At 47.4% G+C, this 109,194-nt stretch overlaps 2 protein-coding genes across 4 annotated transcripts; both read right to left on the bottom strand.

The window, feature by feature from the left end:
* Nucleotides 1–14,295: 14,295 nt before the first annotated feature.
* Nucleotides 14,296–18,783, bottom strand: SOX7 (SRY-box transcription factor 7). Its single transcript, XM_032104488.1, has 2 exons — nt 18,511–18,783; nt 14,296–16,565 (listed from the first exon to the last, which is right to left on the bottom strand). Exons 1-2 carry the CDS (start codon nt 18,734–18,736, stop codon nt 15,661–15,663), a joined length of 1,131 nt encoding a protein of 376 aa, XP_031960379.1. The 5' UTR covers nt 18,737–18,783; the 3' UTR covers nt 14,296–15,660.
* Nucleotides 18,784–24,668: 5,885 nt separating this feature from the next.
* Nucleotides 24,669–86,247, bottom strand: PINX1 (PIN2 (TERF1) interacting telomerase inhibitor 1). Of its 3 annotated transcripts, none has more exons than XM_032104098.1 (7): nt 86,201–86,247; nt 80,757–80,866; nt 78,895–78,987; nt 78,471–78,549; nt 74,715–74,807; nt 72,092–72,168; nt 24,669–27,704 (listed from the first exon to the last, which is right to left on the bottom strand). In XM_032104098.1, exons 1-7 carry the CDS (start codon nt 86,217–86,219, stop codon nt 27,099–27,101), a joined length of 1,077 nt encoding a protein of 358 aa, XP_031959989.1. In that variant the 5' UTR covers nt 86,220–86,247; the 3' UTR covers nt 24,669–27,098. The 3 variants fall into 3 exon arrangements, with proteins under 3 accessions (XP_031959989.1, XP_031959991.1, XP_031959990.1); XM_032104100.1 differs by lacking the exon at nt 86,201–86,247 and adding an exon at nt 84,468–84,759; XM_032104099.1 differs by lacking the exon at nt 78,895–78,987.
* Between the last annotated feature and the right edge of the window lie 22,947 nt (nt 86,248–109,194).

Here is a 109,194-nt window from a genome sequence, read left to right on the forward strand (position 1 = left end):
AAGGCTGAGCTTGACAGGATGGACATGTCCAAACCATATCAGGTGGATGAAGTCCCAGAGAATGGAAAGGTACTGTTTGATTTATAGATATTGCAATAAAGGTCTTTTATGTTGCCTCTGTTGGTTGTGGCTTTGTTGAATAAGAATATCTTAGGCACAGGCAGGTAAGAGTATCCTAAGGGCTTCCCCCTGCAAGAGCCTCAGTTTCCTTGTGTTAATGGCTTCAGACTGAACCCACTCAGTCCTTCAGTGCTTTGAAGTATCTGCATTGTTAGGGCCATTTAAAACCATCATCAGTTGAATTCTTTCTCTCCTGCACTCACTGCCAAGAAATAATTCCGAGTTAACACTTCCCTTGTTTGCCTATGAGATAACAGAGCAGCTTCACAGCATGGGGTGTGCCCCCTGTGCCCCAGCACAGCTCTCTGTGGTGATGGGGACATCACCCTTGACTGTGGAGCCTGGTGGGAGCTTCCTTAGAGCTTCCCTCACCTCCAGAGTTGGGCAGGACAACTGCAGCTGGAGGCTTGTCCAGGCTCCCCACAGAATCACGGAGCAGCGAGGATCAGAAGGAACCTCAGGAGGTCTCTGATCCAAAACCCAATTCAAAGTTAGATGTAAATTCAAAGTTCTATTGCTTGGGGTCATACTCAGCAATATTTTATCTCCAAGGATGGAGACCCCCTCAGCATCTCTGGGTCATGCCTCCCATTTTTTATTCTCTTCATGATGGATTTCCTCCACCTTCAATCCCTTAATGTCTAACTGGGATATCTGCTCTTGCTATTAAAGTCAATTGTCTCTTTTCCTTTCACTCTGAACATCCAAGAAAAATCTGTCTTTACATTCTCTATACCTTCCCACCAGATAGTTGAAGGCAGCAGTGAGATCCCTCCTTGACATCCCTGGTTATGGCTGAACAAACCCAGATCCCTCAACCTCTGCTTCCAAATCCTGCTCTTTATCTCCCTAAACACATCAGTATAAATATATACATAGATACATAGATATATATATATATACACATATATGTACCCTGACCTTCTGTCTGACTCTCCCCAGTTTGTCAATCCCCTCCTTGTGGACAAGCCCAAAACTGGGAAGTCTCACACCAGGCACGGTATCCTGGATGTGTCCTACATGTACCAAAGTCTCCCATAGAAAGGAGAAAAGTCCTCTATGACGTTCTGATGTTGTTCTGTTACACCCTATTGCACTCCAGAAGGTGTAAAAAGGATTCTCCTCCTCTGGGACTCTTTCACATCCATCCTCTTGGCATTTTGAATTTTTTTCTCATTTGAATTGATGCAGGTAAGGCAGAAATCAGATCCAAGCTAAGAGAAAGGTGAGGATGATCCCTTTTCCCTTTGTGCCTCCATGGAGAATGAAAAGGCAGCAAGTGATGAGAGGAGCCAGTGAAGCTCCATCAATCAATTCAAAAGATCTCCACAAAACAGTTGGGTGAGAAAACATCTCCTGTACTGAGTGGAGAGAAAAGAGGGAATGGTGCTACAGCACCATAGAATTCTGCACAATATCCAGTTTTCTTCCCACCTCCCCCACCTTTGGGAGGTGGTCCATGTCCATGGCATGGCTAAAGAGAGATAACAGAGGGTTGTGCTGATGCTGGATTAAACCTTTGCCCACTGGGGCTTTTAGGGCACCTCTGAAATAAAATTAAGATGCCACTAATTTATAACTCGACACAGAGTTGGTTCCTGCCCCTAAAAAGTGCTGGGACCCTCTAAGCCCTAAGGATCATGCTGGAGGTGCAGAGCAGAGCTGAAGGGAATGCAGCAGCCTCTCCTGGATCAGACCCTGCTCAGGGAAGCCATATGAGATATTTTGATGCTTACAAAGCTGTTTAATCATAAGATAACACAGGCAGCCTGTTCACACAAATTAGGGTGGGTCCTGTTTGCATAATGTTGATTCCAGAGACAAATTAATCTCACAGACAACTTGTTGCTGCTGCAGATTTTATCCATTCAGCACATTCGATAGGGGATCAGCTCTCAGGCTGAGGAAATTGTCACAGGGTAAATTTTGAGAGGGAGGAAAGAGGAAAAGGGAAAACCAGCTGGAATTCACTGTGGTAATTGCTCCTGGATTGCTGGGTTTAGGTGGAATTTATCCCAGGCTTTATAACTTGAAGGGGATCTTTGCTTCTTGCTCATGTTCCTAATCAGAGGATGCTTAACAATAATTAATCCCTTATTTATTTTGCAAATAATACAAATTCAGTCATGGATCAAACATCCCACACCCGACCCTCCTCTATGTGCTTTTTGCCTCACTGATCTCCCAATCCTTACAGAAAAGTGTCCATTCAGTACTTTCCCAGCACTTCACAGGATCAGGGCACCAATTTTCAAGCATTCCCTTTGAAATAAAAATCTATTCAGGACATCCACTGCTCCTTCACAAATTAATTAAATTTTAATTAAACGTCACTAAGAAATTACATCTCCCGTTGCAGCCAGCTGGGTCAGGAAGGGCCATGGGGCATTCTGACAGAGCTGCAGCTTTTCTCAGCTTTCCAAGGGGAGGGATCTGTGCTGATTCATTCATAATCAGCGCACTGAATAATGCATGAGATGCTAACGACAGTCCGAAGTCCTGCAGAGGAGCCAGGATGTACTTCCATGACTCCTTTCTTTTTGAGACGAGGTGGGGAGATGGCAATTAAAAAAAAAATCATTTCAGTTTAATAAACCAGGATGGAAAGCACAGCCTTGAGGACTTTGTGAGTTCCTGATTAATTTCTGGATGTGCAATTTTTTGGGGGAATATTTCAGAAACTGCCTTCTGGGCTCTCGCTCTGGTACTGCACTTCCTCTCCTGTAGGAAAAGTATTAATACCTGAAAATAAATCCTGAGGCAGCTCTTGCTCTCACATATTCCCCACAAGCACAGGGACCAGTGAAGGGGGCAATGGGGGACGTGGGGTCCTGGGAGTGAGAAAGGGTCTGGAGGGGTGAGGAGCGTTGAAAATTAGGAGTTGGAGGGCTCATTTTCTCAGATATTCCCTCTGCAAGCCTAGAAATTGTCCCTGGTTAGAAGGGTTTTTAACAGAAATCCTGAGGTTAATAGCTGTAACCACAGTGCATGGCTTTGATTGCATGGGAATTCTAAGCCACCCTAAATTATTTCATACTTAGAGAGCACAAAGGCTCTTCCTGCTTTGCTCCACTGAGGGAAATCTCCAGTGGGAGGCTGGAGGAGCAAAGTCAGCTGGAGCACAAGAATCCCCAAGCTTCCAGCAGCCAACGTTTAGATGAAATTGAATGAAAAAGCAAATGACCGAGTGGTAGAAATAGAACATTTCTGGTTCATTCCCTGATCTGGATTGTCTTTCTGCAAAGAAAAGGCGGGATGATCAGTCTCTGGGATGAAGCTCATTAAACTGTGTCCAGCTCCGGGATCCTCAGCACAGGAAAGATGTGGACCTGTTGGAGTGAATGCAGAGGAGGCCACAGAGATGTTCCAAGGGCTGGAGCCCCTCTGCTCTGGAGCCAGGCTGGGAGAGCTGGGGGTGTTCACCTGGAGAAGAGAAGGATCCAGGGAGACCTCAGAGCCCCTTCCAGCGCCTAAAGGGGCTCCAGGAGAGCTGGAGAGGGACTTGGGACAAGGCATGGAGGGACAGGACACAGGGAATGGCTTCCCAGTGCCAGAGGGCAGGGATGGATGGGATATTGGGAAGGCAGGAGGTTGAGATTGGATATTAGGAAAAGTGTGTTCCCTGAGAGGGTTGTCAAGCCCTGGCACAGGCTGCCAGGCTCTTCATGTATTGTTGGGATTCACTTAACTGCAGGAAACACCCTGGAGCTGGGCAAATCCAAACTCTTGCTTCCCTTGACACCTTCTGGAGAATGAAACTGAAGAACAGAGTAAGAATGAAGGTTGCCTTATTTTAACATAGCTGTAAAAATGCCCTGACCATGTCTGGAGGTTCTCAGCCCTCCTCTTGGACTAGAGGCAAATTAGCTGAGTTCTGGATTTTTTGGTTATTCTTCTTCCAGCAAACCGGGAAGTCCCAAGGCACCAGTGCTGGAGCACTGTTGTCCCCTCTGAAAGAGAGCAAAAGCATTGGAATGTTGTTTTTTTGTTTACAATCCAGCACCCATCCAGGGGATTCCTGGGCAGATTTTGGGAGTTTGCACTGCCTAGAGCGATTCCCAGTGGGCAACGTAGGTATACTATCCAAAAATCTTTAATATTGTGATTATTTAGGCAGGGAATAGTAATAGTAAAATCATAGAATCATAAAAGGGTTTGGGTTGAAAGAAACCATGAAGACCATGGGCAGGGACACCTTCCCCTAGAATATTTAGACAGCTAATAGAGCTAAAATTCTGAGTTCCTTAATTTAGAGGGGATGAAGAGCACCCTACATTTTATTCTGTGCTCACAGAATCCATAGAATCCTTAAGGCTGGAAAAGACCTCTATGATCGTGATCCTCAGACAGATGCTGGGGTTTATCCTGCCATTTTCACGACAAGGAAATCCACCAATGCTGTGCACAAATCAGAAGCAGGGGGTGGATCTCTGGCCTTCAGTTCCCCAGAAATAATACTGCTCCTTGTCTGCTGGGAGATGCGTTCAAAGCTGCAGGATTTGGGGACTTCAACCCTGCAAGTTTTTTCCTGTATAATTGCACAAAGCATGTGCAGTTTTCACTCATGAACTCCACTTTTACTCATGGACCTATAATTGCAAAAGGTTGGAGAGTGGTAGCCAGGCACTTTGCACAACAATAACCTGTTCCTCTTCATCCCACAGGATCCCTGAAAGATTTTTCATGCCTAGGCAGGATGAGGCGTACCCAGTCAATTGCTGGTCTCACCCCCTAACCCCATTCCTGGGACATGACTCATTTTTGGACATCCAGCCTGAAGCAAGTCCAGGAATGAGCCTCCAAGTGAAATCAGTGGGCTTCAGGCTCCTCCATCCTCCTGTAATTAAGCTGTCTCAGATATTCCCCACCAAAAAGGCATTGAGGGAATGCTGGGCTTAATCACCACATCAGTTTATCCACACTTCCCCAGTGGGCTGGGCTGGGCTTTTGCCAGGTTTTGCCATGCATCTTCCTTCCCAGACAAATGTTTCCATGCTAACAGCCTCATCTCCCAAGGCTCAGCCTATTCCTGCAGACCTCTCCCCCTAAAGACACTGAGCTCTCTCCAGCTCGTTCGTGTCACCTTGGAGGAAAGCAACAACAGCGTGTGTTCACTTTAGGATCTTGTAGGGAATAATGGATGTTCCCAGGTCCCTTAAGAGAGGAATTATCATCCCAGTACTGCTGACAGGTTAGACAGAGCTCACTGGGGTTAAGGGACCTGGCAAAGGGGGTGGAATGATTCAGTGGCAGAAGCAAAATCATGTAGATGCAGAGCTCTGGTTCCATTCCTAATTATTCTCTTCCATTAACATAATGCAGACCGCAGAGTTAGGAAACATATCCCTGTTTCCCTTCAGCCTCCAAACATATTTTTTAGGAATATTCCTGAATTCTATAAATGTCTTTATCCAATTTGACTGAAGGGACAGGCAAAATCAGCAAGAAACAACTGGACAATCCCAATTGTTCTCCCAGTTTAGGTTCTTATCATTCTCTCCTCAACAAAAACAAAATGTGCCTTTCTGAAAAAAACTTTCTCTTTTTTTAGAGGGAAAATTGTCTTCTCTACTTTGATTTTACCTTTGTTTAATTGAGAAAAATAATCTATCAATTTTATTGAAAAATCTGTTATTTTTACTCACAGTTATTCACCTGAATATAGCTAATATTGAAAAAGAAAGGATTCAATTTACAGAATCACAGAATCACTGGGTTGAAAGGGATCTTCAAAGATCACCTACTCTGACCTAAATAGGTCTTCAAACTGGTAGAATCTAGTGATGAGGAAGAAGCTTAACCTGACCAAGAAACTGTTATGTACAGCTACTGGAAAGGAGTAAGTACAGAACATGAAAAAAAACCTGAAAGAATTTTCTAGTTTCTATGGATGTTTTGGGGGAGTTTGGATATTGTTGTGAAAAACATTAAAAAAATATACATCTTGTCATATAAGAAATCAAACAATCTCACTCTGACTGGTCACTCATCACTTTTATTTTTCTTTTCAACGAGAAAGACTTGAAAAGTTGCATAAAATGCACTTTCATTTTACGTGTGCTTAAGGGAAACAAAGCTAAACTCCGAGTTTTCTTTAAGTTACTGGATATTTTTTCCTTAGAAGGATGTTTTCTGCAAGGAAATCATCAATGGAAAATGTTTGACCAGCTGTACCCTTATCTGCAGATCTGGAAGCACAGGCAATACATGGAAATCCCCACCTCACTCGAAGTTTCAAGGGGGTGACTGGTTTTTGTGCTCGTGCCTCTTTCGATGTGAATAAGTGCTCCAGTATTCGCTTTGTTTGCTATCCATCCACTCCAGTCCAAGCAAAAACACAGGGAAATATCACCTTGTGCAGGAACCCGGTGCAGGGACCTGTGGAGTCCGTGCTGGGTTGGTTTTGTGCAGTCCTCCGAACAAGGCCTTGGTTTTGGCTCCTTCTGGAGTCTTCAGGGAATTTGAATCTGACTTGCAGCTTGCAGGAAATAACAGAGACAACCTGGATATGTCTCGATATGGACTGGACGTCGCTCATTTGCACTCCTGGCTTGGGTTTGAGTCTGCTGGAGTGAGACCAAATGATCCCAGCCATGGGTCAGGAGCCAGCGCAGCCCAAGGACCGTTCCTGGTGGTTGTTCAGATGCAGCTGCCTTGCTCTGGAGAGAGTGAGCTTGACTGTAAGGACTGGACCAGGCCAAATGGTCATCAAGGCAGAGGATGGGCACAGGTTCATGTGAGAAGCTGTGGCTGCTCCATCCCTGGAAGCGTCCAAGGCCGGGTTGGATGGGGCTTGGAGCAACCTGGTGCAGTGGAAGGTGTCCCTGCCCATGGCAGGGTGTTGGAATGGGGTGATCCCTAAGGTCCCTTCCAACCCTAACCCCTCTGATTCTAAGACTTGTCATTGATGGATCTAGTTTTGTTTGCCATCCATTCCAAGTTTGGAATTCCTTTGTCCCTCTGGTTTTTTGCTGAGTTCTGATTGTGGAAACCGATCTGAGGACAACTTCTAATTCCTGACCTCTCTATCTCCTGTCCATTCCTACAAAGGGACTGTAGTGCAAAATCTCCCTGGTCTTCCAGGGGAACAGCAGAGAGAATTAAAATTGTTCAGCCTGGAGAAGAGGAGGCTCTGGAGAATCTTCTTCCAGGAGAGCAGCACTCAGCAGGAGTGGCAGGAGCAGAAAATCTGTTCAGTTTGGCTCTTCTTCCTACAGTCTGGACTGCATTTCCACCTCTGGCTTTATTTCATACCCCAGCCATGAAGTGTTGGTACCACTTTGGGAAAAAAAAGACACCCCAAAAGCCCAGACACACACACACACACATACACACACACACAGAGACCTGCTTGGGCTTGCATGGCAGGTTCTCTGCCCGGGAGCAAATCACTTGGGAAATTTAATTAAAGTTTAATGAGGCACTTTGATTGCTGGGCTGTATGCCTGCTGGAATTAATGTACAATGAAGGGGCGTCTCGTCACGCTGCTGGCAAGAGCTGGCAATAGCTGGCAAGTTCACGTAGAGCAGAGCATGTCATCCTAAATCACCTTTTGAACCCGGGAAGGCAGCAGGGAAGAGCAACCAGGAAGCTCTGATGGATCATGTAGTGCAGCAGGTCCTTTACATGGGAGTCCCATACCTTGGAGAAATTCCCTCAGAGTGGCTTTTGGGACTTTTCAGGAGGCTGGGGGATGGAAGGCAGGCAGGGTGGGGTGGGGGATATGAGTTGAGGGTTTCCTTCTCTTCTTTCCCTGGAGCAGGCAGGAGCCTGGCTTAGAGGGAGCTCTGTCATGGGAGATCCTGGGAGGGCTGGGACCTCCATGGATCCTCTATGGGACCATGGTGCAGAGATACCCAACCCGTTCATTGCTAGTGGAGATGTGGGTTCTGTTCCAAGTGAAGGGCCTCCAGACCACCAGGGAAAGGCCTTTTGGAATGCCATGCTGGTTTGGAGAGGGATAGTCAACCTCAGGAGTGTCCCACCTCCTTCTGCCTCAAAGGCCTCCATCTCGGAAACGATCTGTCACAGATCCCATATGGGATGTCTAGAGGTCCCTTAGAACCTCAGCATTTCTGTGAGAATCACAGAATCATGGAATATCCTGATTTGGAAGGGACACAAAAGGATCATGAGTCCTGCACAGACACCCCAACAATCCCACCCTGTGCATCCCTGAGAGCGTTGTCCAAATGCTCCTGGAGCTCTGGCAGCCCTGGGGCTGTGCCCATTCCCTGGGGAGCTGCTCCAGTGCCCCAGCACCCTCTGGGGGAAGAACCTTATCCCAATATCCACCCTAAAAGGACACATGGGACATGCACTCTGCCGAGAGTTCCACCAGACTGTGCTGAGAGCTGTGGAATAGGAGACCAAGGGATGCCGCTTTCTCCAAGCCATATGTCCCATGTCCTCTGTGTGCACACACACACACACACACACACGTATAAAATCATAAAATCATGGAATCTGAGATTGGTTTGGGTTGGAAGAGACCTTAAAACTCATCTCATTGCACCCCCTGCCATGGGCAGGGACACCTTCCACTAAATCAGGTTTTTTCCTTCTATTTAATCTAAATCTACCCTCTTTTAGTTTAAAACAATTACACTTTATCTTATCATGGCAGGCCTTGCTAAAAAGTTTGAACCCATTTTTCTTATCTATATATAAGGATCCCTTATACATACATATATGTGTATGTCATATTTCCTGTATGTGTATATTTATATTTATATTTATATTTTATTTTTATTCTTTATTTTTATTTTTATTTTTATTTTTATTTTTATTTTTATATGTATATTTGGTATCTCCAGTAAATGAGAGGGATAGAGTTGGGAGTACCCATCTCATATATATATATATATATAAAATAAATGTGTATGTGTGTATATTTTTTATCTCCAGTAAATATGAGGGGGAGAGTTGGGAACATATCTGAGTGGTGACAATCACAACCATGTGATGCTCAAGACAACAAGTTTGCCCTCAAAGGAGGAAATCCAACAGCTGGTCCCAGGTCAGGGGTGCTGAGGAGCCTCTTTTAAACCTCAGGTTTTTGGCATCCTCCCTGAATTTTGGCTGAGGCCCAAACGGGCAGCGTGGAGACTCTTCCCTCACCAGGGAAGCAAATCCAGCCTTTCCCACTCCAACTTCATGAAAAAAGCCCACAAGCCGTGTTTTGTTTATCAAAACAAATAACACGGGGTGGTGGTGGTGGACAAGGATTTTTGGTGCCCCAGCTGGTCAGGGGTCGGTGGGGCTTGGCATCCCTTGATACCTGATCCCGCTCCCTGGGATGCCGGGAGGGAGCAGCAGGATCGTGACTCAGCCCCGCATGAGCCGGTTTCCTTCCTGCACCGCCAAGCCTGGGCTTCTGATGTTTTGTTTGCCGTGGAGCTCTGGGGGCCAAGTGGGAGCTCCTGGAAATCAAAGGGAAAGAACAACATCTTGGGCTGGCCGAGGCCGGGTGCGGTGTCCTGGCTGGATGGGACACGGGGGAATTCCGGGTGCTGAGGGAAGAGGGCTGGGAGACACTGGAGGAGGGCACAGGTCAGGGCTCCAGCACAAAGCTTCTTATCCCAAAAATTCTCCCTGAATGCAGCAGCGCTCCCTGGATGCTCTTCAGCTGTCAGAGGGAACCCTCATGAGCTCCTTGAGCTTGGCAGAGGAGGAAGAACAGGGCTTTTCCCTCTCTCATTTCTTCTCAGGTCGTCCTCCAGTCCTCCCTCTGGGTGAGGAATGGGACCTCCAGCAGCCTCTTTTGGATTGAAATGGGAGTGAGAGGCAGCTCAGCTCTCGTTAACCACCCTGGACAGGAGATCGCCAGATTTTGTCTGTTTTCAGATTTCTTCTTATTGATGCTGAAGACAAAACTCTCCATCAAAAGCTGTTCAATGTCTGGACACATCCAAACCAGGTGACCACATCCAAACCTTCTCCAGGAATGTCCTCACTGCCCCTGTCCTGGGGCAGGGGCAGGACTTGTGGCCTGGGCACAGCTGTGCTGGGATCTGGGGTAATTTCAGTGGGAATGGCAACGCTTGAGGGCTGGGGGTCTTCTCTGTCCTAATTTCTTCACCAGTCTAAGTCTAGTGCAGGTCTCTCCATGTTCCTTCCATCATCCAGAGGTGGCCCTGGACATGTACCAGCCCTCAGGCAGTGCACAGGTTCTGGCTTGAGCCTTGGGGATGTTCCCAGAAGAGTGTTAGGAGAGCACAGCTACATTCCAAAAGGAGACTGGCCAGCACTGGATTCTACTTATTTGTTGCAAAAAATATGGAGAAAATCCCTATTTTCCTCATTCCCTCCATACCCACTGCACAACCTCCCCCTCCTCCTCAGCCAGCCGGGCCACCAGACCCAACTCTGCCACCATCCTCCCTCTGCCAGCACCTGATTCCCTGGATGACAGAGGTGGGCAGGATAACCCTGGATCTCCAGCTGTGGGGGCTGCTGTGGTTGGCCTTGGCTCTGGCCTTGAAGGGGCTCATCTGAAGGATGAGGAGAAATGCTAACCCGGGGCTGGATCTGCTCCAGGTGGGCACCAGAGGTGACTGCTGGGTTTGGCCCTGGATTGATGCTGAGCCTGATCCCACAGTGCTGAGCCTGCACTATCCACCAGCAGGCTCTTCTCCCCAGATCCATCCTGCCTTTGCCTTGGCACATTCCCATGCAGCCCCAGCAGGCAGGGAGAGACCCCAGCCTGCCCACAGCCCTCCTCGTCCCCCATCACCCTCCTCGCCCCTGTTTTCCTATTCCCAGCATTTACCCTCCCGCACGTAGCCCTGGGGGAGCCAGAGGATTGTACACAGAGGGAGAAGTTATTTTTCCTTGCCATAAACATCCAAGCCTTTCCTCGGCCCCTTCTCTTGAAACGTGGAGGTAGGACCTGGACTCATAACATCCGGCAGGAGGGGTTGGCCTTATCTGCCAGGAAACACTCAGCTCCGGATACATCCTCCCCTGCTCCCGGCACCCCAAGCAGCTCCCACTGGCAGTGCCGGGCAGGAAACCACTCAGCAGCTTGTCTCATTCCCTCTTCTGGAGAGACGGGAGGGAGGGCCTGATCCTGCCCTCCCTGCTGTGGGGTGTAGCAGGGTTGGGACTCAGGGTGGGGTGGGGGGGAAAAAAGGGATGGAGGGGGAAGGTGAGCAAAAAGGGGGCAAAAGGAGGTTTAGGATTTGGGGGAGTTGGCCATGCTGAGGGTCTCTCTAGGCTCTGTTACTGATTTGCAGGGTGAGCTCAGTCCAGTCACCTCACTCCTGTCTCTGCCTCTACTTCCCTCACCTGGTTCTGCTTTGAAAAATCAGGGAAAAGTGCTGTCTCCCTGCTGATTTTGTAGCAGGATCCAGATCCCTCGCACGGAGCAGGGACCCCTCCTGCCAAAGGCAGCACAAGCACTTGGTCCTGTTCAAACTCTCGGGAAGAGACAGATCATGTCTCAGAGCTGGTCAGAAAACGGGCGTGAGGGAAGGAAGAATTATCTGTTTTACAGACAGGGAAACTGAGGCATGGAACATCCGCGTGGCTGTTTGTCACCAGCACCCATCCCTGCCCAGTGGCACTGGGACAAGCAGAGTGAGGACAGAGAGAACTCACCACCTGCTTAAGGGATGCAAAGGAAATTGCCCAGGGCATGACACACACGGCAGCTCCCGGCCAGCCCAAATCCCAGCTATCCGGGAAGGTGACCTCATCCCTGCTCCCGATGCCCGGCAGCGTGACCTGCACAGCCATGGGGGCCAAGGACTGGCCAGGGCCACCGGACACTGGGGGCAGAGGGCTCACACCCTGGTCACCTCCTGGCAAGGAGATACCCCTGTCCTGGCCCAAGCTGGCACCCCCAAGCAGGAGCCCAAATGTGGTGTGAGGCCGTTTTATCCCTTCCTGCAGCCCTGATTTGATTTTCCTGCTGGTTCCCAGGCTGGGGACAGCAGGCCACAAGCCACAGCCACAAGACTCCTCAGCCTGCACGGAGACAGCCATGGGCTCCTGGATTTGGGATGGGGAGGGAGGAGAAACGTGCCCAGGACTGATGCAGAACGAGTCCTGCTTGGGGTGGAGACGCCCCCAACATCCATAACCACCGTGGCCAGCATTCTTCCACATGGATGTCCACCTTCCAAGCAAAACCACTCCTTCCCACCTCTGCCAGTCTTATTTTCCACCTGCTCCCTGCAGCAATGCCCTGCATCCCAAAAAAATTGCTGTGAGGCGGGGGTTGACCCATAGCATCTCATTTTCCATCCCACCAGAGAAGGGGCGGATGGTTTTGCTCCTGAATCTCATCTCGGCTGCAGTGTCCTGGAGGTGGAAGCCGGCTGCTCCCGGCACTGGGCGTGTGCCCGGATCCGGCCGTGGCTCCCAGGGAGCCGCACCTCGCCTTGGCTGAGGCTCCCAACGCCCTCGGGGGGCCCTGGCTCCCGGTTGGGGCCTGTAGCTGTTCCTGGCGTGCAGAGAGCACAGGGACAAGCTCCCACCTCTCCCCACGTGGCTCCGGGTTGAGCAAGTGGGGACAGGCTTGGCTGGCGGGGCTCTCCATTTATCCCAGCCCGACGGGCTCCTTGGGGATGGGGTGCATGGAGAAACCCCTTTTCCTGGGGAAATCAGACTCTGGGAGGTGCTGGGAGCTCTTGGAGGGGGGTTTGCTTCCACTAACCCTGCACGGGATGAAAGCAAGGAGGGAAAAGGCTCATGGGGTGGTGCAGTTGATCCCGTTGCTGCTTGGGGCATGGGAATAAGGAGAAGGACCAGTATGAGCAGCCAGTGTCCTGGAGAAAGGGTCCTATAGGGTAAGAATGTGACAGCCCAAACCAGGCTGATGGCAATACCCAGAGCTGATTTTTGGGGGGGGTGGGACCACTGAGCCTCCTCCCCAAGGCAGTTTCACTGTTCTCAGCTGCCTCTCGGGCCTGGGCCACCCCAGGGATTGCAGGGAGAGATGGAGAAAGGAAAAGCAGGACTTTTCCAGCCCCACTCCTGCTCCTGGCATGGTCCCATATGAGTCAATGATGCTGGGCAGAGAGGCCAAACAGGATCCTGGCACCTCCCTCCCTCCAGCTCCAAAATCCTCTTGGAAGAGTCACATTTGGGCTGAGCCACCCCCGTCAGGGAGCCACTACAGTACCTGGGGCTGGCAGGACACCCAAAGGTGTCCGTTCCTTTCCCCCTACAAACGAAAGGCCAAGGGTGAGTTTGGATGCCTGAGAGATGGAAGAAGGAAGAGGCAGGATGGGAGAGCTGAATCCAGGGGATAAAAGTGGGGCATGAAGGAGAACAGGACAGGGGCTTGTTGATGCCTCCCCAAATACTCACACAGCCTCCACCTTCTGGGACCATGGGCTCCGTGGATCAGAGACATCACTTATGGGAGACAGGGCATCCGGAGGGACAGGATTGGGTTGGATTGGATTGGGTTGGGTGACCTCTGGAGACCCCTCCCAGCCACCACACAGAGGTGGCATCACAAAGGGCACTAGGAAAAGTGCTCCTCCACTTTTTGAGGCCAAGCAGGAAGGGCCCAGCCTGGGAGGACACTGCTTTGGGCAGCGTTTACCCTGCCTTGGATCTCCAGAGCTCCCTTCCAGCCCTAACAACTCTGGGATTCTCTGTGCACGGCTTAACCTCAAGGACAGCAGGGACACAGCCTGATTTAATGTCTGGCAAGAGAAAGCTGTGATGTTTTTCCACGGACAACAACATGGATTAAGCTTTTCTCTTTGCTGGCCAGGCCTGAAGACCATCACAACATCACTTTCACGTGGCTCCCCAAATTTGGCCCCCACACATTTCTGAGGCCTCATTGCCTTGATCTGCACCTGAAACAAGGACCCTTTTTAAGGTCCTCACTCCGTGGAGCACCTTTAAAGGTGAATCAGCCCAAACTGGGAAAGAAAAGGGAGCCTTAAATGTGACTAAAACCCATGCTCCAGGCACTGGCACTCGCTCCATAAATTGGCAACATCATCTACGCTCACCAAGACAGCACAGGCAAAGCTCTTGACTTCACTGTGATATGGAAACAGGATTAAAAAGATCGTATCTGAGAGATGGCAAAAGCAGAATCAAGGCCAGCAGTGACCTGAACCCCGAGACACTCTATGGAAAGTGAGGGTAGGCACTCGTCATGCCCCGAGTTGGTTTGTTAGAAAGCAATCCACAATTTGCAAAGATAACCACAGATCTTTGTTTTATTTATAAAAAAATGGAAGTAGAAAAATTTGGCTGAAAATACCAACAACGACAACAACAACAAAAATATAAAAAAATAGCACTTGAACGGGAAATGTTTCTGTTTTGAAAACTGTTGTCAATAGCGACAGCAATTTAAATCATCGAATGATCATTGTATAAAAACGTATTTATTTAAATTAAATATTTTATGCAAACTCGTATCTACACTCATTCAAAATGCATAGAGCCACACAAAAGAGATTGAATGTCTAGCTTAAAAATCAGTGAACTTTTGGGTTGTTTTTTTTTTTTAAGTATTCTTTGCAATTATTATTAATACATTTTGGGGACTAAAACCAGGAAATCATAACCACGTTACTAACTAATCATTACCAAGTGCCATACAGTAAACACTAAGATTAATCATGTCATATAACTGATTTAAAATAAAGCTTCATCTTTATGGAAAGGAAGAGAACTCGAGCAATACAAAATCCGAGGGGGGCGGGGGAATAATGGAAGGAATAAATCAATGTACAGCTTTATTACAAGCAATAAAACGCCAGAGTTAGGAGAGGCATTGGGCACTGTGGCTCCAAACACAGAGCCTTCCCCTTCAAAGGATGTTTGATAAAAAAAGTGTCTGCTACATCATCACCTCTTGGCCAAAATGTTCATCCCAGGACCTGCTCCCAGGGGTGGATGCCGGCCGGATCCTGCCTTTCCCAGCCCTGATCTTGCCCCTCTCCAGAACAGGTTCAGCACCCTCGGGGCTGGCTGTCCCTCTCCTGGCTGGTGTCCCATCCCCTCCGGGGTTTCTTGAGGGATGAAGCCCCCAGTCCATGCTCCAGGGCAGGAGATGGGATGGGGGGGGAGGGGGGGGGTTAATCCCCATTGGAGCAGTCGGGCAGGTCAGGGTGGCTGCAGCAACGCCGCCACCAGAACCCAAAACCAGCTCACAGACCTTCAACAAAATCTTCCCTTCTGCCACCCCTGCCTTTCAGACCCGACATTTGCAGGGTGCTGCCGCACTCCTGACTCCAAAGCAGGGCTGGGAATGCCCCAGTATGAGGGGCAGCCTTCCTGCACTCCCAGGAGCATCCCTGCTTTGGAAGAGGGACTTGGCCAAAGGGCTTTGGCATTGGGAAGTGCCCCCCGGCCCCGGTCGGAGCAGAGCACTCCAGGCTTTGCACGGTGGTGAGCCAACAACCCAAATCCTTTACCTACAACACCGAGGAGACTCCAGGGCCCTGCGGTTCGGACTCGGTCACCCTGAGGGGCCGCGGGCGATGTCCCCAGGGAGCAACGCCTCAGAACAGTGTCGGGTCCTTCCTCGGCCGGTCCAGGCGGCCCCGGCTGGGCTCCTAAGAGACGCTGTAGTTATTGTAGTAGGTGGCCGTGGCATCGGCCAGGACGGAGATGAGGCTGTTCTCGGAGCTGTGGGAGCTGCCGGACGCCGGGACGTGCCCATTGGCCAAGGCCCCGCCGTGGTGGTCGCCGTGGCCAGGGTTGTTGAGATACTGGTCAAACTCATTGCGGTCCATCTCCCCCAGCAGCTCCGCTTGGCTCAGCTGGTCCAAGGTGTCGAAGCCGTGGTGGTCGGGCGGCGGGGAGAGCTGGCCCAGGTGGGCATGGAGGCTGGGAGGGGGCAGGGAGGGGAAGGCGGGTGTGTAGTAGCTGGGAGGAGGAGGAGGAGGAGGAAGGGGAGGGCAGCTGGAGGCCGGGGGGATCATGCAGGTGGCCGGCTGTGGCATGGGGCTGAGCGGGTGGTGGCCGCACGGGAGGGAGCCGCCCGCGTACTCCGGGGAGAAGGTGGCACCGGCGAGGTGGGAGCGGTGATGCTCCTCGGGGCAGGGTGAGGAGAAGAAGCTCTGCTCGGGGTCTATGGCGTCCAGCGGGGACATCTCCGGCGGCGTGGGCAGCCCGTAGGGGTAGGTGTCCACGCTGGTGCTGCTGCCGCCGCTGCCCGGAGCCTCCCGGTACCCCCGCACAGCCGGCAGCCCCGGGCGGGGGGGGTACTCACCCGGGCCCTCTTTGTCCCCCCCAGCCCGGCTGCAGGTCCGCTTTTCCGGCACAGAGTTCTGGTCCCGTGTCAGGCTGCCCAGCAGAAAGCCGGGGTCCACCCGCTTCCCGATGCGCTTGACCTGCTTCTTCCGCCGGGGCCGGTACTTGTAGTTGGGATAATCTTGCATGTGCTTCACCCGCAGCCGCTCGGCCTCCTCCACGTAGGGACGCTTCTGCGACAGGCTCAGCGCCTTCCAGGACTTCCCTGAAACGGAGGACACGCTCCCTTAGCACCCGCAGTCTCCCAAAGGCTCCCGATATCCCAGCTGGCACACGCGGAGGACACATCCCAAAAACCCTGCAGGAGGACGAGGTGGCAGCGGGTGGGAGAAGAAGGGGGGAATTGAGGCCACTGTGGGGTCTCTGACTCCCTTCATCCCCAGTCCCCACATAAGGCGGGCTCGGGGTTAGTAAATAAATCCAGGCAGATGAACACTCCCAGCTCCATGGGCTGGGGCAGAGAGCTGGGCTGTGGAGCAGGGACCGCCAAGGCCGTGCCTGGCTGAGCAGGGAGTCAGGACGTGGTGTCCTTTAAGGTGTCCCAGCCTGTGCCCTGCCAGGACTTGCACCAAGGCACAAGGAGACCTGGGCACTGTGACAGCTGGTCTGGATGGTGAAAGGTGTCCCTGCATGGATTAGATGGTCTTTAAGGTCCCTTCCAACCCAAACCATTCCATGATTCTGTAATTCTGTGACCTCGCTCTCCCTGTTTGAGATAAAATGTTCCCAAGACACAGGACAGAGAAGCAGCACTGGGCAGGGGGAGGGGGGGGTTATCCCACAGTGAAGCTGTCCCAGGCTGCTCCTCAGGGTAAGAGGGAGAAATGAGGATACAGATCAAAGCCTTTGATGCCTTCCCATGGCCTGAGACAGCAGAAATAACACTAATAAGCTGAGATGCTGCATGGCAAAGCAGCAAGGAGAAAACCCAAACCACCAAAGAAAACACCGCAGAACTGTCCAGGGAAACACAAACTTTGGATAAGAGGTTGGGCAGCAAAGCTGTGTTGCAATTCGGGCAGCTCTTTCTCAGCCTGTCTGGGCCAATAATTTTGGTTTGCCCTCTTGGTTTCACATCAAAATGGGGATTGGGAGAAAGGGAGAAATAGTGGATGGGGAATGGGAAACAAATGTGTGCGCGAAATGGGTTGTGATCCCCCAAAAGCAACAGCAGAAATACACACACACACCCCAGCCACGCAATACTGGGACAAAGTGGGACAGCAAGGACAGGCCAGGGAAATTTGGGGTCCCTCCCTGCACAGCGAGGCAGCACCCTCAGGGTTTGCAGCAGAGAGGTGGCAGGGTGCCTGTCCCCTGGGATGCAGGACACCATCAGGACACCCTGAAGGGTGACTGCACACCTGGAGTGTGGGACAGTTCTGGGGTGAGCACCCCGTGGGTGACGGGGTGGGTGCACGGGTACTGCTCCCGGGGTGCTGCTCCCGGGGTGTGGGACTCCATCAGGCTTTGCAGCCCTAGGGTGCTGCATCCGGGCTGGCTTTGCATCCCCAAAACGGCCAGGTAGGTGTAGGGGTGTCCTCCTGCTGCGTGCCAGACCGGGTCCCCATCTGGGCAGGGTTGGCATCCCCAGGGATGGCCGGTGGTGCTGGGGTTCCCAGTCCGGGGGAAGGATCTGGATGGGATTTGCACCCCGCGTGGGTGCATGGTGCCCAGCCCGGGACACTGGATCCGAACGGGATTTGCACCCCGGGGTTGTGCGTGGATCCCCACGCCAATGCACTGAATCCGGACGGGGTTTTCACTCCAGGGACCGCAGGTGGGTGCCTGCGGACCAAGCCCGGAGCGCTGGATCCGAGCAGGGTGTGCATCCCATGGGATGCCCGGGTGGGTGCGTGGGTGCCTCCCCCGGGGCACTGGATCCGGGCAGGATTTGCACCCCCGGGAATGTCCCGGTGGACTCAGGGGTACCGAACCCGGATAGGGTTTGCACCCGCAGGGATCTCCGGTGGGTGCCCCAGGGCACTGAATCCCGACAGGATTTACACCTGGCTGGCTGGGTGGGTGCTCGGGTGCTCACCCCGGGGCACCGGATCCGGGCAGGGTTTGCACCCCAGGGGATGCTCGGGTGAGTCCCCGACCTCCCGCCGCTCCTCGCCCCCCAAGCCCGCGCCCGCCGCGCTCCTCACCGAGCATCTTGCTGAGCTCCGCGTTGTGCAGGTCGGGGTTCTGCACCGCCAGCCGCTTCCTCTCGTCCTTCGCCCACACCATGAACGCGTTCATGGGCCGGCGGATGCGGCTCTCGGAGCCCTTCTCGCCCTGCGAGGCTCGGGGGGGTGGCCCTGGGGACAGCCCCTCGCCCGCGTCCCCCTCCAGCCGCTCCGGCCAGGGGAATGTGCTGAGCAGCGCAGCCATGGCCCCCCCGGCCCCCCCCGCCCCGCCGCGCTGCCCTCGGGGTCCCCGCGCAGTCCCAGCCTCCTGCCCGGCCTCTCCCGTATTTATGAGCTCCTTGGAAAAAGCCTCCTCCAATGACACCGAAGGGACTCGCTGCTCCTCCTTGTTTGCAAACTCCTCGGCCCCGGCCGGGATGGTGCCGCGAGAAAACTTCTCCCCACCCTCTGCCCGGCACCCCCCGGGGAAGCAGCACTCCCCAGACCCCCCTTTCTCCTTCCCACTCCCCCCTCCCCCTCTTTTATTATTATTTTTCCTTATTTTGCCCGCTGAAAGGAAGCGAGGAGAGAGCTGGAAATGTCCCTCCCCCAAACAGCCCCGCTGCCCTCCTGCATCTCAGAGACTTCAAACTTTAAAGGCTCGAGGTAACACAGAGAGAGGAGATAAAGGCACTGAAAACATGGAAAGAAAAGGAAAATGGCACCGAAAGGAAGATCCCACTGGGGCGCACAAGGCCCCTCCCCAGAATTTGGCCAGCTGCAGGAACCCTCTTTGCCAGGGGAAATCAGGGCATGGATCCCACAGGCAGGGACATCTTTCCCCCACTCCTCCTGCTTTACCCACCAGACCAGGCTGTGCTTTGCCCACCCCATGTGAGTTTTCACCCCAAATTTCCAGGTCCCCTTGTATGGGATGGAAACTGGGACGCAATGAAACAGCTGGCGGGTGCTTGTCCAGCCTGGTGGGACTCCTGAGGAAGCTTTTAGGGGAAAACAAGGCAGGGATGGGGCTGGGCACATCTCAAAGAGGTTGAAACATCCCCAGTCCGTCTCTGCTGCCCATTCCTGGACACTGGGAGACAAAGGATCTGTTCCTTGCTGCTGCATTTTATGGAGTGCTGCCCCATCCCACAAAGCCTGGATGGAATGGAAGTCCCAAAGTCATACAATGTGTTCCCCACTAACCCCAGCTGGGTGTTCACAAGGGTGGGAAAGTCATCCAAGCAGCATTTCCCTCACTAGGACAAAGGATCTCCAGGAAGGTGATGGCACCGAAAATCCCCAGCTGGCTGCCCTTTCCCAGCTCATCCCCGCAGCCTGCCCTGAGGAATGTATCTGGTGGCTGGATTCCTTTATGACTCTGACCCGCTGACATGGGGCTGCAGGGCTGCAGCGGCTCCGCTTTGACTGACCGTGGGTTTCCTCTCCGCGCTGCCAGAAAAGCAGCGGGACGGGGTGCGGGATGGGCGGGCGTTTCCTGGGGCTGGCCAGGGCTGCCCCATCTGACCCCAAGCCAGGGGGGAAAACCCCGGCGCGGATCCCAGGCCGGGGAGCTTGGGCAGGTTTCCCACGTGCCTGGGTGTTCCTATTGACTCTTGTCAGATTAGGAGTGATGGAGAGAGCTCATGTAAATGTGAGCCGGGCAGGATCCGCCTGGGCTTCCTGGTCCCTCCCTTCCCTCCGCACAGGAGCGGGATGGCTCTGGTTTCTCGTGGATTGCAGCGATTTTGGGGTCAGGAGAGCTGGAATCTGCCAACTTCGCTCGCAGCAGAAGCAGCAACTGCCCTCCCCGAGCTTTTTACCGGGACCGAACTAAAACCCTGCGGAAGCAACAACATTTTCCAAAGGAACTGATTAAATCTATTAAGCTATTTACAAGTGGGCTCCATCAGAGCTGCGTTATCTGGGAATACAACAGGAAGGCAACTTCTCTTAAATCTAAAAGGCGCAGGAGATTTCCTGGTCTCGAGACAGATTTATACACCCTTTCCACACACATACAGAGGAGCTGCCTTTTATCTGGGGTTTGGAGCCGGGCACGCTCCTGGGGACAGCTTGTTCTGTCTCAGCAGCTCCAGATCTCTCCCAAAGTCCCGTCTCACGCCTTGAAGTGCCGGGATGGAAGTGCCGGGATGGGGCAGGGAGGGAGGATGCCAAACCCTCCACCCTGCCCTGCACAGGTCTCCCGGGTGCACTTTGCAGACTGGAGCTGCTGCAGAGGTTGGCAGCGAGAAGTTGGGAAGAAAACCTGGAACATCCTTAATTTTGTTTAGTTCCCTTTAGGAGGGGTGGAAGTGCCCTGAAAAAGAGGCTACCCGGGGTTGCAAGGTTTTATTTTGAATAGGGTGGTTCTTCGGGTAGGGTGATTACAGTGCATGGCTCAGTGTTGTTTTTTAACCCTCAGGATGATGAGGACCTGGATATCATCAATATAAAAACACCTCTATCGAGGCCCCAGAGGCCAGGAATTTTTAGTAGTAACAGCAGAGTTTCCCTTCCTGGGGAAATGAATGAGATGGATGAATTCCACTGGCTCCCTTTTTCAAGACTGCCTCCACCTTGCCCTGTGTTTCCACATTCTGCAGGATGGGTGGAAAGGTTCGGGAGAGGATAAAACTCTGAGCAAGGACAGGACCTGCACCCACCTCCTGCCTCTGCTGCCAAAGCCAAGAAGCTCTTGGGGCACCTCTCTGGGTGTTCCTGATCCTCATTATTCCCTCCACATCCTGGGAGTGACATTTGACCTCCCAAAGGTATCACAGGGGTCAACTCGTGCCTTTTCAGAGAGACAATTTGGGGCTCCTGTGTGGTTACAGCACAAAGAAATCCAGCAGAATATTCCTCGTTTGGATTTCCTCCCTTCCCAGGGCCCCCCCACAGAATTTTAAGTGCAAACACTGTTATTAATAACCGTTTTCTTTCCCCTTCTCCCCCTCTCCTGCAGCACCTGGCATTCTGATGCCATTAGTAAGGAGGGTTTCATTCTGCACCCTGCCTAAAATGCTGGTCAAACCTGTCCTGTCGGAAGCTCCCATGTTACATAAAGGAGGCTGGGGCCATGTGAAAATGCCACCTCTTAATTGCCACCGGATCGGGGTAATTAGTCTGGAAAAACCTCGGGACTACCTTTTTTTTTTTGTATGTGTGTGTGTGCTCACCTTCCCCGCTCTGCTGCGAGGCTTCACCTGTATCTGGGGCACAGGAAGCAGCAGAGCTCTCCCAGGGCTTTGGGAACAGGGAAATTACGGCGAAAAGCCGCGAGCGAAAATAGACGGAGCAGACAAAGGGGGGAAGAAAGCTTTGTTCTCCCCCATTTTCACGGATGGGGAACAGTGGCAACAACTCCCATGGGCCAGGCAGAAAATGAGTGGCTGAACCCTACATGGAAGGACCATCTCTTTAAAAATATCCCTCTTCTTCTTTTTTTTTTTTTTTTTTTTTTTTTTTTTTTTTTTGGGTGGATCCGACATCTGGAATTTTACTCCTGTGAAGGGAGGGTTTATTTTCGCCCCCCACACCCACACCCCACCAACCTTCAAGGACATTAAAATGTGTGAGAAAGTGCAAAACCTAAATTAGCTCAATATTCACATGTTCCTTAATTATTGATGAAACTCTCGGCTCCCAAGGGAAGTTTTTGCAGAGACAGCTAGGGGTTCCCAGCAGAAGATTCCCTCAGTGCTGCAGTTCCCAACTCTGCCCACTGCCCATCCTCCCTGATTCCACCAGGTTTTCCCCAGGGATTGCTACCTAGGCCATTTATTTTCTAGGGAAAAAACCCCAGAGCTTTCCCATTATATGAAAAAATGCAGACACCTCCCCCCCACCAGCCCCAAAATACTAAATTTTTCAGCATAGTGCTGAATATTTCTGCTTTTGCTACTTTTAAAATGCAGTTTTAAGGTTACAAAAAGATATATTTTAGTGCCTTTAGGTTAAAGGGAATCACAAAGAGTTTCTCTCTTACAGCTTTACATTTATAAAGATGGATTAAGATAAGAAAAGAATCTTCGAGTGATTCAGAAGCAGATTTTGACTTGCTGAGAAATGGAGCTTCAATTTCTTTTACAACAATATTCCCACTTCTGCCACCACAAAATTGTGTATTTGTACTGCATTTCCAAGTCCCACATCACTAAAAGTTTGCTGGTCCAAGAAAAAATTGCTTTATCCCTGGATGGAACAGGTACAGAGACAAAAAGCCCAAGAACTTGTCCCAAGTTCTCTGAGCTCGGATCCTTCCTGGGGGTTCCTGCCCAGGAATGAGGAGGAATTAGGCAAAGGATGGCTTTGGATGCCCACAATCCTCACGCTGTATCCAATAGGACACACTATTCCCAGATCTTTTTTCCAGCTAGGCGTGATGCCGGGCAGTGTTTCCAATAGACTTTGTGTGGTTTCCCTCTCTTCTTGGAGCTTCCTTCCTCCCCTCAGTGTTGGCAGGTTCGGAGGTTTCGTGACGTCAATTGTGCCTTTTGAAGGTGGATGCTGCAACAACTTCGGTCTCGTGTGTTTAAACAGGAGAAAATTGGTTAATTACGCTGATGAGTGCAGCTAATTGTCCTTGCTGAGAGCTGAGGAGCTCAAGGCAGAGAGCACCAGGGCAGCTGAAAGGAGAAGTGCAGCCATGGACACGATGCTGAGCTGCCCCAAACATTTCACAGAGCCACAGAATAGTTTAGGGTGGAAAATCCCTCAGACATCATCGAGTCCAACCATGCCCCAGCACTGCCGAGGCCACCTCTGACCCATGTCCCCAAGTGCCACATCCACACATCTTTGAAATCCCTGCAGGGATGGGGATTCCACCACTGCCCTGGGCAGCCCCTTCCCGTTCCTGACAACCCTTTCCATGAAGAAATTTCTCCTGATGTCCAACCTGACCCTCCCCTGGCACAGCTTGAGGTTCATCCTGTCCCTGTTCCCTGGGAGCAGAGCCCGACCCCTCCGGCTGCCCCCTCCTGTCAGGGAGTTGTGCAGAGCCACAAGGTCCCCCCTGAGCCTCTTTTTCTCCAGGCTGAGCCCCTTTCCCAGCTCCCTCAGCTGCTCCTGGTGCTCCAGCCCCTTCCCCAGCTCTGTTCCCTTCCCAGGACATGCTCCAGCCCCTTCAATTCACAAATGTCACAAAGCAGCTGCATCTCAATGGACTCAAATTCACTTTAACACAAGCACAGGTGGTTCTGAAATCTTCAATGGTGCCTTGCATTTATGTTTTAAACAAACCCTGGCTGTAACTAAAAGGCACTTGGGGACATGGGGCAGTGGTGGCCTTGGCTGTGCTGAGGGAGTTGTTGGACTTGATCGTCTTAGAGGGCTTTTCCAGCCTTAATGATCCCATGATTCTACAATTCTACCTCCCCTTTATGCTGGCTGTGTGTGAAGCACCAGAGCTGGAACAACTTGGGAGGAAATTCAAGGAATGCTGCCTGCTCCACATGTCTGGGCTGTCACTTGGGGTGCTCCAGTGCCATCTCCCATCCCTGGCTTCAAGGAAAGCTCCACAGTTAGACAAAACTCCAAAAGCCCATAAAGTTCACGCAGATTCGGGTCCAACAATGGTACCAGGACTATTTCTCCATGGTCTCTACTGCCCAGGGTAGTTTGGTGCCTGCAGGTGTTTACAACACAATTCAACCTCCGGGATTGCTGCTCTGACATTGCACTTGCCAATCACGTCCTTGGCCGTGGATCCCGCAGCGAATTCCAAGCCTCAAAGCGAAGAACAGCCCTATCCCTGCAAAGAATGGAACAGCTCAGGAGAAACCAGTGTTGGAATGTTCCCAAAGCAAAAAGGAAAATTTCCTTCTGTCACTGCTGACCTGGGGTTACCAAAACTGAAAACATTTTAATATCTGTGCTGTGCGTGCCTCGTTCTCCGTTTGGGAGCCACAGCAGAGCGGGGAGTCTCATTTTCCTTGGTGTCCAGGTAATTTCACTGGGAGCCACCTCATTCTGTGAGCACAATGGATGAATTCATAACAAAAGGCCTTGGAGTTTAAAAGTCTGATTTTCGCGGAAATGAAACCAAGTCGTTCCTTTGTGCTCACATTCTGCTAATTCCACCATCTGGGCACTGATGTAATTCTTTTTCTTGTGCTTTCTAAAAAAGGCCTTCTTGCCAAACCAGAGTTGGGTTAAAACTGAACTCAAAACCCACTAGAAACAAACAAAAAAAATTATATGTATGTAATTTATTACTCTGAAACATGTTCCTCTTGTTCCAATCATCCATTTCACTGGACAGTATCTGGTAAGAAGAGCTTTTCATTGAGTAATGCTGACCACAAACACAGAGCAGAGCAGTTAAATCAATTGCTTCTGTCAAACACAAGCAATTCATGATTTATGATTATTTATTTATTATGATTTTCCCCTCCTACAACCACATGGAGAGCTCGGGGCACACTAAAATCCCACATCTCCCAGGATAAAGTGCCATGTATTTCTCGCAGAAATAGAGAATCTTCCATTGGTAGCTGATACTTCCATCTGAGCCGGATTTAAGTCTTGGGTATCCTGAACTTAACAGGAGCAACAGCACGAATTCAAAGGTTTATTCCTGGTTTTATTCTTCCTGTAACTGACACGGGAACGTGGCCAAGCACCCACAAGAACCAGCACACAGAAACACATGGAAACTCACAGAGGGAACAAACAAACAAGCCCAGCAGTATTTGCAGAAGGAAACCTTATTCCTTGACTAGCACCTTTTTAAACTGAAATTCCGGAGATTTTAGACTGTAAAGTTTAGTTGCTTAAGAGTTAAAAAATAATAATTGGAAACAATCAGGCTTTTGGATTCTAATAACAAAAATTCCAACTTGTGGTGAGCAAGAGATCAGGAGGGATGCTTCAATGTAACACAAAACATTATTTTGCTGTCTTCCTCCATTGAGAAGACGGTTTTTTCACCTCAAGCATGGAGTTTCCTCCCAGTCTGATAACAACTGATGGTATTCAGTGGCATTTCATTTAAGGAAGCCAGGGGCAAGCAGGATTATGTTGGATAATAACTGTACAGCCTGAAAAGGAGATGCAACAAGGGTTAAAAACCCCTGGTGTGTGAAAGGCATCTTGTTCTCCCATATAAGAAGTGCAACTTCATTTTGCTGCAGTGAACGAGCATGTCCTGAGGGCAGAAAAAAACCAAAAAGGTGCTTTGGAAACCAAGAGATCTTAAAAACGGAGGAGTTGAGCTGCAACCAAACCATCCATGTGGTCTGGGTGCTGCAGATGGAGCTTCCTCCACTGCACAATAAAGGCTGCTTAAGGAAGTTTTTTTCCCTATTAACATCTGCATCTTGACAATGTTCCTCAAACCATGTTAAGCAACTCCACTGAGCTGAGACAATATAAAAATGTACCCGTTTTATTCAGCAGAGCAGCCAACGGGATGTTTTAGATTTACACTGATGAAACCCAGCCAGGCCTGAATGAAATGAGCAGCTAATGGATTTGGATTCTGGGTTCTGCCAGGATAACTGGCTGGTTTTCAGGGTTCTGCTGCCAGTTTGCTGTGGCCAAAGAAATATCAGAACAGGACACCAGGAAGGTGAATCCTTCTTCCCATCCCACCACTTCCAAGATCACCCATCTCTTCTGACAGCTCTGAGTGATATTAACATCCCAAAATTCATGCTGAATGTTTCAGATCTCCCACAAAAGTGCTCGTGGCAGTGCCCAGTTCCAGCATTCCTTGTTTCCAGTCTTACAATGAGAAACAAGCTCTGGTTTGGTTATAAATCCAAACTGCAAGTTTTCGATGTGTGAATGGCAATACCAAATGCATCTAACTGTGCTTTTAAAATCTATTGGTCTCCCAATTTCAGGCAAAAACCTTGCTCTATCCAAGGCATCTTTCTGAATTCCAGAGACCACTGAAGAGATCCTGAATATTGCCTGGGAATCAAAGATAGGGATATGGTTAATAAATTATATGGTTAATACACACTTCCTTTAGCTTTGGTGCAAAGTTATAAAAGTTTGACAATGGTTTGGAGGCACAGGGAGGTCTTTTTATTTCATCCTTTAGTGCTGACACTCAGGAGCAAACCTTTAATCAGAGTAAGCATTTTGGGAAGAAACAACATTCATTTCATAAGTAAAAAGAGGTGAATGTAAAAATTAGACACCACTTTGCAAAAATCACTGAAGAAACACAGACAGCTTTGCAAACCCCCTCCTGCTTCCAGAAGCAGAGCTGGGGTCTCACAAGTGAAAACAACTTTAATAAAAAGGCAGTACTTGGGTGATTTTTTATTGTTGTTTTTTTTTTTCCTGGATTGAGAAAAACACAGTCAGTGTGAAGCAGCAGAAAGTCGTTCCCTGCCTTTCACAGTCTCGATGTGTTAATCCCTCACGGGCATCCCTTTTGAATGTGGTACTGAAGCTCCTGTTGGCACATCACCAAGTTTTCCTTTGGGAGAGCTGGGTTTAGATCCAGTCTGAGCTTAGATTCAGCCTGTGTTTAGATCCAGTCTGTGGTCCCAGCTGGAGCTGGCGCAGTGTCCAAGCCTGGAGTACAATGTGTTGTCTGCTGCTGTGCTTGCACAGAGCCTCCTCTAGTGCAGACTCACCCCAGACCCCCAGCCTGAGCCTGAAGGGGGTTAAAGGTTCTTGCAGTGCTTCTTTTTCTTTCTGGGGGCTCCATCCCCACACTCCTCTGTCTCCTCTTTCTGCTTTTTGTGCTTCTTCTTACGGAGTTTCTTCTGCTTTTCCTCCTGCTCCTCTGTGCTGAGTTCCTCCTCTTCCAACATTCCCACAGAAATTTCTCCACTGCCTGTATTTTCATCACAACTGATGCTTTCTCCTTCATTCTCCACTTTGTGTTTTCTCTTTTTTTTCCTTTTGTGACATTCATTTAGTGGATCATCCAGTTCTTTTCCATTCAAGCTCCCTGTCTTAGGCTTTTTCCCTGGTTTCTCACAGTCCTCTGTCCTCTCTGCCTCATCATCTCTCTTCTGCTTCTTCTTTTTCTTTTTGACTTTGGTTTCCAGCTCTTCTGAAGGCTCCACAGCTTCATCAGCTGTCGGGCTGGAATGATCCACCTTTGTTTCTGTTTCCTTCTGGGATCCCTTCAGCTTTGCCATGCGCTTGGCGAAATATTCCTGGACAGTGAGACCACTCTTCACTGTATTGGAACCATCTCCAGGGCTGGAGAGCCAGTTGTTCCCCTCCTTCTCTTCCTGGGAGTCAGGATCACCAGTATCCTCCTGCAAGTGAACAGAGAGGAGCAGGAGTGAGAGTCAGGAATCATGGCATTAAACATAACGCTGGGGTTTTTCTGCACACTAGTAAGGAAAATACTGAAAAGTAACGTGGTGCTTTGAAAATTAACTGTGAAAATACAGATTTGGGTGGAAGTGAGGCAGCCCTTAATGTAAAAAATGCTGTAGGGTTTAGGAAGAGGTAGAAGGTTGGGAGGCAGCAAGAGAACACAAACCAAGACAATTTTCAGTTGTTTTGAGTTCCTCAGTTTACCTGCTCCTACGTAAGTCATGTCTCCCACTGTCATACTCAGTGCATTACACTGACTTTACAAAGCACATGTCTCTGCAAGACATAAACCAGCATGAAAAACGATCCACTGCAATCTATTAGCCCGTGGCACAAAGGAAATCCCACGCCTGGAATAACTCTCCAGCAAAGAACTTGTGATCCAGGGAGCAATCCAGCACTGAGGCACCTCTTCCATCTTATCTGATCCTTGGAAATGTTTGTTTCGGAGCTGCTCTGCTGTCAGGGTGTCCCAGATGTTGTTATTTAAACAGGCTCCATTTGATCACACGTTATCAGATGGCACAAACAACATCACAGGTTACATCTTACAAGGTTTCTGCGGACATGAAATAAAGAGCTGCTCGTCTCCAGCTGGAGGTGAATAATCTCCTTTTTGGAAAGGAAATATCAAACTAAAAGCAAAGTATAGCTCTGGAGCTGGATGTTATGGATGGCACGAAGAGAATGGACTCTGACAAAGCAACAAATGCCACAAGATGGAAATGTATAATTTGTTAAATTATCTGAGATTTACAAAATAAACAAACCAGAAAGGCAGCTGAAATTAAGGCTTGTTCACATACATACCAAAGCACTCAAAACAAAGCCTTTGTGGTATAGCCTTTTGCTTGGCAAAAGTCACAAATGACTCTTGGAAATGTCCCAAATTTTCACAGAATCATGGAATCACTGAAGTTGGAAAAGAGCTCCAAGACCATCGAGTCCAACCTGTGACCGGTCCCCACCTTGCCACCAGCCCAGAGCACTGAGTGCCACCTCCAGTCATTCCTGGGACACCTCCGGGGATGGGGACTCCACCACTGCCCTGGGCAGCCCCTTCCAATGTCTGACCACCCTTTCCATGAAGAAATTCCTCCTGATGTCCAACCTGACCCTCCCCTGGCACAGCTTGAGGCCGTTCCCTCTCATCCTGTCCCTGTTCCCTGGGAGCAGAGCCCAACTTCCCCCGGCTGCCCCCTCCTGTCAGGGAGTTGTGCAGAGCCACAAGGTTCCCCCTGAGCCTCCTTTTCTCCAGGCTGAGCCCCTTTCCCAGCTCCCTCAGGTCATGAACTGTTTCTTTAAAGCCTTGTACACGCCACAGGGAACCAGGCACCCCCTCTGGATGGGAGAAGCTGGGAAGGCATAGAATCCTCACCAACATCTGCCCTACAGCCCCTTCTTGAAGGAAAGGGGGTCCACAGGGATTACAGTCAGAGATAATTCCCAGGTTTTCCATTCATAAATGCACGGATGGATAAGAACATCCACTCTGCCCACACATCCTGAATGAAGGGACTGTAAAACCTGCCCAAATCAGAGCAGCCACATTTCACAGCCACTTTCACTGCCATGACCTGATACTCGGGGAAGGCCAGCAGAGAGCTGGGAGATAAAATCCCACTTATCTCAACACTTTATAGTTATTGCATGATGCTGCAGATAAGGGATCTGGCTCTCTTGAGGGCATCGTTAAACTTGCTGGCTGAAGTGGGGTTTATTAGGGTCTGTGAGTAAGGTTTTCCAGGTCTGGCTCCTTATGCATCCATAACCTTTACTCCCATAAGCAGGAATGCAAAAATTGGTGTCATTAGTGATGCATTACGAGTGGTGATTTCCTCATCCATCTGCTTTCAAGAGAGCTATTCCAGTGGAACGAAAGTAAGGCTGCACTTGAGATTCCAGTGATGTTTGTGTGGGCACTTATCAAAATTAGGGACTTTTCTTGTAGGGATATGTTGTAGTGTTCCTGCAGGGTTATGAAGTAACTGAAACTATTTGACTTCTGGCAAAGGGATGTGGAACACAGGGAAAAACAGGATGTATCCACACACGTCTCCACACAGGTTACGTTTGAAAGCGGAGCTGCAGCAGAAGTTTGACAGGACAGAATTCCCAGGATAAATGGGTTGAGCTACATTTATATTAAACCTGTTTTTAATAAGACCTAACCCAACAAGCACAGAATCCCACGGCATCACAGGATCATTCAGATTGGAAAAGAGCTCCAACACTATCAAGTCCAACCTGTGACTGATCCCCACCTTGTCACCAGCCCAGAGCACCGAGTGCCACGTCCAGGCCTTCCTTGGATACAACCAGGGATGGGGACTCCAAACCTCCCTGGACAGCTCCTTCCAATGTTTGGCAACCCTTTCCATGGGGAAATTCCTCCTGATGTCCAACCTGACCCTCCCCTGGCACAGCTTGAGGCCGTTCCCTCTCCTCCTGTCCCTGTTCCCTGCGAGCAGAGCCCGATCCCCCCCCCGCTGCCCCCTCCTGTCAGGGAGTTGTGCAGAGCCACAAGGTCCCCCCTGAGCCTCCTTTGCTCCAGGCTGAGCCCCTTTCCCAGCTCCCTCAGCTGCTCCTGGTGCTCCAGCCCCTTCCCCAGCTCCGTTCCCTTCCCTGGACACGCTCCAGCCACTCCAGGTCTCTCTTGTTGGGAGGGCCCCAGAGCTGCCCCCAGGACGGGAGGTGTCCCAGCAGAGCCAGCACAGAGGGACAATCACTGCCCTGGTCCTGCTGGCCACACTATTCCTGACACCAGCCAGGTGCCACTGGCCCCTTGCCCACCTGGGCACACCTGGCTCATGTCCAGCTGCTGTCACCAGCATCCCCAGGTCCTTTTCCAGCTTTCCAGTGGCTCTTCCCCAGCCTGGAGCTGCAGGGGTTGGTGTGACCAAGTGCAGGATGTGGCACCTGGCCTCGGTAACCCTCACAGCGCTGCTCTCAGCCCATCTATCCAGCCTTGGTGCAGAGCAGAAATAGCTGCCCTGCTGAAGCCCAGGCAAACAGGGTCATTTTCCTTCCCCCCAGAGCAGGATTTTGACACCCTGTATTGCAAAGGGACAGACTCCCAGGTTTTTGGCCAGAACCATTTCCCTCCCCACCCCGATGTGTAAAACACACTTGGGCCCAGAACACCCGTTACCCCCTGGCCAACCAGGAAAGGATTTTCTCATTGCTTTGGTGACTTCAAGTCCTGACAACTTAATTACTGTAATTGAAGGCAAATGTTACTTGAACTCTACACGTTTCTTTTCATGAAGTACATTAGGCATAAAAACAAATGTTCCTTTGGTTAAGCAGAGGAGTTCCAAAGGTATGTATGAGTTTAGAAAATAAGAACCTTGCTCAGAAACTCCTTTATTGATAAGAATTTTAATAACCACGGGCCACTGAGCACAGAACTAACAGGGCATGGAGACAAGCAAAGAGGTGCCAACCCTAGTAAACCTCTGGGTTTAGGAAAAGCTTATGTAAAACCATAAATCACCTGGAAGGGCTGTTAAATGCCAAGGTATTCCTGCTTCCGTGGTGTACCTCTCCCAGTAGCCAAGGAAACACTGCTGAACTCCAACCAGGGGTTTTCTCTAACCCCTCACAGTTTGTGCAATTCCTCCCCTGCTTGACCCAACACAGAGAAAAATTTCAAAGAAAAATAAGGCAGATATCCCTAGAAGTGGATTGTGCTGCTGTAGCTTCTGAAAGACAATTTTCCACCAGATAAAAGACAGAAAGAAATATTCCTGCTCCAGAGAACTGCTGGTAAAAGGGAAAGAGCAATTGTGCTGTAACTGGAGGGAAACCTGAAGATTGGGCTTTGGAGGAGATGTTTGCCCATGTCATGAGTTCCAAAATTGTCCACAAAATCGAGCTGAGGAGATGAAGTTAAAAGGAATTGGGAATAGGGAATTGGTAGGATGGTCCCAAGCAAAAGAAAAGGACTGCTTGAAACATGGTGTTAAATGTGGAATGAGTAAGAGGAAACAATAGGAAAATTCAAGGAGAGGTTGGGAAGTGCACAGGAAGAGATGAAGGTCAATTACAGTCCCCTGTAAATATCATCTGTTTATGTAATTAGTGAAATGTATGGAAAATAATGTGAAGGACATAAAGCACTCCATGTACCACTGTGTTTTTCTCTGCCTTTCTTCGCTTGCTGATTAAATCATTAAGGGACTACACTAAACTTACAGAGGGAAATCCTGGTTCCCTTGAATCCTGCAGGATCAGGATTGGATCTCTAGGGCATCCCACTCTCAGAGCACCTTTCAGTTATTTAGAGAAAGGAAAAAACAGGGAATTATGGTCAATTATCAAAGAAATTCACATCAGTGAAAACAGTTTGGCAAGAGCAGAAGCCCGAAGTGGGAAGGATTTTGACACCTCATGAAATGAAATGAGTTTGAAACCCAACCTGGTCTACTGGAAGGTGTCCCTGCCCATGGCAGAGGTGGGAGTGAGATGAGCTTCAAGGTCCCTTCCGACCCAAACCATTCTGGGATTATTACAATTAATATTCAAAGAGAGGAACTGCACCTGCAATCTGGAAGGAGAAGTGAGGTAGAACCAACCAGCAAAGTAAAGGGTGCTGGCACAGGAGCACCAGAAGCAGCCTGGATTAATTCAGAGAAGTTTCCCTCCTCTTCAGAATGCAAGTATTTCTTTTCTAGCACTTAAAGTCTTAAAAGAGGGGAATACAAAAATCTCTTAGACCATCTCAGTCTGCTACATATGAACTACTATTACTTAAGCCCAGTAATTTCACGTGCCTTTGCTTTGTTGGTAGTAATCCGCAACAATTTTATGAAATCTGATTCACAAAAACGACACAAAAGGCAAAGTCCAGAAGGGATGATCATAAAGGCAGAATAAAGCTAAACTATTTCAGTAGGTTCTCACTTACATTACAGAAAGTGGGCTGGATGAAGCACATGGAGCCTGAATTCCATGGAAAACACAGGATCACTCCACTCTTAGCTTTAAAATGCAGCCACCCCTGTTCTGCCTTTCTTACCAACTTTCTTGTTGAGAAACTGTAACAAGATTAAAATAATCCTGTTCTGTTTCTGCTGCTTCAGATCCTCACCAAAGGGTTGGTAGGACCCCTGTACAGTGCACAAACCTTGACAGGCAAGAGCTGAGGGCATCCCTGTATCTTTCCATCCCAGGAATGGCTGCAGATAATTCCTGAAGAGTCACTCTGGAGCTCTGCAGACATCAACGATGACAGAGTCTTGCTTTAAGGAGTTGACAACTTCAAGTTAAATATGAGCATTAATGTTTGGATTGGGATCAAACAGGCAAGAGGGTGAACAAAGACCTGTAGCCTGATGAGTTTAAGCAGGATTAAAATAAATACATGCATAAATAAGGCCACATACCATCAGTTCTGCAGTCAATTCTGGCATCGGAACAGGTACCCAGGAGGCTCTAATGCTTCTAATTTACCTGATTAAAATTGGTTTAGTGCAGACAGCATCTTGTGAAGAGCTGATGAGAACAGAGAGGGCTGATGCAAAGGGAAAACGGGACAATTTCCCAGTGCTCATGAGGAAAAGGACAGGCAGCAGAAGGAAATTATCCACAGGAAACTTTGCCAGGAGAAATCAGTATCTTTGTGAAGCCTCAACAACCACTGGAGTCTCAGCCACTGAAAGCAACTCAGACAACTACCAGGGAAGTGTTAGGGGGAGTTAATCATTGCTTGGAATGGAAAATGTGGGATCTGGACTCCAGAAGCATCTTTTAGTCCTGTAATGCTTCAGAAACCTCAACAGGGATACAATTTGACCTCCTGGTGATCACAGAATTGTTAAGGTTGGAAACCTCTCAGACCATTGAGTCTAAGAATCTCCCAGCACTGCTAAAACCACCCATGTCCCCAAGTGCCACATCCACACAGCTTTTAAATCCCTCCTGGGATGATGATTCTACCACTTCCATGGGCAGGCTGTTAAAACAAATGAGGGTTTAATAAAAGAGATGAGAATCAGGAATACTCAATTTGTACAAAAGTGGTAAAAATTCAGGTCACCTGCAACTTCTGGTTTTTGTTGGCCATGCTGGTGTAGTCACCAGGACAAATCACATATCCACAAGAAGGTTTAATTTTACTACTGTTTATCCTGAGTGCCAACAGAGCAATGAATCCACTGATGGGAAATGGAATGAAAATCCTGAATGTCCAATACCTGGGTGACATGACACTTGTTAAAAGGACAAGTTCCAATTACTACAGAGAAGCACTTTCCTGTTTGACTCTATCTGTGCCAGAATATATTGAAACATCAGCTGCTGTCTTGCAGTTGATATTAACTAATACACTCCACAGGAGCCACCAGCTGCCTCTAACCCAGCAAGGACAAGAAGAGAGGTTAGGAAGTAATTAATGGGAAGGGGACAAGGAAAAATGTTTAAAAAAATACAGTGTTCTTCCATGGAATTATGGAGATCCATTTTTGCTACACTTGCAACTACAAAAGAAAGAGCAGATTGTTTCTCTTGCAATCAAAAGGCCAAGGAGTTTTATTAGAGTAAATCTCTGGCTAGAATAATCTGGGGGTTATTAATAGAATCATTGACCTCTGGAGCAGAACTACCATGAGTGCTAGACCACCACTTTTTTTAGTGGAGTCATGGAAACCTCCAAAGATAGAGGTTTTACCATCCTTCAGGACACCCCTATTCTGAATCATGGAATGGTTTGGGTGGGAAGGGACCTTAAAGACCATCCCTTTCCACCCCCTGCCAAGGGCAGGGACACCTTCCACTATCCCAGGCTGCTCCAAGCTCCATCCAGCCTGGCCTTGGATGTGGAGCCACATCCTAGTGAGGAGCTTTTGTTGCCACCTAACAGCACCCATTTCACCCCACTGCAGCAATCTACAGGTGCTTGATTTTCATTTAAATTGTATTTGCTGATTCCATTTTTTATTTCAGTTTTAAATTCTGTAGTGATGCGTTTCTATTAAAACCACATCCAAATTCTCCCAACCTGTCTCGTCCTTCTATTTTATATTTTCGTCAAAAGCTCATCCAGTACCTCAGCAAGTGGCCAGTTTTAGCAATTTTCACTCATTCTTATAATTCACACAACAGAAAGCCCCCATCTCTCTTGCTGAATACTCTTGGTATGCAAAATGCCATTTGTTTGTGATACAAACAATCCATTTTCAGGAGTGTAGGATGAGCTGGAGCCCAGCCCGTTCCCATCCGTGAAACAGGAGCTGCACAATAAAGCTGTGACACTCAGCCAGGTTTTGCCTCCAGCCTGCAAACACCAGCAGGAACAGGAAACAACAGGGTTGCAAAAGTGCAGAGGATTAAATTTTGGCCAGGGACTTGATTGCAACGATAGTCCTGGGGATTCATTCCAGCTGTCCCGAGCAGATCCTGGTCAGGCCACAGCACCTGTATTTCCAAGGGCAGCTTGGGAATCCTGGCACCACGTCCCACAGGGCACACACACACACACTTCCTCCTACTGTTCTTACACTTTTCAGGAAAAAAACCCCACATTTATTTCAGTTTTTGCACAACAAAGGCAGTGAGTAAAATCCAGGAGCTGAGGCTAAGGAGGAATACACACTGTGGGATAATTCCCAAGAGGTGCTCAAGGCACATGAGGAATGAGTTAAAAAACTCAGCACATGGCAGAGAAAATCCTTTTCATTTCTTGAGAGACACTTAGATATCCCTGTGACATCTCATTCCACTCCAGTTCCACTGCTGAGGCCAGCACAACTCTTTTCCTTCGCATTTCCCTGCAAATTACATCTGTGCCTCAGACTGGATATAAACAAAACTAAAGGAAGAGATTTCCCCTAGGATCTCTCTATTGGCACGATGCAGAGATCCAAACACAGTGACTTCATCTTCCCAAAAAGCACCTAAATCAATTCTAACTGTTCTGTTCTCACCTTGAATAACAGAGGAAGTACAGTCCAGCAAAGCGAGCTCAGGACTGGGAAGGTCACGTTTCCCAAGTTCTCTTCCCAGCTGGTGGAAAACCCTGGAGAAGTTATTTCCCCCAGCTCTGGCACAGGTTATCAAAGCACAGAACATGCCTGATCAACTGCATGAAACTCACAGCAGAACCAGGAGTTTCATAAAATGTTTGTAAGGTGCCTTGAGATCCTTCACAGAGGTATCCCAGATGAACAAGGATGGAAATAACCCTGGAATTCCACTCACCTGCACTTGGGACTGGGACACTGAACACAACTGACCCAGCAGCACTTCTGTGATAGATCTGTGAGGAATCAGATCACCAGGAGTCTCAGATATTGTATTTTAAAGGAGCGTGCAGGAGAAAAAACATGGAATGGTTGGGTTGGAAGGGACATTAAAGATCATCGAACCCCTGCCACGGGCAGGGACACCTTCCACTAGCCCAGGTTGCTCCAAGTCCCATCCAGCCTGGCCTTGGACACTGCCAGGGATCCAGGGGCAGCCACAGCTTCTCTGGGCACCCTGGGCCAGGGCCTCCCCACCCTCACAACCAAGAATTCCTTCCCAATATCCCATCTATCCCTGCCCTCTGGCACTGGGAAGCCATTCCCTGTGTCCTGTCGCTCCAGCCCTTGTCCCAAGTCTCTCTCCAGCTCTCCTGGAGCCCCTTTAGGCGCTGGAAGGGGCTCTGAGGTCTCCCTGGATCCTTCTCTTCTCCAGGTGAACACCCCCAGCTCTCCCATCCCATCTCCAGAGCAGAGGGGCTCCAGCCCTTGAAGCATCTCTGGCCTCCTCTGGACTCTCTCCAGCAGCTCCACGTCCTTCTGCTGTTGGTCCCAGGGCTGGAGCAGCTCTGCAGGTGGGGTCTCACCTGAGCAGGGAAGAGGGGCAGAATCCCCCCCCTCCCCTGCTGCCCATGCTGGGGATCAGCCCAGGATGCAAATCAGTGCAAACTGAGTTTCTAAATCCTGAATTCAGACTCTAAATGTCTAAAAAGGCTTTAAGAAAGTCCAGGACAGTCATCCCTGTCCCCAGTACTGTGGGTATTGGTCCCGTGGCACTGCCATGCTCAGAAGCAATCCAAGCCTTCTCCATATGTCCTGTCATTCCCTGGGCACTTCTTGTTATCCCTTTGTAATGTGTGTGGAATGGGAGCTGCTCTTCAGGATTCCGAAGACCAAACCCTCATTGATTCCCGAGTTCAGGATTTCTTCCTGTGCTCCACAGATACAGAAGAACTCCACAAGAAGTAACAAGGGGGCGTGGCCAGCCAGATTGCGAATACAAGCAAAGGTATTATAAAGGGGTCTGAAGATTTGGGATGCTCAGAGAAAGGATGGAATAAAAACCATTGGAAGCACCCAGAGGAGAGAAAGGAGTTCTGGTAGCAATTCCAAGAGCAAGCACAGTCCCAGCATCACAGCTTTGGCTTCTGGCAGAGGAAACCACACGTGCTTTGAAACCTGAAAATAACACCTGCCAATGTCAAACTCCTCTCCTGGCTCTTTTCTAATAATAAATATAGAAAAGCAGATCTGTGTACAAATGAAGTGCTTCCAGGAGCATTTGAAGAAGTTAAATTAAACCAAAGGTTTGCTCCTTTCCCCTTCCCCTCAGCAAATGCTTCTCAAAAGGAAAATCCACACTTGAGCCTCTTCCATTCCTCTGCTCCGTGAGGGCGATTCGTGGGAGAGCTGATCTAGAGATCCAAACCAGCTCAGGCCTCTGGGCGAGGGGACAGACATTTCCTGTTTTTCAGCACCAGCAGTGGCCCAGGAGCCCCTGAGAAATACCTTGTGTCACTTTGTTGCCACTTTTTAGTGTGCCTTCCTCAGGCTTGGCTCCTTTCCTCTAAGCAGGTGCGAAGGGGGATTCACAGCACAGGGAAATGAATCAGAACTTCACGATTTGGGGCAGCACAGACCAGAAATACCATAAATACCAGCAGGGCCCTCCTGTGCAGGCTAAAAGACAGATGCAGAAACAAACAGCAAGAATTAAATTTGAAATATGGATGTGTGTGCACAGGTTTTTTTTTCTTCTCTCCCATCTATAAAGGTCTGAAGAAGAGGGGTTTATTTTTTAAGGAATACCATTCATGCAGTGTGCCCAGAGTTCATAAGGGTGTTACCCTTGTTTTCAAGGATTCACACAGCACAGCCCAGTGTCTACAACCCAGCCAGGTACAGCCTCCCTGCAGCCTTTTTTTGGTAAATTCTTGCACTTCTTCTTCATTTCTGTCTTTAGTTTCAGTGCTTCCTTAAACAACTCTTCTGACAATCAGCTCCTCAGATCAACTCCAACTGGGACTCTTTCTTCTGTCCAAAAATCAACCCAACTGTTCTCCTCTCAGCTTCAAAATGCTGCTCCAAGTGTTTCCCTACCCGTCTTGCCCGTGTCCTACCTTACCCTCTTGCTATCCGAGATGTGTAACATCCTGCCCTTGTTCTGTCCATCATTTCCTTGCAAGCTCTCTGAGGAAGCAATTAGCCCACTTGTGAGCACTCTACAACATAATTAACAAATAATAACCACTGAGAAATGTAGGCCAAAAAAGCCAAGTTATCACAGCCCCATTTCTGCAGGGACTTGCATTGTTCCGTGCTCACTTGCAGCTTCCAAGTTCCTGGAGGCACAGATTCTCCTCCAAGGTAGCACAGAAGCAAAGGTGAACGCTGTGTTTTAAAGAAGACATAAAATGTTCTGACTTTATTTGGATTTCCAGGCTTTGCTGCTTTTCCCCTCTCATTAACACGACCCGTTGTGAGTATTTACACAGAGAACACTACAATAAATCTCAGAGTTGGAGGTGAAAGGCTCATAATTTGGTTCTAAATTAACTTTGGCAACGGGAGCGCTGAAGGAAGGAAAGACAGGATGAGTGTAACCATGAGCAAGATGCAACACCAATGTAATGACATCATTTAGGATGAAAAAACTGCTGGAGGAGACAAGGACAGAACCTCTATTCTTGGGTTTTTATCCACACACCCCACAACAGCCAGTAGGGAATGATAACAGTTATCAAGGAAAGCCTAAAAACTCCCTCTTATTTCAGCAGCAAATAAAACATTTTCAATTCCTAAGGCTTCCTACTGGAAGAGAGCACTTCCAGGCTCTTGCACACTTCTTAGGAAGTGTTATGAGTGCTGGGTATACCTTCAATACTGAAAAATAAGGTGCCAAAACAATTAGACAGAGGTTTCTAATAAGGCTGAAGCAGAATTCTGACTTCGTGGGGACCTGGGGAGCCTAGGAAGCATAAAGCAGGATGAAGAAAGGAAAGAAAAGGATAAATGATCAGTTTGGAGTGGTCATTGGGATGGAGAAAGATGGCATTTGGAATGTACAGAGAAGGAATAATGTTGAGGAAAGAAGGGGGAGAAAGTGTGTGATTAAATCTCCACATTTCGCAGCCTTGAGTAGGTCAGCAGGGGTGGCTGTGCTCTGAAATACTGATTGTAGATCCTGTCTTGGAACACCAAACTGAGGTGGTCCCTACTGAGAACAGGACAGTGAAGAGCCCATTTTGGCCACAGAGCAGCTGGAAAACCTGTAATGGAGCAGTTGGCACTAATTTATGGATAATCCCTGGAGCCTACGAGTGCCAGAATGTCTCACCCAGCCCTGTAGCCTGGGCAAGACAGAGCACGTCTGCTGTGACCTGGGACAAAGGCTCCCCATGGTCACTTTGTGAAATCTGCCATCCCTGGCACAACTTTGGCTCTGCCAACCTGCAGAACAGCTCACCTGGTTTAACCTTAGGTCATTTGAGGAGAGAACAGCTCAGATCAGCATGTACAGGACTGGCATTTTCCGGGCCTGCTCCAATGGCAAAGGAAATTTTAATAGTCCAGGAGAAGAAGAGAGGTCTTGTCCTTCAAAACTGATAAAAAGCCACGGCATGGCTGGAACTCAATGATCTTCAAGGACCCTTCCAACTCAAAGCCTTCTGTGATTCTCTGATCCTGTAATGCTGAGACACTTTGTAGCCTCACAGACAGGGTCTTATCTCAGCTTTTCTGCTCATGGACAATCCAGCCCTGATTTCCCAAGCATTAAGATGAAAACATTTGGTTTGTTTTTGTTTCACATCTGTATCTGTCCAGCCTGCTCTCGGGTTGACATTGAATTCCTCTCCTGGGAGTAAAGAGCCTCATTTTCCACCTTTAAACCCATCCTTGGACTTGTTTTCCTTTGGGCTGCTTTCCGTGGCCGACCTTTGTGCTTCTGCTCTGCTTCTCATGGAATCCCAGGATGGCTTGGGTTGGAAGGGAACCTAAGATCATCCAGTTCCATCCCCTGCCATGGGCAGGGACACCTCCCACTAGCCCAGGTTGCTCCAAGCCCTGTCCAGCCTGGCCTTGGACACTTCCAGGGATCCAGGGGCAGCCACAGCTTCTCTGGGCACCCTGTGCCAGGGCCTCCCCACCCTCACAGCCAACAATTCCCTCCCAATATCCCATCTATCCCTGCCCTCTGGCACTGGGAAGCCATTCCCTGTGTCCTGTCCCTCCATGCCTTGTCCCAAGTCCCTCTCCAGCTCTCCTGGAGCCCCTTTAGGCACTGGAAGGGGCTCTGAGGTCTCCCTGGAGCCTTCTCTTCTCCAGGTGAACACTGCCAGCTCTTCCAGCCTGGCTCCAGAACAGAGGTGCTTTCCCTTTTTTTATTGTTTTGGTGATGACTGCATCCCTGGTTTTGACCTGGGTGAGTTTTGAAAACACGTTTGTCTTTCATTACACCAAGTATGAGCTCCATGGAACTGCATAAAGATTCAGCAGCAATGCAAAAAAACGACAATGAGAAAATCCCCGTGCCTGCAATTCCAGATAGATTTCCTAGGATTTTACTATTAACACTTTGTGTAATGCCCTGAAGGGAGTGAAGAGCTCTGTGGTTGCCCAGTGAACCACACAAAACTCAGAACCTATGCCCCAGGGGACTTGCAGGTTAAAGCTCTGAGTGGGTACAAAACAATACAAATAATTGCCAGGTAGGCGATCCCGCAGGCAGCGCGCGTGTTCCAAGCCGGAACGTCTCCTGGCACAGGAGCTCTGGAAAAGGAGTGGGCATGGGATGCTTATCACAGCTCAGCAGCAAACTGCTCCAGGAATAAGCAGCAAAATGAAGACTCAAGAGGAAATGTCAGATTAAAGGGAGGACCAATTTGTTCCCAACGTCTCATCTGCTCCTAATGCTCTGAGGTCTGCAGGTAAGGGAAGGAAAACAGAATCGTGGAATCACTGAGGTTGGAAAAGCCCCCTGAGATCGCTGAGTCCAACCATCCCCCAGCACTGCCAAGGCCACCACTGACCCATGTCCCCCAGTGCCACATCCACACGGCTTTTAAATCCCTCCAGGGATGGGGACTCCAGCACTGCCCTGGGCAGCTGTGCCAGGGCTGGACAACCCTTTCCATGAGGAAATTTTTCCTAATATCCAATCAAAACTTCCCCTGGTGGAACTCAAGGCTATTTCCTCTGGTCCTGTCACTTGCCACCTGGGAGAAGAGCCCGATCCTCATCTGGCTGCACCCTCCTGTCAGGGATGTATCAGCCCAACACAGAGCTGCTGTACCCAGTCCCTCTCCCATTCCTCAGCCACATCCTGAGAAGCTGTTGAGAGGGAAGTGCTGCTGGTGGGGGTCTCAAATCCATAATGGAAGCCTCAGAAGAGCTCACCAAGAATTCCTAAGTGTCCTGAAGCAGAGAAAAAAACAGATGCCAAACAGCAGAGAAATTCTTGCTTGAGACTGAGCATTAAAAGGGTGTAGAGAAAAGGGGAATAAAGAATCACAGAACGGTTTGGGTTGGAAGGGACCTTAAAGACCATGGGCAGGGACACCTTCCACTATCTCAGGTTGCTCCAAACCCCATCCAACCTGGCCTTGAACACTTCCAGGGATGGGGAGTGTCCCCTCATCCAGCAGACCTGAGTGGCCCCGCATTTAGCAGGAACTAAACAGAAGCTTCAAGAGATGTTGCTTACCCACAATTGCACTCTAAAATCCACCTTAAATCTGCTTTCTAGTTTTACTTTGCCTCCTTCCAGTTAATCCTCCACTGCCCTGTTCTTTCCTTGGGTTTTTCCTTTGCTGATCCCTCCTGCTGCCTCCAGAGCTGGGTGGTCCCTCTACCACAAAGTCATCCCATCTCAAATCCCCGCGGTGACTCAGCAATGCCAGCTCAGGTTTATTCCCTTCCTTACCCCACACTTGATGCCCTGAGAAAAGCAGGAGGGTGGAGCCACGGAGTTCTCCAAGAAGACATTCCAAGCACAGGTGAAGGTCACGGCTTCTTTGAGGTGGGAGCTCTGTTTTTCATTTAGAAAAGGATGGTTGTGGTAACCCTAAGCAAAGCAACTCAATTTTCTGTGGCTTTGGATCCTGTGGCTGGATGACCCTGGACCTGATAAAGCTTCTGACAGGTTCTGAAAGAAGTTGTTCCTGTGGTTATGGAGTTTGTAATGTCTCTTTTCCATGTGGATTCTCTGATGTCTGATGATACAGTTGAGCCCAGCTGGGAAAACAATTTGCCTTTTCTTTTCATGCAACCATTTATTTTCACAAAGAGTAGGAACTTCGTATTTGTGAGGCTGCTGTCTGCCTGTGGACTGGGCCTAAAATCAGTGAGAAAGGATGGAATAGACCAAAAAAAATAATGGAATCATTAAGGTTGGGAAGGTCAACCCAGCACCACCACCGTGTTCACTCATAAACCACATCCTCAAGGGCCACATCCACGTCTTCCGAACACTTCCAAGGATGGTGCGTGTTCAAAACCAAAAAATAATCATCTATGCTTTAGCTGACCTGGAAACCAGGCTAAAAATGAAGCAGTCCTTTAGGCAGATGAAATAAAACCAAAATAATTCAGTGTTGATAAATAAAAAGAAATGCCCTTGGGGAAAATAGAACCTAGCATCAAATAGTATAAAAATTAGGAAGTCAGGACCTATTTCAGGAGTTCATCCAGCCTGTTACTGGATGTTATTGACACTCTGCATGTCTAAAATACCACATCCAAAAGCAGTTGGACAATTTAGAAAGCAGCACATCATACAGGTAGAGGTTAAAATGCTGATTGGTCCAAAGCTCCCCAAAATCAAATGTGCCAGAACTATTTACCATTAATTCAAACTACCCTTAATCTGATTTCTCAGACATTCCTCACTTCCTTCATGAGAACACGACTTGTGCTAAAATGAGGTGTTGATTTAAGGTGGAAGTGAGGCTCAATGAGAAACAGGAAAGCAGTAACAAGAGTATAAATGACCACTGAAGACCATTTAGAATAATATTTTGTGCTGAAGCAGACAAGAAGCAGCCACAGAGCCTCTTCCAGAGAGGAAATCACCTCCGGAAAAGGGGCAACAACATCCAAATGGAAGCGGTGAGAGTAAGGTGCTGATGGCAACCATTAACATGACTATTTTTGCAGCAATCAACAGCTCCTGAAGAAAAAAAGAAAGAATCCATGCTAAGACATAGGTGCTAAGAAGCCAACACGGCACTGAAGAGGAGGAATTGTTCAATTATTGTCCTGGGTATGAGTGCTGCAAATGCAGGCACGACATCCGTGTTACAACCTGTTAGCGATCACAGCATATTGAAGGGATTAAAAGCTAATGACAGGCCACCATCCCTCTTAAAATCTCGTGCCAGGCCAGGGGCTTCACCTTTCTCAGCTGAAATATCTACAGTTGCAACATCAGCCCAGCGTTATTTGCTCCTAATGAAAGAGGTGATTCACTTTCTCTCCAGGAGCTGCACCGTAAAATGTTGGTTAGAGCTCGAACCGCCCCCAAAATTTAAAGCAGAGGGGAAAAAGAAAAAGAATACAAAGCGAGGTGTAACGGGAGATGGGAGTCGAGGGGGAAATCAAAGCAGGGAATTCACCAGGAGGCAGAGATTTTATCAAAGTGATTGGTTCATTAGGCGGAAAATTTGACTGTCATTAACACGGTGCTGCAGTGCTTTTTTGTTAGCGAGTTCTTCAGGGCAGACACCTTTGTATTTCTGCTTGTAAAACACCAATTAGTACCTTGGGCAGACTACAAACAAATCAACATTAAAACAAAGCAGCGAAACAGAACCATTTGTATCTCCTGCTCTGCCTGGAGTCACCAGGACAGATTCAACTCTCTGGAGAGAGACCACATTCTTCATTCCCTAATAGTCTTCCCCTCTGTTTGCTGCACGTCTGTAGGAGTTAAAAAGCACAAATTTGGATTTATCTCTCTGCTTGGGCTCAGAGGGAGTTCTCCATGGGATGCTGCTCTGGAAATACTTGTTACACGTTTTGTGTGTGTGTATTCAAGCTGGTTTTCCATTAATAACAGTTTAACTGTTGCAAAGCCCACCCAGCACAGCCAGGCATCACTGCTCTCCCAACATGGAAGTGAAGGTACCTGTTAAGACATCCTCTGAAAGGCCACATCAGGGAAATAAAAAATGGCTGGAAGGGTGGAAGGAGGCAGACCTGGTTCAGTCTTGCCCATATGGCTGGAATGGGAAGGGTTCCTGACACTGTCTCCAGAAATTTGAAGGGGGAGGGAAACAGCTCATTCGCTTCCAAGCAGAGTTTGGGAGGGAATTTACTTCTGTGGAGGATCCATTTCCTCTCCTCCTGTCCCTGTTCCCTGGCAGCAGAGCCCAACCCCTCCGGCTGCCCCCTCCTGTCAGGGAGTTGTGCAGAGCCACAAGGTCCCCCCTGAGCCTCCTTTGCTCCAGGCTGAGCCCCTTTCCCAGCTCCCTCAGCCGCTCCTGGTGCTCCAGCACCTTCATCCTTCAACTTGCCCTACCCATCTTCTCCCCCCTTCCCACACACACTTTCTAAACAATATTAAATGTCTTTTCTGCTTTAACTCCCTAAAATATGTTCAAAGGAAAGGTCAGGAACAGCAACAATCTGCTGGTTCAGGGTCACAGTAATGGTTAAGATGCCAGACTACAGATTCAGAGTCTGAGCCTGCCATGATTCACACTGAGGGCTGGTCAGGTTATACTCACGGTGAGGAGAAAAATGGTAATTTAGCCTTGATGATTGAGAGAACCTGAAAAACTGCCAGCCTCATCTCTGCCTGGAGTGCCAGTAGCTATTAAAGCCTTAACCAGGGATCCAGGCAGGAATGCATGATTTGGGGTTTATGATTCCTAGAGCAACGTGAATATCAAAGGTTGGGAGAGAACAATGGTCTCACCTCCATGTTCTGCTCCCTGTGGTAAAGAAATAATGATTGTAAACAGAAGCAACAGAGATGCATTTTTTAAAGAGCTGGAGAAGCCTTTCCATGTTTAGTCAGGCACACAACAGCCTGTGCAGAGCCTGTGGGGTTGATGTAAAAGAGCACCCAGCTATAGTGGGATTTTTGAATACATTTGTCAAGACTCAACGTGAGCAGAGCTGATCCCTCTCGGAGAAAAGGTGATGGATTTGATGAGCTCTTAGGTCCTCTCCTAAACTACCTCCTACGTAAAGAAACCTGGAGAGCAGCTTGGAAACAGACTGAGAGCTCTCCTGAAGGAGTTAACCATTCAAGAAGGTAATAGCTGAATTTTGAAAGAATTTGGCCACCGGAGCTACTTCCCTGCAACAGTTCCGAGGAGCTGCTGCCAATGTTAACATCAGGAGGCAGCTACTGACAGGTTTCATTTTGCCCAGTCTGATGCTGCTATTGACACTCAGGCAGACAAGCCAGCACAAACAGGAATAAAAGGCCACCTTCCATGGCAGTGCTTCTCAGGGAACTAAGGAATTTACCGACAGCCCTGAAATCCCTGGCAGGCGGTGGGATTCGCTTCCCAAATGTCCCGGGGCACGGAAAAGCTGATGGAACTCATGTAACAACAGCTCCTACCGTGCTGCTGGGCAGCTTCAGAGATGAGTGACAGCCTCTGCGATATCCAACAGGAATTACTGGGTTAATGTGGCCTTTTGGGCAGTGGCCAAGTGATGTGGAAGATTGGGGATAAATTCCAGGTCAGGGTCCTTCTGAGAGGACAGAAATTTTTGCAGAATCAACAGCTACTTGAATTTTTCTTCAGGCTCGACAGCAAATGGCAAGTTTCTTATACCGGAGTTACTGGATGTGGCTTGGAGCAACCTGGGATAGCGGAAGGTGTCCCTGCCCATGGCAGGGGGTTGGAATTAGATCATCTTTAAGGTCCCTTCCAACCCAAACCATCCATAACTCTAATTACCACCTAAATTTTTGCCTCTGCATCTTCTACCCCAGTTCACCACCTAAGCAGGCAACTCTGTGCTAGTGCAGAAGGTAGAAGTGATTCAGAGGGAGGAAGCTGAGCTCATTTGGCCAAGTCCAGGGGAAGGGTGAGCTTTGTACAAGAATGTTCCCTCCCAGACTGGGATCTTCACACCCTGTGCTCAGACCAGTTCCCAGTTTTCCTGCCTTGGAGAAAAGGGGATGTGGGTGTAAGCTGGGAGCTGAACTCCCAGCTCCAGCTCCTCTGCTTCTCAGAAAACTCAGCATCCCTATATTTGGATTGTGAATCTAAAATTTAGGCCTTTAGTCCATTACTAGTTTGAAGACTGCAGAAAACCCTTAATCTCAGCAAATTTAACCCAGTCTCAGATTCACAGCACTTTAGGAAAAGCTTTTACAACATTTCCCTGCAGTTGTGCTTTGTCTTTAAAGCAGAGCTGACAATACCATGAATCCTGGAGAGAGGTGAAAGTCACGGAAGAACAACAATGTAAAGGTTTCAAGATGATTTTGGAAACACCAAAAGGCCTGGATAGGCAGCTGGAAGCCTGCTATCGATGACAGATTAGCCAACTCCACAGGGTACAATTTGCATCCAATTCACAGGGACTGGAAGAGAACTAGGGATTGTAATGGGATTAATCATACAACTCCAGGGAACCCATTCATCCTGCTGGGTCCTAGAAGGGACAAGGGTCCTAGAGCTGCTCTGCACTGCCTGAACTGCATTTGGGAAGTTATTTGAGGTTTGCTGAGACAGGAATATCAGATTGGAAAGACAGAAGAGATAAAAGTTTGCTGGTTTTCCACTCAAAGCCAGCCTTTATCAAAGTTATGTGACCACGAGCCGAGATTAAGGACTGTAGTAAACCTCAAATCCCAGCCTAGAGCTGAAAACCTTTGAGATTTAATGCTCCTAATTCCTCCAGCCCTCACATTTACTAGGAGTGACTGTTAAAAAAAATAAAACAAATCAATCATTCTGGAGGAACTGTTGTGCATCCTGAAACAAAGGGAAAGGATGAGATCATTGCTGTTTCTTCAGCCTTGGTGAGGTCTCCAAGTGAACGTACGAAGCAGATGAGGAGACTTGCCTCAGCAAGGCCTGCCAATGTCAGAGCAATAAATAAATGTTCAGAGGATGAGGCTGCACCTTCAGCTGATGTGGCAGCACACTGAGCTGCTGTCAGAGCTGGGAAACCTGCAGAGTCCCAGGATTTCTGGGAAAATGAAGATCTGGCACTGCGCTTCCCTGAAGAGAGACTCCAGAGCAAAGCCACTCTGGAAAGGGTCAGGCTGCCAGGCAGGCACTTAATTAGAAGAAAAACACTTCCAAAGCCTCTTTCCCATTGTGATCTTTTGTGTTGAACTTGGCATTGCCATGGAGTTCCTGGGCTGTCCTACACCAGGGACACCAAGGCCTGGGAAGCACTGAAGCAGTTTGTCCCAAACTGTTCAGCATCAATATTTGATGTGGGGACTCCTGGTTTTCTTCCTGGATTTCTCTCCGTGGGCTTTGGCCACTGAGGTGGATTTTCACACGGAGCCAGAAGAGCTGGGACTTTTTGTGCCTCCTCTTAATGGTGAAAATTAGGAATGAATCCTAACTATGATTAAGTGTAACAAATGAGCTGCTCTAACCAATTCCTAACTGTGTTTACAGTTTTCCAAGAATTGGTTCCCAACCCCGAGTCACAGCCCAGACCTTGGCACAGCTCCAGGCACACCAAGGCTCAGGCATTCCTGGTGGAAGGTTCTCTTTGCTCCAATTCCCATTCCCTTTGCCTTAGACCCCTCACTTTTAGGTCACATAAAGACAATACATAAAAGAAAACCTCTGATGTTCATCTGTAGCAACACTGTCCAAATAACTCCTTCTGTGAGGACAATTTTAGGCTGACCTTTGTTCCAAATCTGGCAGCAAAATTCTGATTTTTATAAAACTCTCTTGGAAAACACATTTTTTTTCCCCCTAAATTTAATTCACCTTCTGGTAAAAGTCTAAACAAACAATTACGAGTCAGGCTGAATTTCTGCCCTTTGGGGAAAAAAAACCCCACCACAAAGCACTACAATATCTACAGAGATGCCTACTGACCCAGCAGTTATCAGAAATGTGGTGGGTTTTTTTTTTTTTTTATTCTTTCTGGCACAAACCCAGCTTTCTAAACAGCCAGTGACCCACTTTCACCTAGCTGGCCTCTGAAGTTGAGAGAAGATTCCTACCCTCTGGACGCTGGAGGCTCTGTTTGAAGTCCCTGCTGTCAGGAGATGGTCAGTTTACGTCTCCCGTCCTAGGACAGGAAAAGGATGCACTCTCAGCTCCATGTGTTGCAGGGAGATAAGCACAAAGATTTCTGTCCTATGCCCTTATCAGCTTTTCCTGCTACTCTCCAGAACAGACACCACCAAGACTGGCAGTAAAAATTAAACTTAAGCAAAAGGAGGAGGAAAATGAAAAAAAAGAGAGAGACAAGTATTTCTCATAATTGTAATTCAAAAGGTTGAAGTTTTGGGAAAAAAAAAATTGTGGTAGGATTTTTAGAAGTACTGAAAATTACTTAAAATCTTCTGTATCCTCAGTGCAAACTGATCTACTCTGACATACCCAGGATGACTTGGGGTTTAAAAGATATCTCACTACTTAAATAATCTTTACTACATGAGAATTCTTCCCCCTGCAAATAAAACCAATTAGCTGGCAAAAGGACACTCCCTGCATGTGGAAATGATCGTGGAATCACAAAATGCTTTGGGTTGGAAGAGACCTTAAAGATCAACCTGTTCCACCCCCTGTCATATGCAGGGACACCTTCCACTATCCCAGGTTGCTCCAAGCCTCATTCTATAAATTAATATTTTCATTTCATATTTTGATTTTGTTTTTCTTTCTCTCTCTGCTGCTCCCTCCTTCTGTTTATGTTCCTTCAGTCCTTCCACCTCATTTTCTTAGTGTGCAGAGGACAGGCTAGACAGAGCCTCCAAGGATTTTGGGTTATCTCCCATCTTTCCATCTCCTGCCCACATAGGATTTAATTTATGGGTGCTTCAGTCTCCACCCTCTATAAAGCTGGAGTTGCTTCTTGTTAAAACATTGTCAGCCACAAGCGAGAGGGACTCAACGTCATTTTAGGAGGCACCTTCAAGTAAGACTTGAACATAGAGGTGGATGAATAAACCTTCCAGATGGAAGCCAAGTGTCCAGCTCTTCACAAAGCCCCACTTGGACCTACCAATGTAGAGAAAACCAAAAATCATCTAGCAAATACCCACATATAATTGCCAAATGGCTGTTTTGGAAACCTCAAGAACTGCTCCTATGCTCCTCCTCAGCCCTCAATATCATTATTAAAATTATGGCTGCACGGTCAGTTTGTAAATTGAAACAATAATATCCCTCATGTAATAGCAGCAGCTGTTAAATCCACATCACAGATGTCACAGGGTGCCATAAAATGGGAGGAGAACTTTATGGATGTGCCAGGGCACAGAAAGTCCTTGAGCACTTCAAGATTCCCAAATTCTAGACTTACTCCTGCTACCAATTTCTTCTAGGACAAGGTGTTTGGGGTGGAGTTTAAAAGAGCAGTCCAATTTCACCTTTAAAAGCACAAAAGATTCTAAAATTTATTAACTTTCCAGGTGATTGAAAGACATTACTATGTATATATACAGAAGAACATCTGGAGACCAAAAATAAACAACAGGCAAACGCAGAAATAATCCATGGCTTTTGAGGCAAAGTAGAACTTCACTCTTAGAAGTTCCTGCTCCTCCTCCTCCTTAAAAGAAGCTTGTAAAATTTTGTTTTTAAAATAATTGTATTGCTGCTACATTTTTACCCTTAAACCTGACTTAGGATTCTTATTAGATGAAAAAACCACTTCTCTGCATACATTGAATACCAAAACTTATGATGTTACTCCTACTGCTATTGAGTAAAGAATTCAAAAGGCAAATCTTGAGATCTCAGCATTTCTCCAAGTTCATTCTGCCATTTCTCTTTAAGTTCTACCACAATAAAGAAAAATTTCCTCCCTCAAACCTCCTGCAATAATACAAAAACAAGGAAATGATGATGAAATGCTCCTTGGGCAAGGCAGGAATTATGGTGATGGCATCAAAAATGTCAAATATTCCTTCAGACTGGAATGAAAGAAGTATTTTAAGACTCTAATCACATGCAAGCAGCATTGAGCCCAGCATTCTGGATAAACCAGCATATGTGTGTGTGTGTGTGTCGGGGTGTGTTTATCCCTGGATATCAGACAGGACAGGAAAGGAAGAGTTGAAACACTTGTCCAGAAAATGCTCAGAAAGAAAACACAGCCAGGACAAATTTAGCAGCTTTACTTAGCTGGGATATCAAAGACAGAGCTGACTGGAAAAGCAACCACCTCTTAAGAATGGCAAAATAAACTCAGCCGAGTCTCGGGAGGAAAACCCGGATCAGAGGCTGGATTTCGTTAACTGCTGCTGCTTTGGGTAAGTCAGGTCCTTTCTGACACTGCTGAGATAATCATGTCAAAGAACAACAAAAATGAAAAGCCAAAAAGAAAAAAAAAAAAAAAAAGACAAAAAGACGGACACCAGCCATTTCAGGGGGAATCTGTTTGGCAAAGCGGCTTTGAGGTGGTGTCTGAAGAAACAAAACTCGCAATGAACTTCCTAAAGCATTTCTTTTTTTTTTTTTTTTTGGTCTCCTTTGGAAAAGCAAATTTCAATAGGCTGATTGGCAACTTGTTTGTTGATCAAAGCAAAAGTCTGAAACACATCTGAAATAGATTTTCTGAATAAAAAAAAAAAAAGCATTTCACACTCAATTCAGAAGAAAGTTTCCCCAGCAGAAACTAGGCTATTTGAATTTTATGATTTTTTTTTTTTTTAAATGGGGTTTCCATCAACTAAAATGAGCCAAAAGTGACATAGTTTAAAAAATTCTGTCTTGAAGACATGCAGACCTATTACCTGGATATGATACTGAAATCATGGCTTGGAAATGTGACTTTCTATCCAAAGTTCATTAATTTGGTTGTATTATGCAGAAGAGGATTTACCTCAGACTGGGAAAAACATCTGGATCTTACAGTGACCAGAATCACCATTTGAAGCTCAGAAACAAGGAGTGTTTAGATGGGAAGGTGGCATCTGCCCATCCATGACCAAAATAAAAAAAAAAAAAAAAAAAAGGGAAGGAAAAAGGGAAAAAAAAAAGAAAATCCTGAACTTTTCAAGCTGCTGTGACTTCACCTGGGGAAGCCTTCCTGGAGGATTTAGGACAAGCAGCAAAAGAATGTGTGAACATGATCTGTAACATCCAATGGCTAAAACTGGTTTTGGAATTCACCTTCCCAGTGCCAAGCTCCTGCTGCCGAGAGATTCAGAAATTGAAGTGATGTCACGCAATTTCCCTTGGCTCCCAGTCATGCCAGAGACAGACACTCTGACGCCGAGGGAGGATGATGGGGAGATAGCAGGTCCCTCTCATTTTCACCAGAACTCCAGGGAACTGCTCCCGTATCTGGTGCAGAATTAATCAAGATAAGTTAATGTGTGATAACATGTATCTGAAGAGGAGAAAACCTGGGCAGCTCCTGCCTCTCCAGGAGTAAATTTAACAGCTCTCCAAGAAACACAAAGCTGTCCTTTTCTGCCCTGATCCACCCCAAAAGCAGAGCTAGGGCTGGAGAGTGGGGAAAAAAGGAGAAGGTATGGCACAGGAATGCGGCACAGTAGAGAAGTATCCCATAATATGACAAATAATTGATGCTTTTACACCCTGGCACAAGAAACTCACCTGACCCATAGATACTCCTCCTGCTGCTACTCATAAAATACTCCACACTAATAAGTAAATGGTCTGTGCATCCACAAAAATGGATATTTTGAAGTATTTCAGTGAGGTCTAAACTCTGTATGATTGCTACATTGCCACTGTGACATGTTTTAGATTAAATGGAAACGTGAGAAACTATTGGAACACTCGACTTGTGAAGAAGGTGGGAAACTGGAAAAAGGTTTGGGTTGTAGCCATGGAAACTGGAGTGTGAAGAGACCACTGAGCAAACGCACACAGACACTTCTCTCTCTGTAACCCAAGTGCAGCAAGCAAAGTGCTGCCTTCCCAACCAGTCCTGCCTTTCAAATCCCAGAATGGATTGGGTTGGAAGGGTCATTAAAAACCATTCAGTTCCCTCCCCTGCCACAGGCAGGGACACCTCCCACTATCCCAGATTGCTCCAAGCCCTGTCCAGCCTGGCCTTGGACACTTCCAGGGACCCAGGGGCCTCCCCACCCTCACAGGGAACAACTCCTTCCCAATATCCCATCCATCCCTGCCCTCTGGCACTGGGAAGCCATTCCCTGTGTCCCATCCTTCCAGGCCCTTGTCAAAAGTCTCTCTCCATTTCCTGCAGCCTCCCTCCAGGTACTGGAAGGGGCAATTAGGTGACCCTGAAGCCTTCTCTTCTCCAGGCTGAACAACCCCAATTCCCTCAGCCCTTCCTCACAGCAGAGCTGCTCCACCCCTCTGAACATCTTGGTGCCTCTTCTGATTAGCTCCAGCAGCTCCACAGGGGGGGTCTCACCTGAGTGGGGCAGAGGGGCAGAATCCCTCTTGTACCTGTGCACCTTTATCCATCCCAAACGAGGCACTTTGCAGACTCCAGAAGCCTTCAGGCCACACAGCAGCACGGAACGCACCAGGAATCACACCCCAGCAAACAAAACCTGTGCATGGAGCACTTTGAAATGTTCACAGGGAATTCCCAACGAGTGCTATCAATTGGATCTGATCAATAAACCATGCCAGCCAGGCACAAGCTGTGAATTTGTGCTCACAAGCACTTCCAGGCACACAGACAAGCACCAGGCCTGCGTGCATCATACACAAGGACACCACTTGTCCTCAGGTAGCCAAAGGCCTCTGAAAGTATCACCTGGTACTTTTACAGGAAACCCTGTCTGGAAAGCTCTCGTGCTCCATTTTCCCACCTGCATTGTTCACAAGGTGACATCCATCAGCAGCACCCCTGATGGATGGCACGGATTAATAGAGCAACTCCAGAGGCTGAGTTCCCAGCCAGGTATTTATATCTCTTCCCTTAGATAAGTAGAGCCACTGACTCAACTTATCTAAGAAACTGTAACCCCTCCCAAAAAAGGCAGAAGTGTCAATACATCAAAAAAATGGAATCCAATAGGGAAAAAAATTCCAAATCTAAATGGAAGGTGATGGGACCAGCAGATTTCCCTGAGGCATAATTTGCCTCTCTGATAAAACAGTAACTTCCCTCTGTGCTGTCATGAATAATATCACCTGAAATAATGCTTATATTTGGATATGGAATATATGGAAGGATGAGAAAAGCATTCCCATGTATGACAAATGAACAGCAAAACAGCAGGGCTGACATCAGAAACTCTTTTCTTTAGTACTTCAGTTATCCCACCAAAGACTGGTAGTGAAAACACAAAATCTTTCAGCTCCAGATGTGTGAATTTGGGCTCAAACTCAACCATTTGAAGCAATGTGAAAACAGAAAGAGCTGAGGTCTCAGCCATCTCAACCTGCAAACCTAAAATCAGTAAATATCTATACTGCCTTGTGGGGCAGAGGCACCCAGATTCCAGATTTTGATTTGTTCTTCAGGATCTAACAAACTGTCCTCTACAAGTACCTGATACCATCCCCAGACCAGAGAGGGAAGACTGAAAAGAAAGGATGTAGATACAACTACAGTAAACAACATAGAAAGAACATTCCCAAATTCCCAGCAAGAATATTCCCAATCCTGTCTTCTGAGCAGCATGTGAATTGCATGTAGTAAATAAAGACCAAGGGCACATCCCAAGTGAAAAAAAACCCCAAACATACTGAATAGCTGTTCATTAAGTGAGTGCCATTTCCAGAGAAATGAACAGTACATAATTATGTAATTAACAATCATGATTGTCTAAATAATCTCACTGTAGGGTTGGAGCGAGTCGAGTTACACGATCAAGCTCAGATTCAGCATTTTTAGGGTTTTTTTTTTGTTTGTTTGTTCATTTTTCTTACACAAACTGGTATTTGAATGAGGTTCAGTATAATATGTGGAGAAGTGACACTATAGAGAGCAGAAAAAGGATGAAATAAACCTTAAACTCCTGACTATACAAGAAGGGCATTGCATAAAGGCCTCCAGGAGACATGGGTCAACCAACTCCAGCATAGCCAGCCCAAAATCTCTCTAGGAGAACATGGCAGTTCCAGCCTGATGGAAGTACAAGCACTGAAATTCTCATGGCAGCTTAAACATTCCTTGTAGGACATCCTCACGTGTCTTACGAAGGGAAAATCCCCCAAAATTTTGATGGATTTTATTAATTGGTATTCAAGGCCAGGTTGGACGGGGCTTGGAGCAAGCTGGGGTAGTGGAAGGTGTCCCTGCCCATGGCAGGGGGTGGAACTGGATGAGCTCTAAGGTTCCTTCAAACCTAAACCATCCCAGGACTCCAGGATTGTATTTATTCAAGTTTTTTCAAGACAGCCCAAAGGCATAAACTTTTTCAAGAGACAAGTTTTTCAAAAATTTGCCTTAAAAACCCAAGAGCAACATCCTCCCCCTCAAACAAGTAATTTTCAAATACAGAGCTTGTGGCACCAGCCAGAAAGTGTGAAACAATTCAGAATTTTGAGTTCAACCAAAACTCAGACACTTGACTAAAAATTAATTGGAGGAAATTTACATTGGAATGCTTGACTGTGTCAAACAAATAAACAAACGGGAAGAGAAGTTCAAATACAGAGAAGCTAAAATGTTAAATATCAACGCATTATTTCAGCCTGCATTGAAACTTAGAAAGCCACCCTTTACATGTCATGGTTTAGATTAGGTATTCAGTTTAGATTAAATATTGGGAAGAAATCCTTCCCTGGGAGGGTGGGGAGGCCCTGGCACAGGGTGCCCAGAGAAGCTGTGGCTGCCCCTGGATCCCTGGAAGTGTCCAAGGCCGGGTTGGACAGGGCTTGGAGCAACCTGGGCTAGTGGAAGGTGTCCCTGCCCGTGGCAGGGGGTGGAACAGGATGAGCTTTAAGGTCTCTTCCAACCCAAACTTCCCTGTGATTCCATGATTTTATGTTAAAGCAATAATGGCTTTTTACAGATAACCATTTCATTGTTTGCCTTACAAAGGGATTCTTTCCGTCTAATGCTCCTTTAAGAATTTTCTGAAGGCAGTAACATTTTTACTCTTAGGGTTTCAGAGTGGACAAATCCCAACTTTTCCTTCAGACAGAGCCACAGCTATTCCTCCAGGCACTGCCATTACCTCTGCCCCAGCCACAAGGTGCTGAAATCAATATTGCAGGGCTGGCAAAACAGAAAGTCCCTTCCCACTCAGACGGTTCAAACCTGTCTGCAGCCTGTTGGACTCCTTGGAGCCACTGGATGCTCCAATAGTTTTGGCAATGCAAGTTCCCATTTTCACTGGGGTCAGCCAGAACAAGATTAGACCACATTCCTGGTGGCCAGCAGGTGATCTGAGCTTGTGTAAGCTCAGGCACAAAGGCACAGGTTTATCTCCGTGTCTGAACGCAGCCAGCTCGCTCTGCAGAACCACCTGCAGTGCTCAAGAACAGATTCCAAAAACCAGCAGCCCACTGAGACAAGGTCTGTATGGCAGTAAGATCCTGGCAATGGAATTCATCCACCCTGGTTGCAGATCCAAGAAAACCACTTGCACCTTCAGGCAGCTCAATGGTTTCTTTTCACATCACCAGGTGAAACAGGAGAATAAGTTATTCCTTCTCAATTTAATGAGAAAGGATTGAAATTGTATTAAAATGCTTTAAAAGTGTTCAAGAATGTTTCTAGTGAGAATTAGGGGGAGCACTCCAGTTTCTGGGATTTGATCTGGGATTTGATCCAGAAAACAGCTGCCTGGAAGGTATCAACACAATAATGTTGTGAATAGGAAGTTAACCAATAACAGAATCCCAGAATGGTTTGGGTTGGAAGGGACTTTGAAAATTACCCAGTTCCAACCCCATACCATGGGCAGGGACATCTTCCACCAGACCAGGTTGCTCCAAGCCCCATCCTACCAGGCCTTGGACACTGCCAGGGATCCAGGGGCAGCCACAGCTTCTCTGGGCACCCTGTGCAAGGGCCTCCCCACTCTCTGAGTGACATTATTAGGTAATATTGAATAAGATAGTAATATTAGAATAAGATGTAGCAAATCTTCTAAATGCTTTCAGATGTGCCTTTATGCTTCTGGACTTGAAAGATGACTGAACAGCTCGGGTCCCTCCCAGCTGGCTATAGGGTAGGAGTACAGTATACAGTAAGAGACATTGTAAATTAAAATTTAAAAAAAAAAGGGAAAGATACTTTGGTTCCAGTTAAAGCCAGAAAGACCATCTTTCTAAACAATTAATTTAACGAGGTTTTTCTTGGTTTAGAAGCCACAGTCTCCTGATACAAGGCCTGAATCAGTCTCACATCTCTATTCTTTCAAACACTGTTCACGACAACCCCAGGGAATTAATCCAGCATTCCTCAGTTTCCCTGGTGGAGGGAACTAGCAAGTGTATTCCAGGGCTATTAAAGAGTTAATTAGGCAGTGCTTTGTGCATCGCAGCTCCAGTGTTTCAGCAAGTCTCTGCTGACAGCTAATTAACAAATCTCTGATGAGCTGTTTCTTCGAGAGCTCAGCACAGTGCTCCACGAAAATCTCCTTTATCATTCCAGCCATGCAGCCCCAACCAATGTCCTGCTGCCCCTCTGCCCCGTGGTGAGGGGATATCCGTGATTCTCCTGGCTGCCTCTAAGCTGTCAATCCTGCCCCCCTCCCAATAAAAGTTTATTTACTAAACTTGGGAGCATTTCATACAAAGCAAAAACCAGGCAGCTACATCAAAGCCTCCCTATTCTCACTCCCTAGTGAACTGTGAAAATATAAATTCAAAGCTGACAAGCTAGTTAGACTTTTAACTAAAATCTGAGGGCAATTAACTTTAACCATGCCACTCTGCTACTGTACTCCTGGCACCAACTTTTGAGAAGTGGCCCAAATTCCTCTGAGGAACAGAAAGACCATTTATCTCCTCTATTTATTCAGGGCAAACCTCCTCCTTCGTGTCAAGCTGGGAATGCAGCGTTGCTGACTGTGACTGGCAGTGATAAAGGAGCTGGTATGATTTTCAAATGAGCAGCATGTCCTGCTTTCCCAAATATTGGAGAACAGTGAATAATATGCCCTCTTAAATAACAGCCAAGTACCGATTCAGAGCTGCACACTGGGGAAAAGGTGCCTATAAATTCCTGGACACATAAAGCTCCTGCCTTAAGGATTTCTGCTTGGGTCTCCTACAGAAAGGTATTTTTATCTGCAGAACTTGGGAAAGGAAAGCAATCAGAAGTGACAGAAAGATAATTTCTCTAAATAAGTTAGGAAGTGGCATTAATTTACAGAATAATTTCTGTGCATGTGGTCCCTTCCAATGTTCCTTGAGGTCCTAAGCAAGTTCTGTGTATTAAATCCTTTCAGTAGCACCAAAAATAGGTCCCTGACCATGGCAGGGGGGTGGAACAAGATGATTTTTAAGGTCCCTTCCAACCCAAACCATTCTGTGATTCTGTTCTATGAAAAATATAAGATAGAAACTGTCAAAAGCATATTGCCTTGCCTAAGTGTCTGTATGGAAAGGAAAATAACACAAAGCTTTTATATATTTGCAATATATGATTATAAACCAAGAGCTTTGTACCTAAAGCTCAAAACAAAGATTTAATATTTGGTGGAAGCTTTAAATCTGGAGCCTCAAATTATAATATCCAATGTAGAGAGGTGACCCTCAAATGCAGAGGTCACACCTTAAGCAGGTTAAATGGCCCCTCCACTGGGGCTTTTCTCTTCTCCTGCTTCTTAGATGTTACATCACTATATTTAACCTCTCAGCAGGGATTAATCTCCCTCTCCTTTACGGCATTTAGCTTAACTCTGGAACAATTGGAGAATATGGCCTTGAATCCATCAGGATCAACAGATCTCCACAGCAACACGAGATCCTGAAGGACAAAACAAGAAGCCAGGTGGGTGCCTCCTGTGTGACACCCTGAAGGTGATTTTGTGTCAGGGCCCTTACGTGGTGTCAAACCCCGCAAACTCCCCCTTGGGAGCAATGTCATCTTTTATTTCAAGGACTTCAGACCCAGGAAAACAGAGAATTCTCCCACCAGCCTGACAATCCAGGTTCCAGAAAAATTGGTTACTCATTAGGTCAGAAGAGTTTTGCAGCCTTCAGTCCAAAACTTTTAACCATAAAAGCTTCTTGGAAAGTTAAGTCTGAAAAGTGCTTTACAGATGTCATGGCAAAATTCTTATCTCTTGTTGCCTGACATGAACTTGAGAGAATTTTTCCTACTTCCCAAGCTTCCTCTGAGAGTGTGAGCAGTTCCCATCCCTTCAGCCATTCTGGGAAGCTGAAGAGCACTGTGTTCTGCTGATACAGGAAAGAAAGGAGTTTCAAATCTCAAAATTCCGTGATTGGACCAGGACCTGCCACAGCCCTGCAAGGCTTTAGGTATGTGGGGATACAGAATTTGGGAGAAGAAATGCCCTACACCCCTGGGGGTTAAAGCAGAGGGGCAGCATCTCCTCTACCCTGGAAGATTCCCAGAAAGCCAGAGCAAGCCTGGACTGGGCAGGGAGCCCTTTATTGTTATCAGTGTTTTCATACAGCCAGTTGCCAGGAGTGACAAAGCTCTGTTTTCCAGGAGCAAGTGCTCAAATCAGAACCCCCAGCCCGCTGGTGCTGCGCAGCGAAGGCTCTGCCGCTGGGCGTCTCTTGGAGACACCCATTTCCCTACGACAACGCCGGAAAAAAGGAACGGGCCACGATCCCTGCCTTTGGATCAGATCCATCGCAGTTGCTACACACAGCATTCCTTTGCCATTTGGTAACTGACAAACACCAGGCTTATTAAAACAGGGAAAAAAACCTGACCCTGCAGTTGGGGAGAAAACCCCCGGCCCCGTGGTGCTGTGGGTGGGGAGGCCTGGGCAGAGGGGGTCTGCTGGAATGGGAGGAGGGCAGGGAATCAGCAGCACAAGGGAGACATGAAGTCCTGCCTGCCAAAAGAAGGGCTGCTGCTGCACTTCACTGTTAATTTTCTCAGACCACTTCCACAAACACTCCTGCAGGTGAGATACTCCTGCACTTCTTGCCTGACCTCAGCTTCCCAAGCGCCACAAATCTGTGGGGTTACGCACCCCCACCCTGGGTTGTGCTCTCAGGTGATGCTCTGGAGCACAGCATCCCCCTCCCACCCAGATTTTATGTACACAGCCCTGCTTTTGCAGGGATTTCAGGAAAGCTGGAGACAGTCACGCTCCAGGACTCTCTGAAAGTTTAATTAAGTTGCAATGTCTTAAAACCACAATATGGGCACCGTGGCTGTAAAGTTCAAAAGGTAAACAGGGAAGCACATACAGAACGCTTCCAACAGCTTTTCCAGAAATAACCATTGGGAGAAACCTGGATGAGACACTTTGCACTTCAAAATTCTCAATTATCATCTCAATATTTCAATGCACTTCGTGAAGAACCCCACACAACACAAATTAAGCTGATACCGCTTGCATGGGATATGTGAATCATCCCCAGGTTTAGTGGCTGGGAAATTGGGATGCAGACGTGACCCAAGGCTGCACAGCAGGTGGTGAAAGGGAACCAGAGAGCCCTGACTAAAGCCTGGCTCTGCCTCACCTGAGCCACATTCCTGGGATCCACTACAGACAAATCCCATCCTCCAAATCCAGAGGGGCTGGGAGAGAGGAGTTCAAAAGCAGTGATTAATAGGAGGCTTAGCAAGGCAGAAGTTAAAATAGGGACATTGTGCCTTCTCAGTGTGCAAGTTCCAACAAAAAACTTCCTCTTCCAGCCGCTTGCTGACGTGTAGGATTACCCAATTTTCTCTCATCACCTCAAAGCTTGGCCCAGCATTCTCATTGCTCTTAAGACGAAATGTAAATGAATGCTTAAGCTCCCAGCATCAGCACAGCCACAGATATTAAAAGGCTGAATTTAGGCCACTTTGGCCAAGGCTGAATCGCTCCCCACAGAACATCCATTCTTTAGTTCAGGAGGAGAAACATTTTTAGGGGGAAGCAATTTGAGAACTGGATAACTTGACAGTCACATGTTTTGTTATATCACTGCTCCAGATTGGAGCTGAGCAGCACCACGAGGTTTAGATAATTTATATCATTCATATATTATGGTGGTCTTCATGGAACAACTGGAGTTTTGAACTGGTGCCACCACTGCACAAATTGAGACCTTAGAAAAGGGAGATATTTAGAAAACTTAATAACCCACCAGGCTAAATGTGGTGTTTACAAACTGATTAAAGAGCTGACACCGGGATGAACTGAACCAGGGAACTCAATAAACATTGGAAGCTCTAAAATAATTTGGGAATTGTTGGAGGAAACAGCTTTTGCTTGGATGTGACAGCAGGGACACAGAGAGTCAGCAGTCCCCCAAAATGTATCCAGACAGAATTTGGGACGTTGTCTTTGACATATTTCATATCAAATTTCTAAGTGGGTTAATCCACTAGTAGTTGGAGAGAAATTCCACATGCACTGATACCTGGAGGACTTTACAAATATTGTACTAAACCTAAGAACTTTTCCAGGCACTTGCAGTGTTTTGTGCTTTTTCAATACTTTTAAGAGTTAAAGCAGTAGCTGAGATTTGGAGAGACACAACAAAAACCTTCTGCTTATTTACTTGAACTGTTCCTCTTTTTCTCCACTAAATATAAACCCCACATTCATATTATGAGACATCAAAGAATAAATATATAAATAAAGGGTTACCTGAAATAATAAATAAAATTGCTTGATTTTTTTCCTCATCTAAGATTTTTTCACTCCATTATGAGAGATAGTGGTTTAATGAAGAATAAAAAAGCACTTTCAAGCTTGCACTTTACCACAGCAAGATGTTTTGTAGCAATTACTATTTTTCTAACTGCAAATATTCAGTGCGAAACACACAAGCTGACAACTTGAAATTAAAATACTACTTATTTTTCTTAAAATTGCCAAAAAATGTATTTTCTGTGAACTAGAAAACATTTCCTAATTAGCATTAGCCTTTGACTACCTTGTACTACAGAAACTTTCTTCTACTCCCAAGCTCAGAAATTTCTTTGCAAAAAAGTATTGAGAATAAATAATTTTCTTTCAAGTATTGAAGCACTGAGTGACATTTAAATTCTTCAATATTCTGGAAAACACGATTTTAGGGCAGACAATATTTTTGATCTTCCCTTCATTTGTTAAAAAACAACCTGCACCACACAGGTGACACAGGATCAGCGTTACCCTGAGCTGGGCTGGATTCTGCTGTCAAAAACACGTCCCAGCACTTGGAAAAACTCAGCTCCTGGTGAAACAGAGCAGGTTTAAAATAAACCCTGGTAAAACGGGAGTAAGAAAGAATTAAATCTCGAATGCTGTGGACAGCATTCCCTCTCTCCACTCTCCACCCTCTCTCCACTCTACTACCCATGGTGAAATCATCCTTGATCCTGACTTTTTGTGGGAGCTGGAAGTTTATCCAACATATGTTGGTTTTTAACTCCAGCTGATGTAGTTGCAAGGTGGCCACCAAACCACCCCGGGGATTCTGGATCCGGAGGGACTCCAGCGTTTTCCACCAGCATCATCCAGGCAGAACCTTCTGAAGGTTCATCCCAGGATACAACAAAAGATTTCTGAGGAATTACCACAGGCAGCAGCATCTCCTGCTCCAAAGGCACACCAACCTCCAGCCTGCCCTCACCGACACCCCCTGGGTTTGTAGCACCGCAAGTCTGTGAATCCAAACACCTGAGGGCACAACAACTGTGCCCAAGGGGAGAAGGGACAAACTGCACCCAGATGGATTCACATCCCTTAATCCAGTGCAGGGAAGAGTTCAGACCCTGCTGCCTGCACGGAAATTTCAGAATCTGCTCAGTAGAGTATCCAAACTCTGCCCAAATCAGCAAAACTCTTGAACTCCCCTTGGTTGCCTTTTCTGTGGCCGATTCCAGTTGTTATCATGGAATGGGTTGGGTGGGAAAGGACCTTGAAGCCCATCCAGTCCCACCCCCTGCCACAGGCAGGGACACCTCCCACTATCCCAGATTGCTCCAAGCCCCATCCAGCCTGGCCTTGGACACTTCCAGGGATCCAGGGGCAGCCACAGCTTCTCTGGGCACCCTGGGCCAGGGCCTCCCCACCCTCACAGCCAGGATCCCATCTAACCCTGCCTTCTGGCACTGGGAAGCCATTCCCTGTGTCCTGTCCCTCCAGCCCTTGTCCCAAGTCCCTCTCCAGCTCTCCTGGAGCCCCTTTAGGCACTGGAAGGGGCTCTGAGGTCTCCCTGGATCCTTCTCTTCTCCAGGTGAACACCCCCAGCTCTCCCAGCCTGGCTCCAGAGCAGAGGGGCTCTGGTCCTGGGAGCATCCTTGTGATGCTAACATTCCAACAGGTCCACAAGTCCTTGCTCTCTCCTCTCAAGAAAACAAAATTGGACAATACTCATCCTTAACACCAAATCTGAGGCCCTTCCCACAGAGGAGATGGAGAACAGCAAGTCCTCATCACCAGGATCCTGACAAGGGACACATCATTTTAAAGCTGATGCTAAAGTCACCTGAGCACAGAAGGCACCAACTCTGCCCCTGCACGATTTGTCTTCCTCATCATCCTCTTCCTCTTTCCTCACCTGAGGGATGCACACAGTTATTAACAGATGGCCAAATTAATGACATTAATCAGCAATTTTGTCACATTCGCCCCTCTCCCTATGGCAACACCACAATTGTTCAAAGGAAACGCGCTGGGATCGATGGTGGTTTGCAGAGTGAGGCTGCAGAGGTAGTGAAAAACAGACACTGGATTTCTTAACCTTGTCTTAACCTTGGGAAAGCCCAAATAAGCCCAAACTAAGTTCAAATGGCCACGTTTGCACACATGTCAGGCAGCAGGAGGGAGCTTAGAGAGAGGAGGGACCAGCTTGGACTCTGGGGGGAACTTTACCACCAAGTCACTCTCCAGCACCAGGTATTTCTCCTGACTGGAGAGTTAAAAAAGTGAATAGTCACAGCTGAAGAAAAAACAACCCAGCAGAGAAGCTGAAATACAGGATTGGAAGTGGAAAAGCTTGTTTCTTTAGATTTTAAGCACTTTCTCAGGCTGAATCATTTCTTTTGCTCCTGCTTCTGGTTTGTTTAACCCATCTGAACCAAGCAGCAGTTTCATAACCAGTTTGATGAGCCAAAAATCAGAAGACACCCTTGGAGGAAGGTTAGACACCCTTTAATGATACTAAGTCAGCAAAAATCAGATTGCTGTGGACACCCAGTCCTCACAGGCTGCTTGAGTAGATCCAGCTGCCCCCTTAGAGATAATAAAATGTATCCTAACCCCTGATTTCTGAGAGAGAACAAGCTGCTGTTTTTCCCTCTCATTCCCACAGCAGCATTATCCCTACAAGCTGTCAGCCCAAATCCCACTCCTCCAGGCACAGGAATAAGCACATTCCTGCCCCAGGGAAAGCAGGGCAGGGAAGGAGACCAACTCATCACCAAGAACTTGCCCACCTGGCTTAAAAATCAACAGGAAGCCACCTGCTTAGTTCACACTTCCATATACAAATCCTGTTATGATAGGATCAAAAAAAGTACTTTTCCTTGTTTTGATCTGCTGCGCTGGAATTTTTTTTATTTTTTTTTTTTAAGGACAGCTCTTTGATCAGACAAATATTTTTAAAAGGAAAAACAAAACAAGGCTGGTCTGTAAAGCTCAGGCCCATGGCAAGGGCTGCCTGGAGGAAGGGATTACACAGGACAAAAATAAGGTGAGGTTTATTCCCTAGTAGCCAAACCCATATTCTTAGCTACTGGTGTGTAACTTTCTCACATTATACACAGTTAAATAAGAAAAAAAAAAAAAAAAGACAATTGCAAGAAAAAAGCACAATTAGGATTTGTTTTGAGCACCCAGTTAAGCAGCTGTGCCAAACATTGTTCTGTAGCTCTTTACACGATTCCAGTGCTTTAACCCAATTTACCCCATGGATAAGTGTTTCTAGATCACATTTTTATGCAATTTAGAGCTGGATTTCCTCCCTCCCCTTCTCATTTTCTTTCTTTTTCCCCTCTTTTTTTCTTTAAATCTCAGTGAAGAATCCCACTGGAGAACCACCTTTGCAGGACAAGGTGTTATAAAATATACAGATGACAAGGTCCAGCAGAGAGATACCAAAAGCCAATAGGAAATCAGGTCAGTTAAAGCCTTTTACCAACACAGACCTGCCTCTTACTCCATAGATTTTCCCCAATTATTTCATCAGACCCATTTATCGATCTATTTTTTGTGCATGCAGTGCCTGAGGACTGGATATGACCAACTGAGCAGCCTCAGGATACTTAAATGACAGAAGCAATTGAGCCATCCTGATTTCAGACCCACTCAATCTCAACACAAAACCATGTCAATGATTTCCTCTTTTTTGAGAGGGCACAAAAAATTCTTGAGGGTTTCTTTCTTCCAATTCTGGAAACAGAAGAACTCCAGTCATGACGAAGTTCTGACTGGCCTTTTCCTCTTGCAAACTTCCACAGCCTAAAAGCTCCCAGAATACAAAAAAAAAAGCGAAGACAGCAAAAATCCACCTCCAAAAAACGCAGCACAGCTTTCACACCAAGTGTAGTTAAAAAATGACCAAGTTTTCTTGATATATGAATTTGTGGGTAAACCATTTATCAATGACCTGTTTACCTGTGCAGCAGAGTCCCTCAAGCCGAGGGCCATGTCATTCCCCTTTGACTGATTAATTAAGCCAATCAAGAGATATTTTTCACTGTGAGGCAGGATGGGTTATTCCAACTAATGCCTGGTCTCTAATGGTAACACATTAAAGCCAACTCGGCTCTTTAAGCCTCTGGAAGTGACCAAAAGGGAAGGAGAGAAGATAAATCAAAAAGAGCTCCCCCCAGTTTTGTTTCTGTTCCTTAACAACCCCCCCAAGGAACAAATGTGGAGGCAAGACTCTTCTCCAATGAAGAGAGGAAGAAAAAGCACCTTTTCTTCCAGATTGGGAGATATCTCCTCCTCTCCCTCTCTCCTGATATCTGAACAGCAATAATTTATCCTCTAGTTGATTAACAAGGTGCTTATAGAATAGGCAACAAAACATCAATACTTAGCTCTTCCACCTTTTTATCAAAAGCACAGCTAGGACAGAATGCTGGGTAAAGGAATTCTTCCTGGTGTTCCTGAAACAGTCTCATCTGCATGGAGCAACACTAAAAATACGGCCCAAATTAACACCTCGAGCCTAATTCATTTTCTGACTTGCTATGTAGGATGTTATAAGTTACCAGCTCAAAGCAACAGAGCTTTAGATCCACTTTCCACGGGTGTGTGCTGCCAGATCTGCTCTACCTGTACCACTTGGGCAGGGGGCTGGAACTGGGTGAGCTTTAAGGTGCCTTCCAGCCCAAGCCATTCTGTGGTTCTGTGATTTAGCCCTTCAGCTGTACCACCCTATTGTCCTCCTTGTGACTTTGTGTCACCAGCCTGTCCTGACTGCTCCTCAGACACAGCCAAAGGCACTCTTCTTTTTGGCCCTTCTGGATGTGAGAGCCCATGGTGGGGTGCAGAGCCGAAGGATTGGAGAGGCCGAAGAAGTTCCTGCAGTACTACAGAGGCTAGAAAAAGCCCTTGAAAATAATCATAGAATCACAGAATGGTTTGGGTTGGAAGAGACCTTAAAGTCCATCCCATTCCACTCTTTTCCACAGCCAGGGACACCTTCCATTAGCCCAGGTTGCTCCAAGCCCCGTCCAACCTGGCCTGGGACATTTCCAAGGGATCCCTGGGCACCCTGTGCCAGGGCCTCCCAACCCTCCCAGGGAACAATTTTTTCCTCATATCTCATCTGAACCTCCCCTGCCTCATCTCAAGACCATTCCCCCCTATCCTACCACTTGAGACTAAAATTCAGAAGCAAGTAAAACATGCTGATCAAAGCAGCAGAGATTTCAAGGATGTTAAGACTCTAAAATATTTCATGACTGGACAAGGAAGGCCAACAGATCCATGGACATGGATCAGGGATTCCAGCCCAAGCTCACCTCCTTTAGCCACACAGAATCCAAACACAACACAACCACAGGAATCCAACTTCAGTACTGGAGTCGCTCACAGAATGCCTTTTTAGAGATGTTTGACTTAAACTGATCCCTCTCTGCCCATTCCAACGAGTCTAAAAGTGTTAAATTCATCTTTTTTCTCGGCGTCACTCACTGAGGAGCTGGGATTTCCCTCAGGAGACTCCTCCAGTGCCCCGCTGACATCACTGTGAGGAAGCCTGCTGAAGAGTAAGTCTGTGTCTTCCTCTTTCTAATTGAAGTTCTCACCCCCCAGTCCCATTCCTGGCTTTTGCCTACTCTGATTACTGTCCCTTCCCTTCCTCTGCCCCTCCCTCCCCGCGACCCCCAGATATTTATAGGCAGAGAGGTCATCTTTTTTTCTGCCTCTTTTCTGAGATGAACGTATCCAGTTCCTCCACTCTCTCCTTCTAGGACATGCCCTCTAACCCTGTCTCCCATTTTACTAAATCCTTTTGGACTCTCTCCAGGTTTTTGATGTCTTTTTTTTTTTTTTCCTCTGTTCTGCTTCTCAGTCCCAAATACCTCATGCTAACTGTGGTCTCCAAAGCAGAACGGTGAAAAATCTGTGTTAATTTGTAACTCATTTTTCTCTTCTGCTTTTTTTTTAATTCCCTGGCATTGCCACAAAAGGGAACAGCAAATTAATTTATGTGCTAACCTTGCAACAAATTTGGTCACAGGTTAAAAAAAAACCCCTAAGATTAAACTTGCAACTTGCCTAAAAGTCACACTTGTGGAACCCCACAAACACCAATATCAAGATTGGCATTTTGGAGAGACAAAGTCGAGGTGCAGGCAAAGTCGAGCTGAATGGTATCAGCTTACCCACAACTTCAGGGAGCCCATGGCAGAGCCAGACTTTAATGGATTTTCAGCTATGTCCCTTAAGATTAGCCAACATGCTTTTCTGATAAGTGCTGGGAAATATAAGTCAGTTGAGGAAGTTCTGCAAAATGTGTCAGAAGACAATTTCCTGATTAAAAAACACACAAAAAAAAAAAAAGTGAAAAAGCACCAGGGGTGGACAGTTCCATTTCTAATGCCTAACAAGGAAGAAATCACTGCAAGCCTGAGACTTTTGAGCAACTTGGATTGGGTGGCTTAAGGGAACTTACGCAGGTTTTACATCCAAGTTACACAAATTTGGAGGAAGCAGATTACTCATGGAATGGCCTGAGCCATGGATGTGAGATGGATGCAAAACACTCAGGTTTTTATGCATCTCCAACAGGGTTTGAGCAAATCAGAGCTGCTCCCCCAGCCCCCAGAGTGAAATCAGTGCCAGAATCACGTTGTTCAGCAACCAAGTTGGGACCGTCTGCAACTCATTCCCAAATCCTCAGCCTCACTCAGGAGCATTTTCTCCAGTGATAAGGCTTCATCAGGAAACACAGCTGGATGGAGGAAGGAAATTCTGAGAAGCAAAAAAAATAGTGGGGGTTCCAGGAAGTTCAACCAGATAGGAACTAATGGAATTTGTTTTTCTGTCTCCCCAGCTCCCAGTGTTCCTAAGCAAGTGAGAAAATCACAGGGAAAGTGGGGGCAAAAAACAAGTCTGGCAGATCTTACCCTGCAAAACAGGTCCTCACTGCAGGTCTCCAGAGAGCCTCATAATTACAATTCAATATTTTCGATCACTTGCTCTCCCTGGGAAAAACTGCAGACGTTTTCAATTTAGGTCCACTCTGAAGCCCAGCCATTGTTTTCTTCCCCACCTCATTTTTTTGACTTGTATTTTTTTGTTGTTGTTGTTCGTTTTAAACAAAGGTCCCTGTGTAGTTTATTAAGGAGGTTTGAGTTGGACAGATGATTTATCAAAAATAATTTTTAAAAAGGATGGTTATGTTGAACATTCAGGAGAATTAAAGGTTGCAAGTGCCTCTGATTAGTAACACATATCCCAGAACCATCGAAACAACTGTATTGTAGTTTTATTACTTCTAGAGAAACTCCTTTCAACCCTCAGGGGCAAACAGCATTTCCTTCCACATCCTTTGCAATTCCCTGCTTTCACAATCTTCACAATCCTCTGGCCAACTCCCTCTTCCTTTGATAAGGTAGATAATCCAAGCTTCAACATTCCCCACTTACTGCTGCAGAGCTGGTGCGAAACAAGAGGAAGGATCCATTACCAGATCAGTCCTTGGCCACTGAGACAGCTGAAAAGTGAGTCTGAGATCAGCCCCACAGTTAAGACAGCTCAGACTAAGCTCACACAGAGCATCTCCTGCCAAAGGCTGCTGCACTGGTCAAGATCATAAAATGATTGCTAATGACCACATTGGAAAAGAGTGGACAGGACTAAGTGGAACAGTGACACATCTGATTTGTTGAGACCCTGTTTATCACTGCAGCAGCTCAGGGGTGACAGATTTTTGACAAGCACTTCAGAAAAGCCAGGATTATCTTGCTGGTCCAGAGACCATCACTGAGCCTTGAGTCCTCCCACTGACTCTCCTTGGACCATAAGCACAGACAGAATTCCCTGTGTTTTGCTTTTTTCCTCCCTTTTCCTAAGCTCTAAAGGCAGTTTGGTGTGACACCAGCCAACCAGCCAGCTCTAGTGCAACAGTGAGGAGGTTTAGATTGGATTTAGGAAAAATTTCTTCATGGAAAGGGTTGTCTGGCACTGGAACAGGCTGCTCAGGGAAGTGGAGGAGTCACCATCCCTGGAAGTGCAAGAAACATGAGGATAAAGTGCCTGAGGACATGGTTTAGTGGTGAACAGGCTTGGAGTTGAGGACTGTAGAGGTCTTTTCCAACCTTAACAATTCCATGATTCTGTGATCTCTTCTCCTTTTTTCCTCCTCTTTTATCCACCCACTGAAATTTTGTCACAGGCTTAAACTGGAGGCTTTAAGGAAGGCTGATAATCAAAACTCTGGACAAACTCCTGAAGAAGTTGCCACAGCTGACCCTGAGCAGGGTGACTGATCTGGAGACCTCCAGGTTTCCTCCAACCTCAGCAATTCTGTGACTATATGAAAAGCAGTTCCTGCATCTTCCCATAAAATTACACCCAAGCTTTTCTCATCCCAGACTGAAACAAACAGAAATAAGGGAAAAAGAATTAAGCTGAAATGCGTTGTCAAAAGATCAAGAGTGGAATGGGAGCTCTGTTGGGGGCTGGCAGGTCTTTCAGTGCACATCAAATGTGTGCTGAATGCTTCTCAAACTGCACCTCAGAGAACAGAGGAAGGAGATAATACCTCAGGAAGAGTCTGAGACAGGAATTCAAGCTATAAAATCATGGAATGGCATGGGTTGGAAGGGATCTTAGAGATCATCCAGATCCACCCTCTGCCATGGGCAGGGACACCTCCCACTATCCCAGGTTGCTCCAAGCCCTGTCCAACCTGGCCTTGGACACTTCCAGGGATCCAGGCAGGGGCAGCCACAGCTTCTCTGGGCACCCTGTGCCAGGGCCTCACCTCCCTCACAGGAAAGAATTTCTTCCCAATATCCCATCTAACCCTGTCTTCTGTCAGTTTGAAGACATTCCCCCTTGTCCTGTCCTTCCAGGCCCTTGTAAATGGTCTCTCTCCATCTTTCTTGTAGCTCCTTTCAGGTATTGGGAGGCCCCAGTTAGGTCACCCCAAAGCTGCTCTTCTCCAGGCTGAACAACCTCAATTCCCTCATCCTTTCCTCACAGGAGAGCTGCAACATCCCTCTGATCATCCTGGTGCCTCCTCTGGACTCGCTCCAGCAGCTCCATGCTCTCCTTGTGCAGAATCCACCCATTCCCTGCTGCCCACTGAGGGTTTCTGGGCTGGGTCATGTCCGGCTCTCACCCACCAGTACCCCCAAGTCCTTCTCCCAGGGCTGCTCCATCTGCTCATGCCCAGCCTGGGCTGATGCCAGGGGCTGCTCCAACCTAGATGCAGCACCAGCACTTGGCCTTGTTAAATCCATGAGATTCCTGTGGGATCACATCTCTTCCAGGGTCAACAGGAGTACTTCCATGTACCATCTCCACTGCAACCACAGCTGGGAGCGTGCAATTAGATCCATTGATAGGAGCAGTTCTGGCCCCTATGGAAGTGTGGAAGTCCTTATCCTGTGAACAGGGAAACCACCCAGGGTTGTAGGAGCTGAAATTAGAAGGAAATTGGAGCCTACCACAATCTGGAGGCAAACCCAGGGCTCTGCTGGGCACCAGGGCTCTTCCTACATCATCTCCACACAGGAACAACTCAGTTCCAGAAGAACGGCAGCACCTTCCTGCTCCTGCAGTGAGCTCTGCGCACTCAGGGAAATGCCCAGAGCTTGGGGATTTCAAACCAGAATGCAAACACAGGGAATTCCTGCAAGGCCTCACAGGGCACTTCTTTTGGTGCCACCTTAAGGACCAGGCTCTGGAACATGATGGAAAGGGATCCTAAGAGTTCATGGGTGCAGTGAAATGCAATTGCTCAGAGCTGGAGGGCCCGAGCAATGCACTTTTGTTCTGTGCAAACTCCACAGATCTCTGATCCATGAAGAGAAGGAGAAGGGAGAGCTGGGGGGCGCAATTGTGCTGCCTCTGGCTTCCTCTCCCTGTGGCTGCTCCAAATTCTGTTCTCTCCTGCCTGGATTTGCATGGGGAAATTTGGGTGCTTAGGAGGGAACAGTCTGTGACTTTTCTGCCAGAAGCTTGAACCATTTCAGGAAATCAGCACAGCAGCCATCAGCCAACCACTGCACCTGTCAAGGGACTGGCAAAAACATGCACAAACTTAGACACCCTCCATAAAATCCATGTGATCTGCAGTGTTTATCCACAAAAGAGCAAATGTTCTGCAGGAAAAAGACCCAGAAGAAGCAACTTTCCAACTCGGAATTTCAAAAGATGTGAAACAGACAGAGAAAACAAGACCAACTACTTGAGACAACTCATGAGCGGACAAAATCTGCTCTTTCAACCCCACCAGCGAAAAATTGCTTTAAATCCCAGTTTTTCCTGCTTCCCATTGATCTGACAAGCAAGGGAGCCAAGGAGCAGATCCATGGCACATTTAGGTGATCAGAACCAACAAGGCTCCCTGGCACAGGATTTGAGAGCTCCGACAGTTCTCACAGACTGGAAGTTACCAAATCCTTATTTCAGCTCCCAGTGACCTGCAGTGAAGATCCACAACAATTTCCAAGAGCACCAAGAGCAAGGTGTCAAACACTACAGAAATTTCCACTCAATTTCCACTCAACTCAAGCCCCATTTTTCCCTTAAAACAAGAGATTTTCAAGAACTTGGAACCAACAGGGCAATTCCTGCAACACATCCATTTGTGCTTTTCCAGGTGTTTTTTTTCCCAAAGAATTTTTCTGGATATGTTGGTCATGTCACAGTTATTTTGTCCACTGATAGAGCAGGTCTGCGCTCTGCAAAAGCAAAATGCTAATGAACACATAAATAAAATAAAAGCTGGTCCAAACCTTGATCTTGTTACACAAAGTCAGGGGAGAGGTCTTCTCATCAAATATTTATCACTGTTCAGGGCACCTCTGAATCTTTTGCAGCTGCTCAGCCTTTCCCAATTTTGTGAAAACGAGGGCAATTTTTGTGGAGATTGCCCTGTTGGCATGGAATGTCCAATTTTATTTTGGGTATTTACGGTTCTTTCACAGAATTATTTAGGTTGGAAAAGACCTCTGAGAGCATCGAGTCCAACCAGGTCAAGCAAAATTCTCCTTTGTGATGTACATTTCCTAACAAAAAATTAAAATACTGGAGAGTTCCCCAACTCCAAAGAAGTTACATCACAATAATCCAAAAAAACAGGGATTAATTAATTAATTAATTAAAATTTACTCTTATTTTCTCACAGTTCAAGCACAGTCCTTCAAGGAGAAAAAACACATTGGCAGAAGACATTTGGATGTTTTGTTTAAGGGATAATAAACAAGGAAACAAGAGAAAGGAGAAGATTCTTGTTTACCTGGGTCTTGGCACTCTTCTGTCTTCTCCCAAAAATGCAGGACAGGTCCTGCTCAGTGCGTGACGAGAGATCCTTACCTGGAAGGGGTAAAGAGAGGAAAAAAACCCCAAACCTTCACATCTGAGGATGCATTTTGGCAACAGTGTGACCCACAGAGAGGAATTGCTCTTGGAGGTGAATAAAAATCAGGAAGTCCAGGTTGGACGAGATGTGGAGCAACCTGAGATAAGGGAGGGTATCCCTGCCCATGGCAGGGGGTTGGAATGAGATGGGCTTTAAGGTCCTTTTCAACCCAAACCATGCTGTGGTTCTATGCTAAAGCCACTAAATGAAGGTACACATGAGGAAATGTGTGTATGCACTGGGATCTTTGGATTCTTGTGAGGATTCCCCACTTCTGACAGAATTAGGGAGTTACAGCTCCTCCACACAATGAAAAAAAAAAAAATCAATTTTTACTGTGTGGAGGCTTTTCTTCGATTTCTGATGTTGCTTCTGAAAAGCAAAACCTCCACCTCTGCCACACACTGGATTATTCCAACTCAAAACCACTGCAAGGGTGAAGCAAAGATTTCCAGGAGGTCCATTATTCCCATGTGATTGTTGTGTGGTGAGCTGGATATCAGACACGGAGCAGGGAGGGGGAAGCAGGAGGGTGTGATGTGAGACTCAGAGATACAGGCAAAGGTTTAGCCAATTCCACAGTGCAGAATTTGTTGAGTTGTCCGCTACTTCTGTCAGAAAATTCTTTTGGAAAAGGTCAGCAAAAGTTAAAGAAACAAAATCAGCCCAGACAGGTAAACTCGTTAAGAGTCTGCTGGGGTCTTAAATCACTTGATTTTCTGATTCCAAAATCGCTGACCTCAAAATGAATCTCGTAATGGCCAAAAAAACCTAAAACAAAAAAAATCCCCAAATCTGACGATTCAACCTGTTTCTTTTTCTTGGGATCCTTTCCTATCCCCAGAGGGTAAAGAGACACATCAGCCTAGAGGAGCAAGTGTTCCCCAGCTTCCTGCTGCCTCACTGCACAGCCTCTAAATGGCTTTGTGCAAGCAAGCTGGATGAGATTGGGTCTGTTTTCAGCTTTATCTTGGCCAAGGCTTGGAATGTGACACCTAAAATCCTCCTGCTCCCATTTTTAGGCTACGCTTCCTTTCCACGCCTCCCCCGGGTGCATCCCCCATTCCTTCCCTCTCAGAAAACCAACTCAGCTGACAGCCCAAATCTCCTGCAGCATCACAGGGGAGCAGCTACTAGAAAAGCAGCTGAAATCAGTGTTTTAATCTGAGGTTGGGGTGTGGGTGTATTTCCCAGATCCAGGGGTGCCTGTTCCTCCAGCAGTGACGCTCCAAACCAGCCCCAGGAGCGGAAGCCGCGTTTGGTGCCGTCGCTGTTCCCTTCACCCGCTTTTGTGTGAGCTTGTCTTGTTTAGTCTGAAAGGAAGCAGGACTGGACTTCAACAACAAGGGCCACGACAGCATGAGCCTTTCTCAAGTAACTTTTCCTCTTTCTCAGAAAAAGTACAATTTCCCTGTGTCAGGCCACAGAGGGTACAAGCAAATGAGGAGTTGCCTTGTGGAAATGTGACCAAACAAATAAGGGATATTGGGAATATGAAAGCCTTGAGCTGTATTTTACATGTTCAAAAGACACTTCTTTTTTCCTCTATATTTAGTAAAAGGTTAAATCCGAATCAAAGTAAGTCCTCTTTGCTACTACCTCAAGCAGGCCATGGCCTCTGCACTTGCAAGCCCTGAACCAATTTAATTGTTTAATGTCATAAAGTGGCAAGCTCATGTTAACAGCTTGGACTTAAAGGTTGAATTAGCCCACTAAAAATCCCAAACCTCGATATGAAAATTTGGCCTCCATTCAGATATCAATTAGCTCTATCTTAGCAGAGGCTTTTGCTGCTGGAATACATGACACAGAGCTTTCAGTTTAATAAATCAGCCATTAGTGGAAACTGATCCTATCCATGCCCTGAAACAGGCACACACACCATGTGAAAGGGGAACAGAGCAACAGGGACAGGACTGAACAACTGTCAAGGGCCACGACCTGGACTGACTCAAATCATGTCATCACTCTAAGAAAGAAAGAAAGAAATTACTGAACTCCACAAGTTCTTGGTAAAGTTTTTGCGGCCACCAAGCGCTGCCCTAATTTATCCCAGAAAGTATCTGATGGATGTAAGAGCTCTTTCCTCTTCCTTCATGCAGGTTTAATCTGATCCCTAATCTCATCCCCATGATCTCTGAGCAGGGGTTACTGGGGATTGCAGGGTTTAGTGCCACGCAGATGCCTCAGTCACTCCCACCTTGCCTTTGCCTCCTGCTCCCACCCCTGCCCACGCCCCGACCCTCAGAATATTCGCTGCTCCTTTATTCAGCTCCTTCACTTAGGGATTGTTTTATTCCCAACATCAGCCTAAGGCCATCCAAAATTGCCCAAAACAAAGAGGAACAGTGCATTAGAGCTTTAAGCAAGTTGCTGCAGGGGGTGTTTCTAAACCCAGGTTTTACTTGCGTAATTTAGACTCCAGAAGGCAACAGATCACCTTGACCAGGGTTTGTTCTAATCTTGGCCAGAGCTTATGAAACAACAAAACTCCTCTTACCTTTGGCAAACTTCATATAATGGACACGTTTCCTGGAAGATTTGGATTTTTCTTCGAGGCTGAATGTCTTTTTCTGCTTTTTCACTGAGGGCTCTAAAAAAGCCAGAAACAAACCCCAAGCAAACAGGTTCCAGCTCTGTTAGAGGCACTTTAACCACCAAATTCAAACATCAGTGTTTTCAACTTTCTCTCTCAAAATTCAGTCAACAACATCATAAAATATTATTGAAGGAAGCACTCTTAAGTTTTTGCTTGATTTTTTTTCGCCCCATCCCTTCTTTCCCATTTCCAATCCAATGTAATTTGAAAAGGCAGATAGAGCTACTCCAGGTCAAAGGCAAATCCATCTCTGTGGTTAGAAAATAATAATAGTGCTGTTTTTATGGAGTGTCTTCAGAACCAGAGTCCGAGAAATATGTAAAAAATAGTAGGAAATAAAATACTGAACCTGACTGAGCAAAAAGAAAAAGGGGGGGAAAAAAAACCCCACAGGATTTTCATTTCTAACCCTACACAAAATACCTTTATTTGGACATAAGCTGATACATCTGTGTAAGGAAACTGAATGGTGACAAAGCATTTCTGTCCCTGAGGCCAACTAGAACAAATTGCCACATCCCTATTATCTCATTTTCCAGGCTTCCAGAAGAGGGACTGCATCTAAACTGTCCTCTGGGAATGGTCTCCGGGGCTGGCTCAGTCCCAGAGTCACTCAGGAGTGCTTTGGGAGACTGTGAGCAGGTTAAAGCCACATGAAAGATTAACCTCACTATTTAACAGCACAGAGACCACGTTCCTGTGCTGTGCAAGGTTATTTTAGGGGTACAAATGTTCTCTTTGCAGCCACAGAGCCTGTTAATTTACAAGAAAGAGAGAATTAACCTGTTGTACAGCTAATTACTGCCTTACCAGTCCTGAAAAGAGGCACCACAGGAGTCTCTACTCTGTAACTCCAGAGAAGGTTACTCTGCTGAGATGTTTTTTTTCCTCCCAGTGGAATGGGTAGGGAAATCAACCCATACCCTGAGGGCCAAGTTGAGTCACTTTTTTAATATGATCCCACCCTGGAAAGCTCTGCAGCCCAAGCTTTTCTGCCACTGGAATTCCAGCACTTCCCTGTTTGATAGGCAGTGCCACCTGATGACAGAATCCCCAAGCTAAAAGTGAAATCCTCAGCCTGCAGTGCGAGAGCTGAGAACCAGCAGGCTGAGATCCATTCTCTCACTCACACATTAAACCCTAATGGGAAGAGAAAGGACCAGCAAATCAGTTTTTAACAAAAAAATCATCAATAACAGGGTCTGTGGGGAAAGCAAGGATCACAACTAAAATATCTTGACAGAGGTGCAGCACTTTGAGCCTGGTTTCCAACCTCCTGGTAGCAAAAGGAGCATTACACAGCAAAAGGTTTCCACAGAGCTTCCTCCTCCACGTTATTCCTACAGGGAAAGGGGCAGCAGCACCGCCTCGTGCCTGCAGAGAGGGATTTCACTCCAGAACATGCTGGTACTTGCAGTGGGCAGGGAAATACATCCCTGTGTCTTCCAGGGACTGGAAAATCCTGACAAACTGAGCAAGCGCTGCAGGAATGTTAATGTGCTTTTCAAAGAAATTCAGTTAGGGCAATAAAGCCTCCAAAGTGGCATTTCTGCAGCAAATCTGATCGAAGTGGAAGTGCCAAAGCACAGGCAGGGTGTTGTTCCCACATTTTATCAATGGGAAAGGGGCAGTCATCATCACTGAGGACCCCAGCAAAACAGCCTGGAATTATAGAATGGTTTGGGTGGGAAAAGACCACATAGCCCCAAACCCTTCCACTATCCAGGGTGGCTCCAAGCCCCGTCCAACCCGGCCTTCCAGGGATCCAGGGGCAGCCACAGCTTCTCTGGGCAACCTATGCCAGGGCCTTAACACCAGTAGATGAATTTCTTCCTAACATTTAATCTAATCTAAACCTGCCCTCACTGGGTGCTCACCTAGGAAAAAAAAAAAAGGAAAAGACAGCTAAAACTACAGACACTGAGGGCATTTGAGTGTTGGCATCAACCCCCATGGGTCTGTTCCTTTCCGACCTCTAATTGCAATCAAGCTCTGGCAACTGCACCAGTTCTTTAAGAACAATGAAGTTTTTCAGCTGACTTTTAATGCAGTTTGGAACTGGAGGATGGCCAATAATGTAACATTTGCTCCTGCAGCACAGCTGCAGGGAGAGTTTTTTCTGGATGAGTTCTGCCAGTTCAACAATTGCCAAAAAAAACCAAGTTTCGGAGTGATGCCTTTCTGTAAATCACCAAATGTGACTCTGACCTGGAATTTTCAAGGTGCACCCAAATTTGCTTTCAGTGATTGAAAACTTGTCCCAGCTCCTAAAAGGACGAAAAGAACTGAGTGAAACAGGGAGAAATGGGAGTTTTCAAGGGTCACTTTGCATGAGGTGACCCAGGCAAGAGTGCAGAGCTTAAGACCAAGCCTTGCTCCCTGAACCTGCCTCTGCTGACTCACCGTGGCCCTGGGCAAGTAATTTCAGCTCTCTGCTCATCAGTCTGCAGGTTTCCCACCAGTTACACCTCCCTGATCTTCCCAGGGCTCAAGTTGCAACTTGGGTAGGATTTAGTTCTAAAGGTAGACAGGAACTTTTGGAATTTCCCCGTGAAGTGCTCTCCTAGCTCTCGAGGAGCTGAGTGACAGCACCGAGTCCTGGGTGGCCTCATGATTCCACAAGGACGACTTGCACAGCAAGCTAAAAAAGGTCTTTTGAGGCATCAGGCTCAGAATTTTAATCCTAGCTCACCAGGATTAGAAAACTTCCTTGCTAACTGATTTTCCTCTTCTTCTTTCTACATTTTTTCTCCTAGAAAACCTTCAGTGCTCAAAGGTTACACAAATGAATGAATGAAATGAAGTTGGTGAATCCACTAAGCTGGCAATGCTGCCCCAGCAGCACACGGACAGGCTGTGTCCAAACAGGAGCCCTTGGTTTAACAACACTTCAGAAAGCTGTTTAGATACAAAGTCAGCATTTAAACCTGAGTTTAACTAGAGGAGAGATGATAAATCATTTGATAAACCAATTCTTTCTCTAAGCTCACACCCACCACAGTTTCCTAACTTCATTTTCACAAAGCAAGGTCAGCTTGTAAGAAACTTCAAAAATAGAAGACTTTAAAAATAGCCCTTTTGGGGAAGTTTCCCCACTTGTGTGCTCAACACAAGGGCTACAAAAATCACTTTATACCACACTCAAAGCAGAAATGCAGAACTCTGAGGCAAAAGCTATGGAGCAGCTCTCCAAGGACAGGAAAAGGAGGTATTTAAGAAGCCACTGGAGCATGGAAGCCAAGTGTGACAGTTCATTTGTAAAAGGAAGGCAAAACATTGCAGTGCTGAGTGATTTTTGTGAGCCTTCAGACAGATTTGGGGTGCTTCATAAAGAAATAACTCTTCCTGTAGGTACAGCCCAGGAAAAGTGTCCCAAATATTGTGATCTGGATAAAATAAACAAGTTCAATATCTTATGTTTTCCTTCCTCAACAAAAAGCCTTTCTTTGAGTCCTGAGAGCAAAACTGATGCACTGAGATCTGCAAATCCATGGTCATGGATGGCAACACATCCTTTGGCTCCCAGTAATTTTGGGGAAGAAGAGGGAGTTGTTAACCTTATTTGTAGCCCAAACTGGGCCTCAGGAACTCTTTGAAGACACAGAATGGAAACTCTGCTGAGCTTCCAGCATCTGATTGAGCCAAGCATGAACCTACCTGTTTCACCCTGTCCATGGCAGTTATTCAGCTCAGCCAGAAGCTGGTTGAAGTCATCCTGATGAGCAATCCAGTTGTCCTGTAAATATCACCCACATGAACACAAGGCAGAAGTCTTCAGAATTAACACAAGTTTTACTAAACTCTAAGAACTAAGACTCTGAGAAGTAAATTAATTGGATATATCCAGTCCCTGTTGGTGGGAGGGAGCCTGGGAAGCTCCACAGGTGGTAAAACCAACAACAGCTCCTACAGCCACCCCAAAGTGAAATGAAATTATCAGGGTTGTGCTGGGAAGTCCTGAACAATCCTGTTTGGTACGTGCTACCACCAGCTGTGACAACAGATTTCACTGATGTTCCATTCAAATAATTGTGCTGTTGCTGAAATGGGATCCATTCCCTGCCCTGGGTCTAGTGCTCACCTCGTGATTGATGGTAGCCCCTAATCCCAGCACGTCGTTTTTCACCTTAACCCTGATGTGTTCTGGATTTCCTTGCTCCTGAGCCCCGAGACCCTAAGGAGGATTTGAGGGTAAAAATGTAAGGATTTTACAGCAGCAGTTAGAGCTTTTGGATTGTCAGATAGTTCACAAAGAAATACAGCAAGAAATCACAACTTCCTATGAATTTGCCTGCTTGTAGCTGAACTCATTCACAGGCATTACCACACAACAAACAAAGGCTTTTAAATTCACTACTTAAGCCTCCAGCAAAGCATTACAAACACTAAAACAGCAACAACATGAAGTAGTTGGGTGATTAATCAGGAAGCCACCTGACATTCCTAAGCAAGCCCAAAGTGTTTCCACCTTTCCAACAAGACTCTATATAAGAAGAACTCTCCCCAAAAATCCCTCTGTCACTGGGAAGGGTAATGGGAGTAAGGCAGATCCACATGGAACACACAATCCAGAACAAATTTATACGGAAGGCGAGCAGGGAGGGGCAGGGGAGAAGCAGACTGGAGCCAGCAGGACATTCACAACTTCTTCCACCTCATTTGTGCTCATAATTGGATGAAAATATTGGAGCAAATGACTTTAGGGTTCTTTAATATGAAGCAATAATCAGGTCCAGGGTTATCTTTCTTAACTGTATGATCAAGGCTAAAAAATTAAAAGGCAAAGCTTTTGGTTTAAAACTTTGCTCCTGGGACCTGCTTTTTGCCTCATCTGTCACAAATCATCAGCCAAGTGTGCTAGAATTAATAAACATTTATGTGCTGCTGCAGTGCAGAGAAGCCCTGCAGACACATCCTGGGATATCTAATATTTGAAGGAATGAGGCATGTTTGGACAACCAAAGTGGAGTTTTTCTGATCAGTGGGGTGGAAAATTTGCCTTGAAACTTCTGCTGACCAAAAGATATGGAAGCAAGCAGGAGACTCGGCCACACAACCTGCCCTGACCCAATTCCAACACAACCAATAACAGGACTGGTGTAAGCAGCTTAATTTCCCTGCCCAGATGGGCTTCTGTCCCTTAATTTGATCAAGGGAAAGTTCCATTTGTCCAAGTTTGCAGTGGAATGGAGACATAAATCCTTCTTGTACAACTGCTGCCAAGGAAGACCCAGTAGCTCGAGTGGGAAACGTTGTGAGACAACTGAGGCAACAGTTTAAATCCAAAAATAGGCTTTAAAGCATTCAGAGAATTGAGAATTATCCTAATTTTATTCCTGTTAAGGAAAGTCTGTAAGAGGAAATCTAGAAGGAGAATTAAAGGAAGTAGGGGTTTGTGGGGATTCTTATCATTAAATACTCTGATGTGCAGCCCCAAATCTCAGCTTTGCTGAGGCACCTCTGTGGAATTAAACCTGCAGTTTGCAGGTGTCTGTGCTGACCTGGAGATTGCTGTTAGTGCCAGGAACCAGTCACTGGGACCACAGGTCCTGGCTGAAGCTGGGAAGGGACACAGCTCCCAGGATACAGCATTTTGGGGGTTCAAGGAAGAGAGCAGAAAAAAAAATTGAAACCAGGTGGAAGATTAAAGCAGGTCCTGCAGTTGCTTTAAAGAGCACCAAACACGGAGAGAATTGAGGGTTTAAAGGCAGCTTAAAACCTTTAACCTGATTTAATGTTCCAACTCCTGCTCTCACTTGGGAATTTAGGTTGTCAGAGAATGGAGAGAAACTGGAAAGCAGGAGAGGCACAAACAAGACTTTGTAACTAAGTGTAGAAATCTGTCACTGCTCAAATTCTCTGTGCACTTAAGAGAATAAATCAAATGAGTTTGATTTATGGCAGTTTTAGACCCTTCAGCGACAATTTTCCCTTAGATCCTACCTTTCCTTTGGACCAGCCCATCTTTTCCAGCATCTTCTGGCCAAATTTGGAGTCATCATTGCTCCAGGCGCTGTTTCGTGGATCCACGGACCACTTCTGCCTTCTCCGGGCTGGAGCAGGAAGGGAAAATTCAAACAGGCTCTACTGGCATTCCCAGAGAGTTCTTGGTATTGGATCAGTTCAACCAAAGCTCTTCATTGCAAAAACACCACTCCAGAACTTAGGCCAGACTTACCATATTTTGGGGGTTAATTTTACTAAACAAAAACCACCACAACAACAATAAAAGCCCAGTGAAAATATTAATTATTAATGGGAAGATGCCAAAGCAGAATTGCTACGGAAGTTGCTGTCCCTCAGGATGGGCTGTGATTCAGGGAAAGCTTTAAGGATTACCATTTGGGTGTAAATTCCATATTTATTCCAATTTTGTTTTACATCTGGCTTCAACATGGAATCTACAGAGGAGGAGATTATGATGCAGCTCTCCCACTTCTGGACAAAACCCATTCGCCAGACTTCCCTTTAACCAGAACCCAGAAATTTTAGTATTTGCCTTCTTAACAAAAGCCAAATCAAAAATCCAATGTAAGTGAACAGAGAAAGGGAATGACAGAACACAAACCCGTGGGATTTCAGCTTTTGGATTTCTCAAAAATGCTTTATGGGAAAACTGAAAAGCTGCCAGAAATGATTGCAGGAGTTAAGTGATCCAAAGGAAAATCAAGGCTCCTTTGTCCTATACAGATTCCCGAAGAAATTACATTCTCCCAGACCCACATGTTGCCTTTCCCACCAGGAACAGCTTCCTTGAAATCAAGGAAGAGAAGCCAGCCCAGTTAACCAGTCACTTGAAGTGTGCACCTAAACCCAGGCAGGAAGAGAACCTAAATAAACAAGACAAACAAAGAATGGGAGACAGGAAGATCACAAACTTCATTAAACACCATGGGAAATGCCGGATCAAAAATGACCGGTTAACCCAAGGCCACACAAAGGCAGGGAGAAGCCAAATCCAACGAGGTGTTTTCAATGTAATCAGGAAGTCATCGTTCCCTAAAAGACAAGATTTGGGATTTGGGCCAGAGGGACTGAATATTACAGGGATGTTTGACTCATTTTTTGTCCAGTTTTGTTTCATTTTTAAGGAACTAAGGCTGTCAGAATGCAAGGTGGGGGCTTTTTTTAACAAGCTTCTGAAACTCTGAAGCTCCAAACAGTCCCTAAACAGCTTTCACAGTGGGTTAAACACCCGAGGGCTGTGAGGGGAATCCAACCTTTGGCTGGTTCATTTCTCTACAGGAAACAACTTATTAACCTCAGAGGCTGTGGCTGCCTCATCCCTGGAAGTGTCCAAGGCCAGGCTGGATGGGGCTTGGAGCAACCTGGGAGAGTGGAAGGTGTCCCTGGCCATGGCAGGGGGTGGAATGGGATGATCTTTAGGGTCTCTTCCACCCCAAACCATCCTGGGATTCTGTGATTATTCCCACCAGGAAGCCTTGAGAGCAGAACCTCCTCCAAGCCCTGCCCGTGCTGCCAACAAAATGTGAGAAAGCACCACTGTGGTCTCTGATTTTTAACTTCTAAACAAACTGGGGTTCCCTGCTGTCCCATGGAGAACCAGGGGGCTCAGCCTGGAGAAAAAGAGGCTCAGGGGGGACCTTGTGGCTCTGCACAACTCCCTGACAGGAGGGGACAGCCAGGGGGGTCGGGCTCTGCTCCCAGGGAACAGGGCAGGATGAGAGGAAACAGCCTCAAGTTGTGCCAGGGGAGGTTTAGATTGGATATGAGGGAATATCTTCATGATAAAAGGTGGTCAGACATTGGAAGAGCTGCCCAGGGTATCCCCCATCCCTGGGGGGATTTAAAAGCCACGTGGATGTGGCACTTGGGGACATGGCTCAGTGGTGGCCTTGGCAGTGCTGGGGGATGGTTGGACTGGATGATCTCTGAGGGATTTTCCAACCATAATAATTCAGGTTCTATGATTCCAATAGAGTTTATGCTGCCCACTTAAGCAGCTGCCCTCCTTTTCGCTCACATTTCTTCATTTCTACCTCTAAAATCCCTCAATTTACATCAACTTTCCCTCACTCAGCCACCAAAAACGGTTCAATGCCCCTTATAAATCCAACATTTTAGGTATGTCCATACTCTTACACTCTCTGTAAGTAGTTCCTCAGGTGGTGACTTTGCAAACCCCAAGAAATTAAATCCAATGCAACTCCTACAGTTGTAAAACCACCCCATGTATCTCAGGATTTATCAACAATGGGTGAATTAACTTCCAGATTGAGTTGTTTGATGTGCTTTAAACCACCTCAAAAATGAACTTCTCTGTTTTTTCCTGAGCATCTCCCTGTGGAGAAGCCCCTGAGATGTTTTGCTCCTGGGAGGATGTTGGTAACAAAAGCACAAGGGCATCAGACACAAGTATTTCTTAAGCTTGAAATTAAGAGACCTTCCCTTTCTCAGCACTTGCAATCCGAGTATTTCAAACACTGTGGGTTTAATCCTCAGATTTCTGCCAGGATAACATACTCTGATTTTTAAACAGGGTGACTTAAATATAGGAAAAAACCCCAAGCAAACTTGCTTTCATCTTTAGAGGAGTATTTAAGAAAGCCAGGAACAGCTCCATGCCATTTCCAGAAAACATAAAATCATCTTCCCTTTCCAAACAAACAACAAAATCCACTAATTAGTCAATAATTTATCAGAAACGTTTGTTCACTGATGTCTCTAAAGTGGGAGAGGAAACCAGGTACGAACTTCCAGCTACAAGATTCAGCTCCTAATTTAACACCAACTTTCTGGGCTGCTCCGAAAATGATGCCACAGACAGTGATGGAACTCCGGGAGAGCAGCACCATCCAGTGGAGAAAATCCTCATTTCCTTAGGGAATCACAGAATCACTGAGGTTGGAAAATACCTCTAAGATCACCCAGTCCAACCATCCCCCAGCACTGCCAAGGCCAGCACTGAGCCGTGTCCCCCAGTGCCACATCCACATGGCTTTGAAACCCCCCCAGGGATGGGGACTCCAGCACTGCCCTGGGCAGCTGTGCCAGGGCTGGACAACTCAAATTCTTTACTCAAACACTCTATGATCTGAAAAAGATCCATTGCTAATCCCTTTTGCCAAGATGAATTCTATGCCTGGAGCAAGTTTTTAACTATAATTTTGAAAGTTCCCATCCAAACCCCTGCCATGAGCCCAGAGATGGTCTGGGAGCACAGGAGGGACACAGCTCTGGAGCCAGGCTGGGAGAGCTGGGGGTGTTCACCTGGAGAAGGGAAAGCTCCAGGGAGAGCTCAGAGCCCCTTCCAGAGCCTAAAGGGGCTCCAGAAGAGCTGGAGAGGGACTTGGGACAAGGCATGGAGGGATAGGACACAGGGAATGGCTTCCCACTGCCAGAGGGCAGGGATGGATGGGATATTGGGAAGGAATTGTTGGCTGTGAGAGTGGGGAGGCCCTGGCCCAGGGTGCCCAGAGAAGCTGTGGCTGCCCCTGGATCCCTGGAAGTGGCCAGGCTGGACAGGGCTTGGAGCAACCTGGGCTAGTGGAAGGTGTCCCTGCCCATGGCAGGGGGTGGAACTGGATGGGCTTTAAGGTCCCTTCCACTCCAAGTGAGTCTATTATTGACAAGTCCAATTAAAACAATTAACAAATTCTGGAAAAAAAGTACCAAAGTTCACACTGAAAATACCTAGAAAACTCCATGTGCAAATGCAGATTTGTTTTCCTCAATTCACATCTTCACTTCCCAATGGAAACCACATTTGTTATGAGTCTGTCTTGTTCCTATTTCCTGAAGCCCAGCAAACAAATTCAGCAGACCCTGAGCTCTCGGCTAAGGGTGCCCTGACACCAGAAAGTTCTATCAGAAATGGGGAGCCCAAGTTCTCAATCACCTCAGAGGCAAAAGTGAAGCTCTTTGTTTCCAATATCATGGGAATTTAAACAAAATCCATGGAATCAGGGGACATCCTGAGCTGGAAGGGACCTACCAGGATCATCCAGTCCAACTCTTGGCCCTGCACAGACACCCCAACAATCCCACCCTGTGCACCCCTGAGAGCGTTGTCCAAACACTCCTGGAGCTCTGGCAGCCTTGGGGCTGTGCCCATTCCCTGGGGAGCTGCTCCAGTGCCCCAGCACCCTCTGGGGGAAGAACCTTTCCCGGCTATCCATCCCAAATTCCCCTGGCACAGCTCCAGCCATTCCCTGGGTCCTGTCCCTGCTCACAGGGAGCAGAGATCGGAGCTGCCCCTCGGGAGGAGCTGCAGCCCCTGGTGAGGTCTGACCTCAGTCCCCTCTGCTCCAGTTGACCACACCCAGTGCCCTCAGGCCCTCCTCATTTGGCCCCTCCAGACCCTTCCCCACCTCCAAAGCCTCCTCTGGAGGGTCTCTAAAAGCTGTGGATTGGCAGAGCTTGGCTCAGCTCCAGTGCTGCCCCGGGAGTGACCCAAGCACCAAACCCAGCACCAGCCCACGGCCCTGCCACGTCCCCGGGGTGTCCCCAGCACCCCTGGGCTGGAGGTGTCTCCCCTTAAACACACGGCCAGAGACGGCACCGAGCCCCTGAAAGGACAAGCTGTCCCTAAAGGTGTCCAAGGGACATTCCCACTGCTCCTACCCGGGACACGACAGACCCCACAGAGAAGCCCCTGCACCCCTCATCCTGTACCAGTGTCCCCCTGGAACCCCTTTCCCGGCCATCCCACCTCTCCCAGCCTCCAGACCCCATCTTTTCCTTAACCCTGCCTTTTCCTCAATTCCTGCCTTTCCCAGCCCCCACACCCCTCCGTTTTTCAACCCCAGGGACCCTTGAAGCCTTTTCTCACCCTCAGCCCAGCTCTCCCAGGCCCCAGCCCCCCTTTTCCTTCACCCTGGCATCCCCCGCAGCCCCATTCCTGCCCTTCTCAGACCCGAAACCCCTCGTTCTTCAACATCGGGCACCTCCTGAGCCCCTTTTCTGGCCCCAGCCCAGGTCTCCTAGCTCCAAGACCCCCCCTTCTCCTTGACACTGGGACCCTCTGGACCCTCATTCCTGCCTCTCCCAGCCCCCAGTTCTTCCACACCGGGGGACCCCTAAACCCTTTTCCCGGCCACCCCGAGGTCTCCTCACCCCATGACCCCCCCTTCCCCTGACACAGGGGACCCCTGGAGCCCAATTCATGGACAAAGGAACCTCCTCATCCCACCTTTCCCAGTCCCCGCACTCCCCTTTCCTTAACTCTGAAACCTCCTTCCTCAGCAGCGGAACCCCCCGAACCCCTTTATGCGCTACTGAGACCCCCCTGCACCCATGGGGAGGGGCGGCGCAGCCCGGACCCCTCAGGCAGGGCTGTGGGGAGGGTCTGGAACCGCTCCCGAGGCACCGGTTCGCTCCCATTCCCGCGGCATTCCCGCGGCATTCCCACCGGGACCAGCACTCACGCTCCGCCAGCATCGCCATCTTGGGGGCCTCCCTTCCTGCAGGGGGACTTTCGTGACCTCCGGCGCATTTAAAGGGCGGCGTGAGCGGCGCCTGATTAAAAAAGTTTTAAAACAGGCGAGCGTAGCGGACACCAAAGTAAAAATGAAAAAATGAAAATGAAGTTTGCAAATTTGCTGAAATTCCAGTAAATATCTCAAAACACGGTCTCGGTTGTGTATCGGCTGTTCCCGTGCCGGGGGAAGGGGATGAGCAGCGCTCGCTGTGTGTGATTGGAAATAAGGGGCACGGGCAGGGTGAATATTCCAGGGAGTTGCGGGTCTGGCTGTGCCTGGATTTCCCCAAATCTCGCTGTCGTGGAAGGGTAGGGTGGGGGACACACAGAGGCATCTTGAGCAGCATCCCCTTCCAGCCTTTCTGTGAAATGAAACAGGTTTTTTTTTTTTCCTTTCTGCCACAAACTGCATTTGAGGACTGGAGCAACACCTGTTTGATGAGTTACTGAGTCAAAGCTCTTCTATACAGGAATAATTTTTGTAGTTATGTTCTTAAGCCCTTGGTCGTTCATATTTCCTGGGTTTTTAGCATCTCTTCAGTTGTTTTATTTGAAGAACAGCACCCAAGATATGACTGAGTTCTTCAGGCAGCTTCCTCTGGATCCTCCTTGCCTACATTTTGCATCCAAGCACAATATTTTGTTTTTTAATATCCCTTTTGTAGAAGTGCCAGGAAGGGGTTTTATATTCTGTGTTCATGGCGTGTGTTAATTCTGTCTTCTACCCTTTACTGAATCAATACTTGCGTCTGTTCATGTTGTTGTGCTGTTCTGAACTGTGGATATTTGGTGGTTTTCCTTTTCTTTCCCGGCTGGAGTCACCTGGAAGTGTCCCAAATGTCCTCAGTACCTTGAGTGAGGTTGATAATGGGAGGATTGAGCCCAGAATCCCAGGATGGGTCAGGTTGGAAGGGACCACGGTGGCTCCTCTGGTGCCACCTCCCTGCTCCAGCAGGGCCATCCCAGAGCACAGGGCTGTGTCCAGACAGGTCTGGAATATCCCCCATGAGGGAGACTCCCCACCCTCTCTGGACAATCTGTTCAGGGCTCGGTCTCTGCACAGGAAGGTTCTTCCTCATGTCCAGTGGAACTTCCTGGGATCAGTTCCTGCCCGTTCCTCTGGTGCCATTGCTGGGCCCCGGAGCAGAGCCCGGGCCCTGCTCTGAGCCCTCCCTGCAGACAGGGACACCCAGGGCTGAGGGTCCCTCTCAGCATCTCCTCTGAGGCTGAGCAGCCCCAGCTCCCTCAGCCTTCCCTGGGCATGGAGATGCTCCAGGCCCTTCATCAACTTTGTCACCCTCTCTGGACCCGCTGCAGGAGCTCCGTGTCCCTGCTGTCCTGAGGAGCCCAGACCTGGACACAGCACCCCAGATGTGCCTCACAGGGCTCAGCAGAGGGGCAGGATCACTCCCTGACCTGCTGGGAATGCTCTTCCTGGTGCACCCCAGGATACCATTGACCTTCTTTGCCCTCCGGTCACTGCTGGTCAAGGACACCTCCCACTAGCCCAGGCTGCTCCAAGCCCTGTCCAACCTGGCCTTGGACACTTCCAGGGATCCAGGGGCAGCCACAGCTTCTCTGGGCACCCTGTGCCAGGGCCTCCCCACCCTCACAGGGAACAATTCCTTCCCAGTATCCCATCTATCCCTGCCCTCTGGCACTGGGAAGCCATTCCCTGTGTCCTGTCCCTCCATCCCTTGTCCCAAGTCTCTCTCCAGCTCTCCTGTAGACTCCCTTCAGGTACTGGAAGGCCACAATTAGGTGACCCCAAATCTTCTCTTCTCCAGGCTGAACAAGCCCAATTCCCTCAGCTTTTCCTCACAGGAGAGGATCAGGACAGATTTCCCACTGCTCTTTCTCCATCCATCCTCCCATCTGGATGGCAGCTGGGTTACAGCTCCCCTGGCTCAGCTTTTCCCACTGCTTTGCCTCTGTGCCTTTGGATTTATGTTACAGCTCCCTGTTTGCTTTGGGAACACTGTGCAGGACAGTTTTGATAAGGTTTATTTGTGTTTTTTCATAGGCAAAGCAAACAAACATTATATCTGTGGCTTTTCCTCTCTAAGACCCCTTCTGTCTGTCAGCAGTTACATTGATACGATGGAGCTTGATCCTGGCAAATCTCTAAATTTACAATTATCTTGATGATTTATTTTTAATAGTCCATATTCAGGTCCTATTACACTGGCTGCTCTGGCTGCCCCACTTCCTCCTTTAAACAAGGGTATTGAACTGGTCCTTCTAGACTTTTCTGAGGCCATTTCCCGCTGCCAGGAATCCTCACAGGGTTTGTTCTCCCCAGACTTTATTGCCAGTTCTCTGCACTTTCAGGTCACATTCATCAGGCTCGACTTATGTGAAAACAAATAAATACTGCCCAGACCTTCACTACATGGGAGAGAGAGAGATTTTCCCTTTCAAAAGTTTCACTTAACGCTTTCCTCCAGGAGGAAATCCTTGGAGATCAGGATCAACCACAGAAGAGCCTTCTTTCTGTTTTCATAGAGTCACACAGGATCCCAGAATCATGGAATTTAGGTTGGAAAAGCCCTCCAAGATCACTGAGTCCAACCTGTGACTGGTCCCCACCTTGTCACCCAGCCCAGAGCACTGAGTGCCACCTCCACTCATTCCATGGACACCTCCAGAGGTGGGGACTCCAACACATCCCTGGGCAGCTCCTTCCAATGCCTGACCACCCTTTCCATGAAGAAATTCCTCCTGATGTCCAACCTGACCCTCCCCTGGCACAGCTTGAGGCCGTTCCCTCTCATCCTGTCCCTGTTCCCCGGGTGCAGAGCCCGACCCCCCCCCCCCCCCCCCCGGCTGCCCCTTCCTGTCAGGGAGTTGTGCAGAGCCACAAGGTCCCCCTTGAGCCTCCTTTTCTCCAGGCTGAGCCCCTTTCCCAGCTCCCTCAGCCACTCCTGGTGCTCCAGCCCCTTCCCAACTCTGTGTCACCTCATCTGCTTTCCAGTGCTCACAGGTCACTCACCAGCATCCTCATAGAATCACTCAGATTGGGAAAAACTTCCAAGTCCAACCATCCCCCAGCACTGCCAAGGCCACCTCTGACCCATGTCCCCAAGTGCCACATCCACAAGGCTTTTAAATCCCTCCAGGCATGGCGACTCCAGCACTGCCCTGGGCAGCTGTTCCAATGTTTGACCACCCTTTCAGTGAAGAAATTTTCCCTCATACCCAATTTAAACCTCCCCTGGCACAACTTGAGGCCGTTTCCTCCTCCTTTCAGGGAGTTGTAGGAGCCTCCTTCTCCCCTTTCACTACCACCTAGGGATTCTCTGTAGTGGCCACTCTTTGCTGGCATCTGGATCTGAAGTAATCCCTCATCCTTCTACCTGTATTCCCTGATCCAAGTGCCCTCCCTGGCAGTAGCAGCCATTTCCATGAATTATCCCTCTAAGATCTCTTTTACATCAATGAAATTGATGTGTGGAGTGTTTGATGGTCACTTGTGTGATGCATTTCACACCAGCCAAATTCTGCTCTGTTTTTAATTTTGGAGACGTTTAAATCTTCCGGCTGAGAGCTGAGTGTTGTATTTGGTCGCTCCAACAGGGAGCAGCATTCCCCACGTTTGGAACAGCTTCGTGGTGATATAAAGACATCGCTGGAGGTGGAAAACGTGAAGTAATTTCTGTTAAAGGATGCCTTCAGGTTGAGGTTTTTCTCTTGTTTGGTTTTGAACCTTAATATTCGGCCGCATCAGAGCACTTCTGCCTCCAGAGCTCTCACTCCCGGCCAGCAAAGAATCACAACTCAAAACACAAAGGAGGTCGCACATGATTTAATTATTACTTAATATTTGCTTAACAGGAGGCTCGAGGTCAAGGTCCAAATTATCTGACACAATTCTTGCAAATGAGGAGTTTATAAAACAATTAAGTCCATGAATATGCACAGGGGAAGTGAAATTAGGCAGAGAAAAGGTTCCATCCTGGGGCAATTATTGTGCTTCCCAGTTACATCCCTGACTAAAAGCTGGTGTCACAGGAAAGAAAAATGTGTGAATGTTTGAATATATACTTTCTGCCAGGAGAAATAACAGCAGCTGGGGGTGATTCCAGCCCTCTAAGAAAATAGCCTAAAATCCTGTTTCCAGTGTGCTTGGAGGGAGGTTGAAATGTAGCTCTGGTCTGAAGAATAGAGGGATAAAGATGCCTGGTGGGCATTCCATCCAGAGCTCTCCAGCGATTCCTCCCAAGGGTCTTCCTTGGAAAGAGGTGTTTCCCGAGAGCCAGCCCCGCAAGGATCACCCAGGGCTCGGGGTCTGAGCAGGGAATTTTCCTCCCAGCACGTCCTTATCAATTGCTGTCAGAGTCCCTTCAGGCTCTGGGGAATTCCTTTGGTGCCACTCTCAGGTTGAGTTGGGGTCACAGGGAAAAATCCAGCTGGGATGGACAGAGCCAACAACATGGGAATTGAACCAGCAGGAAAGTGGAGGAGGGTTGGAAGCACATCTGAGCCAGATACTCACCTCGCCGACCCCTTCCCACCTGGAGGAGACCCTTGGAAGTCAGGCAGGAGAGAATTACATTTCCCAGCTAAGGAGCGGCTCCGTGCCCTGCAGAAGGGCCCCATTCCAATGGCCCATAAACCTGGGAGATGTGAGGAGAGAGAGGAGAGGCAGCCAGGAATAGAAAAGGGGAGGGGGGAAGGAGGAGGAAAGCGAGGAAAGAAACAGAATGTGAGTCCCGGCTGTGCAACAAGTCCTTTGTGAGGCAACTCGGCCTCTGTTGTGTGATAAATGGCCTGAGGCCAGGCTAGAAATGCTTATTGAGGGAGTCCTGGGAGAGGTGGGATGGAAGCTCTAGGGACAAGGGCTGCCTGGAGACCTTAAAACGACAAGACAGCTTTGATTTAGGACACTGATTCGAGGGAGCACACGGATTAGAGGTGAGCTCTGGTGGGAGAAGCTGCCCATCAAGCGCCAGGCAGGGAGCAAGAGATTAACAACGTGTGACCCACTGAGCAAAGGATGTCACAACGAGTGCCCACAGCCAGGAGACGAGGGGTTCAAAGAACAGCTACTGGGGCACTGAGGAGCAGGAACAGGCTCAGGGAGAGGGGTTGGTGTTCCTGGAAGTGCTGCCAGCACAGAGCTCAGCAGTGGCTGGCTGGGAACACTGGAGGGAGCTTGGCAAAAGAGGCAGCAGAGAGGAATTCTGATGATTTTCCTTCTATTCCATGAGTGCAGTGTGGTATTATTATTATTATTATTATTATTATTGTTGCTCTTGGTTTTGCTATTTCATCAGCATGGGCTTTATGGGATCATGGAAACATGGAATGGTTTGGATTGGAAGGGATCTTAAAGCTCATCTCATTCCACCCCCTGCCATGGGCAGGGACAACTTCCACTATCCCAGGTTGCTCCAAGCCCCGTCCAACCTGGCCTTGATCTCACCTTGATGTAGGTGAGGAGGTGAAAAGCCCATAAGAAGCATTGACAGGAGACTGAGGGCTTTGCAGGTTTCTTGTTTTCAGTCTTCCCCGAAATCCTGAGTGAATATTCAGCGCAATTTAACGGTGCGGGTTTGGGAGTAGGAAGAGAGAGCTCTGCCTCTCCTGGGAGGTTGGTAACTGAGGGAAAGCTCAGCCTGGAAATTTGGAGAACTGTCATGTAACACCCTTTGAATCAGTAATGATCATACTGGGAGGAAGAGGAGAGTGGCGGAATTCAGGGAATCACAGATGAGCTACTTTGCCTGCAGTCCCTGGGAAAACCCTGCTGAAGTTGTTCCGTAACTGGTTCAATATTTGTACACTGGAGGACAGCAGAGTGATGAAAAACCACCTGAATAATTCACTGGGGACAATCCTCCACAAACCAACCCAATTTTTTTCTCTGATGATGACGCTGGTTTTGGTGACTAAGGGTCAAAAGGGAGCAAAATTTTCATCTGGGCACCAGCCGAGTTGGGAAAGTGGGAACGACCAAAAGGCACCAACACTGGGGGGAAATAAAAAAGGAGGAAGGCGTAAAGCTAGAAAATAACAAGTGAAATGAAAACCTGTAGTAAAAAAATGGTTCAGAAGAACCAATTTCTTTCTGGACCCATTACCTGTGATGGAAGAGGATAATTGCTCCCAGTCTCGGAGATGGAAAAGCCCCACAGCTGTAACAATGTGCCCATATCTGGCCACTGCACTTCAGGAAATCAGGAATGAACCAGGTATGGAGCAGACGGGAGAGGAAGGGACAAGCAGATGATTGGAGAAGATGGTCTGAGGAAGAGCTTGGATGAACTGGGCTTGTTTGGTCCAGAAATGAAAAGCACGCAGGAGCTGCTAGGGGTGGATTGGTTTCTTTGCCCACTGCCACCTGGAAAAGCAGGAATCAACATAATTGAGCATGTTGGGGAACAGGCAGGGGACAGAACACCTGGGAATGGCTAAGGGGTGCTGGGATTGTCTTTTTTGATGATCACATCTGTTGGGGATGGACTGTTTGACCTGACCACAGAATGGGGAAGGGAGATAGGTGGCTGCCCAAAGGCTCCTCCAGCTCCTCCAGTTCTCCAGACCTTATCACTTTATGAATTAATTCAGGAAGCCATCTGAGAGGGCATCTTCCCTCAGGCCTGATGCAATGACTTAACCACAAACCCAATCCTGTGCTGACTGCTCCTCTGTAAAGTGCAGCTCACTCTGCGGAATAAAGTGTCCCATTTGATGCCATGAAACACTCACTTGCTTTGCTCAAACTGAGATGGGAGAGGGGAAAAAAAATATTTCCTGCAGATGCTGGTTCAGATTTCAAAATTAATCCCCTTCCACCATCGTTGTGTTCTTTTTCTGAGAAGCAGCTGGGCAGCAAATTTCATTTGCACGAGACATTTGTTGCCAGGGGTTCGAGTGCTATTTACCACTCACATGAGATAAGAGGAAAATGGTACTTTTGTAGATGCAGGAATCACTCCTCTGGTCATGAAGCACAAAAAGAAATATTGAGCAGCACAAAAGCAATGCCAGTAGCTCACTTCAACAGGACCCACAGAAAATACTGGGAAGAAACTGGTAAGATTAAACAAACCATCCCTGCTCCAGATATCTTTTTTTTTTTTGGATTTGCGAATGGTTGCAGGGAAAGTTCATCGCTTTCCACAAGCAGGAGGAAATGCCAGGCCCAGCAGAGAGTGTTTGATATATTATTCATAAGGAATTATGTGCTGAAGACTTGTCAGGATCCAGCAGCAGCAAACAGAGGTCAGCAGTGAAGAAAGCAAATAGACCTGCAATGGGTTTTAAACTGTTTGAACGCAGCCAATTTCCAGCCCGTTTTATTCATTAGCCCTGGCTGTCTGGGATGTTCTTGTGGCAGGATGGAGGTTCCTTCTGAAGATTTCAGAACCAGCACTGCTCGCAGTCCCAGCAGGGCTCAGCTTTGTAAACACAGCAAATTAGATTTAGGGCTTTTGAACAGAAATAAAGAGGGAAACCCACAAGGACATTGCTCACTTTTCAAAGTGGAGCTGCACTTTCAAGGCTGACCCAGTACTGTCATTTCGGGGCTGTTTGAGCAACCACTGGAAAATAAAAGAGCTCTAAAAATAGCCAAGATGGGCTCATTAGCTCTTTAATTACACGTTAGTTTTCCTTTCTCCTGTCTACACTTTGTCCTGTGAGCTCCCCACAGACACTGACTGGGAATGCCAGGTCTGGGGACACCGCTGTCTTTCACTGCCAGTCCGTGTTCCTGTCCTTACCTTTTCCACACATTGGAAGAACAGGATTCCCCCATGAGCCCAAGATAGCACAAGCATCAAGGAATGATGCTGAGAGAACTGGGACTGTTCATGCTGGAGAAGAGAAACCTCAAGGAGACCTTAGAGCTCCTTCCAGTGCCTAAAGGGGCTCCAAGAAGCTGGAGAGAGACTTGGGACAAGGGATGGAGGAACAGGATGTGGGGGAATGGGTTCCCACTGCCAGAGGGCAGGGTTAGGTGGGATATTGGGAAGGAATTGTTCCCTGTAAAGCAGGAGCTGGGCTGGAGCTTTCCTTTGCTCACCCATCATGGAGTCAATGAGCCAGGGAATTTATCGTGGCACACTTATCCCACAGACACTTCCAAATCCACAGTTGAAGGCAGCAGCAGCACTACCAGTGCTTGTAAATACCATTGTTTGCTTAAGGTTCTCTGGAGCACTTTGGAGAGTGCTCGGCTTGGGAAGAAGATCTCCACTTTACTGCAGCGCTCGGGTCCCAGCTTGTTCTAGGGAGAGAGAGAGAGATTCACAAACAGGTGAAGTGCACATGCACACGTGGTCAGAGGATTTGTTAAGTTGTAGTTTAATCAGTTGAATCTATTGAGGGGTACCCCTAACAAGCCCTGGAGCGGTGTCCCCCTTCTCAGTGGCCCTCGGGAAGCGGGTGCTGCCACAGGGCAGGACAATGCCACCTGCACCGGCCCTGCTCAATTATATCCAACCCCTTCTTCCTCCACTTGGGAATGCTCAGCTCCCATCCTCAGAACCTCCCCAGTGTCCACTTATCCTACCAGGAGAGAGCTGCTCCTGTTGTGTCACCCCACGCTCCTTTTCAACCCATTTCTTTGGTTTTCAACCCATTTCTTTGGTTTTACTCATTTGTTTTCTAGTCCCAGCATGCAGCTTGGGTGTGGCCATGCTGACCCTCTCCGTGGGCTTTCCTACAAAACCCAAGACTGGGAAAGTCTCCAGGAAATTCCCACTGAATATCTGGTCTAGGTGGAGGCAGCCGCTACCTACCTTGTGCAGTAACATGGCAGGAGATCACTCCTCTGGCAGGTGGGGAGCAGCACAAAAAGCAGCCAGGTTGTGGACTGAGCTGCAGTTGTCCTCTCCAGAAATTGTTTGTTAGCAGCAAACCAGGGAAGATTATTAGGGAAAGTGCTAAAATGGAAGCTGGCAGATAGATGAAAGGGAACAGGGAGCCTGATTTGTCAAAAGGTTGTCCTGGGATGGGTGTTAGCAGGAGAGAAGTAATTGCTGTGTAAAGTAATTTCTTCACTTGTTTTTTCTCCACCCTAATAGGTGAAGGATGGTTTTTCCAGGATTGCTATTCTGCTCTGGCCCTGGTGCGGGTTAAAATTCCTTGGAATTCTTCCCTTGGTATTTATTTCTGTCTCCCTTCCCACCCTTAAGGAGTTCCTCTCCCTTTCTGTCTTTCCATAGGTTTCTTCTCAGCTTCTCCCACTATCTCAGGATCTCTGCAGCCTCATCCCTATATCCTACTCTTCTCTCCCTTTTCCTCCATGTCCCAGCCTCAAAGACCCCATTGCAAAAGCATTTGCCTGAGATTTGTGGCCCAGACTTGCCATTTTATATGGAAAAGTGCAGGAATCTCACTGCTCCTGACACATCTGGGGAGTCGAGGGCATGGAGAGCTAAGAATTTTTCATCTCAGGGCTGATCCCTCAGCCGCTCCTGGTGCTCCAGATCCTTCCCCAGCTCCATTCCCTTCCCTGGACACACTCCTGCCCCTCAATGTTTTCCTTGTTGGGAGGGTCCCAGAGCTGCCCCCAGCACTGGAGGTGCCCCAGCACTGGAGGTGCCCCAGCACAGCTGCTGCCACCCCAGAGCTGGGACAACTCAGCCTCTTGCCCACCTGGGCACACCTGGCTCATGTCACCAGCACCCCCAGGTCCTTTTCCAGCTTTCCAACCACTCTGCCCCAGCCTGCAGTGCTGCAGGGGTTTGTTGTGACATCCCCAGAGAGGGAAAGTCAGGCCAGAATGAAGGACACCGTGTGCAGGGAGTGCCCACACTCACCTGGTTTTCTTCCAGATGCCTCTCCATAACCATGAACTCTCGTCTCTGATGTCCCTCAGGTGTGGCAATGAGGCTGCACAGCTTCCCACCCCTTTCTCCTTCCTTCCCCACTCAATATTTCCCAGACCTGCCTTCCAGTCGAACTCTGGCAGTATCCTGAATTCCAGATCCAGTCCAGAGCATCTGGAAGCACAAGGATGTTTGGTTTGCACTCTTGTTGTGTATGGGACACCTCCTTTCCTACTCTATATTCCTTGATGTGCAATGAAATGCTGGACCTTCAGAGCTGTGGGCTCCTTCCTGCAGCAGACTGGGTGAGATGTGGCACAAAATGTTACAATCTTTGTCTTTTAGGGAGTTTTTGAAGATGAAGCTGATAACTGTTGGAGAAAATTGCCAAGATTTTGGGCCATCACTGTACCAGAAATCCTCTTTCCCCATCACCTCCCAGGATCAGGTATCTTACAACAGAACCAGTACCAAACTGGCAAATACGATGAGGAACTTTCCTGGAGTCTGTACTGGGCATTCACCCTGCTTTGAGATGCAGAGGTGGAGAAATTTCAGGTCCATATTTCCACTGCCACAAAAGCCCCCTCCGGAGTGAAGAGAACAGCGGTTTCTTGAGGGGAACAGCTTTACACTTCAGTCATGGAGAATATGATCTGTTTTTCCTGATAATACCCAAAAGCTGCCACCAGCAATCAGCACTCAGTGGGGCTGTACAATGAGTGTCCCCCCTCCCTTGTTGTGTGCTTTGGTCCTCACTGCTTATATCTATAGCAGTAAATTAAACAAGTGCTGGTTTCCAAGCACACTCCTGAGCACAATTTTGGACCAGGTCAGCTGGAAACGTCCCAAATAATCCTTGGACTTGTCTTGGGAGTTGGAACAGACTATTCCCAATAGGTGGTTTGGATGTGACCCCCACTTCTCGGGAGTTTGGGAGCATGAACCTGGCCAGAGGTGCCTGAGATCCCAGGAAGGAATCAGCATTTCCCTCATGGTCACAAAAGGATTTGCTGTCCACATGATACCAACCTCCAGCACCAACAGAGAGCCCTCACGAGCAGGTTTCTGTCCTCATGAGCAGCATGTCCTGGGTGCCCGTGGACAAGAATTACCATGGCACAGCAGACCCATGTCTGAGGGGGGACTGCTGGCACAGACTGCTTAGTACTTGGGTTTTCCCTGTGGAGCGATGGATTGAGGGGTCAGCTGTCATCAAATGTATATTTTGGTTCAGAAGTGGGTTGGGAGAGGGACTGAACCGGAGACACAAACTAAGGCCAGAAAACTGGATCAGAGAATCATGGAATGGTTTGGATTGGAAGGAACTCCAAAGATTATCCAGTTCCACCCTCCTGCTATGGGGCAGGGACACCTCCCACTATCCCAGGTGCTCCAAGCCCCGTCCAACCTGGCCTTGGACACTTCCAGGGATCCAGGGGCAGCCCCAGCTTCTCTGGGCACCCTGTGCCAGGGCCTCCTCACCCTCACAGACAGGAATTCCTTCCCAATATCCCATCGAATCTAAATCTCTCCTCTTTTAGTTTACACCCATTCCTTCTTGTCCAATCCCCATCTGTCTGTGTAATAAGTCGTTCTTCCTCTTTTTTACAAGCTCCCTTTAATTACCACTGTGGAGTCTCCCTGGATCCTTCTCTTCTCCAGGTGAACACCTCCAGCTCTCCAAGCCTGGCTCCAGAGCAGAGGGGCTCCAGCCCTCAGAGCAGCTTTGTGTCCTCCTCTGGGCTCTCTCCAGCAGCTCCACGTCCTTCTGCTGTTGGATCCAAGATCTGGAGGCAGCTCTGCAGGTGGGGTCTCACCTGAGCTGCGCAGAGGGGCAGAATCCCCCCCCTCCCCTGCTGCCCCAGGACATGGGGGTTTCAGGGATGGGTCATGTCTAGCTCGCACCAGCAGCCCCAAATCCTTCTGCCAGGGCTGCCCTCAGCGAGTTCCTCTCCCAGTCTGTGCTGATGTCTGGGATTGCCCCAACAAAGGACAAAGCAGAGAAGCCAAAGCACAGCTCCTGGGCAGCAGCAGAGATGTGGCCGCCTGTGTGTGTGAGGGATTTATGCATCTCCCTGGGCAGGGACTGGAGGAGCAGCAGGGGACAAAGGAGGTGAATGAAGAAAATTGAGAATAGGTGTTGAATTTGGGGGAGGAGGGAGCTAATCCTTACTTAGGGATTGAGTGAGCGGGGATGAGGAGGGCCAGGACAGGTGTCAGACACTCAGTCCCTGTGGGAGTGGCCCACCTGGGGTCTCAATGCAGGGACCACACCTCTGCCAGAGGATGGAAACGGGACACGTGGGGTGATGGTGGTGCCATTCTCTGCCCAGGGACTCCACAGGGGGTCACATCACCCAGAGCCAGCAGCAGGCAATTGGATTTCCAGCTGCATGTGGGTTACTCTAACCCTGGACCATTCTTATCCTCTGCTCTCTCAGGAGACCTCATCCCATGGTCTGACCCAGCGCCCATTTGGTTCTCCTGGAGGCTTCTGCTCAAGAGACACTCGTGTTCTGGTCTAAAAAAACCTCAGGATTGCCAGGATCTAAAATATTTCTTTTGGTTTTGTAATCTCTGTGTTCAATGTGAAGTAGAAAGGAAAGAATAAGAAGACACAGCACACTGCAAACATGTTATTAAAATGAACTGTTTATATTATCTCAGTTGAGTCAATACATTATAATGTATTAAAATGGAAAGGTACAAAATTGAAATAAATACTTTCTGATTCATGTATAAATCTTTTGTCAAGATGACATTGTTCGTTTTTTTTTTTTTTCTTTTTTTTTCATCAGTACATGTTTCAATAAAACATTTAAAATGACAAAGTATCGTTTAAAATATGGTTCATGGAAGAAAAGGTTGAAATCAAACAACTTTTGGCTTGTTTTGGCATGAGATCTTGACACAATCTGGGTTCCCCAAAACCACGTAAATGGTGGTAAAATATAAATGCTCAAACTTATTTAAAAAAATAAACAGGCTTTACAAAACCCTCTGATCCTTGACTTAGCCACTTTTCTGTATAGTCTGCACTTACGATATATACATTCATTATTGTCCAAGGGAAGACAGCCACTGACGTTCATTTAAAGAGCTTGGTGGAGAGGCTTAACAAACATTTTGCAGCTGACGACAATTAAACACGGGTAAAGAAACTCCTGACAGTGCAAAAAAAGGAAAACAGCTCAGAAACCAAAGCGCACAAATGGGACAAGGAAGAGGCAAGTGCACAAGCCCAGATCTGATGCACAGCTCCAGGCCAGGTCTAAGAAAACAGCTTTGGCCAGGATAAGCTTCTTCTCCAAAGGGGAATGCAGGCTTGGAGATCAGCCCTGATGACACCAGGTATTTTGGGCTCCCCTGCAGCCCCCAGGGGTGTTCATGATCCCAGGAAAATCCCCCCTTGGCACACAGGAACCTTCTGCAGAGACTCCTTCCTCGCTGGTGGTGAAGCAAGAGCTGAGCTCCGTAGAATATCCTGGAGTAAGCCTGGCCTGGGAGAGGCAGTGACATCGAGATGAGGAATCACAGAGCGAGAGGGGCAGAGGGGGAAGTGTGAGTGTGGGCTTGGGACCTTGGAGGAGAGGCAGTGAGGAATTCCCTCCTGGGCAGCAGGTTTTATCAGGATCATGGAGCAGGCTTGGAGGTGTGCTTTAATCTCAAGTGTGCTTTTTGTCTTTGTCACTGCAGCCAGGGGCTGTCGTGGTCCCTCTGATCTCTACCATGTGCTTATCATTCTGGGCAACGGGCAGGGTCCTGCTGGGGGCTGGGTGTGGGAGAATGGCCTTCCCTGATGGATAACGGTGAGTTCTTCCAAATTTCGGCATTCCAGGAACTCTTCAAGTTTCACTCAGAAGGGGAAAAGAAACATGGTATTGTTAAAACAGAATTAAAGAGAACCTTCCTGCCAACCTTTGGATGAACCTTCTCAAGGCTTGGGTTGTTTTGCTGCTGGCCAGTGAAACCACACAAAGCAAAGGGTGGATTTTCTTTGCTTGCTTGGTTTGAAGGCAGTAGAAGACTCCACCACCTCAGAAATGAAGGACAGCTCCATCCTGGCTGGGTTGAAGGGCAGGCAGGACGTGAAGAGGTGTTGCCTGTGCTGTTCTTGGTGCTCCACAGTCTGATGGGGATTAAATCCTCTTGGAAACCCAGCTGTTCCCATCCTGTGAGGAAGGATCTCGTGGCCCCCGCTGTTTGCAGGGCTCTGAATGTTGCTGCAGGCTCCCGTATCAAAGGGAATCGCATTGTAAAGAGAGCCCTGTAAAGATGTGATAGAGGGTCAAGATTTGGGAAGGAAAATTGTTTTCTCTCCCTCCACAAAAAGCCAGTGCGTCACAGTTAGAACTTTTTGGGAAATGCCAACTTCAGGCCGTTTCCTGTTGGAAAATATCATATCTGTTGGGAAACTAATGATGTGATTTGAAGCTCTTGGTGGTCTTCTTTGACATTTTCCTTCAGTTTGTTTTCTTTTCATTTCAGAAAAGCTTTTGTTTCAAAATGCAGGATAATTTATATATATTAAAAAAAAAAAAGAGGATGCAAACAGGAAAAGATCAAAACAATCTCCATCCATGATACCCAAACTGTTTTTGTTGGCATATGCATTGTTTTGCATATTTTTGTTTCATGTTTGCTCTTAGCCTTGAGGTTTCCATGTGGGTTGGAAAAATAAATTCGGAGAAATTCTTAAGGGATGGAACAGTTCTTTCCTATCCAACTCCCCTGTGCAGAAGACTTGGTTCACCTTAGCTAAAGCTTTCCCTTTCTCTATTTTTGAGCTTGTGACTCGGTTTTCAAAGGCAAACAAAGCAGAAGTTCTCTGAGCGCTATTTTCTGGCAGGAGGGACCCACTCGAAGCTGCTCCAAGAATTTCCATGTGCCAGGGTGGCTGAAATGAAGTAATTTTTCCTACTGTTTTCCCTGAACCAAATTCACATGGTGCACAAGAAGGGTCTTTTGTGGGCTCCTTTTCCACCCCTGAGAGGGCATTTTGCTCTTTCTTCTTTAAATTTTTACCCTTTTGTTCCCTAATCCAATTTTCTTACAGCTTTCAAAAGTCCACCTCAGTGGAGCTCTTGAAGGAAGTAGCAGAAATTCCGAGCAGAAATTCCTGCACTTGAACAGAATGATTTTCATCCTGCTAAGCACGATTAAGATAAAACTTGGGATATAATAGCATTCTTTGCTGACTATGGGGTAGGCTAAGATGGTGATGAAGTTTTCCTCTTCAGTGCCATGGGATACATGTCCTAAATCCTGTCTGCTGGAGCCCAAATCCATTGACTGAAGTGTGTACAGTCAAAGAGAGGCTGGCTGAGGGTGCTAAACTCCTGTCGAAGCCGAGAAATGATTTTAAAATTACTTTTCCCTGCACATCCTTTCAAATAGCAACCAGGAAACATTTCCTGCGGTGCTGTAGGACAGTCTGGACTGTGGCACAGAAAGCACTGGCGTCTCTTACGCAGACTAAATGTGCACTTGCACCATTCCTCAGTGAGTTTTGCAATCCAAAGGCTGAGTTTGCTTTGGAAAAGGTGATTAGGTGGTTGGTGGTGGCCTGGGACAGTGGGACAAAACTCCTTTGTCCTCAGTTGTGTTGGAAATTTCATGTACTTCAGGAATAAGAGCAGAAATTCCTGTATCTGATCTCTTCCACATCTCACACCAGCCTGTGGGATGTCGATATAAATGCCCCAAATTTTGGCATCAGATGAAAGGAATGAGTAAAACTCCTGATTTTTGCCAACATGGATGTGTCAAGACAGAGTTCGGGAACACTGATGAGCTGATCCATGAATGGTGGGTTTTCCTACCCCACCTCCCAGACAAGGGTCTCACAACAGCCCTGTGAGGTAGATATTGAACCTGGTGGGCAAATGGAGTCACACAGAGAGAAAGGAGAGAGAAAGGGTGAGGAAAAGCCACGGCAAGGATCCAGGGATCCAGGATGCCAGCCTGCTGCTCCAGGGAGCTTTCCTCTCTGGAGAAGAAGACACGTATCTGTCTGCTGGAAGGTGGGACAGACACCAAAGGAGCTCCTGGGACAGCAGGTCAACGTTCATTTTCCTTTTGTATTTCAGGATTTGGCTTGTTCAAGGTCAAAAAAGTACACTGGGCATAAGACCAGTGGAAGAGAGATTGCAGGAGATTTGGGATGTCAGGTGTGGAGGGGGGACATGAAGAAAAGCATTTTCAAAAGGCTGCTCCAAACGGACATCTGTGGGCTCTTCACAAGCACCTCTCAAGCGAGCTTTGGAACTATGATGGAAAGACCAGAGGGATTTTCTTTCACAGATTCCAGTGGCTGCCAGTGGAAGCTCCTCATCTCACAAGAAATAAAGAGGAGGAAGGAAGGAAGGAAGGAAGGAAGGAAGGAAGGAAGGAAGGAAGGAAGGAAGGAAGGAAGGAAGGAAGGAAGGAAGGAAGGAAGGAAGGAAGGAAGGAAGGAAGGAATTCGGAAGGAAGGAATTCGGAAGGAAGGAATTCGGAAGGAAGGAAGGAAGGAAGGAAGGAAGGAAGGAAGGAAGGAAGGAATTCGGAAGGAAGGAAGGAATTCGGAAGGAATTCGGAAGGAATTCGGAAGGAATTCGGAAGGAATTCGGAAGGAATTCGGAAGGAAGGAAGGAAGGAAGGAAGGAAGGAAGGAATTCGGAAGGAATTCGGAAGGAATTCGGAAGGAAGGAATTCGGAAGGAAGGAATTCGGAAGGAAGGAAGGAATTCGGAAGGAAGGAATTCGGAAGGAAGGAATTCGGAAGGAAGGAATTCGGAAGGAAGGAAGGAAGGAAGGAATTCGGAAGGAATTCGGAAGGAATTCGGAAGGAAGGAAGGAAGGAAGGAATTCGGAAGGAATTCGGAAGGAATTCGGAAGGAAGGAAGGAATTCGGAAGGAAGGAATTCGGAAGGAAGGAATTCGGAAGGAAGGAATTCGGAAGGAATTCGGAAGGAAGGAAGGAAGGAAGGAAGGAATTCGGAAGGAAGGAATTCGGAAGGAAGGAATTCGGAAGGAAGGAATTCGGAAGGAAGGAATTCGGAAGGAAGGAAGGAAGGAATTCGGAAGGAAGGAATTCGGAAGGAAGGAATTCGGAAGGAAGGAATTCGGAAGGAAGGAATTCGGAAGGAAGGAAGGAAGGAAGGAAGGAAGGAAGGAAGGAAGGAAGGAAGGAAGGAAGGAAGGAAGGAAGGAAGGAAGGAAGGAAGGAAGGAAGGAAGAAAGAAAGAAAGAAAGAAAGAAAGAAAGAAAGAAAGAAAGAAAGAAAGAAAGAAAGAAAGAAAGAAAGAAAGAAAGGTTGAGAGAGCAAGATGGAGGAAGATATTTTTAAAAATAAAGCAGAAGAAAAAGAAAAGAAAGAAGAAAAGAGAAATCAAGCAAAATGAGAGGTAAAGGAGAGAGAGAAAGAGACAGAGGAAGAGAGAATGAGAGAGAGAAAAAAGAAAGAAAGAGAAAAAGAAAGAAAGAAAAAGAGAATGAGAGGAAGAAGGAAAGAAAGAAAAAGAAAGAGAAAGAAAGAGAGAAAGAAAGAAAAAAGAAAGAAAGAAAGATAAAGAAAGAAAGATAAAGAAAAGGATTAAGATAGAGAAAATGAAGAAAAAAGTAAAGAGAAAGAAAAGGAAATAAAAGCCACATGGTTTTCCCCATTTGCAATCTGCAGAGGGGGTGTTTTCCCTTCCAACATTCCTCAAAGTGCTGCAAGGCGGAGAAAAAACAGGGAGACTGTCCCATGCAGAAGGTTTTGGGAGATAGCACCTGGCACAAGGTTTGCTACAATAAGTTGGTTATTCTTTATTGCGTTGGAAATAAAACAGTCATGGAAAGTCCAGCATAAATCCACAGCCGTGGCCTGCAAAATCCCCGCCTCACCTTGACTTTGCTGAATATTTTCAGGGTTTAGGGCTTGAGGGGGTTTTTATTTTATTTTATTTTATTTGGTTTCAAGGATGGAAATTAAAGCTGGTCATGGGATTTGTTCTTCTGAGGGCAGGAAGGGGAAAGTCTGTCTATACAGAGAGATTCTTCTGATGTGTTGCTAGTGAGGGTGAGCAAAGCACTGTGCCCAGCTTGTAATCCAGGGTAATATTTTTTAAGAGGATTTTTATCTTATCGCAGAACATGTTCTTGTTTACCAAACCAAAGCTTGGTGGGCAACTAGAAGATGAACAGCTGGTGGAGAGCTGTGCCGTGAGTTATTTCTGTGGGATTCTGGTAATTTATATCAGGTCTATGGTTAATTAATCAAATGGAAACATTTTCATGCTGGCCTTGGGACAGGGAAGGAGGAGGGACCATTGGAGACTGACTCTACAGGAGGGTGCTCTAAAAGCCAAATCCTCTTGATATCCGTGGGGCCACGAAAAGGCAGATGGATCAAGGGCAAGGGGACACCACAGGTCCATAAATCCAGATGGCACCTCTCAGGAATAAACTTTTTCCTAGCAGGGCACAGCACCTTCTCCCAGATGTGTTGGAGATACAGAAGGCCAGATGGAAAGACCAGAGGGATTTGCAGAAACAAAACTGATGGGAAAAACTCTTGTAAGGGATTGAGTGCTGATGTTCTCCATCTGAGAATGCTCCACAACCCTGAGGGGTCTGAAGCAGCTGAGCTCACAGCCTTTGAAAGCAAAGCTTGATTCCAGCACCAGCTTTTCTACATAAAGACCTCAGACTCGGGATCAACTGAAACCCTTTTGGAGAGAAAGATCCACCAAGCAGCACACCATGAAACATCAACCAGGAGATCTCCTCCTCTCGCCAGAGAGCCAGTGCTGGGGCATTTCCACTCTTTGACTGGAGTAACTCTGGACCTGGAACAAAGGAAGAACAAAGCTTACCAAGCTGGGGAGACAAGCGCCACGAGCAGCTTTTCAGAGATGTGGCCAATCCTGCAACAAATCACAGGATTTGCAGTCAGCAGCAAGGCCAAAAGCCGGCATCCATCGAGCTGTAGGATTTGGCCATGGGACAGTGCCTATATCTGCATGCCAAGCAAGGATTCCTGCCAGTGCCTAATGCCAAGCTGTTTATTTCTGTCCAAATTAAAACCAGTTAGAACATCAAGCAGCAAAATCAGAGTGCAGCTGTCGTTTAAAAGATGTGGTGGAGATCAGGGAAGACTGGAAGTTAATTGGTCAATGACTAGAAGGAAGGTAAGCAAAGAGAGAGGTATGGAGTTGTTCTATTTCTGGAGCTGAGAAGGAAAGATTTGTTCCCTATCCTCCTGTGTGAAAAGAATATTTAAAAAGCTTTCAGGAAGGAAAAAGCTGATGAAAGCAAACTGGAAAAGTTTAGGTTACTTGAGCCGCTTGTGGTGTGAGGACAGAAAAGAAGAGGGGGACTGCCCAGAAAATGAAAATTAAATGAATCAATCTGTCCTCTCTGGTCTCAGCATGGGTTTAGCTGGGATCTGTGCATGTTATACCTTTGTCAAGTCCCCCCAAGGGTGTGATCCACGCCTCTTGCACCAGACTGTTGCATAGAGTGGCCATGAGCTGGCGAGGTCACCCCAGAGGTGGCTGCAGGTCGCTAACAGTGCTCTGCCACTTTACAGGCTGCACGAGTAAGATCGTGTTATGCTGGAAAAGCCCTTGGAGACCCTCTGGGATGAAGGACTTGAAAAAGTTGGATAGCTGTATATATCCAAGTCTAGCTCTGTCTTATTCTTGGAAAAGGCCACCAGAGATTTTTGAGGCATTGAGAGACAAGAACGTGCGCGTCGGCATTGGCCAGCACAGGGAGGGCAGTCCCACGAGCCATTAATGGTCAATAAACCCAGCAAATTTTGATGGTTCCTGCTGGAGGCTTGGAAATGTCCCCACTCTGGTGGTTCAGCAGTAACAAAGCTTGGAGAGAACTGGGAAGAGGTGTGGTAGGGGCAGGAGATATGAAAATGAACCATGACCATTGCCCACGTGGTCGTCTCTTGGATGTTTGGTCCTAACTCTCACAATATCCATCAGCTCTGCAGGACGCAGAGCCAGCTCCTCTGGAACATGGAATTTGTGCTTCTGGAAGGGAACATGGAGCTTATTGCGAGTGCTGAAGGTTTGTTGTGTTTCTCATGGTGGCAAGGGCTGGTTGTCCACAGTCCGCTGCTGCCGGTACCCTGTGACTTCAGCAGTGTGGAACAGCTGCCACAAAAGCCAGATTCATCCATTAGAGAGCTGGGAGAAAGCCCAGGGGATGCCTGCTGTGATCCTGATAAAACACATGCTGCTGAGAGGAAAAACCCAGCCTTTGCTGGTTAAGGATGGACCAAAGCCTGCCCTCAAACCCCTCCGTGGTCAGAGACCTCCATGCCTGGTGCTGGTGTCTCACTGGAGCCACATCCTCAGATCCTTCTGGCCCCAGCGGCACCCGCAGCTTGGCCTGGAGCATCTCCGTGCCACAAGATCCCAAGGAAAAGTCAAACCTGGACTTCACAGCAAATCAAATGGAACGCAACTGAACCACGAGCGTGATGCGAAACATCGTTTTGGCCGGACGAAACGCAGTTTCCACAACCTGGTTTTAAGGAACAGTATCACACAGAGATAGATACAATATGCTAGGTCTGGAGGAAAGAAAAGAAACCAATATGCTAAATAAACTAAGACATACAGTATAGGGGATATTCTGATCAACAAACCAATCACCATTAGAATCAAAAAGTAAACCAGCCTTTCACTTAGGACCCTAACAACATTTCTCAATGCACTAAGTACATTTTAAACCATGCAAGTTTACACAAACATCTTAACTAGGTTTTTTTTTTTTTTTTACTTTTTAAAACACCAACATTATGCATTTCTTTGTTAATTATATTGGTTAAAGTTGCAGCCGTTCACTGCCAAATATCAGATACATCATATACATATTTTTATACAGAATCTGGACAACACAACATTACACAGCCTAAATAGAGAAAAAAAGATTATTTGTTCCTTTGTTTGTTTGTTTTTTTCAGTTTTGTAAAAAATATGAAATGGTGATAGGAAGGAGGGAGAAGGTGTGGGAAATCTTCTACCAAATTAAAGGATTATATCAAAATAATTCCCAAATCACAGTACAACAAGGAAAAAAAATGGTTCGAACTCAGCTCCACATTTAAGATTCTCTTAGCTAAGAAACAAGACTTTACACACAGAATGTATCAGTATTTAAAAATAGAAAGAATTGCAACACCATGCTGTGATTCCAAATACATCTTAGTTCAAAAAAATGTTCAAAAGGGGGAGGTAAAAAAAAGGAAAAAAAATAATCGATAAACTCAGTGATTGCAAAGTTATCTCGTTGGTTTGGATTTCCTACCTACTCGCGATGCATTGCCGTGGGATGGAGCTGGACGGCCACCGCGGCCGGAGCAACGCCAGGATAAAGGAATGACTCGGGAATCGCTTGCTGCGTTCTGTTGGGGCAGCTGGAACTCGGAACGGGATCTGAAACCATCCCAATGCTTTGGGGTCTTTGCTTTTCCTTCTACTCAGCTCTGAACAAGAGTGGGGTGCGGACCTACGCGGCTCCCCCATGGCCATACCCTGCCCATCCACACGGAGCAATGCATGTGTTGGCTTAGACCGAAAGGAAACGGAACCTGGAAATCAACCATGGAGGATGCTGTGGTTGACATGGCAAGTATACAAAAATGCTAAAATTTCAGATATAATCAAAGATACAAAATCAGTTCTGACAAGAGTTTTTTTTTTTAGTTTTTTTTTTTTTTAATAGCAACCATTACAGTGCAAGGTTTTAAAAGTTATAATTACAGTAAAAGGTGTGTATCTGGTTTTACAGTAACTGTAGCACTGACTTTTGTTATGTATAGTAGGTCCCTGATGTAAAGTGTATGCACCAGTTTGAGAGAAAACCCCGCACAATAACGGCTCTTTAGCTTTAAATACATTTTTCTTTTTTTTTGAACAGATACAAAATAACACATCAAGTTCACAATTTCACAAGCACGGACTTTTGCCTTAATAAAAAGCATGAAAACTTGGTTGAAACCCCGACGTTTAAAGTTTAAAGAAATGTAAAAACCGTTCAATGAGGGACGTGAGTGTGTGTTTGAGTCACGGCTTTCTGCCACCCCACCGAGCTCCTGGATGAGTCTGTGCTGTCCAAACTGCTGCTTCTTGTTCACCCACCAGGTTTCTTTGGCCAGGCAAAGTGGTGTTCAGCTTCCCACGTCTGGGATTTGAGTTTGTGCATTTAACGTTATCAACAATCTGTTTTTTGGGTGGATGTGTTCCCAAGGAGAAGGATCATCCACAGAGAGTCTGTGACTCCAAGACATAGCTGCATTTGGAAGGGGCTCTTTTTTGAAGTGATCAGGATGAGATGCAAATGACTGCAGCCCTGCAATAATCCTTGGAAGCTGTTTGGAAAAGACCTCTACGATCATCAAGTCCAAACATCAACCCAGCACCATGTTCACCCTTAAACCTTGTCCTCAAGTGCCACATCCACTCCTGTCTCACTGCACCCAGCTTTGACTTTTGTGAGTTAAAGAAGCTTTAGAATCATAGAATCACAGAATATCCTGAGTTGAGAGGGACCCACAAGGATCATCAAAGTCCAACTCCTGGCCCTTCACAAGACAGCTCCAAGAATCCCACCCTGTTCCTGGAGCACCATGGTAACTCGCTAATTTAGTCAAACACATTGATTTTACTTCATAACCAACCTGGCTTTTCTGAAAGCAAGAAAACAGTAATCAGAAAATAGCCAGGAAAATCTGATGCTGCAGTTTAAATCCCAGCTCCAAGAAAAGGGATCCAGGTGCCAACACAGGCTTCCAACAGAAATGTTCCTGTCCCTCAACAGTATTTCAGGAAGTTAGGTAGTGCATGGTTTTGCAATTTTTACCTTCTCAAGTTGCCTTTACTCAGGTAAATAGTATATTTTTCAACTGAGTTAAAGCTTCTGAAAGTTAGACCCAGAAAAGTGGTGTGGAATTCCTCTCCAAAGACGCACATCTCCTTCCACTGATGGTAGAGGAAGCAGATGCAGAGAAGTCAGACCAGACGCTTTAAGGGAGAGAAGGTTAAGTGGGATTAATCCCTCTCTCGACTTCTCTCTCCATTCCAAATGGGTGGGTAAGTAAATATGCAGTACTCAGGTGGGAAAGGCTGCAGAATTCCTTAAAAGGAATATCTTGTACAAAAAATGCCAAACAT

Source organism: Corvus moneduloides, chromosome 3 (assembly GCF_009650955.1).
Source record: "Corvus moneduloides isolate bCorMon1 chromosome 3, bCorMon1.pri, whole genome shotgun sequence".
NCBI lineage: Eukaryota > Metazoa > Chordata > Aves > Passeriformes > Corvidae > Corvus > Corvus moneduloides.

Excerpts from the sequence above, each read along its gene's own strand:
- SOX7 (XM_032104488.1), bottom strand. The coding sequence starts at position 18,736 with ATGGCTGCGCTGCTCAGCACATTCCCCTGGCCGGAGCGGCTGGAGGGG. Across the intron at positions 16,566-18,510 it reads GGAGCTCAGCAAGATGCTCG|GGAAGTCCTGGAAGGCGCTG; the intron begins GTGAGGAGCGCG and ends CCTCCGTTTCAG.
- PINX1 (XM_032104098.1), bottom strand. Across the intron at positions 78,988-80,756 it reads TGGGCTGGTCCAAAGGAAAG|GGTCTCGGGGCTCAGGAGCA; the intron begins GTAGGATCTAAG and ends AATCCTCCTTAG. Across the intron at positions 27,705-72,091 it reads AGAAGAGTGCCAAGACCCAG|GAGGATACTGGTGATCCTGA; the intron begins GTAAACAAGAAT and ends GTTCACTTGCAG.